General features: G+C 42.9%; 1 protein-coding gene, 1 long non-coding RNA gene and 1 pseudogene across 2 annotated transcripts; all 3 read left to right on the forward strand.

Annotated features, from left to right (window-relative positions):
- Nucleotides 1-20,368: 20,368 nt before the first annotated feature.
- Nucleotides 20,369-119,648, forward strand: LOC124622920 (zinc finger BED domain-containing protein 4-like). Its single transcript, XM_047148709.1, has 3 exons — nt 20,369-20,570; nt 118,712-118,950; nt 119,061-119,648. The coding sequence occupies exons 1-3, from the start codon at nt 20,369-20,371 to the stop codon at nt 119,646-119,648; spliced, it is 1,029 nt and encodes a 342-aa protein (XP_047004665.1).
- On the forward strand, nt 60,556-60,673 carry LOC124623501 (annotated as a pseudogene).
- A 178-nt stretch (nt 119,649-119,826) lies between the features above and the next one.
- On the forward strand, nt 119,827-120,710 carry LOC124621785. Its single transcript, XR_006980566.1, has 3 exons — nt 119,827-120,132; nt 120,436-120,505; nt 120,601-120,710. It is a non-coding gene; the product is annotated as an uncharacterized LOC124621785 (long non-coding RNA).
- Nucleotides 120,711-134,726: the final 14,016 nt, after the last annotated feature.

A 134,726-nucleotide genomic window follows, 5' to 3' on the forward strand; every position in this document is an offset into this window, starting at 1 on the left:
CTGACATCGATTTGTTGTAAATGATGGAACATTTTTTGTGTTCAGACATAATGACCTTTGTAGACTCTGAGAAGCTCATCTGCAGAAACCAGCATGGTTTTAGGATACAACGGTCATGCGAGACACAGCTGGCCCTCTTTGAGCATGATATACAACATGCTCAAGATACCGGCTCCCAGGTTGATGTCATATTCCTCGACTTTGGAAAGGCGTTCGACTCAGTTCCACACTGTAGCTTGCTCCAAAAAGTGCGCGCTTACGGTCTATCCGATGGCATATGCAGTTGGATAGAAAGTTTGCTAACAGACAGAGAGCAGTATGTCGTCCTCAATGGGGAGACTTCAACAGACACAGGCCTAACATCGGGTGTGCCCCAGAGCAGCGTAATAGGTCCGCTGCTTTTTACGATTTACATAAACCATCTTTTTGATGGTATTGAAAGCGGCATTAGACTGTTTGTCGACGATGCTGTAGTCTAAACAGAAAAGTAGTATCACACAAAAGTTGTGAACAGATCAATGAGGATCTGCAGAAAATAAATGCGTGGGCTAATGTCTGGCAGTTATCTCTCCATATTAGTAAATGTAACCTACTGCGTATCACAAAGCGAAAATCCCGATTAATGTACCAGTACAAAATAAATACCCAGTCTTTGGAAGCGGTAACATCCGTCAAGTATCTGGGTGTGACTATACGAAATGATCTCAAATGGAACGATCAGATTACACAAGCAACGTGTAAGGCGAATTCTAGATTGCGGTTTATTGGTAGAATCCTGAAGCGATGCAGTCCTTCAACAAAGGAAATTGCTTACAGTACTTTAGTTCGTCCAGTCTTAGAGTACTGTTCGTATGTATGGGATCCTTACCAGCTGGGTCTGATTCAAGAAATTGAGAAGATCCAAAGAATAGCGGCAAAATTCTTGACTGGAGAAAGTTTGAAGTGGGATACACTTGACAATGATCACCATTCAGAGATAAGGGAAATTAGAGCTCGTACTGAGGGCCAGGCAGTCGTTTTTATCTCGCGCGATCCGCGAGTGGAACAGTGGGGGGGGGGGGGGGGGGGGGATATGACTTTGGCGCGAATAATGCCCTCCGCCACACACTACTTGGTGGCTAGCGGAGTATACATGTAGATGTAGGATGTTCTTTCAATAAATAGATTGGATTGAACCTTCATTCATTGCCTGCAGCAATGGAAGGGATTTTGACCCACAAGCCATAAAACGCGCCTCTGGTCCCTCTAAGTCAGGATCTTTTTCCAACCACAGTTCTGACATAGTGTTTCGTAGCCATGCGTGTTACACAACTTCTTGTAGACACTTTGTACAGTCCGCTACGAAACATCAACAAATCCTGCAACATCACGCACCATATGAGCATTGGCGCGGCCAAACAAGATTGCCCCTTTCCTCCACTTGGTCACGTCCTTGCATTTACCCAAAGTTATGTGCAATGTCCGCTTCAAACATAAATGTATCACTGACCGCTACTGAAGCTCAAGTAGAGGCAGTGGGCGCAAGGCTGAGCACGTAACTCGATCTCTGCGCCATCTGTAAAGGCTTCATCTTTCATCTGTGCGTGCGCACTGGAGTGACTAATTTTTTGTCCGGTGAACTTATATATCTTGCCGCTACATTCCACGCATGCTCTATGGATGACAGGTCGTGACACCAAGTAGCTGGTCAAGGATCCATACATTCCCCAAGGCGTTGGTGGTTTGATCTTGTATTATCCTGCTGGAATATCCCATTTGCAACCTTGTCCTGAAGGGTGTGACACAAAGGTTTACCGTTGAAAGCTAAGTGTCATCTTCATTATTTTATTAACTCAACCAAAAGAATTTGCAATTGCTTACAGCCGGTTTTTTTCGACAAATCCATGTAATGAAGCATATACATTGAAGAGCCAAAAAAACTGGTACACCTGCCTAATATCGTGTAGGGCCCCTCGAGCACGCGGAAGTGCCTCAACACGACATGGCATGGACTCTAATATCTGAAACAGTGCTGGAGGAAACTGACAACATGAATCCTGTAGTGCTGTCCATAAATCCGTAAGAGCACGAGGGGGTGTACATCTCTTACGACTATCACGTTGCAAGGCGTCCCAGATACGTTCATAATGTTCATGTCTGGGGAGTTTGGGTGCCAGAGGAACAGTTTAAACTCAAAAGAGTATTTCTGGAGCCACTCTATAGCAATTCTGGACGTGTGAGGTGTCGCATTGTCCTGCTGGAATTGCCCAAGTCTTTCGAAATGCACAATGGACTTGAAATGATGCAGGTGATCAGACAGGATGCTTACGTACGTGTCACCTGTCAGAGTCGTATGTAGATTTATCAGGGGTCCCATATCACTCCAACTCCACACGCCCCACACCATTACAGAACTTCTATTAGCTTGAATAATCCCCTGATGACGTTCAGGGACCATGGATGCATGTGGTTGTCTCCATACCTATACACGCCCATCCGCTCGATACAATTTGAAACAAGATTCGTCCGACCAGGCACCATGTTTCCAGTCATCAACAGTCCAATGTCGTTGTTGACTGGCCCGGGCTAGGAGTAAAGCTTTGTGTCGCGCAGTCATCAAGGGTACATGAGTGGGCCTTCGGTTCCGAAAGCTCATATCGACTATGTTTCGTTGAATGGTTCGCACACTGACGCTTGTTGATGGCCCGCCATTAAAATCTGCAGAAATTTGTGGAGGAGTTGCACTTCTGTCACGTTGAACGATTCTCTTCACTCTTCGTTGGTCCTGTTATTGCGTTACACACAGAGAAAATTTGGTAGCGAAAGAAAACCTCTCATGTACGTGAAGGTACATTGGTATAAAAGTAGTCAATTTGAAACTTGTTAGTGTTTACTTAAACTGCTCAATGCAAATGCTGTTACTGAGTGATCTTCTGGCCTTTACCGCCAGATGAAACTTCTGGTGAAACTCCGGAGTGAAACTGAATCTACTGTCTCGTTACTTATTTTTATCATTTCAACACTGACCTATGGAATTTTCCTTGATAAAGCCATCACAAACTGAACCTATTCATTGATTACCCACAATATACAAGTCCAACGCAATATGACTGCTCTGCAATGACAACATGACTTCAAATAATTAACACAAAAGAAAGGCCTCGAATCGGAAGAAATTATAGAAATAACCCATACTTTTCGTAAGTCATTTACCTCACAGAAAAGCTTCATAACACGAACTAGAGCAATTACAGCAAGCAGCAACTACAGACAACTAAATAAAAAGAATTCTAACTACTATAGGCTCTAACTACTAGGAAGCATATAGTTAGCAAAAGAAAGGTTTTGTTGAAGAGCAAACAATGTATTTAGCAAATTTACCTCATTCGTGTGACATCCAGTTCCAAAAATTATGTAGTTGTTAATAATTCCACTACCCAAAGATTACCAACTACATCCATCTTCATTTTACAATGCATGTCCTACCAACACTGAGTCTCCAAGAAGGACACACGTCCAAGCCGTCCGCTCACTACACCTGCTAGTTCGTCTAACCACAGAGTCTCTTACGGAGGGCGCAGACGCCGTCAGCGATATTAATTACAGTATATAGCGCTGCCAACATACAAACATATAAACAAGCTTCTTACAAATATAACGAAGTCACTTTCACTACTCCCGTCTTTTCAAAAAAAAAAAAAAAAAAAAAAAATAGTGTGATGAGATGGGAGCTACACACCAAGGTGTGCTGGGTATCACGAGGACGCGTATTGACTCGTGTTTTTTAACTGAAAGATGAGGTAAAAGTGGACTTACAAAATTGAAACCCGGTCTAGTGAGGCATTTTGAAGATGGAGACTCGATTTGCCAGTTAGTTTATGTGACGGATACATTGAACAAATTTAACGATCTCAATCTTAAACTCGAAGCTTTTGACAGAAGTCTTTTTAAAGCTTGTGAGAAAGTAATGGGACTTTATTAGAAAGATTTATTTGGATTGATTGCGTTAATGAAGGGAAAATGACATAGTGGGCAAAATGAAGTTATTGTAGCTGACAAACTTTTGGAAATAATTAAATTCCACCTACAAATACTCTGGATACAGTTTTTAAAATACTTTCCAGAAATTGAGAAGTATGATAATATACTAGAATGGACTAAAAATCCGTTTCACACCACCGTCATGAGATCCTCTGATCTTCCTGTAAAATTAAAGGGAAGTCTCTTGGAAACGTCGTTGCTAGTTCACCGAAAATAAAAATCTAAACCATTTCAGTTTGTGTTTTCCAAACACAACGAGTGCAGTGAACGTGGTGACACTGTCCTTACTCACCATTTCCTTCCCCCATTATTTATTTGTTTCATCAGGGTTTCTCTGTGTTGACAGTAATCAAAACGAAACAAAGAAATAGCTTGATTACATAATCGCCATTGATATTCCCTCTAGCGAACATTCAGCCACGAATAGAGGAGCTGTTGCCCAGAAAACAAACTCAGTCACCTCATAAACAAGCCAAAAACATATCCAAATTCATAGGTATACGTAACGTAGTTCCTGTATTTATGTCATACATTAAAGCACAATTTTCTTTTTTGTAGTATTAAATAAGTTATGCATTTTATATTATAGATAGGGTTATGTAAAATTTGAATTAAGGATAAAATTTTAGAGTTAAGCCTAGAGTTATGCGAAGAAGAAAAGAAGTTGAATACCACTGTACTAGATAACAAGGCTCGAATACTGCACATGCAGGCTTGTGGTCTGCCAGACTACCCGCGCTGAAGTCTCTTCTGAGAACTCGAATTCTAGTATCGCATTCAACGGACTAGTAAACTTTGAACCTCGAGTACTCGAAAATATTTGAGAAGCGCATCGTATTAGAGCAGCATTTGTTACATGCGTGAATGTGCCACAGTCATGCGAAATAAAAGTAAAATCGGTGACTCGCTGGGTGTAAGTATTGCTACGAGACAGTTTTTCCAAAGCTGCTCCATAACTTGGTTAATAACACACTATTCAAATTAGACTACTGAATCTATTAAAATTACTAGCGACGCATGACAGTATGTATGGATGTTACTGAAACAAATATCAGTGATTGCGAATCTAGTAAGTACATCTTCATTTCATTTTCATACAGTGACGGATATGCGATATGTTTTTCTGAGAGCTGGGACTGCTTAATGACTGTGGGAGTGTAAGCTGCATGAGAGTCGTAAAACTGTTCTTGCTGAAAGACACAGTCCCAGGCAGGTACACACTAAATGGAAGAGCGCTGTCAAAGACATTATCGTATGTTCCGATAGGAAGTTCGCAGAGGGCAGAGGCGTCATTTGGCAGGCTATATACTTCTGTTGTGAGAGATAGCGTAAATAATGCTTCCTACAAAGATAGAGATCTTCAAGGGATGGGAAAACAAGAGCACTCAGAGCGAGAAGAATGTGTTGGACCCAAAGGAGGGCAGCAGTAAGGGAGCCCTGGATTGATTCATCAGAATTATTTTTGTGGGAGGTACGGAGACTCGCAAATATATACGCGCAGCCGCTATCATTGGTGGTAACATGAAACCATCCTCGTAGTCGGGAGAATTTCTTCTTTCTGCCACACTCTAACTTGGAAAATGTACAGCTATTGGCCAACGAGAATCTGGTGGCTGCAGAATCAGTGTGATTTTGCTAAGGAGAGCAGATAGACACTTCTTGTTGGATCGTCAGAGGGAGAGATATCTTCGCCTTAAAGCTCAGAGAGGTAGGGCTTCATCCAAAAACTGATCACAGATACCGGGGCTGAAACTGTAACTGTCACCACCTATCACTTCAGCCATCCTCCGCACCTGAGCTTTAGCTCAGTGGTAAGCATGTGCCGCATCTGCATGTATCTTGAAGAGGGAACCATGTAGTGATTTGTTTTGAGTTGGAGTTTTGCTTCCTTGAATTAATTCACACAGTCAGCTAGGTGAACTCAAGTATGCACTTAGGCAAGGGAACTCCTTCTAAAATGTACTTTTCTGCGTCTTTTCTTAAATGGTTGTGCGGTAGCGTACTCGCTTCCCACGCCCGGGTTCCCGGGTTCGATTCCCGGCGGGGTCAGGGATTTTCTCTGCCTCGTGATGACTGGGTGTTGTGTGATGTCCTTAGGTTAGTTAGGTTTAAGTAGTTCTAAGTCCTAGGGGACTGATGACCATAGATGTTAAGTCCCATAGTGCTCAGAGCCATTTGAACCATTTTTTTCTTAAATCTGTGAACTAACTTCAGTAATCATTGGCAGTTGACTTGGACACGGATAATTATATCATTTCATTTCCAGTTCCACCCACCTGTACCCAGATATTATTTATGTACTGAAAGTTAACCCTGTGGGGCTGTTATATAAAATGATTGAGAATGTATGCAAAATTTAGTTTATTGACAACATTTATTTTCCCAAAACAAAGACTACATAGAACTCGTACAAAATAGATATGTGTTTCAATGTTTTACTGACCTTCAAAGTAGTCACCAGCATTGTGTATAACCCGCTGCCAGCTATGTGGAAGTCATAGGATACTCTTAGCAGTGCCAGTTGCGTTGACAGTTCGAGCGGCGCGGTCTATTGCCCGACGAATTTGTAGAAGTTCTGAAGCGAATGCTGTGAAGTGTTTCCTTCAGTTTAGAAATATAGTTGAACTGATGAGGGCTTAAGTCAGGGGAGTGCACTAGGTGGTATAGCAGTTAGCAGCCCCATCAGTCAAACAAATCAGTACAGCTTGCACTGTACGTGTTTGAGAATTGTCCTGCAAAATGAGGATCAGGTCCTGCAGAAAGTGTCATCAGTTCTTCCTCTATGCTGTTCACTTTTGGAACATAACCTACACACCAAAGTCCAGCACTAGCGTGCTTTGCACCTCTTCAGAAAAAAGATTTGTTTTCCCGCAAAGTGCACGAACCACACTGCCTTCACGTCGTCTTGAACCAAAAACTGGGCTCTAGAGGCTCTAAATGTCCCCTCCCACACGACAGCACAAAATCCTGTCGAACCAGAGCAAGAGTTAAGAAACCAGCCTCTTTGGAAAAGAAGAAACCGCCAACTACTGGCTTTTTCAAGTTTTTGTGGAGGGGGGAAGATGTTTTTCTCTGAAGTCATGTTGCTTCCTGTGGCAGCAAGTGCACAGATACAATCTTAAACATCTTTATCTAAATCACCTGAGCCTTGGAGCTTGTTAGTCCTACCTATGAGGTGTAATAAAGATTCTATCTCTAAACGTTTCTCAGACGCCGGAGTTCTTGTGCAACCGAGGTGGTCAATGGAAGTGAGTCACAGGCCTATTTGCAGTATCGGCGAACATGAAAACTTGTGAATTCTTATTACATGTGGCTCTGAACACAATACCCAGTTTACGACTCTGCTGTGTTGACGTATCCCTTCAGTCCGTCGCCCCCAGCCCAGCCAATGCAGGTATAGTAGCATTGTTCTGCTGGAAACCTGTCTCGACAAGGGGCTGCTCTGTCTATCCTGTATGGCTGTGAGCCTGTCTGGCAAGATTTACTGAGAGATGGGCTCGCCGCTAATTGCTTCCAACTCCCAGCTTGCCGTTTCTCTGAGTTAAGAGACATAAAAATACCTCATGCTTTTAGCACCCTACCAGGCTCCATCAATGTCTACTCAGGCTATTAACTTTCTAAAGTGTCACTCAAGGTGCGTCAGATTGTAACGGAATCTTTAATAATTTTCCATAAACGAAAAGTACGTGACAGAGTAACTTCTCTTCTCTCAGTATCCTTTATAAAGTCAACAAATGTGAATTTAATAATTATTTGTATTGCCAACTCAATAATCTCATCTTAATAGTCAACTGAATGTTACTGTGACCTTTAGTTCCATTCCATATTTTGATGAAACCCCTTCTCATTTTATCTATGTGAGCTATGGCATTCATGTATCATGTTTAATAGGACCACACTGGTTTAAATCCAGATGTTCAATAAAATCCATTGCTCAATTTCCTCTTAATATTTCACGTGATCTAAACGGGAGCAGTCTGCTCATTGTATATATCACTGTGTTCAGAACTTGTTATATCACAGGGGTACGCTAAATACTAAAGTGTACTATCACAGCTTCACAGGCACAGGTCCAGGGTTTGGTTCTGGGAGGTGAGGAGTCGAAGTTTATTATTACTCCCCTCCCTTTCAAAATATAACCCACAACGTCAGTAAAATCATCAGACGAACGTCGGCTGAAGAAACTGAGACAGAAGCCAGTAGGCAATTCGTCAACAAGTGGCCACGAAAGCCTTAACAATTTTGAATATCAAGTTAGATAAACGCATCATCTGAAAAACATATGTCCAGAAATTTGAGAAGTGCTTGTGTCATAGAATTGTTTTAAGAACTGTAATAGCATCAGACCTACACAACTTTAACAACTAAACAATTTATATGGTATAATACTGAAGTCCACAGGCACCATTATCAGTGTTTCATTTTTACTTGAAAGATTGTGTGTCTACGGACAATACCGGTATGCTAGCGTGGAAATGCGGAGAATGGTGTTTCTTTCTGTTGTTCCCTCCTACTTGTGCGAAAGTCAGCTTTTTGTTATTTTTTCTTAGGGAAACATCTTTCCTATTCTGTCTTAACTTCCCTCAACTTCCAGTGCATTACTGGTTCCACCTGTGAATTAACAACCCGTGTCTGATATGTTGTTGGTAGCAGATATGGTTTGCTTTTTCCTGGCTGCAGTCAGTCTGCAAACTTATCCACCTACAGGAACGCAACTGAAAACTTAAGTCTCCCTCTTAAGACTTTCTTGATCATTCCGATAACGTCATATTGGTATTTATTTCATGCAGTTTAACTTTTCTTTTCGATTTTCACATTAATTTCATTCATTATTTTACTCGCTCCACTACACTACATAGCGTCTGTAACTTAACATCCGTACTATTTTAACGTCTTTGGACTGATGTTTTTATTACTCAGGTGAAACTCGGCCACGTTCGGTAAATGCTGAACGTATGTGGTGGATTAAATCATGGAGCGATGTGTATGCGACCAATTATACGGCGCTCTAATTGTGTACGAACAAAATGCGGAAATAACAGAAATACACAACGAAAGCCTCGCGCAGAAATGTAAACTACGTAAGTTGCCGCTACAGTTCCTTTTTTTATTAACCTTACGACCATTTCATTTATGTTTCTGCTAAGTATTAAGTCTACAACTTTGCTTCCGCTGTTTTGCAGTAGATGGCAGTAGCGGCAAGTGGTGGTGGGTCGTAAGTATCAGACAATAAGCTTATGCATTTGTAAACGTAAGTATATTAAAATATTCGTCGATTTGAGATTGCATATCGATTGAATACGTCAACTTACGAGCCAAATTCTCGTCATTTACGGGATGGTTTAATTTTCTGCTTTAATATGAAGTAATATGCGGCTGAGGCTCATAAACGCTGGCTGACAAGGGGAAGGCCTCAGACACGGCCAACCGATTCGGCTCAAATTTGGCAGATCGCTTGTGTACAACCTGAAACGAAGGAATCTAAAATATTTTGGGTCAACACCCCCGCGTTTTTGAGAAAATCGCCCCTAAAGGTTATGACGAGCAATCTACTCAAAATTGGCGGAATCGATAGATAATTGTAAATAGAGCATGTTTCACCATTAGGTATGGGGTTCTAAAACGCATACGATTCCAGAAATCGAGGTAAGAAACCTTTACAACTGCCGCTTTTGTACCCACATGGTAAATGCTTTTCGCCGACAGCACCGATAGCGCAAAGGCTAAGGTAATCGCCGGCATGGTAGCTCAGCGTGTTCGGTCAGAGGGTTAGCTACCTTCTGTAATAAAAAAAACTGAGTGAACTGATCAACGAACAACCTGAACGGGTGTCAGACGTCCGCACCGAACACAGTCAACGAAAAACATCGAACAAAATGAGATTTAAAAAAAACTACCGGATGTTCTTCTTTTCGTTTGTATTTTTCCATATCTCAATTGATAGGGATAGGAGGGTTAATGAGGTAAGTAAATCAATAAGGAATCATAATAATAAGGTAGGCAAATAAATTTCTCAAAACCTCTTGGGATAGTAAACAACTAAAATGATACTCCAGGCCACTTTACAATGGCTCTTCTAGTCACTGTTACGTGTCCTCACTTTTCTTCGAACAACTAGGTGGATGGTACTTGTCATATAAACATTCGAAACAAATATACTCACGGCACCAAGAACATGTGTGCTCCCTGCCGCCGTTGGATAAGCAGCTGCAGCAGCAAGTCGTATACTCTTAGTTCACTTATTTGTTGCATAGTTTAATTCTTAATTTCCTTGCGTGTTTTTGGTATTTGCGTTGTTTAATTCATAAATTTCGGGCGTATTGTAGTATTTGAGAGTTGTAGCATCGCGTTTTAGTACCTGAATAGTGTAAATTCGCGTAGTCGTCTGTCTTCTGTTTTTGTTTTGAACGGCCAGTGTCGGTTGGTCATAGCCAGTGTGCTCCCTGCCGCCGTTGGATAAGCAGCTGCAGCAGCAAGTCGTATACTCTTAACTCACTTATTTGTTACGTATTTTAATTCTTAATTTCTTTGTGTTGTTTAATTCATAAATTTCGGGCGTATTGTAGTATTTGAGAGTTGTAGCATCGCATTTTAGTACCTGAATAGTGTAAAATCACGTAGTCTCCTTCCGCCGCCGAGCAGTGTGTCAGCAGTGCGCAAGTAGCAGCATTACTGCATTTACTAGGCAATCTTGTATTTTAATAACCGTTTATATTTTGTGTCGAATTGTTTGTGCTCTCTGTAGATTAGTTCAGACGTTCTTTGCACAACAGTTTTTAGCATGGGTAGGGACTGCAACTGCTGTGTTCGGATGCAGGCTGAGTTGGCATCCCTTCGCTCCCAGCTTCAGGCAGTGTTGGCTTCGGTCACACAGCTTGAGGCTGTTGTCAATGGGCATCACTGTGGGGGTCCGGATGGGTGTTTGTCGGGGACGGCCAGCTCGTCCCACGCATCCCCCTATCGGACTACGACTGTGGCTGCCCGGGATACTGCCCACATTGAGGCTGATCCCTCACCTGTGGTAGAGTGGGAGGTCGTCTCGAGGTGTGGCAGGGGGCGAAAGACATTCCGGAGGGCTGAACGGAAGGCCTCTCCAGTTTGTCTGATGAACCGGTTTCAGGCTCTGTCTCAGGCTGATACTGATCTTCGGCCGGACATGGCTGCTTGTCCTGTTCCAGAGATTGCCCCTCAGTCTGCAAGATCCGGGCGGTCGCAGAGGGTGGGCTTACTGGTAGCTGGGAGCTCCAACGTCAGACGCGTAATGGGGCCCCTTAGGGATATGGCAGCAAGAGAGGGGAAGAAAACCAATGTGCACACCGTGTGCATACCGGGGGGAGTCATTCCAGATATGGAAAGGGTCCTTCCGGATGTCATGAAGGGTACAGTGTGCACCCATCTGCAGGTGGTCGCTCATGTCGGCACCAATGATATGTGTCGCTATGGATCGCAAGAAATCCTCTCTGGCTTCCGGCGGCTGTCTGATTTGGTGAAGACTGCCAGTCTCGCTAGCGGGATGAAAGCAGAGCTCACCATTTGCAGCATCGTCGACAGGACTGACTGCGGACCTTTGGTACAGAGCCGAGTGGAGGGTCTGAATCAGAGGCTGAGACGGTTCTGCAACCGTGTGGGCTGCAGATTCCTCGACTTGCGCCATAGGGTGGTGGGGTTTCGGGTTCCGCTGGATAGGTCAGGAGTCCACTACACGCACCAAGCGGCTACACGGGTAGCAGGGGTTGTGTGGCGTGGACTGGGCGGTTTTTTAGGTTAGATGGCCTCGGGCAAGTACAGAAAGGGCAGCAGCCTCAAAGGGTGCGGGGCAAAGTCAGGACATGCGGGGGCCAAGCAGCAATCGGTATTGTAATTGTAAACTGTCGAAGCTGCATTGGTAAAGTACCGGAAATTCAAGCGCTGATAGAAAGCACCGAAGCTGAAAACGTTATCGGTACAGAAAGCTGGCTGAAGCCAGAGATAAATTCTGCCGAAATTTTTACAAAGGCACAGACTGTGTTTAGAAAGGATAGATTGCAAGCAACTGGTGGTGGCGTGTTTGACGCTGTTAGTAGTAGTTTATCCTGTAGTGAAGTAGAAGTGGATAGTTCCTGTGAATTATTATGGGTGGGGGTTACACTCAACAACCGAGCTAGGTTAATAGTTGGCTCCCTTTACCGACCTCCCGACTCAGCAGCATTAGTGGCAGAACAACTGAGAGAAAATTTGGAATACATTACACATAAATTTTCTCAGCATGTTATAGTCTTAGATGGAGATTTCAATTTACCAGATATAGACTGGGACACTCAAATGTTTAGGACGGGTGGTAGGGACTGAGCATCGAGTGACATTATACTGAGTGCACTATCCGAAAATTACCTCGAGCAATTAAACAGAGAACCGACTCGTGGAGATAACATCTTGGACCTACTGATAACAAACAGACCCGAACTTTTCGACTCTGTAAATGCAGAACAGGGAATCAGTGATCACAAGGCCGTTGCAGCATCCCTGAATATGGAAGTTAATAGGAATATAAAAAAAGGGAGGAAGGTTTATCTGTTTAGCAAGAGTAACAGAAGGCAGATTTCAGACTACCTAACAGATCAAAACTAAAATTTCTGTTCAGACACTGACAATGTTGAGTGTTAATGGAAGAAGTTCAAGGGAATCGTAAAATGCGTTTTAGACAGGTACGTGCCGAGCAAAACTGTGACGGACGGGAAAAACCCACCATGGTTCAACAACAAAGTTAGGAAACTACTGCGAAAGCAAAGGGAGCTTCACTCCAAGTGTAAACGCTGCCAAAACCTCTCAGACAAACAGAAGCTAAACGATGTCAAAGTTAGCGTAAGGAGGGCTATGCGTGAAGCGTTCAGTGAATTCGAAAGTAAAATTCTATGTACCGACTTGACAGAAAATCCTAGGAAGTTCTGGGCTTACGTTAAATCAGTAAGTGGCTCGAAACAGCTTATCCAGACACTCCGGGATGATGATGGCACTGAAACAGAGGATGACACGCGTAAAGCTGAAATACTAAACACCTTTTTCCAAAGCTGTTTCACAGAGGAAGACCGCACTGCAGTTCCTTCTCTAAAACCTCGCACAAAAGAAAAAATGGCTGGCATCGAAATAAGTGTCCAAGGAATAGAAAAGCAACTGGAATCACTCAACAGAGGAAAGTCCACTGGACCTGACGGGATACCAATTCGATTCTACACAGAGTACGCGAAAGAACTTGCCCCCCTTCTAACAGCCGTGTACCGCAAGTCTCTAGAGGAACGGAAGGTTCCAAATGATTGGAAAAGAGCACAGGTAGTCCCAGTCTTCAAGAAGGGTCGTCGAGCAGATGCGCAAAACTATAGACCTATATCTCTGACGTCGATCTGTTGTAGAATTTTAGACCATGTTTTTTGCACGCGTATCATGTCGTTTTTGGAAACCCAGAATCTACTGTGTAGGAATCAACATGGATTCCGGAAACAGCGATCGTGTGAGACCCAACTCGCTTTATTTGTTCATGAGACCCAGAAAATATTAGATACAGTCTCCCAGGTAGATGCTATTTTCCTTGACTTCCGGAAGGCGTTCGATACAGTTCCGCACTGTCGCCTGATAAACAAAGTAAGAGCCTACGGAATATCAGACCAGCTGTGTGGCTGGATTGAAGAGTTTTTAGCAAACAGAACACAGCATGTTGTTATCAATGGGGAAACGTCTACAGACGTTAAAGTAACCTCTGGCGTGCCGCTGGGGAGTGTCATGGGACCATTGCTTTTCACAATATATATAAATGACCTAGTAGATAGTGTCGGAAGTTCCATGTGGCTTTTCGCGGATGATGCTGTAGTATACAGAGAAGTTGCAGCATTAGAAAATTGTAGCGAAATGCAGGAAGATCTGCAACGGATAGGCACTTGGTGCAGGGAGTGGCAACTGACCCTTAACATAGACAAATGTAATGTATTGCGAATACATAGAAAGAAGGATCCTTTATTGTATGATTATATGATAGCGGAACAAACACTGGTAGCAGTTACTTCTGTAAACTATCTGGGAGTATGCGTGCGGAACGATTTGAAGTGGAATGATCATATAAAATTAATTGTTGGTAAGGCGGGTGCCAGGTTGAGATTCATTGGGAGAGTCCTTAGAAAATGTAGTCCATCAACAAAGGAGGTGGCTTGCAAAACACTCGTTCGACCTATACTTGAGTATTGTTCATCAGTGTGGGATCCGTACCAGATCGGGTTGACGGAGGAGATAGAGAAGATCCAAAGAAGAGCGGCGCGTTTCGTCACAGGGTTATTTGGTAACCGTGATAGCGTTACGGAGATGTTTAGCAAACTCCAGTGGCAGACTTTGCAAGAGAGGCGCTCTGCATCGCGGTGTAGCTTGCTGTCCAGGTTTCGAGAGGGTGCGTTTCTGGATGCGGTATCGAATATATTGCTTCCCCCTACTTTTACCTCCCGGGGAGATCACGAATGTAAAATTAGAGAGCTTCGAGCGCGTACGGAGGCTTTCAGACAGTCGTTCTTCCCGCGAACCACACGCGACTGGAACAGAAAAGGGATGTAATGACCGTGGCACGTAAAGTGCCCTCCGCCACACACCGTTGGGTGGCTTGCAGAGTATAAATGTAGATGTAGATGTAGATGTAGATGTAATGAATGCAATCTTTCGACAACTACATTGTTCATTCCGAAGAGTTGGCGGAAAACAAACTTGGTTTAATTTAAAATATGTCTTTTTCGGGAATTAATTTTGATGCGTACCACGCATACGATATCATTGCCTGAAAAAACGGTGCTGAAATTTGGTTATGAATTATGCTTTGAGTAGTTATTGTATCCGTGCTGTTGTGCAATTCCCGCTGGGTTTCCAGAAGCTCACTGCATTTCTGAAACCTGGAAATAAAGTTTTTAACCTGATGACAAAAATAAACATCACACGGCTGGCACACAGGTGTGCAGTTTGGCGGTATTACTTTTACTGTGCACGTCGGCTGACCCTCGCCATCTATAAACATTGTGTGATATATAGTAGTATTAATTTGTCCACTCCAGGAATCCAATATCATTCCAATATATTCCAATATATCCAAAACGCATGGTTTTAAAACATTCTCAAGAAATGTTCTGTAAATCGCATTCGTCAGTTTCTCGGATTTGGAGCAGGTAATGTAAACTTTTTGAAAGATTGACCTCTTCTATAACTCGAGGATCAAATCTAACATTCGTTTCCTGTAAACACAGGAATACCTTAGGCAACACTTTTCCAGAGGCGGTGATGGCATATTGCGCCGTGTACGAATGTGTTTGTTTTTACTACCAACTGCGACAAGGGTTCGTTTTCATCCCTTATGCGGTAACGTGGGTCGAATGTTCACCCGATACTCGCAACCTGTTTGATCGGGGTTGATCACGTAGTCACGATTAAAACCGGTCATAAGTGACGCCATTTGCGTGCTGAAAAGAGCCGCCGCTTTCTGTATATCTTCTGTATTTTGTGACCCCCCATGAACCATGGATCTTGCCGTTGTTGGGGAGGCTTGTGTGCCTCAACGATACAGATAGCCGTACCGTAGGTGCAACCACAACGGAGGGGTATCTGTTGAGTGGCCAGACAAACGTGTGGTTCCTGAAGAGGAGAAGCAGCCTTTTCAGTAGTTGCAGGGGCAACAGTCTGGATGATTGACTGATCTGGCCTTGTAACACTAACCAAAATGGCCTTGCTGTTCTGGTACTGCGAACGGCTGAAAGCAAGGGCAAACTACAGCCGTAATTTTTCCCGAGGGCATGCAGCTTTACTGTGTGATTAAATGATGATGGCATCCTCTTGGGTAAAATATTCCTGAGGTAAAATAGTCCCCCATTCGGATCTCCGGGCGGGGACTACTCAAGAGGACGTCGTTGTCAGGAGAAAGAAAACTGGCGTTCTACGGATCGGAGCGTGGAACGTCAGATCCCTTAATCGGGCTGGTAGCTTAGAAAAATTAAAAAGGGAAATGGATAGGTTAAAGTTAGATATAGTGGGAATTAGTGAATCGACAGGAAGTGCAAAATTGCTAAGCAGGATTGACTAGAGGACAAATGTAAGGATGTAGAGGCTTATCTCACGAGGGGTAAATAGATACTGCCTACAGGAAAATTAAAGAGACCTTTGGAGAAAAGAGAACCACTTGCATGAATATCAAGAGCTCAGATGGGAACCCAGTTCTAAGAAAAGAAGGGAAAGCAGAAAGGTGGAAGGAGTATATAGAGGGTCTATACAAGGGCGATGTACTTGAGGACAATATTATGAAAATGGAAAAGGAGGTAGATGAAGATGAAATGGGAGATATGATACTGCGTGAAGAGTTTGACGGGGCACTGAAAGACCTGAGTCGAAACAAGGCACCGGGGCCCGCATCTCGTGGTCGTGCGGTAGCGTTCTCGCTTCCCACGCCCGGGTTCCCGGGTTCGATTCCCGGCGGGGTCAGGGATTTTCTCTACCTCGTGATGGCTGGGTGTTGTGTGCTGTCCTTAGGTTAGTTAGGTTTAAGTAGTTCTAAGTTCTAGGGGACTTATGACCAAAGCAGTTGAGTCCCATAGTGCTCAGAGCCATTTGAACCAAGGCACCGGGAGTAGACAAACCTCCATTAGAACTACGGACGGCCTTGGGAGAGCCAATCCCGACAAAACTCTACCATCTGGTGAGCAAGATGTATGAGACAGGCGAAATACCCTCATACTTCAAGAAGTATATAATAATTCCAATACCAAAGAAAGCAAGTGTTGACAGATGTGAAAATTACCGAACTATCAGTTTAACAAGTCACAGCTGCAAAATACTAACGCGAATTCATTACAGTCGAATGGAAAAACTGATAGAAGCCGACCTCGGGGAAGATCAGTTTGGATTCCGTAGAAATGTTGGAACACGTGAGGCAATACTGACCCTACGACTTATCTTAGAAGAAAGATTAAGGAAAGGCAAACCTACGTTTCTAGCATTTGTAGACTTAGAGAAAGCTTTTGACAATGTTGACTGGAATACTCTCTTTCAAATTCTGAAGGTGGCAGGGGTAAAATACAGGGAACGAAAGGCTATTTACAATTTGTACAGAAACCAGTTGGCAGTTGTAAGTGTCGAGGGGCATGAAAGGGAAGCAGTGGTTGGGAAGGGAGTGAGACAGGGTTGTAGCCTGTCCCTGATGTTATTCAATCTGTGTATTGAGCAAGCGGTGAAGGAAACAAAAGAAAAATTCGGAGTAGGTATTAAAATCCATGGAGAAGAAATAAAAACTTTGACGTTTGCCGATGACATTGTAATTCTGTGAAAGACAGCAAAGGACGTGGAAGAGCAGTTGAACGAAAAGGACAGTGTCTTGAAGGGAGGATATCAGATGAACATCAACAAAAGCAAAACGAGGGTAATGGAATGTAGTCGAATTAAGTCGGGTGATGCTGAGGGAATTAGCTTAGCAAATGAGACACTTAAAGTAGTAAAGGAGTTATTCTGCATAGGGAGCAAAATAACTGACGATGGTCGAAGTAGAGAGGATATAAAATGTAGACTGGCAATGGCAAGGAAAGCGTTTCTGAAGTAGAGAAATTTGTTAACATCGAATATAGATTCAAGTGTCAGGAGGTCGTTTCTGAAAGTATTTGTATGAAGTGTAGCCATGTATGGAAGTGAAACGTGGACGATAAATAGTTTGGACAACATGAGAGTAGAAGTTTTCGAAATGTGATGATACAGAAGAATGCTGAAGATTATATGGGTAGGTCACGTAACTAATGAGGACGTACTGTACGGAATTGAGGAGAAGAGGAGTTTGTGGCACACCTTGGCAAGAAGAAGGGATCGGTTGGTAGGACATGTTCTGAGACATCAAGGGATCACCAGTTTAGTATTGGAGGGCAGCGTGGAGGGTAAAAATCGTAGAGGGAGCCCAAGAGATGAACACACTAAGCAGATTCAGAAGTGTGTGGTTTGGAATAGGCACTGGGAGATGAAGAAGCCTGCACAGGATAGAGTAGCACGGAGAGCTGCATCAAACCAGTCTCAGGACTGAAGACCACAACAACAACAACAGCAACAACGTGGGTGTTTCAGCACTGGTTGATACCTGTTGCATCAGAGCCGCCTGTGCTGTTGATCTGTAAATGTAATTATTTCATGCACTCCGTCTGCACTATTGTAACAACAAAGCTGATGTGAATTGGAGACCTCTAAAGGGAGTCTAGCTTTTTTACTTTCCAACAGTGTATTTACAGGAGCAGCCACGCGGCTATTTACCAAGATATCAATTAATTTCAATCGGTAATCGAAATCCCTCCTCTAAGTGAAGAAGAATCCGACGTCATCAACGTCCGGACAGCTGCAGATCATCAGATGTGATGTGATGGCAGGGAATGACGTTGACGGGGCGAACCTACACAACTGGCCATTAAAATTGCTACACCACGAAGATGACGTGCTACGAACGCGAATTTAACCGACAGGAAGAAGATGCTGTGATATGCAACTGATTAGCTTTTCAGAGCATTCACACAAGGTTGGCGCCGGTGGCGACACCTATAACGTGCTGACATGAGGAAAGCTACCAACCAATTTCTCATACACAAACAGCAGTTGACCGGCGTTGACTGGTGAAACGTTGTTGTGATGCCTTGTGTAAGGAGGAGAAATGCGTACCATCACGTTTTCAACATTGATAAAGGTCGGATTGTGGCCTATCGGGATTTGTGGTTTATCGCATCGCGACATTGCTGTTCGCGTTTTCGAGATCTAATGACTGTTGGCAGAATATGGAATCGGTGGGTTCAGGAGGGTAAGACGGAACACGGTGCTGGATCCCAACTACCTCTTATCACTAGCAGTCGAGATGACAGGCATCTTATCCGCATGGCTGTAACGTCTCGATCCCTGAGTCAACAGATGGGGATGTTTGAAAGACAACAACCATCTGCACGAACAGTTCGACGACGTTTGCAGCAGCACGGACTATCAGCTCGGAGACTATGGCTGTGGTTACCCTTGACGCTGCATCACAGACAGGAGCGCCTGCGATGGTGTACTCAACGACGAACCTGGGTGCACGAATGGCCAAACGTCATTTTTTCGGATGAATCCAGGTTCTGTTTACAGCATCATGATGGTCGCATCCGTGTTTGGCGCTATCGCGGTCAACGCACACTGGAAGCGTGTATTCGTCATCACCATACTGGCGTATCACCCGGCGTGATGGTATGGGGTGCCATTGGTTACACGTCTCGGACACCTCTTGTTCGCACTGACGGCACTTTGGACAGTGGACGTTACGTTTCAGATGTGTTACTACCCGTGGCTGGAACCGCAAGACCGCTACGGTCGCAGGTTCGAATCCTGCCTCGGGCATGGATGTTTGTGATGTCCTTAGGTTAGTTAGGTTTAACTAGTTCTAAGTTCTAGGGGACTAATGACCTCAGCAGTTGAGTCCCATAGTGCTCAGAGCCATTTGAACCATTTGAACTACCCGTGGCTCTACCCTTCTTTCGATTCCCGCGAAACGCTGCATTTCGCCAGGATAATGCACGACCGCATCTTGCAGGTCCTGTACGGGCCTTTCTGGTTACAGAAAATGTTGGACTGCTGCCCTGGCCAGCACATTCTCCAGATCTCTCACCAACTGAAAACGTCTGGTCAATGGTGGCCGACCAACTGGCTCGTCACAATACGCCAAGCTTGATGAACTGTGGTATCGTGTAGAAGCTGCATGGGCAGCTGTACCTGTACACGCCATCCAAGCCCTGTTTGACTCAATGCCCAGGCGCATCAAGGCCCTTATTACGGCCAGAGGTTGTTGTTCTGGGTACTGATTTCTCAGGATCTGTGCACCCAAATCGCGTGAAAATGTAATCACATGTCAGTTCTAGTATAATATATTTTTCAAATGAATACCTGTTTATCGTCTGCATTTCTTCTTGGAATAGGAATTTCAATGGCCAGTAGTGTAGTTTTTCATTTCGATCCTTCGGACGCCAAAAGAGATGAATACTGGGAATAAAAAGGAAAAATAAAGCAACAAAGAATGAGCAGAAAGTGGCACTTTTTCCAAAGTTGGCACGCCGTATAATGAAAAAAAAAAAAAAAGGTTTTTGAGGTATGGGGCGGTCACGACCGTATGGACGACTCCCCCGCCCCCCCTCCCCGAGGCCCCTCCCTCTCCTCTCTCGCGAGCTCTTGGATCCACGTCAGTTGCCGCCGCCTTTGTAAGCTGCTGCAGGTATCAGATCGGTTCCCGAAAGCCGCAGAGGGGGCAGCCACCGCCCCTGCTCAGCCGCGATGACAGCGGTTAGAACAAACGCGTGCGCGCTGCCTTTCGTCTGGCATGGCCCCCCGCCCTGTGCCAGACAAAGACCGCGGCGCCGCCGTGTCTGGGCCGCAGGCCTCCAGCGTGACGCACGCCGCCCGGCCCTCGGAGCCGTGCTCCGCCGTGGGGGCTGAGTCACGCTGGTGGGGACCTCAGGCCCGGCCGCCCGGTCGCATTCCGGGCGTCTCTCCGGACTTACTCACGCCGACGAGGCCCGCCAGTCGCCAAACAGTGCCCAACACTCAACACGTGTACTGCATGCGTCACCGGAATATCTTAGCCATACTACAGGTGTGAGACATCGGGGGTTCTCCAACGAAGTTCACAGGTCGACACGTGAAATGCGAAAGTAACTTCAGGTGTACCCCGAGTGAATGCCATAGGACCGTTGTTGTTGAAGGTTTATGTCCGAAGACTGGTCTCATGCAGGTCTCCAACACTAGTCAGTCCTGTGCACATCTCTCAGTCTCTCAGTGGCGGCCGGCGGTATTAAAAGTTGGGTGAGGCAACAACGTTCCTGAAATGCGGAAGGGAGCTGGTGTTCAGAGGAAAGGTACTGAGCCATAATGAATTTATTAACGTTTCTTATATCACTAAATAATGTATTTTTGAAAAGCAAAAATCCAAGAATAACATTAACAAATTGCCTCCAGAACTGAAAAGACTAAATTTCAATAACACAATTGATAGCAAACGCCCCAAAACAGCAATAGTTTGAAATCACTTCCTTTCAATAATGAATATTAAATGAAGTAAAAATACATTCATATTACAAACAGCAGAACATAAGATCAAATGAATATGTCACAATTATCAACCACAGTCTGTTGCCAGTAGTTATCAAAACGCCATTGCTCTCGAAGTAGCCAAAATCACTGACAAGTGTGGTTCAAATGTATGGCAGAGGCAACTCAAGTCGCAATAATTCCTTCTCCTTTACTAACATAGGTGGCGGTTGCCGCTACCACAGCACTAGAAACCATCATTAAAAATTTCGATCATGCTACACAGGCATCTTTAGATCACAATTAACAAGAGATACAATCACCTATCCTGTAACACAGAGACAACTCGTTAATTATTTAGTAAAAATAATGAAGAAAAGAATGAACGTTTTGCAGGAAACTTTGACTTGATTGCTGAGGCATTAAATTTTTCGTTAGGTTTTTTTTTTTTTTTTTTTTTTTTTTTTTTTTTTTTTTAGGTGGAACATGGCTCAGAAATAAGGGAAAATCGGAAGAATTACATCTGCATTCTTTACCCTTAAATTCTAAAATCAGTTTGGAATAGTCACAGCCACAGGCCCACACACATTGACAGAACTGAACTCAATTAGTACCAGGCAAAACCTTCATAAATAACACATTTATATATATATATATAAACGGGCAACCAGGATTATTGTTGTTGTTGTGGTCTTCAGTCCTGAGACTGGTTTGATGCAGCTCTCCATGCTACTCTATCCTGTACAAGCTTCTTCATCTCCCAGTACCTACCCTCCTGAATCTGCTTAGTGTATTCATCTCTTGGCCTCCCTCTTCGATTTTTACCCTCCGCGCTGCCATCCAATACTAAATTGCTGATCCCTTGATGCCTCAGAATACGTCCTACCAACCGATCTCTTCTTCTAGTCAAGTTGTGCCCCAAATTTCTCTTCTCTCCAATTCAATTCAATACCCCCTCATTAGTTATGTGATCTACGCATCTAATCTTTAGCATTCTGCTGTAGCACCACATTTCAAAAGCTTCTATTCTCTTTTTGTCTAAAATATTTATCGTCCACGTTTCACTTACATACATGGCTACACTCCATACAAATACCTACAGAAAAGATTTCCTGACACTTAAATCTATACTCGATGTTAACAAATTTCTCTTCTTCAGAAACGCTTTCCTTGCCATTGCCAGTCTACATTTTATATCCTCTACTTCGACCATCATCAATTATTTTGCTCCCCAAATAGCAAACCTCATTTACTACTTTAAGCGTCTCATTTCCTCATCTAATACCCTCATCATCATCCGATTTAATTCGACTACATTCCATTATCCTCGTTTTGCTTTTGTTGATGTTCATCTTAGATCCTTCTTTTAAGGCACTGTCATTCCGTTCAGCTGCTCTTCCAGGTCCTTTGCTGTCTCTGACAGAATTACAGTATCATCGGCGAACCTCAAAGTTTTCATTTCTTCTCCATGGATTTTAATTCCTACTCCTACTTTTTCATTTGTTTCCTTTACTACTTGCTCAATATACAGATTGAATAACATGAGTGATAGGCTACAACCCTGTCTCACTCCCTTCCCAACCACAAGTCGTACGATACGCAGCAAAATAGCCACTTGACACCAAGTGACGTGCACACTAATCAGATACTCACCATCATCTCTCGGAAAATACAGCGCCCATTGACAAACGCTTGCTTAGGGAGCCCCGAGAGAAGGACGTAATGAAGATTACACGTAGTAGGAAACCGAAGGATATCATCCAGCGGACGCCACCGCATCCAGTAGTTGCAAAGGTCACAACGGACTCTAACCCGGGACCATATTGGACACAAACTGCTTGCAACTTCAGTAGCAGAGGACAAGCCGAATATTATGCGTCCTGCCGAAGTAGCTTCCAACGAGCAGTATTCACGGCTGCGACCAAACCCGCAGTGAGCAAATGCACCACTCTTGCCAAAGGGCCACGACAGACGCTTGGCCACAGCAACACGCCGCCCGTGACACACTCTCCTGTTCTCCAGCCCTTAACCTATTTCTCCGACCTGCCCTCTACCGGGGACAGTAACTCTCCATGCGCTCTTGCGGCCAGAGGGATTCCAAATCAGCGGGAATTAAGTGAAATTAAACGTGGGCCCATGGCACAAAGTCACTGTTGATTTAGTACATTGAAGCGTCAGACAACCTGGTATAGTCATGCGTATTCAAATACGGAGTTAAGTAAACAGGCAGAATATGGCGCTGCGATCGGCAACGCCTATATAAAACAAGCGTCTGGCGCAGTTGTTAGATTTTTTTTTGTTATTGTTTTAGGGCGCAAAACTGCTACGGTCATTAGCGCCCAAATTGTTAGATCTGTTAGTGCTGCTACAGTGGCAAATTATCAAGGTTTGAGTGAGTTTGAACATGGTGCTATAGTCGGCGCACGAGCGATGGGACACAGCTTCTCCGAGGTAGCGATGAAGCGGAGATTTTTTTCATGAGTTTACCGTGAATATCAGGAATCCGGCGAAACGTCAAATCTCGGATATCGCTGTGGACGGAGAAAGATCCTGCAAGAACTGGACCAACGACGATTGAAGAGAATCGTTCAACGGGACGGAAGCGCAACCCTTCGCAAATTGCTGCAGATGTCAATGCTGGGCCATCAGCAAGTGTCAGTGTGCGAACCATACAACGATACATCGATATCGGATTTCGGAGCCCAACACAAAACCTTAGAATGAAATTACAATGAAAGGAACACCCTTAGCTGCTTACAGGCGTTGACTGACGTCAACGGGGACAGATGAAAATGTGTGCCGGGACCGGGACTCGAACCCGGGATCTCCTGCTCACATTGCAGACGCTCTATCCATCTGAGCCACCGAGAACACAGAGCATAGCGCGACTTAAGGGATTTATCTCTGGCACGCCTCCCGCGAAACTCACATTCTCAACGTATTGTCCCGCACTACATTCGTAGTGCCCCCGCCCATTATACGAGGTGCGGCTAGAAAAAAACCGGACTGATGCTGGAAAAAACATTTATTTACAATTATTTACAATTTCATGTTATCTCCTTCAATGTACTCTCCTCCTCGGTCTCTACACCGCTCCATACGAATTTTCCACTGTTCATAGCAATGCTGCAGATCATTTTCGGTAAGTCCATACATTACTTCCGTCGCTTTTTCTTTTACTGCTTCAACAGTCTCAAATCTAGTTCCTTTCAAAGCTGACTTGACTTTAGGGAAAAGAAAAAAGTCATAGGGGGCCAAATCAGGTGAGTAGGGTGGATGATCTAAGATGGGAATGTTGTGTTTTGCCAAAAACGTCTTCACTGACAACGCACTGTGAGCTGGGGCATTGTCTTGGTGAAGGATCCATGACTTTTTTCTCCACAAATCGTTCCGTTTTCTCCGTACTCGCTCACGTAGGGTAGCCAGGACGCTAATGTAGTAATGCTGATTCATTGTTTGTCCCTCTGGTACCCAATCAATGTGCACAATCCCTTTGATGTCAAAAAAAAAAAAAAAACAATCATCATTGCCTTGAATTTCGATTTTGACATTCGTGCTTTTTTTTTGTCGTGGAGAACCAGGAGTTTTCCAATGCATCGATTGGCGTTTAGTTTCGGGATCGTAAGTAAAAAACCACGATTCATCGCAAGTAATAACATTTTGTAAGAAGGTGGGATCACTTTCAATGTTTTCCAGGATGTCAGAACAAATCATTCTTCGGCGTTCCTTCTCTTCAGTTGTGAGACACTTTGGAACCATTTTTGAACACACTTTGTTCATGTTGAAACTTTCATGAAGAATCTGCCTAACACTTTCCTTGTCAACTCCTGTTAACTCAGACACTGCTCTGATTGTTAAACGGCGATGTTGTCGAACAAGTTTACCGATTTTTTCAATGTTTGCATCAGTTTTTGCTGACAATGGTCTGCCAGTGCGAGTGTCATCACTGGTGTCTTCGCGGCCATCTTTAAATCGTTTAAACCACTCAAACACTTGTGTTCGCGATAAACAATCATCGTCGTACACTTGTTGTAACATTACAAACGTTTCACTTGCAGATTTTCCTAGTTTGAAACAAAATTTGATGTTAACACGCTGTTCTTTCTGTACACTCAACATTTTCCGACGCACAGACAAAACGTCAACTACTTAAAACAGACGCCACGGGCAGACTGAGTGCAGGAGGCAGATGAAACTCGAGCAGTAGGCGGAGCGAGAGTCACGTGACAGGCCACGCGACTTTCAGCCTTATTGCATTCGTTTTATTGTTTCACCAGTACTAGTCCGGTTTTTTTCTAGCCACACCTCGTACTCATTACTCGCGAAGCGTAGCTGATTCCCGTAAGAGTTCGGGCACTGTTTGTGCATTCGCACAGAAGAAGAAGATGGTCAAGTGGCCGGTGAGCCTTAACTATATACCATCTTAATAAATACAAAGCCTTAGGCCTCGCCTGGGATCGTCAACACCGACATTGGACTGTTGATGACTGGAAACATGTTGCCTGGTTGGCCGAGTCTCGTTTTAAATTGTATCGAGCGGATGGACGTGTACGGGTATGGATACAACCTCATGAATCCATTGACCCTGCGTGTCAGCAGGGGCTTCTTTAAGATGGTGGAGGCTCTGTAATATTGTGGGGCGTGTGCAGGTGAAGTGATATGGGATCCCTCATACGCCTAGACACGACTCTGACAAGTGACACGTACTTAAGCATCCTGTCTGATTACCTGCATCCGTTCGTGTCCATTGTGCGTTCCGACCGACTTGGGCAATTCCAGCAGGGCAATGCGACACCCCACACACCAATAATTGCTACAGAGTGGCTCCAGGAACACTCTACTGAGTTCAAACACTTCCGCTGGCCACCAAACTCCACAGACAAGAACATTATTGAGCATATCTGGGATGCCTTGCAACGTGTTGATCAGAAGAGATCTTCACCCCCACGTACCCTTACTGATTTGTGAACAGCACTGCAGGATTCATAGTATCATTTCCCTCAATCACTACTTCGAACATTAGTCGAGTCCATGCCACGCCTTGCTGCGGCACTACTGCCAGCTCGCGGGTGCCCTACACGATATTAGGAAGGTGTACCAGTTTCATTGGCTCTTCAGTATATCTATGATAGAAAAATACCTTAGACAAAGAGATGCTACTATTTATCGACTATATACTAAAACTGTTAGCGTTACATTGTGAGCTACATTTAGAGTAGAACTAAAATGCAATCGCATATTATACAGTACTTAATCAGTGCACTTAATCTTCCGTCACTTGTACTGAAAATTTCTACTCCTGTCTTTTGTTGCTGAAAACTTGTCAGTGACCTGATGATTGAAGTCTTGGTTCTCCATGAAGAGGTCTCTTTCAAAGTAAGGTTTCCAAAAGGACGGAAATCTTTCGTCGCTGATAGAGTTGGGTAACAATAATTTCATTCTTTTCAAAGCTTAAAAGCAACTTTCAGTTTCGATCGACGTCATGGGAGACCTGTGAGAAGTGGCTGTAACAGTTTAGCACACTCTTTCAACGTCTTCCCTAGATTGTCCGTTTTTACGATCTCCGCTGCACTAACAGTACCAGACAATGATCTGAATCCTTGTGCAAGGCAGACAGAAGATAATCCTTGAGGTAGATTATGTTCATCCAAGAACATATACACCGAACACAGTTCCTTTAAGATATTTTCAGGAAATTGAGAACAGTACAAGGGGAACTTTGTTTAAGAATTACAAAAATATAAAATTCAGTTATGCTGATGAGAAAACATTACCTGTCACTTTCTACCCTCAAAGCTAATTTTTGAATGAATCTAAATTATTATTTCTATTGAAATATCAATATTGATAATACTGTGGATGACAAAATGGCATACTGTAGCGGCTTGGATAGCAAATTAACATTGCGGGAGGACAGCAGGCTGGGCGAAGTGGCCTTCTTAGAGCGATGGAACCTAATGGGGCCTTTGGATCTGTTCCTACACAGGGAGTTTATACACTGACTGTAACACCGGGTGACGTCACTGGCGAGCTTGCTGCTTGGAGCTAAGGAGGGGCCTCGACTTCTCCCTCCTCGATGTGCAATGGGCCATATTGTCTGCCAGGGAGATGCAGTAGGAGTGCAAACCCACTGAGTTTCCTTTGAACCCAGCAGAGTTTTGGGGTTCGTTACGAGACAACAGGATATTGGACGACCAAAGATAGTTAACTGTAACATATTTCATGGTATATATTAAGCTTTATAAACCAAAAATTATATAGCAAATAGGGACATATAAAATGTAAAATTATTCTCAGTTGTGCAAAAGCGTGACAATACCGTTGACTGCCACTGCAGTCTGTGCATAACTACTGCAACCCACGTTCATTAGAACCCGCTCACTGTAGTCAACCCTAGGTCTCCCTCTAGAATCTTTACCGCACACGCTTGTCTCCATTACCAAATTGACGATTTTTTTGATGCCTCAGCATTTGCTCTACTAACTGACCCCGTCCGTACTTCACAGTTCGATTCGGTACCTCCTCATTTACGTTACGATATACCCATCCAAACTTAAACACTCTTGTGTAGCATCACATTCCAAAAGCTTCTATTCTGAACCGTTTATCGTACACATTTCAATTCTGCACAAGGCTACACTCTCAACACCTTGAGAAAAGACTCCTTAACACCATGAATTTGTATTAGACTACCTGTTACCTCTGGCTGCGTTCGCATGGCTCGTATATCAACTGATGGTTAGTAAGTAAGCTATTGGTCGTGCGATGACATCATCTGCTCTCGGGTAGCTGCCTGTTCGAGTAAAGAGTAGGTAGTCACGTGCGCCCTCCCTCCCGTTCCCTCTCTCCCCCACCATCATCGTTCAGCGTCACTGCCGAGCGGTGCATGTGGAGGGCCATGGCCAAGAGAACATATCTGTGCTTCACACTCTTGAAGTAGTTATACGTTATACAGCGTGTACACTGTATTTGTATGGAGTGTAGCCATGTATGGAAGTGAAACATGGACAATAACCAGTTTGGACAAGAAGAGAATAGAAGCTTTCGAAATGTGGTGCTACAGAAGAATGCTGAAGATAAGGTGGGTAGATCACGTAACTAATGAGGAGGTATTGAATAGGATTGGGGAGAAGAGAAGTTTGTGGCACAACTTGACTAGAAGAAGGGATCGGTTGGTAGGACATGTTTTGAGGCATCAAGGGATCACAAATTTAGCATTGGAGGGCAGCGTGGAGGGTAAAAATCGCAGAGGGAGACCAAGAGATCAATACACTAAGCAGATTCAGAAGGATGTAGGTTGCAGTAGGTACTGGGAGATGAAGACGCTTGCACAGGATAGGGTAGCATGGAGAGCTGCATCAAACCAGTCTCAGGACTGAAGACCACAACAACAACAACAACACTGTACAATACATTTAATAACTTTTTAAAACTGTCTATGTTTTCTGATGTGAAAAAAATTATTCCTTGCCCTACTTTACCCTCTTAAAAATCGATTTTCTTTTACTTTCTTCAATATTTCATCGAATTTGGTTCAGTGTGTCGCATTGAATAGTGTTAGGATGGGAGTATGGATTAAACACGTTGAGGACTGTATAAGCACTTTATTCAACACTTTGAATCGTATTACATGCAATGAAGCTTCAAAGTCAAAGAGTAAATCGGGTTCTCAAAGTGTAAATATTTTTCCCCAATTAACATAATTTTCTTCAGATATCTATTGCTGGTCATTTTGCAAAGCAGGTTACGTTCTCGCTCAGCGTTCAAGCTATGCTCAGGTTTCCTCGAAAAATGCATGAAAATTCGCCTTTCAGTTTTGAGATTAGCGGGTTCAAAGAGACAGACAGACATGACGGTTTTAGATAAAACTTTAAATCACTATATCTTTTTCTTCTATGATCTGATTATAATGAAATGTAGCCTAACTTTGACCCAAACTACGCTCATGTTTCCTGTGAAACACCGTTGAAAATTCATGTAGTAATTTTAGAGATTAACGTGTTCAGGTTGTATACCTGGAAGAATCTTGGAGATACTAAAAGGTATCAGATAGATTATATAATGGTAAGACAGAGATTTAGGAACCAGGTTTTAAATTGTAAGACATTTCCTGGGGCAGATGTGGATTCTGACCACAATCTATTGGTTATGAACTGCAGATTGAAACTGAAGAAACTGCAAAAAGGTGGGAATTTAAGGAGATGGGACCTGGATAAACTGAAAGAACCAGAGGTTGTAGAGAGTTTCAGTAAGAGCATAAGTGAACAATAGACAGGAATGGGGGAAAGAAATACAGTAGAAGAAGAATGGGTAGCTCTGAGGGATGAAGTAGTGAAGGCAGCAGACGATCAAGTAGGTAAAACGACGAGGGCTAATAGAAATCCTTGCGTAACAGAAGAAATATTGAATTTAATTGATGAAAGGAGTAAATATAAAAATGCAGTAAATGAAGTAGGCAAAAAGGAATACAAACGTCTCAAAAATGATATCGACAGGAAGTGCAAAATGGCTAAGCAGCGATGGCTAGAGGACAAATGTAAGGATGTAGAGGCTTATCTCACGAGGGGTGAGATAGATACTGCCTACAGGAAAATTAAAGAGACCTTTGGAGAGAAGAGAACCACTTGCATGAATATCAAGAGCTCAGATGGCAACCCAGTTCTAAGCAAAGAAGGGAAGGCAGAAAGGTGGAAGGAGTATATAGAGGGTTTATACAAGGGCGATGTACTTGAGGACAATATTATGGAAATGGAAGAGGATGTAGATGAAGAAGAAATGGGAGATAAGATACTGCGTGAAGAGTTTGACAGAGCACTGAAAGACCTGAGTCGAAACAAGGCCCCGGGAGTAGACAACATTCCATTAGAACTACTGATGGCCTCGGGAGAGCCAGTCATGACAAAACTCTACCATCTGGTGAGCACGATGTATGAGACAGGCGAAATACCCTCAGACTTCAAGAAGAGTATAATAATTCCAATCCCAAAGAAAGCAGTTGTTGACAGATGTAAAAATTACCGAACTATCAGTTTAATAAGTCACAGCTGCAATATACTAACGCGAATTCTTTACAGACGAATGGAAAAACTGGTAGAAGCGGACCTCGGGGAAGATCAGTTTGGATTCCGTAGAAATGTTGGAACACGTGAGGCAATACTAACCTTACGACTTATCTTAGAAGAAAGATTAAGAAAAGGCAAACCTACGTTTCTAGCATTTGTAGACTTAGAGAAAGCTTTTGACAATGTTAACGGGAATACTCTCTTTCAAATTCTGAAGGTGGCAGGGGTAAAATACAGGGAGCGAAAGGCTATTTACAATTTGTACAGAAACCAGATGGCAGTTATAAGAGTCGAGGGGCATGAAAGGGAAGCAGTGATTGGGAAAGGAGTGAGACAGGGTTGTAGCCTGTTCCCGATGTTATTCAATCTGTATATTGAGCAAGCAGTAAAGGAAACAAAAGAAAAATTCGGAGTAGGTATTAAAATTCATGGAGAAGAAGTAAAAACTTTGAGGTTCGCCGATGACATTGTAATTCTGTCAGAGAGTGCAAAGGACTTGGAAGAGCAGTTGAACGGAATGGACAGTGTCTTGAAAGGAGGATATAAGATGAACATCAACAAAAGCAAAACGAGGATAATGGAATGTAGTCAAATTAAGTCGGGTGACGCTGAGGGAATTAGATTAGGAAATGAGACGCTTAAATTAGTAAAGGAGTTTTGCTATTTAGGGAGTAAAATAACTGATGATGGTCGAAGTAGAGAGGATATAAAATGTAGACTGGCAATGGCAAGGAAAGCGTTTCTCAAAAAGAGAAATTTGTTAACATCGAGTATAGATTTAAGTGTCAGGAAGTCATTTCTGAAAGTATTTGTATGGAGTGCAGCCATGTATGGAAGTGAAACATGGACGATAACTAGTTTGGACAAGAAGAGAATAGAAGCTTTCGAAATGTGGTGCTACAGAAGAATGCTGAAGATAAGGTGGGTAGATCACGTAACTAATGAGGAGGTATTGAGTAGGATTGGGGAGAAGAGAAGTTTGTGGCACAACTTGACTAGAAGAAGGGATCGGTTGGTAGGACATGTTTTGAGGCATCAAGGGATCACAAATTTAGTATTGGAGGGCACCGTGGAGGGTAAAAATCGTAGAGAGAGACCAAGAGATGAATACAAAAGCAGATTCAGAAGGATGTAGGTTGCAGTAGGTACTGGGAGATGAAGAAGCTTGCACAGCTGCATCAAACCAGTCTCAGGACTGAAGACCACAACAACAACAACGTGTTCAAACAGACAGTGCGGAAGATGTAGAACATATTAAGAAATTACTCTGTTTCAGAAACTCTGATCTTTTTACTGTTGCCAGTCTGCTTGTTATAGTCTCTATTTTTAGGTCTTCATCCCGTGAGCGTAGCTTGGGCCAAAGTGGAGGCTATATTTCATCAAAGTCAGATCATAGCAAAAAAAAAAAAAAAAAAAAAAAGATATCGTGATTTAAGGTTTTATCTAAAACCGTCATATATATCTATTTGTTTGAACCCGCTAATGTCCAAAACTGAAAGGCGAATTTTCAGGCAGTTTTTGGAGGAAACTTGAGCATAGCTTGAACGCTGAGCGAGAAAGTAGGCTACTTTGCAAAATGAGCATTAATAGATATATGGATAAAATTATGTTAATTAGGGATAAATGTTTACACTTTGAGAAACCGATTTACTCTTTGACTTTTGAGCTTTATTGCAATACGATTCAACGTATTGAATAAAATGCTTATGAGTCCTCAACGTGTTTAATCCATACTTTCATCCTCATAGTATTCAATGCGACACACTGATCCAAATTCGATGAAATTTTGAAGAAAGTTAAAAAAAATATTTTTAAGAGGGTATTTTGTTGGCCGAATAGCAAAAAACATCTGCAAAGGGTGTTAAAAAAACAGAGCCGAGTATTTTGAACTGTGGTAGTACCCACAGAGACAAGAACAACTAATCAAATAAGCAAGGCTCCAACAACGAGTGCTTTCCGAGATCTGAACGCTTTTTCATAGGAGCAGCTGAAAGACTTTAGAGTGTGAATAATAGCACAGTTGATGCATCGGCACTTGGGTAACAGAAAGTTTTGGTGTCTTCCTGTGTGACAGCACCCCAGGTATACATTAGACTTAGCATTATGCAGTCTGAAATCGCTGGTTTTATTCGTGTGGTATTGTACTTAGTTTTTCCTCAACTAAATCTACCATACGTTCTTTCCCTGAGGGAGGTCTTCCACTGTTTACTTCCTGGGTTACTAGAGCAGAATTGTCCGTAAGACGCTGGAAAGAAACGGTCGAACATCTTGACAGGTGGTACGCAGCGCCTTATACCATTTTCAGCGCAAAAACAGCACAGTAACAGCAAATACAAATGTGACATCATTTGTACGATTTGTGAGACAGCATGACACACACCCACAGTTGCAAGTAATTTATCATGCAATAATACACACACAACGAGACTCAAAACACAATTCTAACCACACCACTGATTTCATTGTGTACGTAGATGACCGTGACACAGCTAAGACATCACAACACTGTCGATTGAGCGTGAATGCAACGACTGTGCTCATATCTGCAACCAAACGTCTTTGAGGACGTGCCGTGAACGAGAGTTCCGGTCTCAGAAAGTGTACGTTCCTGGACTCATGTTTACTGGGCTTCTTTTTCTTGTTTCGATGACTGCTACTATCATTCAATATACTCGACACACCTAGCGCCTTCCCAACCACCACCCACAAACACACACACACACACACACACACACACACACACACACACACACACCCTCGGCCAGTAGTCTCAGTTTATAAGTTGCCAAGTTGCCACTGATCACCAGTTGCTGACCAGTTAGATCTGCTGAGGAGTTATCTATAGCTGCCGCATTTATAGCCCAGCAGCTATCAATGAGAGACTATCAGCCAACGCCGAGCGTCAAAATGTTTATAAATATTCGAGCTTGAACTATAAACTGTCTACAGCGTTTCGGACTGAACAACTATTAGATTAACTAGTGCACTGTCGCTGAGTTAGATTAGGTCAATGTTAACGTGTTACTGCAGTTTTCGTCAAAATAGCGATGAGTATTTGTGTGCTTTTTTTTGTTGTTACTTAAGGTAAAAATCGGCAAGCCGATTGATTTGTCTCTTTGAATTCATATTTGGTAAGTAATTAGACAGTACACTATTTGAGTTTGGCAGGCTCTGATAATATAAATTTTAATATCGATTGACGTGATTACAGTGGTTATATACACTTATTTCATCTTACCTTTTTAACGTTACCATATTTAACCTGATGCTGGCTATTTCAGTTGCTTTTCTGGGCAAGCTTTAGCAATAGGACGTGCTGAGAACACGGGATAGGAGAATCGCAGGAGTGTCTTGCAGAAATCAACCCCCTGAGGGTCGAGGGAGCATGCCCTTCGCAGGACTCCTAACACTTAAAACCTACCCTTGTGTTGTGGGGACGTCGCCTCAGGCTAACGTCATTCAGGCACCTAGCCTGTTGTATAGTTCATTGGACAGATCAGCTGAAGGCATTGGTTCTTGATGACGGAACTCTGCCTGGCATGAAGTATGCATCTGGGGTATCCTAAGAGAAGTACGAAGGTGGTTTGAAAAGTTCTCAGAATCTCCACGAGAGGTCAGCGCTGGCACCTGTAAACACGTGCCACGTCAGTGCTCTTGGAAGAGAGCTGTAGCGGTGACTTCGCTCTGTTGTTCCTGCTTAGTGATTTGTGTAATGGAAAAAATCGAGATTCGAGCAGTGATTTAGTACTTCGTAAAGAAAGGCAGGAAAGCAGAGCACATTCATGCCGATTTCCAGAATACACTGGGCGACTCTGCTCCTTCATATTCAACTGTTGCCAAGTGGACAAATGAATATAAATTTGAAAAATAAAAAAAAGTTCCAGTGATGTATGTACTTTTTTTCTATTCCGTTCCGAGAACTTTTCAAGCCAACCTCGTATATTCAGCTGAGAAAAATATTCCAATTGTCCAAAAAAAATATGACGAAAAAGCTCTGACACATTGCAGGTTCAGAAAATACCACAGAGAGGACACAAAGCTTCGAGCACAGTTTTTTAGCTTTCCCAAGACCTGTGACGCGAGGCTAGCTGCTGCGTAACGGGGCACTGATGGGGAAATTAATGTTACGTCAGGAGGATGCAACACGCTGTCCAAAGTTTTTAGCAAAAATAGGAAGAAAATACAGATTTTTAACGTTTTATAGTGTTTTATCTTTTCTGGCAGGAGATTTTGATGTAAGGAAACAATTACGCCACTAGCGGACCGGTATGTATTTAAGAGGGTTGGTTGCCGAGATTCTTGGTTGGAATAAGTGAGCAATCAGTTCTTTACTGACTAGGAATTTAGCAACTTGGCACCGAACGCATGGGTACTCTGCAGGCTTCGCTCTCAACTGGAACAGCTGACTCAGTTAGCAGAATGGGCTCCCATAGTCGCGTCATCAGCACATCGGTTCCAGTACCTGATGGCAGCCAGACACGGTGTCACCTATCTGCTCATTAAACTAAAAATTCAGAATCATATTCGAATTTACTTTCCCACGTTCGTCAGCGTATTCTCTATTGCACTGGCAGCTCTGCTTTTCCGGTCAGACAAACAATCATGTAACTGATTTGTCGGCAGTTTGAGATAAATTTCACAAACACAGAAATGTGATCATGAGATAATTCCGTCCCCCTCCAAGAAACTTTGCCAACCGATAGTTCACTTATCTGCTTCTCACAGTTAATAAATAGTTTGTGATATTCGTAATTTCCTGACTTATTTATATGCTTGTCGCTTCTCATGCCTTTTTCGTAATAAACTAAACGGTGCACTTAAATCATATCTTTGGTTAGAGTAACAGTCTCTCCCTGTTCACATTTTATATTTTTCAACGATAAAATGCGCATTCCCCACTTTCAGATTAATTGTTAGCGTTGCGATCTTTCATAGTGTTAATCATTCCTTTGCGTGCATTTATTCCAGCATTGCATGTTAAGGGCGCGACTGCATCACGATTAGTTTCACACACAATTATCTTCACTCACACTCAAGTGGGGTTTTCCAATGTCTTTGTCATACATTATTTGTCTTTTAGTTTACCGTCTCCGAGTGACGTGTCTGACTGAAAGAGTGCAAGCACGCTACCCAAATACAACAATTACTTTTCCGTGGTAGCGGGTTCGCTTCCTGGTACCTCTTACATTGGGCGCCAGACTTATTTGGTGAATACAACAGCTTCATTGCTGACAACATACCTATCCGCGATTCTAGTAGTCCGAGAAAGTCTCCCGCTATTATCTACATCGCAGTTGTTTGTTTTGAAAATAGTATGTTTTATGACACAATCGCATATAAGTTTTCGATAAGGAATTGTCGGTTTCAGCCGTCACTGGCCATCTTCAGATAATAAGACGGATACAGTAGTTCACGGACAATATGATATTCTCAGTGAACTACTGGAGTGAACTATACCATCCAAAGGCGACAAGCGATGTCCGAAATCACTAACTTATTATTGTAATTGTGTACATGGCTGTGCAGTAAAATAAAATATTTTCAAAATTGGCATTTAATCTCTGACGTCTCCAGTACGATCGAAATGTCATACTTTAGATAATCTGCACTGTCAGACTCCTTCTATTTATGTCTGATTAGACCTCTGATGACGTACGCAGCTCCCGTCTGGGGATATGCAGCTCCTACACGACTGCGCCGCCTGCAGGTCATCCAGAACATACAGAACGAAGTGCTACTAATCATTAGCAACGCTCCATGCTACACACGCACCGTGGATCTTCACCATGAATACCGCCTTGATACCCTCAAGGAAGTATTCAAAAAACACGCCACACGGCTATATAGGAACTCGAGACACTCGAACAATCCTTTCATCCTCACTCTGGGAAACTACGATCACAACCACAGGTGGGAGCACAAGCGGCCAAAGACACTACTAGCTAGAGCATAGCCACCTATGGTAAACTAACATACACTAACAAGCGACAAACGTCGGCAAGCCCCTGCATATCAGCAACACTGACTGGTAATTGCCAGCTACTATTAGAGCCGACCAACAGGCCACAGCAGGGACACCGACGAGTTCGCTCACTGACGCACAAACAAATCGCCAACTTTCCTTCACACTGTGCATCCGACATATGACCTATCGGACACAAAAACGATAATAAACCTAACTGTTGCAGGTTGCTGACGCTGAACGAGAGCTCTACACCGGACCCAGCGGCAGCCTCCGAGCAACACAACCGCACAACGTCAAAGGTATCGACATGCATGATACCCACTACTAACAAAGCCTACCCTTGCACGACCTGTCGCAGGAAGCAAGACATCCGATACTGCTCCTACCACCCGACCTAACTATCGCAGAGGTTTTTTTTCCCTTGACTCTTGCCTTGGCACTTTTTTTCCTCTGCCCTTCAAACCGCTACCCTTCGTTCGACTTTGACCCAATCTATCTCCAGATGAGCGCATATTAATGGTTAACCTAACTAGACGTACGAAAACATCGCAGAACCCACATCCTGCGGTACCTCACATTAGTGAAAACTAACCCTTATGCAAGAGATGGCAGTAGACCTATTGAGTTGGCCATGATACCAGTGTGGGCGTGGAGGGGCTTCACCTCTGAAAAAAAAAATCTGTTTATGTAATCACACCAATGATGTATAATTCTGATTTTTCTTGGTGTCGTTGTATCTAACTACATGCAGTGATGTTTATCAGTCACTTTACTGCAAAAAATGAGGAATGTTATTCCCTTTTGATGGTCAAAGCAACAGTGGGTGACTGGAGAATGAACATTTTTTATTGCTTTCCGGGCTTAGGCAGCACTGAAAATTTCTGTAAAAACCGAAAGATTCCCCGCGCTGCCGGCGGAGCGAAAAGCCGTCCTCGGCGAGGGTGGAAGAGCGGAAGTCGGTCGGCAGTTCACATTTCTCAAAGAGGCTTGCTCGACCCTCGCAGCTACCGGCCGCGGCCAGGACAATAGAACAACGAGAAAATAGCGCAGCCTCCGCGAGCGCGAACCGGAAGCCCTCCGTCTGAGAACTCCAGCTTCTGTGCGTCTCTCCAGCCCTGGAATGGTCCGTAATCGGTCTTATTATAAAGAAAATAGTCTTCCCTAACTGTGAGAACCTTACGCGCCGTATCCGGCATTTGGCGAAGATAGCTCTGGATGCAGCACTGGATTCCCGCAACGGAATTTCGATTCACTGCTTCAGATTTCTTAAAGACTCAAGTGCGCCTTAGCTGGCGTATCAGCTAAGATGCCAATAAACTCATGTAGCATGATATAAACTATCGGTCTCAGTGTTTCCACTCTGAGGTAGTTTTACTACCATGTGTTACTTAAATCTAGAATCGAACAGGATTTAAAGAAAAAGAATGGTTCAAATGGCTCTGAGCACTATGGGACTTAACATCTGTGGTCATCAGTCCCCTAGAACTTAGAACTACTTAAACCTAACTAACCTAATGACATTGCACACATCCATGCCCGAGGCAGGATTCGAACCTGCGACCGTAGCAGTCGCGCGGTTCCGGACTGCGCGCCTAGAACCGCTAGACCACCGCGGCCGGCAGGATTTAAAAGCTCTGTACCGTTAATCAGATTTTGTCCTTACGGTTGCCAAGATCCAGAAGTGATGAATATTCTATCAACAGATAGAGGAACTCAGAAACTGGAAGCCATTGTTCCAGCCCAAAACGACGTTCTTGCTTCCCATAATTTTTATTTACATCCCCTCAGGCTCTTCCTGAATATATTTTCCCAGTGCCCTTAGTAATTATAATTAATATGTGAGTTCATGACACTTATACTTTCATTAACGCATGGTCACACATTGTGCGCTGTTAGTATCCGGCTGTGATTACATCTACTCGTGCATATATATATATATATATATATATATATATATATATATATATATATATATATATATATATGTGTGTGTGTGTGTGTATGTTCCACATCCCATTCTAAACCCCTGAACGACCTCTACCAAACTTGGTACACATATCACTTGATGTCTGGAGACAGGCGCTATGAGGGTAAGAACCACGTATCTATCAATCGGCCGAAGGTGAGGGTGAAAAAGTTGTGTAGCTCACGACGCGCGAATCCACAGACTTTATTCATCCAGTAATTGAGAATGAGATCACTTTGTAAAAAATTGCTGCATTGTGCATGACGTTTTAATTTATTACGCCTTTCCACTAATTCCGCTTTCAACACTTCTCGCAGATAATATCTAAACATACCACTGAATGTACTGCAAAACTACGAGGGTAATCCCAAAAGTATGGTCCCCTATTTTTTTATAAGTACATAGACCTGTTTATTTCTACAATGGTTTACATTAGTTTACAGCTTGAACATTTAGCTATTTTTCGATACAATCATCATTTCTGACGATGCATTTTTGTAGACGCTGTGGCAGTTTTTGTATGCCCATGTCATACCAGCTCGCCGCCATGCTATTTAGAAAGTTATGAATGGTTCAAATGGCTCTGAGCACTATTGGACTTAACATCTATGGTCATCAGTCCCCTAGAACTTAGAACTAATTAAACCTAACTAACCTAAGGACATCACACACATCCATGCCCGAGGCAGGATTCAAACCTGCGACCGTAGCAGTCGCGCGGCTCCGGACTGAGCGCTTAGAGAAAGTTATGAACCTCTTCTTTTACCTCCTCGTCGGAGCTGAATCGCTGGGACCACAATTAACGCTGACAGGTACTGTGAGACTCTGAAAAAGCTCAAAGGGGCAATTCAGAACCGGAGAAGAGGAATATTGAGCAAGGGCGTACACATTCTCCATGACAAAGCTCGCCCGCACATCGCTCGGCAAACTGTTGCTCTCCTGCAATAATTTCAGTGGAACATAATAACCCACCCACCCCTGTAGTCCTGACTTGGCGCCCAGTGACTATCACCTGTTCCCTAGGTTTAAAAAAATATTTGACCGGAAAGCGATTCAGCTCCGACGACGAGGTGAAACAAGAGGTTCACAACTTTCTGAACGGCATGCCGGCGAGTTGGTATGACATGGGCATACAAAACCTACCACAGCGTCTACAAAAATGGGGCGTCATAAATGGTAATTATGTCGAAAAATAGCTAAATGTTCAAGCTGTAAACTGATGTAAACCATTGTAGAAATAAACAGGTCTATGTACTTATAAAAAAATAGACCTTACTTTTGGGATTACCCTCGTATATCACTGTTCGACACATTGTTCACGAGATGCGACGTCATAGAGACTGAGCTATGTGAAAACGAAACGGCAGGACGAAATTCGCTAATGATGCAGGTGAAATCTGTGTACAGATGTATGTGAAATGGATGCGACGTGTGTGTACTGTGGAAAAGCCGTGGGTAGAAAGCTCCTCAATCGCTGGCTCGATTTCAGCCAAACTTTGATCTGAAGAGAAATACTGTGAGGGCAAGAGCTAGGAACCCTTAACTGTCAGGGTAGGATTGCTAAAAGGAGATAGAAGGAGGGAAGAAGAGATGCACAGACAGAGAGGTGGAGGAAGACATGGACACGGATTTGAGAGAGGAGGATAGGGACATTATGAGAGGAGGGGGAAATGGACAGAGGTAGGACAGAGGAGGCGACGAAAAGAGAGATAAGGGGAAGGAGGAGATGAGCAGAGGAAACAAAGAGGAGGAGATTGACAAGAGAGGTGATAGAAAGAAGTGGACTGAGAGAGCGTGGAGGAACTGACTGACGGAGAGACAGGAAGCAGGAAATAAATAGAGAAAGGGAAGAAGCGAGAACCGGGGAACGCTGCGTCTCAGCTCGTTGTTTTTGTAGTTTGGCTTGAAATGTATATTGATTTATATCAGATCGTTTCGCCGTATCTTTAACCAAAGCCCATACATTAACGCATACAGGGTATTCCAGGAGGAATGGTCAATATTCAGGGATATTTTATAAAACGTAGAAACCGCACAACAGTTGGTTAATCAACACTCTTTTATTGTGTTCACGACCGGTTTCGAAACGTTCAAAATTCCATCGTCTGGCGTAAAAAATAAAATTACTTATGCATCTGAAATAATTCTCACCCCAACGTTATCATGCAATCTAAATTACGCATGGTGGTCAATAAGTAATGCAACACATTTTTTTCTGTCCAATTTCTGTAGAAAAAATGCGGAATTTGTTGTGGGACATCGTGGAATACTCCTGCTTCAGACCCTATAGCTTCATGTAGTTCCGATACTTGGCGGCGCTATACGTAGCCTTGAAAGTAGCGTCTGTAACTGAGTTTCTTTAGGCGGTAAACCAGACCATTGCAGATATATCTAGACAGTTACAGAACGGAGACCTGGCAGTGAACAAAAGCACGGTGAGTTGTCGGGCTAGGCGTCTTTCATCCTAACAACTTTGTCGCGCAAATCTGTCCGACCTCTCGCATGCCGGCCGGCCGAACAGAGCTGTGACTCCTGCAGTGTTGGAACGTGCGGACACACTCATTCGAGTGTGATTCGTGGTGATCGTTCCTCCGTATGTAGGTCGGTGTCAACAAAATATTTTCGCATTCGGAGGAGAAAGTTGGTGATCGGAATTTCGTGAGAAGATTCCGTCACAACGAAAAACGCCTTTCTTTTAATGATTTCCAGCCCAAATCCTTTATCATTTCTGTGACACTCTCTCCCATATTTCGCGATAATACAAAACGTGCTGCCTTTCTTTCAACTTTTTCGATGTGCTCCGTCAGTCCTATCTGGTAAGGATCAACACCGCGCAGCAGTATTCTAAAACAGGACGGACAAGCGTAGTGTAGGCAGTTTCCTTAGCAGGTCTGTTACATTTTCTAAGTGTGCTTCCAATAAAACGCGGTCTTTGGTTGGCCTTCCCCACAACATTTTCTGTGTGTTCCTTCCAATTTAAGTAGTTCTTAATTGTAATACTTAGGTATTTAGTTGAATTTACGGCTTTTAGATTAGACTAATTTATCGTATAACCGAAGTTTAACGACTTCCTTTTAGCACTCATGTGGATGACCTCACACTTTTTGTTATTTAGGGTCAACTGCCACTTTTCGCACCATTCAGATATCTTTTCTAAACCGTTTTGCAGTTTGTTTTGGTCTTCTGATGACTTTATTAGTCGATAAACGACAGCGTCATCTGCAAACAACCGAATACGGCTGCTCAGATTGTCTCCCAAATCGTTTATATAGATAAGGAGCAGCAAAGGGCGTATAACACTACCTTGGGAAACGCCAGAAATCACTTCTGTTTTACTCGATGACTTTCCGTCAATTATTACAAATTGTGACCTCTCTGACAGGAACTCACAAACCCAGTCACATGACTGAGACGATATTCCATAAGCACCCAATTTCACTACGAGCCGCTTGTGTGGTACAGTGTCAAAGGCCTTCCGGAAATCAAGAAATACGGAATCGATCTGAAATCCCTTGTCAGTAGTACTTAACACTTCATGTGAATTAAGAGACAGTTGTGTTTTACAGGAACGATGTTTTCTAAACCCAAGTTGACTGTGTAACTCATAATGTTCGAACACAATATATGTTCCAAAATCCTGCTGCATATCGACGTTAACGATATGGGCCTGTAATTTAGTGGATTACTTCTACTACCTTTCTTGAATATTAGTGTGACCTGTGCAACTTTCCAGTCTTTGGGTACGGATCTTTCGTCGAGCGAACGGTTCTATATGATTGTTAAGTATGGTAGGGAACCTAATTGGTACACAGTCTGGTCCAGAAGACTTGCTTTTATTAAGTGATTAAAGTTGCTTCACTACTCCGAGGATATTTACTTGAAACAAACTTCGAGACGACCTCTCTCTGAGGTGGCACATGAACTCTGTGCGCGATCGTTTTGAAGCATGACAGACGCAAAGCGATGCCTCTTCACAACTCGGTGCTTACGATGCATCACGAATGCTTTGTTGACTGTTTACAGAGATACGACACCTCAGCTGAAGGTCGACTGGACATGGAGCGTGAGTCACAGCTAGCTAGGTTGCTCATTGTGAAACCAAACATGGCGTATTTTCTAAGCGTGCCATTAGGAGCTGTCGCGGTCTCGAAGACACTCTGACAATGAGGTTCCTAGTAGCAGACGTGCCTCATGGGTCTGTTTCTATTAGTGCAGTGGGTCAACATGGTCACTAGAATTTGAGTAACTGTAGTTATGTACTGTACCGCAAGTTTCGACATTGTGGTCAGAAGTGTTGTCTCACACGGAGCGAATCGCCCAAGACACGTTTGGCAAGAAATAAAACCATAATAGTTGGCAGACGCATTGCACAGGCTTCAGCTGTTAAATCCCTTGATTACAACTTGATTTTTATGTGTGTAGTGTGGCGCTCCCGTCTCTCGTCTTTTTCTTTGTCGTTGTCGTGGTGCGCGTAGCTCGCTGCAATGTCTCGCTTCTCGTAGTTTCTTGTTTAATTGTATCTGTGTCGATATCTTACCAAAGGAGACGTCACAAGCCTAGCCTAGTTAAGAATCTTCATACGTGATTCTCAATCTTTTGTAAAGTTCTTGCCCGGTAAGTGATGTTCCTGATAACATTCTGTATCTTTGTCTCAAAAGTTAATTCTTATCTATTATGCGACTATAGCTATTATTTGCTCCGATATTTTTAGAGATTGTAAACTGATTTCAATGCAGTCGATATAACTTCTCAGACAACTTGACTGTACTTAATTGTACCGCTGGAGAGAATGAAAAAAAGATTCCAGGCCATTTATAAAATTAGAAAAAAATACGTATTGTAGCTTCTGTAGCTCATACTTTCTTAGTTTTTTTCATTATTCTCAATAAAAATATTTAATTAACTTAGTTAGAATCATTAATTCATCATAATGTTCACTGGATTTTTTTAATTGAATGGCTTAAGGCCGACTAAAAGTATTTTCGCACAAAGTGGCTAAGTCATGTAGAAAAAAAAATTGGTGATAATGGATCCCCAAAAATACTGTATAATTCGAAACACGGGAATGGAGGGAGATCACAGAAACGATGGAGCGAAATTCTTGAGATAAAGGTATTCAACAGACTAATTTCTGATACTGAAGATGATTCTTTGCTTATATGTTGCGGTAATTTGTTGATACGGTTTTCTTCTTGTTTTGGTATGATGAATTCGCTCCCAATGATTGTGAAAGTATGTTACACACACATTGTATCCCATGTGTAGTTGAAATAAATGTACAATTAGATGTTAAAACAACATTGCGATACGTTATATCCGCTTTAAAGTCACAGGGCAACAGGTAGCAAAGAGCAATAAATAAATCCAGCTAATGTGGTATAGTAAGATTTCATTGCGATTCGTAATTTGTAGTGTCATTTTCCAAGTGTCAGAGTCACGGGCAGAGTCACTTCATCGTTTATGTTCTGGCCAAGGGAACGCGACTTTGATTGTAGGCTCTCTGAGCTGCAGCTCACTGAATCAACTGCAGGCCGGTTAATGTCACTTCGTTCTCTGTTTTCCTCATAACGCCCCTGCAGAACATAACGTCAATCGTAGTCTCGTTGTCACGACTCTGAAGCAGAGCTCTTTGTTTCTAAAAACGAAACTACGTAATTAAAAAACTGCAACCGGAAAAATCCATAAACCCTCCAAAATCTGTGCTTTGTTATCCCCCCAATCAGCTTTTTTCTCGCTAATGTCTCAATACGACTGTGTACGGTAATCGTTGTGGAAGCACAAATACAGACCTACGGATCAAATCTTGCTCTGCAGGTAACATTACGACTGTTATATCTCTGAATCAACCCATAATTCTCACCAATCATACTTCTGCCCCAGGCCTTTGCACCCACGGTGCGATTTTCTTAATGTACTCACGGCTGAACACCAGAGCGAAATTTCACATTATAACGCATTGAAATTTGTTACAAGTAAGCCGTGACATTTTCTGTAAGAATTATTCAGATACCTCATAGCAGGGTATAAGCAAAAAGTCTACATTAGATGGAAAAATCCGGGAGTTATCTTGCAGACTGGTTGCATTTTGTGAAAAATCAGCCCGTTTTATCAAGGTAAGAAGAATTCCTACTCCTCGGCAGACTGCGGAACTTCGCTAGATAATGAATAGACGAAATTCTGCATATCGAAATATCAAGCGAAATCCAACACCTGCACTGTATGAAGCAGACAGAAAACCGCGAAACACAGTTAAGCAAAACGTGCGCAATGCCAAAACCAGGCCTGTCTGTTTTGTTATATGCAAGGTTGCAAATCCTGCAACACTGTGAAAAAAAAATTTCCCAGTTTCATTACAGCAATGACAAAACGTGACACTGTTTTTCAAGCCTTTACATAAGAACCAAACGACTTTTCTCATCAGGAACCAATTTTCAATTTACGGTAAATTTTCAGTCACAGGATAGCACCTTCTCGACACAAGCGTCTTTCCTCAAACAAGTTTCTATGTATACAGTACGGAAAGCGATAAGGACAATGTCTTTTGAGGCGGTAGGTAATGGTAGAGTGAATTAAGTACGCTTAAAATGTTTTTGATATTATTACTCCAGTTCGCACAGATTTCTTTAGTCTCTCTCTTGACAGTGGTACGTACACTTCTTAGTGGAAGCAAAACAATACCCATGGGCGATAACCCACAACTACCAAGCGACTTTCATCTTTTATTTATTAAAATCAAACGGCTGAATTTCTTTAACAATGCAATACTACCTAAAAACAAAGGTCAACGAATCATCTGTGGGTCGGAGAAGTCAGCATGTACAAAACTGTTCTTTTGATTCCTAAGATAGTTATAAATTTTAACTTATTTATCGTTAAAGTTATAAGCTTTAAAGCTTTTTGGCCATTACTTTTGCACTATATCTCAGTGATAATGTCCGCTTATTTAGCTGAGAGATCAGCGCGCCTAACTGCAATGCAGCAGGCCCGGATTCGATTCTCGGGCGGAGATTTTCTCCACTCGGGGTCTGGGTATTGATGTCCTCAGCATCATTTCATCATCATCGAGACACAAGTCGCCTATTGTGGCGTCATCTGAAAAGATTTGCAACTTGGCGGCCGAATTTCCTCAGGGAGACTCCTGACCATCAACGCCATGCGATCATCACAGTGATATTTCGCCTGTACTTCACCCTTACAACGACCACATACATTTTTATTTTCAGCCATAGTGGCTATGTTTGTGGACCGTGACTGTGTGGGATGATTATTTGTTTCTAGTTTCTGCCACCAGTCACATTTTTATTTTATGTTTAATCTAACATAATGCAATGCGTTTCGAACATGTTCTGTTCGTCTTCAGGCGTTTATAAATACATACATACGTACATTTCCACTTCAACATACAGAACTCCAACAAGAAATATAAGCCATAACATATACTTTAATAATGGATATGATCCTTCTCTAATTAATATCATGTCACAACAGATAACAAATAAACTGAACAAACAACATCAAACTACACTCAGAACTAACAGTGCCCCAGCAGTCAAATATGTAAAAATGCCATATCTTGGAATAGTATCTGACAAATTAGCAAGAGTATTCAAAAACACAGAAGTAAAAATCAGCTTCAGCACCAACAAAAACCTAAGTAGGAAGCTTATTCACAATATAAAAACACCAGATGCAAGTCTTGATGCATTTGGCATTTACAAAATTATCTGCAGCCAATGTAATAAATATTATATCGGCCAAACAAACAGAAATTTCAGAACCCGATTCAAAGAACATTTAGACTGTTACAGGCTTGAAAAATGTAACAAATCAGCAATAGCAACTCACATTAAAGACATAGACCACTCTCTGAAAATTGAAGACAAAATAGGAAAAGCAAGAGAATTGATATCATGGAAGAAATGGAAATTTTCATACATAATACAAAGCATGGAAATAGCATTCTTAATGAAATAACCGAATTCAAAAACTCAAAATTCTTCAACAGTGTTAAGCCAGTTCTAACTCAATAGATTCAAGTTATATCAATGTAAATAATTGACTACAAATCTGTCAGTACCAAGAATAATGATACAGTCCTGCATCTTGTGTTGTGTGCATAACGTCGAAGCAATTTGTGCAGTGAATTACGTTGGCAATCAGTGACAGAATACAATGTGCAATAGTGTAATGTGAATCGGCAGCTCCGCCATTACACCAGTGATGCAAGGGAAGAAGCAAGATGATGAAATCGTAAGTGATCAAGTGTCATAAAAGCCTTTCACACTATTTTTGTAAAAACATAACTCATGCAAATCTATCTGCATCCTATGCAGGCTGTGATATCATACATAGTCAACCACAAGGAAGAAAACCAACAGAAGACATCACATTTCGATTTCTAGCCGTACACTGCCCCCCTCCTCCTCCAAAATGCCATACCAGCCGCTACAGTAACAAACAATGGACAAAGAGTTCTAGATTAATCTAGTTTAAGACTGTTTAACTTTAGGCAACATTTCTCTGTATGTATGTATGTATGTATGTATAAACGCCTGAAGATGAACAGAACATGTTTCAAACGCGTTGCATTACGTTAGATTAAACATAAAATAAAAAAGTGAATGGTAGCAGAAATTAGAAGTAAATAATGACCACTTACATGCTGACGACATCCAGCTGAACCTGCTCTGTATCATGGCGGCACAGAACCTGAGTCTTAAACTAAATCTTACGGAGTTACTGATCATCCTCATATCACATCGAAGTTTGGTCGGCGAACATTTTCGTGAAACACTTCCACGAATACTTCTCAGTAGTGTCCAGTTACCGCGAATATAACTCTGCAAGACTAATTTAGAAAGAAACGATAACCCCTTGCGCTGTGAGAATGATACGTGTCAAGGTGAGCTATGTCAAGTTATGACAAAATTATTTACACTGCGATTGTCGCTATAGCGTGTCCCGAGGTATGAATCGGCGAGGGATTTCGATTCAGTGGTAATCAGCGTCTTTAGCTGGCGCTCCCTGTCACAGGAGCACGAATAGCCGCGCGCTCTTGTGTCGGTCCGTCAGCATTGAAGGCTGTCGCGGCCTTGAACATAAGATGGACGAGGGACGGGAGAAAGGGAGCGCGGGAAGAATGTCGCACGTGTCCCGGTACCCCGGGCCACCCTCCACCCTCCACCCCCGCCACAGCACGGGTCCCGCCCGCATGCTGCGGCCTGTGACCTGACAAAGCCCGCAGAAGGCAGGTAGGCAGCTCCGCTTTGTGCGCCCGCCACCTGTTTGTTGTAGTCCGGTGAGGGTGCGGGGGCGGCGGAGGCCTTGTTGCGCAAGGCGGGATACGTCTGCAGTCGAGATAACGCCGTGGGGAATTCCTGCGCGGGGTACACCCCAAGCACTGTGCACTTCCTGCTGTGGTCATATTTATAGGCACAACGTTTCAAAGGAAGCGGTAGGAAAGCCAGGAAGCATTTGCGGCATCTGGGAGCTACAGAAAGATTTTGACGATGTTACATGTTCGATGAACGTTCTTGAAATAATGGGAAGTACAGGTACATAGGGGAACCATATCTGACCCAATTTTTGTATGGTCCCATTTTGCTCGAACGTGGCAAGAGAAATGACACATCCACTGGAGTAAATACGGGGTGTTTATCCTCTTCACTCCTAAGATAAAAAAAAAAAAAATTCACAGGGAATGTGAAAAGATGTTCTAATACCAATTTGTTGACAACATAATTATTTATTTAGCTACATGTTTCGAGGTAGTACCTCATCATCAGACTATACTGACATTACAAAATCATTTAACCTAAGTTTATACAGATATGAAAGCTTCTTTACAGCACTGCTCTGATCATCCTGCAAGGAGGAGAAGGATGACCTAGTAAGAGGCGATGTCACACTTTGTGTTTTGGTCTTCTGTTCACTTGAAAATTTTATAAATGAACCACTCACTTCGTTCTTGCGTCGCGACAGTTTTCTTGTAATGTGTTGAGGCATCGTTATTTCCGTGGCTCTTTTGCCCTTCTTCACTATTGTTCAACAACTTCTCAACGTTGTCGTTAAGAAACGATACACAAAATAAATCAGCAGTGCAAAACAGAAGATGGCGGTCAAAATAAGAAGAGTTTCGATTTAGCTGTCGATATTTCGACCCTGGCGTTGTCAGTAGCAATGTCCTCTGCATGTCTTGCTGTCGTATCACTGATTTTGGTTGACGTAATATATTACAAAACGAACATTAATGTTATATACTTACTGTTTTAAATGTACTGAACTGAAATTCGTAAGGAACTGTGAATTTTTGTACTGTGTACTTTCATTTAGGATCTCGTTTTTCTATTTTAGGCAATGGGTGAATATTTTCCGGAAATTTTTCTCTTCTTATTTTCTAGCAAACTAATAAACAAGTATGATAAAATGTTAATTAACTATATGTTTTGATTATTCATTGATGCACACATTTAGGTCCATATAAGTGGACCCTAAGACTCACTAATAGTGAAAAATACGAGTCTTTTCTTTGTATATATAATTTAAAACAGAAAATGTCTGTGCTAATGCATGCAGAAAATAAGATTCTTAATGTTAATATTTTTGAAATATGTGATTTCCAATAAACGTTTCTGTTAGTGCTCTAAAGCAGCTTCATAAATACAAGAAAATGTTAATCATACAATAATTCTGGCAAGCAATAATTTGCTACTGCCAGTAAAAAAAAATCTTATTGCACGTTTTATAGCCGGCCGGAGTGGCCGTGTGGCTCTAGGCGCTACAGTCTGGAGCCGAGCGACTGTTACGGTCGCAGGTTCGAATCCTGCCTCAGGCATGGATGTGTGTGACGTCCTTAGGTTAGTTACGTTTAATTACTTCTAAGTTCTAGGCAACTGATGACCTCAGGAGTTAAGTCGCATAGTGCTCAGAGCCATTTGAACCTTATGAACCACGTTTTATACCATCATTGCAGCTCGAAGACTGGTTTGGTGTTGCTCTCCATGCTACTCTAGCCTGTGCAAGGCTCTTTATCTCTGAATAACTACTGCAACCTACATCTTTCTGAATCTACTTACTGTATTCATCTCTTGGTCTCCCTCTACGATCTTTACCTCCCGCACTTCCCTCCAATACTAAATTGATCTCTTGATGTCTCAGAATGTGTCCTGTCAACCGATCCCTTCCATTGTTCAAGACGTGCCACAAATTTCTTATTTTCCCAATTATATTCAGTACCTCCTCGTTAGCTACATGATCTACCCATCTAATCTTCAACATTCTTCTGTCGCACCACATTTCAAAAGCTTTTATTCTCCTCTTGTCTGAACTGTTTATCGTCCATGTTTCACTACCATGCATGGCTATATTCCGGACAAATACTTTCAGAAAAGACTTCCAAACTTTAAATCTATATTCAATGTTAATAAATTTCTCTTCTTCAGAAATGCTTTTCTTGCCATTGCCAGTCTACGTTTTATATCCTCTACTTCGTCCATCATCAGTTATTTTGCTGCCCAAATAGCAAAATGGTTCAAATGGCTCTGAGCACTATGGGACTTAACAGCTATGGTCATCAGTCCCCTAGAACTTAGAACTACTTAAACCTAACTAACCTAAGGACAGCACACAACACCCAGCCATCACGAGGCAGAGAAAATCCCTGACCCCGCCGGGAATCGAACCCGGGAACCCGGGCGTGGGAAGCGAGAACGCTACCGCACGACCACGAGATGCGGGCCCCAAATAGCAAAACTCATCTAGAACTTTAAGTGTCTCGCTCCCTAATCTAATTCCTTCAGCATGCCTGATTTAGTTAGACTACATTCCAGTGTCCTCGTCTTACTTTTGTTGACGTTCATCTTATATGTTCAAGACAATGTCAATTCCGTTCAAAAACTCTTCTAAGTCCTATGCTGTCTCTGACAGAATTACAATGTCATCGGAAAACCTCAAAGTTTTTATTCCTTTTCCCTGAACTTAAATTCCTGTTCCAAATTTTTCTTTGGTTCCCTTTACTGCTCGTTCAGTGCACAGACTGAATAACATCGGGGAGAGGCTACAACTCTTTGGTCAGAGACTGCAATGAAGCAACCTGTTTCAAGCGTTTTGGAAGACGAAATAACAAAAGGGCTGCTGCCGATCGTTTTAACGTTTTTGGCACTACACTGCAAAGGAGATAAAAATCATTGTATGGAATCTGCATACATCCATAACACCTCAGATGGGGTTTTTCAAGCCAGCATTTGACGAAAATTATGATTAAATGCGAGCACGCACATGAGGGATTTGCGTTACAGATTAATGCCGATAGCAAAGACTGATTTCAGAAGTCGGCTTACGATTTGGGAGAAAATTGAAAACTGCCTCACAGATCTAACGGAGAAAAGAAATTGAAAGGTATAGATTTCTATCAAACTTTTATGAAGAAACACCCAGAACTGGCAGAAAACCTCACTCCACAAGTTTATTGTGTTGTGTCACGGTCATTAGCCCACAGTGATACGAAATTATGTTGTCATATCACTAGGGTACCCAACGAATTTTGAAATAAAGCTGTAAAATACTCACAAAAATAATGTATTCATAATCTCATAATGTTCAATTGAAACTGAAAATCTGAAATCTGAAATAGGGAACGAAATCAGAAAGATTGCAAACATGCTTCTGCATTAAAAAATTCCGTATTAATACTTCTCGAATTGGAGAAACAGATTAGAAAAAAAAAGAGGTTATTCAATTTTAATTCCATCTACAATACTTTGTTCTCTTACAAACTTTCAAATCTGTTCTCGTTAATGGATTTATTGTACTGTTGACAGGATTTATATCTTTTAGTGTCGAATGGCGAAACTGAAGGTGAAGAAAATGTGTTTTAAAAGTTGTGTTTTTTCGGTTGGTTAGGTAAAGTGCAGACCAATATCAGTATATGACTATATGAATATGGGAAACTTCCCTAAACTGTCCTCAAACTGACCGATAGGTCACATTTTAGCAACCTCGGACTGCACCAATGGAATACTCGTTTCGCCAGTTTTTCACATTATTGTTCAACATGCTAAATGGAATGCAAAATTCGTAGCTCTACGTATGTGGCGCCATGTTGCACCCAATTCTACAGTGCAGTTGTTTTCTACCTTGAGACTTCACAGTTTTTCCCCTTTGGTCTCGCACAGAAAATACAGAAAATGGTATTTTCTTTTGTCATCTGGTGTGTTTGGGATTAAGTATAGATGTTCACACATGCAATGTAGCATGGCTGTGTTTTGAAGGCATTGCAATAGCCTTGCCGTATAAATCTGAATAGTCGATCAGCAAGCCATCGTGGGTTTTTTCTGTCCGTAGACGAATGGTAAACTTCTGTTCTGGTTTCCTTGTGTATGAAGACTAGGAATTGGGGACGGTTAACTGGCGAGTACACTGCTGCCGTGTGTACTACTCGTATGTTGGGAACTAGCTAAGGAATCGGTGCGCCAGGGCGTTAGGCCGGCTCCTTTATGCAGTTCTGCAACTGCTGAACGAGGAAGCTGCAATAGAAGACAGAAGACGCTATTCCGGCACGGTTCTGTAATGGTTGGTATCCATTGTGACTGCAGATCAGCTCCGAAACCGCAGCCACACCAAGGAATCGGCGTATAAGAACAGATGTGGCGTATAAGAAAACCCGAGATATGGAAGGGTCATTCCTTAAGTCATGACAACTAAGGTGTATCGTGCGGACATGTGGCACCACTGTAATCGCAGTAAATACGTTCGAAGGCCCGCGGCAAACAGTACCGAAATCGGCCGACAGATAGCGATCTCATCCGAGGATGTCGGTACCAGCACTTGAAATATGCATTGTGAGCTTAGCCGTGTTATAGGATGAATGTAAGCAGTGTGGAACAGAGGTCGTACGTGAAAATTGCCTTTCACGTTGGCAGAAATGCATTCAGTGTCGTGCGGAACTATGAGCAACTGTGGGTGACGGCGGAAACCTCCGGCACTGCTGAATAATGCAATCATACTGCATGATGACGCTAGAGCCCACACGGCAGAAGTCATCGAGACTTGTGTACTACGGTCGTGGTTGGCAGTCGTTCCCCATCCACCCTACCCCAATCCATGCAACTTCGACCTTACTCTTAGGACAGAAGAAACCGTTGAACGGTAGGCGTTTTGCAAACAGGTCAGATATCCTCAGGGCATTTCGCCAAGTGGCACACATTAATTAATGGCAGTGCTAACGGCATTTAGCGCCTTCCCCATCCTTATCAACGCTGTCTGGATCAACTGGGGGACTATTCTGAACAACAGTAATCGATTTTACTTTTGTTCCATTTGTACTCATGCACAATAAATTTACACATAGTTGCAATGCTTGTGATTCATTGCACTCTATGAACGACTTCCTGTATTGGAATCGTACTGTTATGGTGGCTTTCAGGTACACAATGGCTTACGCGCATCGTGGAATTTCCACGTCATCGCGTTATCGTAAAGTATACCATAGTTGCCATGACTTATGGAATGACGCTCGTATAGTGATTGCTAAGTGTGAAGTATTTCTCGTCCCTGTCGGAAATTTTAAATTTGCAATTCAGTGGAGTCGCAGAAAATAATTGCTAGAAATCTGAATAAGTTCTGTAGTGAACAAAACGTCTGTACCCAGTTTTCAGGAGGGGGCAAGTATACCCTCTTGCCCCACTCCCCCCTCGTGCAGACGCCTATGGTGGCTTATTCTACCCGACATTTCCTTAACATCTCGAAAATTGTCTTAAAAAATATTTTCTTACTGTATGTCGTCCTGTTTGAAATCTTTTTTTACGATTTACACCAGACGAACGCTCAAGTAATGCTTTCATGCAGTTATACCTTAATTCCAAACAACAACGAAAGTTCTGTACCAAATTTGGCTTAAGTTGTCTCCAGAACCCCCGTTCCCCTAGTCTAAAAATTACATATACTATGGAAATAAAACGTTAAACCCCGTGTTTGTACTATCCATTTCAGTTTTGTTCAAACCTACGGAATTTTTTTGGGAAATTATTTTTGTTATTAACAAATTTTTGTCTAGCAGTGTATAAGATTCCTTGTCATTTGATCAACACATTACATCTCTGGTGCGAGCCCATGTCGCAACACTTATTGTAGGAGTTATTCAACGAGTATGGTTTGCCATTCTTCGTCTGGATTGCAATGAGATAGTGAGCGGTACGAATTCTGGATGCTCCTGTGACAGCTCTTATTGTACAGGGAGATACTGGATTTTCAACTCAGGACCTGAGCTTCCAATATACTTATGTTGTTAAAACACAACGGTAATTGGTTGTAAGTAAACCAAAAAGGTACAGAAATGATTTATTATTTTTCTAATCTATTGTCGAACTAATCTAGATTTCTGCAAGATTTTTTGTGGTGTCGAGATAATAATCTGAGGATAACCACTGCTGCGAGAGAGATATATGGTATAGTTATATTCGCACGACAGCAGAATGTAATCAAACACACCTGCTGAATTGTACAGTGTGTCAAAAAGGACATTACAACTTAGGAATGGTATAGAAATTCATTGAGATAACTTGCGGAATCAGTAGATGTGTCACTTTGTAACAAACAACCTCAAGTTCGATTCACATAGTGCATTAGTAACCCATTCCGTCACAAGGAAAGCCAACATAGTGCACAGTTTAAATGGCTACTTTCACCGGTGCGGAGTGTGTTCGCTGCGTGTTTTGGTTTCATGAACCGCAACAACTGTTCGGCTCAAATTTCTCACCGAATGCGCTAAAGATCCTCCAAGAGCGCCTACATTTTACTCTTGGCACGAGAAGTTTGTTGAGACGAGTTGTTCATTGCGACATGATGAATCACCAGAAGAATGCGTGTTGATGATTACGTGGAATAGGTTAGGGAGAGCTTTGCCTGCAGTCCGCAAAAATCACGCGACGTGCTTTTCGCGGAACTGGCATTGCACAAAAAACTGTTTGGCGAGTACTACGTAGACGCTTATACTTGAAACTAAATAGATTCAATATGGCACAGCACCTTACTGTTGCAGGTAAGGTTGGTCGCGAGGAATTCTGTGAGGAAATGATGCATCGGAAAGAGAAAAACGAGACGTTCTTGAACACAATGTGCTTCAGCGATGTGTCATCATTTCATATCAGTGGCGTGGTGAATAAGCATAACGCAGAATATGGGGCAGCGAAAATCCACATGCAACCCTGGGACACGTTACTAATTGTCACAAAGCTAATGTTTTTTATGTCTTTAGCAAACTGAAAGTGTACTGCCCTTTCATTTTCATGTTGAAAACTGGCACTGACATTGTGTATCTGGATATGCTTGAAAACTTTTTAATTCCAGAGTTCGATGAAGATGACGGTGATGGAATGGTTTACTACCAGCAAGACGGTGTACCACCTCATTTCCTCACGGAAGTACGAGGTTTCCACGACAATCGCATCCCAGGTCGGTAGACTGGCCGTGAAGGGCCAACCAATCCCATGGCCACCTCGCTCCCCAAACTTGACACCACTGGATTTCCATATCTCAGGTGTCATTAAGGACCGTGTTTAAGTTCGTCCCCTACCAAACAATTTAGCCGACCCGAAAAATCGACTCTACGCTGCCGTTGCAGAAGTTAAGCCCGATTTACTGCTACGAGTGTGGGAAAAACTGATTATCGGTGTGATGTTTATCGCATCATAAATGATACTCATTTCGAAACAAAATGACACTTGACACTTTTTTGTGAAACTTGAGACTGTTTGCTACAAAATTACATACCTACCGATTCTGTAAGTTACTTCAATAAATTTCTCTATCATTCCAAGGTTGTAAAGTCCTTTATGACTCACCCTGTACTTAGAGAAGAAGTTACTACATTACTGCTGATTGTCGGTCATCCTACAGCATAGAAAAAAGAAGTTTTTTTCTGACTATAACTTTCAGTTAGTATTCTCAAAAATATAAAAGTAACTGAAATAATTACACGCTACATGTTGAGCAACTTCAGCCAAATTTGAGAACTTCGCTGTTTGCCTAAACATATTATCACATAAATAATTTGTGGACTGTTCCCTCCACTGATTTTGAAGGGCTCCGTAAAGAGCAGTACACGCATCTGTATCAAATTTCTCCGTGTTTTCGAAATTCATCACTCACCAACAAACTTCTTGTTTCAGTTCAGCATCAGTATCTTCTAGATGACTGCCGTCGTACAAGGTGGTTACATTCGAGATGATGAAAATTCAAGTGGCCTTTTTTTTTACGTTTTGTTTGTTCTATCCTAGTAGGATGTGCTTTGTAGTATGCAATTTTTTGTTGCTTAACGATCTTCACACATTTATCTTTCCTTTAACTATCGTAATTACCAGCATTTTTTGTATGGCGTAGGCGTCAAAGTTGTGGAGTGGTGCTATTCTCTGTTTGTGTTTCTACATCTGTTACCCTTACAACATGTACTTGTAATAAAAAATATACGTATAATGCTCTGAGGTTATATGACATGTCCAATGTCCAGCTATTGTGAGCCATATTACCCCAACGTCCATTGGGTGACTAAATACGGTACAAGTAATAATTATCAAATGTATTCTATCAAATACTGTGTTTCTGTATATAATAACAGAGGAAAACATTCATAAAATCACAACAGATATACAGTTTACTGAAAATGTATGAATCTTTATGCTGGTGTGAGACTCGAAACCCGACTTCCTGCTTGTTGCTAGCGACACCTTAAACACTACGGCTATGCAACACACCTCCAGTACTGAACCAAACTTCCATACGTCATGCTGTCTACGATCTCACCGCTTCCACCTTTATTTGGATTCGACCGATGACCTCAGCAGTTTGGTCACATAGCGACTTATCACATTACTTGGAATCCAGCTGCAAGCGAGAAATACGGGTTCGAATCATGGTCCAGCACAAATTTTCATGTGTGGCCAGTAGGTAATATCTCCTAACCTAATGCAGTAAATGTCAAGAAGATTCCGCTATTGCGAATAAATTTCATAAATTTAGTCTAGCTGTAAGATCGTTGGCAATATCTGTTTCTTGAAACATTGTTAAAAAATACGTATTACAAACTTTGACAGGCAAATTGACAATTGTAATATTAACGTTGAATACGTTTGTCTCCTTGAAACACTGTGGTGGGAATGAAAGCAAAGTTGCGAGCTATGGAGTCGTAGAGAGTATGACGTATGGACTACTTTTCATGTGTTGCCAAAAGATAATATCTTCATACGTAATGCAGCTAACGTTAGAAAAATTCCGATATTGCGAATAAATTTCGTGGAGACGGAAGAATATACTTGTAATTTTTGCAAATAAACTAATTTAAATTGCTGTTTTGCACTGCAAAACCATGTTGTAGATTGTGTTACACATAATGTATACTCTAAATCTCAATACATCTCTTTTTTATCATATGTCATTTTTTTCTATATTTTCAATCGTCCATCATTATCGCACGACTGTTTCTTATTGTATTACGCTTCATCTGACACGTTTCCTTATTTGATTTCAATAAATGTAAATGGTATTCCACAATATTTTTATTTATTTACATTTCGGTTTGACACTGAACATGTAATATTAATGTATACAATGTAGTGGGACGAAATTGAAGCGTCATCCATCCACCAGTGTCAGCCCAGTTTGCAGGTGAATATAAGTTTAATTTAGTTTTGTTTATGTATTTTTTGTAATATTTGTAATGGTTGTGAATTGTCTAAAGTTTTTGTATTTATTTTTTATGTTTCATGTACGGAGAGGGCGGCGCAACGAACGGAGACCGCATCTTCGTTGCCGGGACCGGAGAGAAAATTGCTGGCCACTATACAACGCGGGTCGACAGCCTAAGAGCAACAGAAGATCCTGAAACCGAGTTGTTGCGTCGTGCTTCTAAAAATTAAATAACTGAGAATTTGTAATGTTTTGTACAACAATGATATCATAGGAAGTTTAATCTTATTGAAAGTTAGTTTTGTCTTGTCAAGGCTCAGGTTCACGTCTGTATGTAGGAAGATAATAAACTAGTGGATGCTACTAAAGTTGAAATACGTTTTCCGAGGATTTATTTATGAAGAATTAATAATATATTTGACATGATTATTGGATTTTGACAGCGTTCATCGCGACTTTGAATCTCAAAAAGTTTATTCAATGTGGTTCTATTATCGATTAAATCAGATAACGTGTATCAATATAAACGACATCTAAAAATTGAAAAAGTTTACGCAAACCAATTGGACTGAGACGTAATTCTGCGCATACGACTCAAATGATGTTTTAGTGTTTCGTTCAAAACCATTCTGAGACAATTTAAAAAGAAAATAAATAATTTCGAAGTGGGTTGTAACTGACGTAGATGACGAAGTCTACACAGGTCATATGTCGAAAGAAAATCGTTTATAAGAAACTTACGTCGTTACACCACAACAAGCATACTTTACAAGCCACGCGCGGTAGCCGAGAGGTCAACGGCGCCTTGTCACGGTCGCGCCCCCCGTCGGAGGTTCGAGTCCTCCCTCGTGCAAAGGTGTGTGTGTGTTGTCCTTAGCGTAAGCTAAAAATGGTTCAAATGGCTCTGAGCACTATGGCACTTAACTTCTGAGGTCATCAGTTCCGTAGAACTTAGAACTACTTAAAACTAACTAACCTAAGGACATCACACACTTCCATGCCCGAGGCAGGATTCGAACCTGCGACCGTAACGGTGGCGCGGTTCCAGACTGTAGCGCCTAGAACCGCTCGGCCACTCCAGCCGGCAGCGTAAGTTAGTTTTAAGCTATATTAAGTAGCGTGTAAGCCTAGGGATTGATGACCTCAGCAGCTTGGTCTCATAGAAGCTTATTACAAAAAAAAACAAACAAAAAAAAAAACAACTTTGCAACTGAATTAAGAGAGTAATGTAGAAAAGAATGAAAGCAAGAAGATCGAAGTGAAAGTAAAAGTTAAAGAAGAAACCTACCACCACATGACCCTCTATCCTTAAACCGTTATAACAATGGTCAGGACTGTTGGAATTGCTCGAAGTGCTGACTGTGCGACTATGCTACAACTAAGTGCGGGCCTGTATAAAACTACTACGCAACGATACTGCAAGTGTCGGCAGCACTCGAGACTTCGCATTACCATCTGGATTCCTCTGACTAATTTCTTTTTTTTTTTTTTTTTAGCTTTGCACTCTAACTGAACGCTTATACCATTCATTAATTTACTCATCGTCATCCCATTTCTACTCTTCTTCATATTCTTCCGAATTTAGAAAATCTGAGGAGCTTTCCTCCTCACTGTTGCGTTGGTTAACTCCTGCAGCAGTTGTTATTATTGTACACATACGCTCCAAGCCTCGTTGATCTTTACTCGTTTGGTTACCAGACGTATTAGCCTGTACTTAGTAATCAGCATCCCTATGCTTCATATTGTAAAACTGTGGTGCAATGCTGGTGATACTCTATTGGTAGCAGGGTTAGGTAACCACCATCCTTAGATGTCTAGACCTATCCTAGCCAAGTTCAAATTATCCAGTATGCTCCATCTTTCTAGTTGGTGTAAACTACAATTTTATAGCATATCTATTTCTTCTGCAATACACAAATGTCCCAAACACACTACCAGAATTTCACAGTGGTCGAAAGACTGAGTGAGCAAATACACTTAACCGCTGGATACTGTAGCTGACTTCTAAATTCACCAATAAAACCACAGATTGTTAATGTAAATACATAAAACTGCAACCAGTCACTTGTCATTGGTTTCAGTTTTATGTGTTTACACTGAATAAGCGGTCACGGATTCTTAAATATAATTAACAGACTGATAAGACTCAGAGCTGCAGCCTACAGTAAATAGACTATTTGTACTTCCATCCTGGAATTCGGCCCAAAATTTCATCATCTGTATTCCCCAACAAATATGTTTCTTCAATTCTTACTTTATCGACGACCTGTTTTTGGCCATTGTACAGAACATTCTTTCATGACACGTAGAAACGGAAGTTTCTTCTGTGTTCCATCCATGTGTCACACGCGCAGTTCTCGAGATCTTACAGGGTGTCGGCAGCAACTTTTCCAGCCTTTGAGCCCTCAAGAGCACTAGCCCAGCGGATAGAATTCGCAGAGTTGGAAAGACATATTACGAAATATACCTGCGAAGGCAGGTTGAGTGTTGTGCACGGGTAGGTAAGACGGTTACTCGCGAGAGTCCGGTAACGAGTCTCCGTCCTGCACACTGATCTAATCTTCCAGTTATGAAATTTCCTTCCACTCCATTCCTTGCCTCTTCGGTATACAATAGTGACTCCAAGCTGTAGCGTCCTTTACGTAATGCTGAACACGAATTTACACTCGGTAGCCAAAGCGTTATAACCAATTACTGGATGGTTACAATTAAAGTGGAGCTACTCGCAGAGGTCCAGTGCGGGCTGTGACGTGGTAGACATAAATGCGTTAATGAAGAACCGTTTTATGCTGGAAAAAATGAGTACCAATTTTGCTCATCAGGTGCAAATCTGGTGGTGTGAATGGAAGAAAGACATATTTTCATACGTAATGGATTAGGAACGAACGTGGGCAGAAGAAGTGAAACATCTGAAAAAGTCATAATGGTGGTCTTATTCTTAACCGCTGCTTACTCAGTTTGTTCAGTATGAGCACTGGAAGCGTCGACGAGATGCTGTACAGTGCCAGATTTGCACCTGGTGGCCAAAATTGCAACTAATTTCTTTCAACAATAAATCGGTTCCACATTAGCGCACAAGTGTATCTGCCTAGTTTCGCAGCCATATGATGATTATAGCCCACACTGGGCCTCCGTCAGTAACTGCGCTTTAATTATAACCATCCAGTACTTAATAGCGTGTTGGTCCACCCTTGAAAAGCAAAACGGCAGCGATTCTGCGCGGCAAGGATTGCGACAAGTTTCGCGATGTGTCTATCACCACATATCTACGCGCAAGTAACGCAATTCCCGTAAATTAGGAGCTGGTTGTTTTTGAGCCTAGATCTGAGTTCCATCGGGCTTAGATCAGGTGAATTTGGTGGCTAGGATATCTAGGTGTGTTCACTGTCCTGCTCCTCAAGCTACTGTAGAATGATTCTGGCCTGGTGACACGGACAATTATTCTGCTACGGGATGGTATCGCCGTCGGGGAAGACATCAGGCATGAAGGACTGCAGGTGGTCGAAATAATGATCACGTAGTCCTTAGCTGTCATGGTGCCTTTCTGTACTATCACAAGTCCCATGGATGCCCAGGTAAATTTCCCCCATAACATAACACGGCCCCCAATGGCTTGCGTCCGTGTCCCGGTGCATATTTCGAGCATTACCACTGCAATCGCAAATGACAATGCCGTTGGGCAAATACGTCGACGGAAAAAAATCGCAGCACTAAGAAAGAGTTGTACGACATGAACGAAAGTTGGTAGACGTGTTTCTACGTCTGAAACATGACGTCTATTAAAATTTCACGCTTGTAGCATAACTATGGCCAACGGCCTTGCCGCAGTGGTAACACCGGTTCCCGTCAGATAACCGAAGTTAAGCGCTGTTGGGCTGGGCTAGCACTTGGATGGGTGACCATCCGGTCTGCCGAGCGCTGTTGGCAAGCGGGGTGCACTCAGCCCTTCTCATGCTAACTGAGGAGCTACTTGATTGAGAAGTAGCGGCTCCGGTCTCGGAAACTGACATACGGCAGGGAGAGCGGTGTGCTAACCACATGCCCCTCCATATCCACATCCAGTGAGGCCTGTGGGCTGAGGATGACACGGCGGCCGGTTGGTACCGTTGGGCCTTCATGGCTTGTTCTGAAGGAGTTTAGTTTTTTTCAGTTTTAGCATAACTATGACGATACAAGTCATGCTTGCTTTAAATACTCTCTGTAATGGTCGTGAGCGTTACTTATTTTCGAGATTGGGCATGGTGAGTTGATGTTAATCAAGAATGCCTTTAAAATGACAAACAAGCAATTACCAGCACGTCCATGAGTTTGAACGAGATCGTGTAATTGGGCTACGAGATGCTCGTTGTTCGTTCAGCGATATTGCAAAAAGACTTGGAGGGAATGTAGCCACTGTACGTGGTTGCTGGCAGCGGTGGTCACGAGAGTGTACTGTGGCAAGAACAGCGGGTTCCGGGTCCCCTCGCGGGACTACCGAGAGGGAAGACTATCGTGTTCGGCGTATAGCTTGAGCGCATCGTTTACATCTGCATCATTAGTCTGAGCAGCAGTTGGCACCACAGTGACACAACGAACTGTTACAAATCGGTTATTTCAACAACAGCTCCGAGCCAGACGCCCTGTGGCGTACATTCAACTGATCCCAAACCACCACTATTTGCGACTTCAGTTCTGTCGAGTAAGAGCTCATTGGAGGGCAGAATTGAAGTTTGTTGTGTTTTCTAATGAAAGCTGGTTCTGCCTCGGTGCTAGTGACGCCCGTGTCTTAGCTAGAAGAAGACTAGTTGAGGAGCTGTATTCAACCTCTCTGCGTGCTGGAGACACTCGACCTTCACCTTCATCTGAAGTTATAGTCTGGGGTGTGTTTTTGTATGACAACAAGGACATTTTCGTGGTTATCATATGCAATCTGCCTGCAAATTTGTATGTCAATCTGGTGATTAGACCTGTTGTGCTGCCATTCATGAACAGAATAACGCTCGCCCACGTACCGCTGTAGTTACCCAACGTGCTCCAGAGAGTGTCGACAAGTTGCCTTGACCTGCTCGATCACCAGATCAGTCTCCAATCGAGCCCATATGGGACATCACGGGACGACAAATCCAGAGTCATCCACAACCGGCATTAACCGGCCCTGTATTGACCGACTAAGTGCAACAGGTGTGGAACGCCATTGAACAAACTGACTTCCGACACCTGTACAACACAATACATGCACGTTTGCGTGCTCGCATTTAACACTGTGGCGGTTGCACCGGTTTTAATGTACTGTACCAACACTGCACATTAGTAATGGCTTATCTCGCGCTTACATTAACCTATGCTCTTGCAATGTTAACCACTCACATATGTTACCTAGAGAAATGTATTCCCAAAATTTTATTACTCTACATTAATTATATTTTATTTTACAATTTTTTTCCGTCAGTATACGTGAGCATATGTGAGTTGTCTGTTGTGGAGCCCCGTGTTCAACATTGTTTTCTAAACGGTGTGCTCCAAAGAATTTATGCTTGCACCAGGATTGTGCTCTGTCGTCAGATCTTCCTCAAATTTGTAAGATGGCAAGAACTATGTCCCTTACATGAAGTCATTAAAAATCACTTAACTCACGTTGAGCGAACAGTAGGGCTGAACAAAATGACTGACAAGGCACAATGCATCTTGTAGATGGTATAGTATGGACATATTGGAATAATCATTGTCGGGTGATGGTTTTAAAGTAATTCACACGACATGAAAACTTTGTGGAAACACGTCGATTTACTGGAGGCTAGTTTATCCTTGGGAAGTACCGAGAAATGACCGCGGCGCGCCTGGGGAGTGGCGAAGGGAAGTGACAATAGGTAGCTTAGGGCGGCTCAAGCTCTGAGAAAGCGGTAACACGGCGCGGCCTCCAGCTGCCTTAAGATGAGTGACAGCATGGGTGGTTGACCCTGACCCCATGCTGGTGTACAGGGAAACAGACGGAGAACTTGTACATCTGCTGATAAATGTCTGTCATCCCGTTTTCAGGAAAACATGCGAGAAAGCCGCGCAAAGCTATGGGGGAGTGGTCAACAGAGGTCAAAATATGCGTGTTCGTGACTATAGCAACTTCACGCTGAATTCACGGTCTGGAGAGTCTGAAGTAAATAAGGTGAAGAGCGACAGAAGGAAATACGCCGGCCTCCGATGGGAACGTAGGACCAAGGTATTTGAAGTACTCTCCTGGGAGTCAGAATTCCGGAAAACCTGGTGTTTGTGCAGATGCTAACCTTGATGGGTGGCCTGGGAGCAGCTAAATAGCAGAAGTTGAGAGGAAGGGAAATTTTGTGGGAATTTGTTCACTTCCCAGAGCAGGCATTGGGAAGCGACACATAATTAACGTGACTTGCACTGCAATTGGCGTAACTGATTTTGCTGGAGGGGAAACCGGGGCGAAGAGCGGACTGTGAGAAGTCTCCGTAGAGGTCTCCCATTCCCAGCTTGCCTAGAGTGTGGGCGTGGCGTTCTTGGCTCAGCTTGCCTGATAAAGAGTGAGCATCTCTGCAGTTTAGGACTTAGCAAAGGGAATGTTTGTGCTTGGAGATAGGAAGTTTTGGTTCAGCTATGTACTGAGGAAGATAGCTAGGAGTGAATAGACGAGCACAGCCTTGCAGCACCACGAGGTCGGCCGACGTCCACACGACGACGACGCTCCACCATGCTGTATTCGGTGATATTGCGCCCGCTCCGGCCACTGATTAATTTGTTGGATCACGTCGGCAAAGTTTCCACGAGGGTTTCATGGGCCATGTATTGTAGAATTCTTCTCGCACTTCGCATTATGCCTGTTCACTTCCCAGAGCAGGCATTGGGAAGCGACGCATAATTAACGCGACTTGTGCTGCAATTGGCGTAACTGATATTGCTGGAGGGGAAACCGGGGCGAAGAGCGGACTGTGAGAAGTCTCCATAGAGGTCTCCCGTTCCCAGCTTGCCTAGAGTGCGGGCGTGGCGTTCTTGGCTCAGCTTGCCTGAGAAAGAGTGAGCATCTCTGCAGTTTAGTACTTAGCAAAGGGAACGGTTGAGCTTGGAGATAGGAAGTTTTGGTTCAGCTATGTACTGAGGAAGATAGCTAGGAGTGAATAGACGAGCGCAGCCTTGCAGCACCACGAGGTCGGGCGACGTCCACACGACGACGCCGCTCCGCCACGCTGTATTCGGTGATATTGCGCCCGCTCCGGCCACTGATTAATTTGTTGGATCACGTCGGCAAAGTTTCCACGAGGGTTTCATGGACCATGTATTGTAGAATTCTTCTCGCACTTCGCATTATGCCTGGGTCAGTCGATAGAAATTACTTTTGAGTATCGCGCTTTACTCCACGCAGACGCAATTTATTACCACTGCCTGATAGGAGAGTCTTGTAATGTCATGATTGAAGGTCGTGAGTTAAAATAAATCTGTGCTAATCGACTGCATCTGTTTTCAATCAAGTAGTTGAAGTCCAAAGTCACTTTCTTAATTAATTTTATGTTCAACATTTGCATCTGGTGTTCAATAGCTGAATATAACATCAATGTGCACCTCTTTTTAATTAAAAGGGATCAATTATGAACCAATTAATGTCAACACTGCCACCGCAGTTCAATCAGGAGTCACAGGGCCTTATTACTTTCTTTGCGTTATCCGCATTGCGGCAGTTTTGCACTCTCTGTTGATCTGTTAGTCAATTACCTGGGGTAAACACATGCCAAAACCAGCTAAGAGATGGGTGGGGTGTTACAAATTGACGCCTCTCCTTTTCTACAGAGCGGGGAAGCCTCTGACAAGTGTTATGTGCTACGGCGTGGATGTCCAACACGTTGTCACCTAGTCGTGGTTTCACCGACATTGAACCACTTTCGACAGCATCATGCGAGCAGCGGACCAGGTTATAACAACCTTCTCTTTTTCTCAGTGTCAACATTAACTGATTCAGGACCTGCAACCTTTTTATAATATCACGTAAAGCGTTTATTAACAAATCTGTGACAGTTGCAATACAAATGTTGGCAACTAATTTCAAACCAGCTGGTTCATTCTCAAATCTGACCTACTGAGGCTTCACTGAAAGTGACTGATCTTGCCATAAGCGCACCCTCAGCAGGTCAGGCTTGAGGATGAACCAGTTTGTTTGAAACGAGTCGCCCAACATATATACTGCAACTGTGACAGTTTTGTTAATAAACGCTTCATGAAATCTGATAAGCTTTGCATGAGACAGATTTTCCCATCTGCGACCGTATCGTCACTAGAATAGTTTGCTATATTCTCTGTTCCACTTATACACCTTTATTGCTGAGTTACTTGCCCGCAATGCCACCAGACTGTATTCAATCCTGCGGTAGGCTGTGGTGATAATGTTTTGACTCATGAGTTATCAATCTTGATTTTTTATTTTTTTGCCCATATTCGCTTTTTTGTAGCCTGGAAAGCAGTTGTTAATGATTGATAGAAATTCATTTCTAAATATATTACATTTGGAATTCGCACCTTCTGGGCTACAAGCCCATGCTTTCGTTTCCAACAAATGCTGTCATTCGCACTTTCAAAGTCTCTGTGGTCAAAATGGCTCGAATCTTTCCTGATTTCTCTTTACTGATGCTCCCATTGCTCAGAACAGGAACTGCTTCTCTGGCGCGTTTACTTTTTCTGAAACAACCTTACTCCCTCCTCCATCTTGGGAAACGAATATGACATCCTTTGAGGAGCCGTTTACGGAAAGGTTCTATCGCCTGATGTCTGCACTCTCTTTAGGATAAGCTGTTCTGCGTGTTAAGTAAAAAGCATAAAAAAAATCAGCGCTCACGTAGCACACACGGCCTTGGCATCAACTGTGAGAGAGCACTGGTTAGTGTTGCACTGGACGAGTTCCAGTCGTGACCATGAGACACCCGTTACCCAACACGAGTGGGAGAAACAACAGGTGCTAGACACATCAGCTTCTCAGTAGTCGATGCCAACATCATATTACGTAACACATCGAAGGAGAAAGGTCTTGTCTTCAGCAGCATTCCTTTTGTGTCCTACATAGTGTGAACATAAAGATTCAACTCCCCGTTGGCTAGATGTTCCTCAGTTTCCTCAAACCAAGTAAAACGAATGCTGGACTCGTTCCCAGTACGATTATCCATCTCTACAGGGTAGTGCTTCCTCTCTAATGAAGTCGTCGACGAGTCTCTCAGATATTGCGAACACTCGATTATTTACGAGGGACGTTGCGAAAATAAGTTACATTATGTTTTTGAAAGACAAGATGGAGCACAAGGTGACACAAACAAGCGCCTTATGAATCCACACCTGCAGCTGGTCCAGTGACGGAAAGGACGTCAGCAGAGGACGGATGACGCATGCGCAGAGCGTCGAAGAAGAGAGAGTAGCAGCAGACCGACGTGCCCGAGGTTATTCTAGTTCATATCACGGTGACAGACGGACATTTCCTGACAACGTGATCACCAATGCAAGTGCGTGCTGCTAATCTGGTGTGAATGGATATGTGGGAATTGTATGTCCATTATCCGTGACCGCCTACAGACTGTGTATGGTGAGGAGATTTTGTCTCGTCTGATGGCTGGCCGCTGGTGTTACATGTTCAGAGAAGAAAGGCAGAATTTGTCGAAGTCCATTGAAAGCTGCACTCTCGGGACGCCACCTTCAAAGCAATGCTGAGATGGAGCAGCAGGGTTGTGCGAAAATTACTTGCGTCGCAGGGCACCGTGTTTTACCAGAATGGTTTCTTCAAACAGATTGCACGCTATGACAAATGTCTCAGCGTCAGTGACCACTACGTCGAAAAATAGCGTAAGCCACAGGGTATATGCTTTCGGAAATAAAGTTTCCATGTGAAAAACAGTGACGAGACTGACTTTCGGAACGTCCCTCGTTGCATCAGCTAATCACTCATCAGTATCTAAAATGTGGAAAACCCAATGGTTTAAGGTGCCTTTTGAGTGGCTGTGTCAAATTTTCTGAGAGTGAGAGTAGCTGGTTACTGCCTAACCCATGTTAAGGGGTCCCGAGTTCGACTTCTAAAGACACAACACCGATTTTGTTTTGTCTGGTATGGTCTAGAATAGGGTACACTCAGCCTCGTGATGACAAATAAGTCACCGCTTGCGTAAAATCCAACTCACACTGTACATCAGCGGAACGGCAACAGCGTCAACGTTAGGCAAATGGTGGAGTAATTACATCAGACGCAACGTCAAAACAGCGTCAGTTTGCTTAGCCCAGTACCGGACGGCGAAGGAGAGGTTGTTTGATACCATCCGTAATGCAAGAAGTTGGAACATAGCGTCTGAATTAGAGAACTAACCATGAAAAAATTTGTTAACGGCCAAAGCAAACTACACAGTGAATATTTGACGAAGTTTGTATGGTAAACTATTGATAAGTGAAACAATAGGAAAAGTGTCATCCAAACATTTCAAAACATTGACATTTATTTGCTAGAGAAAATACATAAATTTCATTAAAGACACATTAAACAATATGTAGAAACTAAAAAAGGAAGCCTATGTACCTCATCCACTCTGTGTTTTTGCTTTGCAAGTATCAAATGATGTCGAACACAACTGTATATTGCTCCTTCAATAAAGCTGATTTTTTAACTGCGCAAAACAATTATTGAAAATTGATATTCATATTTATCGACAGTGTAGGTTTTCCCTATGTCAGTTTCTTATAAACATAACTCATTTTTGTCTGTTAGGTAACTGGCCTCTTTAGCTGAACACTGTCGATAGAGAGAAATCTTCGAGCGTACCCCAAGGGAGTGTTACTGGAAAATTACGTTTCACAAATTATACAAATGACCCAATGGAAACCGTCGAAAATTTCGTAAGGCTTTCCGTGGATGATACTGTTGCATCCAGAGAGATCACAACGAAATGAAGGTAGACCCGCAGACCGGCGATGCTTGGTGTAAGAAGTGGCAACTGACCGTCAACATAATCAGATGTAACGTACTGCGCTAAATAGGCAGAAAGATCCGTTAATTGCACGATTGCAGAACAATCGATGGTGGCTGTCACACTCGTGAGTATTTACATCAGACCCAACGTCAAAACAGCGTCTGTTCGCTTAGCCCAGTACCGCACGGCGAAAGAAGGGTTGTTTGATACCATCCGTAATACAAGCAGTTGGAACACAGGATCAGAATTAAAGAACTAGAAATGATAAAATCCGTTAATAGCCAAAGAGAACTAAACAAGGGATATTTGACGAAGTATGTATGGTAAACTACTTATAAATGAAACAATAGGGAAAGTGTCATTTAAACATTTCAGAACATCGACGTTTCTTTGCTAGAGAAAATATCTACATAAAACACCCATCAAACAACACGCATAAACTTATCCAATTAGTGTTTTTCCTGTGTGAGTATCAACTAATGTCGAACACAACTGTGTATGACTCCTTCAATAAAGTTCACTTTTTCACTGCTGAAAACAGTTATTGAATATTTATTTTCATATTTATCGACGGTGTAGACTTTCCATATGTCTGTGTATTATAAGAACAAATCATTTTTGTCAGTCAGATAAGTGGCCTTTTTAGCTAAAGAACATTCTCGACAGAAAGAATTTTTGGCGCGTACCCGAAGGGAGTGTTATTGGACCATTACGTTTCATAAATTATACAAATGACCCAACGAAAAACGTAGAAAATTTCCTAAGGGTTTTCGCGAATGATGCTGTTGCATTCAGAGAGATCGCAAAGACAGAAAATCGGTCATGAAATAAAGCAAGACCCGCAGAGGCTCTACAGATGTTACAAGGAGTGGCAGTTGACCCTCAACATAAACGTACTGCGCTAAATAGGCATTATTGTATTACTGTAAGATTGCAGAACGATCATTGGTAGCAGTCACACCCATAAAATGTCTAGGAGTACGCGTATGGAGTGATTTAAAGTGGAACGATTACGTAAAACTAACAGCACCTAAGGCAGATGCCAGATTAAGATTACTTGGACGAAGTCTCAGGAATTGTTGTCCACCCACAAAAAAATTCGACCAGTACTTGAATATTGCTTGTCAACTGGTATCCGCACCAGACAGAGTTCAAAGAGGGAAGAGAGAATATCCAAAATGGAATGGCGTATTTCGTCAAAGGTTCATTTAATAAGCACGAAAGCATGACGAAGATGCTCAGCCAGCTCTGGTGGCAAAAGCTGCAAGAGAGGCGTTCTGCATCACGGGATGGCTTACTGCCTTGGGCATGGATGTGTGTGGTGTCCTTAGGTTAGTTAGATTTAAGTAATTCTAAGTTCTATGGGACTGATGACCTCAGAAGTTAAGTCCCATAGTGCTCAGAGCCATTTGAAGCATAAGACCAAACCTGATGTAAACAAACAAAAACGCGATGATTGGTCAGAAGCCGTAGCACCCGTACACTGGTGTAGTTCCGCTCTTGGAAGTAGGTCCTACTTATGTATTATATGCATTATTACTAAGTTACGTTAAATGAAACTTTAACATATTCAAATGTATTAACAGCCAGCAACGTTTTTTTTTTAATTGCGCTTTGGTTATGTAGTTTTTATGTAAAAAATCGTGTATAGTCACAGCCTCTGCACTCACGTGCTCTGATTGTCGCGCTGTAAATACGCAGTATGAAAATGGCTGAGGCTGCTTCCTGCTCCGTAGTGAAACACGCGTGTGGAACACGATTAAAAAGTTCCGAGAAATAGGTTGTTCTTAACGTTTGTCATACATTTACAGAGATAATCGGCTCTGTAGTTTTACGAGGGACTGTATTAGATAGAGTTGCAACGAAAATGTAAGTTAGTGTACAGCGGAAATGTTAGCGTAATAGCTTGATGATTGCAGAACATGGTTCGCTGGTGCAAATCTCGCCTAAGTCAATGTTTCTCACGTTCAATTTGAATTACCTACATCTCGTAATTGTAAAATTCAAGATCATTTTGTACGAATAAGGCAGGTCTTCTTGTTTTTAATTACATATTGCACGGGAAATTCCTGTTTTCATTTCAAATACGAGTTCTCAGTTATCGATATTTTATGAGAGACTGTTAACAAAGGTTGCTTAGATTAAGAAAACACAACATTTTAATTTTTGAAGGCAAAAATGAAAAACTAAATACTCTTTATACCACATGTGTGTCGTAGGAAAAAGAAAAACAAACATTTTCACAGTATCGAGCACACCATACAAGTGCTGCATTTTTACATTTGCCGCTGTTCCATTACAGCATGAGCCCAGCACAACTGATCTGGAGAAATAACAGGACTGTTAAGCTGCAAAACATACTGTATCTAAGGCACGCAGCTTTTTTATGTCATTGCCGAACGTTGCCGGGATATAGAATGACAGGTCCTAAAAGAATAGGAGAAAATGCGGCGCGTGGGTGGCTTCGTGGATTCTATAGTTGATCGAGTCGTTATCGACATAGCAGATGGCAGTTCCAGTACTGAAAAGTGTTTCTCGGATTCGGATAAGGAAGGAGCTAAGAGAGTTCCAGACGACTGACTGTAATTAATACCTTCACTGGCTTCAGTATTCAACAGTACAGTAAAATCCCTGCAGTACACTTTTGCATCAGACAGGGCTCGCTCAGAAAAATTACACTGTGTTTAAGTTACGAATTTTCATCACTCTTGTTTGTGATTATAATACTACGTCAAGTGAGAACGAGAGCATTTTATGCTTTCTGTCTGGTCACCTAAGAAGCGCGCAATAATGTTGGAGTTTTGCTGAATATTATTTCATTCTCTTTAAAAATTAAATGACTTTGGAAGCTATATTGTTTTTTTGCCCGTCCGTTTTTACGTCTGAACTGCAAGCGCCGGTAAATCCGTTGTCCCGCACATTATCGCTCAGTCATGTGCGTGTAACACAGCATAAAACGTATCCTTATGAGCGTACTTGGCTGTACTGGGAACAGCTCGGCTTCTGCTCTACGTGAAACGAAATCCGATGAGATTCAAGCAAACGCGGAAGAATACATGGCGTGAAGTTTACACCATGTTTATTCTTATGACGCACAGAGTGTACCAAAAATCTCGCATAGCTCTTAAGCGAATCTATTATAATATTTACACGATTCTCTATTAAACATTCGGACGGACATTGAGAATATATTTTAATATAAATCAATCGTATAAATATACAAGTAATATATAATGGGAAAATTGTTACCAAAAATCTGGAAACGTTCTTTACAGATTAACTTAAAATTTTACACGATACTATAATTAACATTCAGCTGGACTGTAGGATATATATATTTCTTAATGTATGTAATATCTAAATATATTTGTAATATATAAAGGTTTAAAGAAGTACAAAGTGATCTGGATGAACTGAACATCACCACACACCAAATTCTACAAAGAGAAGAGAAACTGCTTCTGAAGAACAAATACACACGGCTGGCATTCAAACCATCAGAACGGAAGAAGCATGTCATATCCGCAGAAGAACGAGCAGCCAGATCACAGCGAGTGAAGAAGTTTTGGAAAACGAAGAAATTGCTGACTGCTAAGACTTGGTTATTGTAGACTCTGTTGTATTATTTTGAATTTAGTGCTCCAATGTGGGCGTAAACTATGTAAATAAATAATTAAATATAAAGGAGAAAGAACAAGAATGTGTAGTCCATTAAAACCAACGGCGAGAAAGAAAATGTTCTGCTGTAAAAATGTGCGGTTTTGATTCCTTTGTCGTAACCAGGTTTAACCACGATAGTGGGCCATTTAAACCATTACACAAATTGTTTCTCCCATAAATACTGTTTACACTTCAATGTGCTTGTTTGTTCATCGCTGACGGATTTCCCAAAAATAGGAAATTTATATTTCTGCATTATCGGCTTTTGGTTAGAGTACTACTACAGATTGTGAATTTACAATGACAAAAAACAAGGCTGAATGTCAGGGAGGGGAAAAGAGATGGTCAGAGGGGTGTAAGGAGGATATGATGGATAGAAAGAGGGGGGAAGAAAGTAGAGGTGGACAAAGAGTGGTTAAGGAAGAGAAGGACAGAAACATGAGGAAGAAGATTTTTTTTCCAGTTCCCATGAGAAATGTGTGCTTTCCCTTTTCTCTATTTTCTATTTCACCCAGATGTACACGAACACAGTTTTATGACGTTACCGCATGCCTTCTTCTAATGACATAAATTAAATCCCACGAGGACAGTGTTTTTGGAGATTTTGTTTTTTATAACTAATCAAAATTATTGTCGATACATTCTTCACAAACCGGAAATGAATGTTCCTTACAGCAAATTTTACACGTAATTTTCGTTTTCTGATCCTTTTTCTGAGGACACACTTCATCCCCCAAAAGACAAAAAAAAAAAAAAAAAAATGTTAAAATGACTCTGAGCACTATGGGACTTAACATCTGAGGTCATCAGTCCCCTAGAACTTAGAACTACTTAAATCTAACTAACCTAAGGACATCACACACATCCATGCCCGAGGCAGGATTCGAACCTGCGACCGTAGCTGTCGCGCGGTTCCAGGTGAAGCGCCTAGAACCACTCGGCCACACCGGCTGGCCCCAAAAGACAATCTAGATTTCATTTTCCTTGGCTCTTCCAATCAACAGATGGACCCCACAGTAGATTTGATAAATTAAGGCATGTGCTCTTGGTGGTGCAGATTTTTTTCCGCAGAGTGTCACCCTTTTCATTACAGCTTGCTTGAGATATTGCAGGCACGTTCTCAATCATGACTATCTACCTCTTGCTATGTATCTGTGTTACGTCGAATGTGAATCTACCTTAAACGAACAATGCAAGCTCCCTAATGTCGTGCACAGAGTGCAAGCATAAAAGGGAGTTGTAGAGATGGCCAAGTAGGCCGACTGACAGACTTGCCCCAGGAACAAGGTGGACATGGGCGGTGCCGTAACTGGAACGCCCTTCCTGTCACGCCTTGCCACCGGCCGATACGGGACTGGATGACGCAGTCTGCGTCTCCATATACACACTTCCGGGAGGTCCGCATGAGTCAGGAGCCTGCGCTGTAGTCTCGTCACACGCACGGCCCACCACGCACGCGCGTAAACAATGGCGCAACCCCCCCCCTTTCACTCCCCCACCCTACCTTCCTATATACCTGTGTATGCCACTGTCCAGTGAAGGGACTTCCCGACCACAACAATGAGTGTGTCCGCACAGCCGATGCATTGTCTTCCATTGACACCGAATCCGTACAGTATTCACATCCTCTTTCATGCAGAACGTGCCTTGCCACTCTTTATTAACCCTCTTTGTTTCGTAGGCTTTTATAGCATTGGTGAGAAAATAATACCAGGCCTTGCTTCCCTGCAGTTTCGAATTTTTTTTTTTTTTTTTTTTGTATGCACAGGACGTACCAGTTCAATTTTTAAGATATCTGAGTATCTAGTGGGCCCACTCACTTTCCGCCAGTTTATTTTACGAATTTTTGTGTAAAACAGTGTTTTCTGCTACCAGTCACGATTTTATTTTTGTTTATCTCTTGCATGGCACGTTTCTGGAAATGATTAACAAAATGGTTCAAATGGCTCTGAGCACTATGGGACTTAACTTCTGAGGTCATCAGTCCCCTTAAACCTATCTAACCTAAGGACATCACACACATCCATGCCCGAGGCAGGTTTCGAACCTGCGACCGTAGCGGTAGCGCGGTTCCAGGCTGTAGCGCCTAGAACCGCTCGGTCACTAAGGCCGGCCGGAAATGTTTCCATTTTCAAGTGTGTTTTGCTTGAGCTGTGCCATTTATTCGTGATGTTTTCCTAAGTGAGATGCTGCACTGTTCTGTTGTCCGTACTACAATGTACACAAACACGCGAAATTTGTAATTAATGATCGATCTTTTTAAAGAATTAATGGCGAATTTGGAATGAACTTCTATTTACGGTTTTCTTATAGTCCACTTGTGCACAAACGCCGATATTTTGAATGTCAGATACAATTTTCTGTGCACAGTATAGAATGAAAACAGCAAACGTACAGTAATAAAAAGTTGGAAATACAGAAGATGGAACATTCTACCTAGGACAAATGGGCCGCTATTTCCAACCAGGTGTACAGAACACATTAAAGCCTACACGTGCAACAGACACACGACGTAACCGAAAGCCACATACATACACAATTCAGGACACCCTTTGAAAAACAAGAGCGAAGTAAGAAAGTACACAACCGATTAAATAAAGGTGATGAAACGGATTTGTTGGAAGAACTGGAGATATATATTCACATCACAAAAAATATGAAGACATAATATTAAATGAAAAACTGGAAAGAGAATCGGTGAATTTCTTCAGATCTTTCGATAGTATATTTAAATGAGAGTAGGGGTACATAGAAATAAGTATTTTTAACATGATCCAGATTATAAAGATAAACACCCTCTGCACGGAAGAATAATATATCATAATCAGTGGACGACCTATGGCTTTATCTCTGTCGAGTGGTTGTAAGAATATCTTTATAGCTATTTTGTTTTGTGCGTTTACTGTTTTTATTGTGTACTGTGCACAAAACATTGTGTGTGATGTTTAATATGTGTGAGTTTTTGCGCAAATGAACCACAAGAAAACATTAGGTAGAGGGTCTTTTCAAATTTGCCATTAACTCTTCATTAGATACATCATTAATAAGAACTACGCGTGTTTTTATATATTACAGTAAAGACAACTGTACAATGCAGAACCTTACTAATTGAAAACATCACGAATAAATGACATAATCACGAAAAACGCACTTGAAAATGGGGACTGTTTTCTGATACGCGCCATGCAAAATAAATATCGGTAGCAGAAAAAGTTAAAAATCCACTGCTTTACCAGTCGCAGGCTTTAAAAAATTATTTCTCATGGGTAAAATTTAAAAAAGAAATATTCTATCGTTTCAAAGGTTTCGAATATACCAAATTAGTGGGACCGAACCGCAAAGAACCTCGAAAAACTGCTGAAGAATCCGTATTATATGGTTACCTTGTAGTTGAAGGCTTAAGCATACTGCCCCCATGTTAACCCTGGGGAATTATTTTTGTAGCTGTCAGAACTTCGCTTTGCTCATGCTCTGCAAGCACTCTATCCCAAGTCCATTGGCACTTTTTTTAAAGTAAGGACTCTCAGTATTTCCCCCGGCACTTTATTCTCTGTGTAAATGTATGGTCAACTATTTTCCACTCTAAATCGTGTTTTGAGCCTTCACGTAAGCATCTTGCTCTTACAGTGACTATTGTTGCTTACCATTTTAATCTCAGCAGGGGGTTAAAGTGACATAGACACCACGTTATTTATCTCTGATATTACTTGTAGTAAGTTCAAGTTTTACTCTCACGGTATATTTTGAAACCACACTGGTACTTGTACTACGTCACTCATCATCATCATCATCATTACCATCATCATCATCTTCAAAAGCCACTCCCTGAAAGATAAGGACCTTCTCTTGATTTCTTCAAGGTATTACAATCCTCAACGAAAAACGTTGCTCTTGTACGTTTGATTTGTTCTCTTCCCATCTCTCGTCTCTAATTTTCGTTTCAATAATTATTACATTCATTTTACAGACCTGAATACAGGTACCCGCTGATGTTACCCGAAAGATTCCGAAATATGTTTGGTCATAATACAATGTATTTACAGATTGCAGCTATTGTTACTGAAAAATCAGAGTTGAATTATTGCCTTTTTCATTTATTTGTTATTGGTTTCTAGCATAATTACTTTTTGGCAGTTTCAAACTAAAAGGATTGACAAACAAAGCAAGATAACGTCTAACCTTCTTCACAATACATTCGGAGGCATGCATTCATAAATTTGTCTTGAGATTCAAAATGTGATATGTATTCACTTAGACTACAAGCTACAGTTGACAGCTAACCACTCGTTTTTATTAAAGTAGTAAACTCAGTTCGTGAATTCAGTGGCCGCCACTCCTTTTAGATTTTGATGTCTTCTTGTGTGCTGTAAACCTGGCTGTGGCATCGTACGCCCTCCTGGTTGCATCTACAAGAAGTGGATTAGTGTACAGTGGCTGACAGTGACTAAATTTCGAGGGTTTCTTTCAAATTTGACTCTGTCTTTCTCACAGAGCTTGCACTGAATACGGACGTGATTTGCATCACCAGTTGTTACTTCATCACATTGGCATTAGGCTTATGCCGCTTCTATTTAAGTGGGCAGGAAAAGTCCTGGACTGAGAAGCATTCTCACATTTTCTTAAAAGTCTGGCATTTATACACCTTGGCTGTCTTGGTATGAACGGCTGTACGCTTGCATTGCTTTTACCTCTTGTTTTTGACTTTCATTCAATTCTTTCTCTTACCAACAGTTGCTTTTTTTAAAATCTGCTTTGTTGTTATATTTAATGCTGGTAAGAGATTTAATCCACACAAATATTATAATTTCACCACCTACTTTGTTTGATGATAGTGATCTACTACGTCGAGGGAGTGTGTACTAATTTTTTGTTGAAATTCCTGTAACTAGCTGATTTCAGAACCTTCGTGAGTCCGTGATTATTACTACCTTTCGTATTTTGAGAGATCTTGCTTATTTTATTGCATGCATATCAGTGAATGTTTCAGCTAGAAATATGGAAGCACCACGTGCTAGAAGACACCTCTTTTCTTCCGCAGTTTGTGGACAGAAGAAAGTGTGACCTCTACGATTTTCTGTATCCATATTTGAACCATCTGTGTACAGAGAGTTCATTTTAATTGAAGACACTGAAAAATCTCGAAAACTATACATTTGATGGTTCAAATGGTTCAAATGGCTGTAAGCACTACGGGACTTAACATCTGAGGTCATCAGTCCCCTAGACTTAGGACGACTTAAACCTAACTGACCTAAGGACATCACACATATCAGGATTCGAACCTGCGACCGTAGCAGTAGCGCGGTTCCGGACTGAAGCGCCTAGAACCCCTCGCCACAGCGGCCGGCAACACTTTTGATAAAAAAAAGTTGTAAATCCAATGTGTTGGTCTCGGTGGGGGACATCCAACGATAAAACACTCGACCCGCCACCCGACCCAGTGCGTTGGTGGTGGGGGCTTCTTTGAAATCTTCAATGGGAACTTCCCCTTTTTTATTGCAGATTACGATTCTAAGGCAAAATCTACATATGTTTTGTCTGAAGCATTTTCCTAGTTACAGATGGCGCTGTAACCGGAGTAAAAGAATTGAGTACACAGTCGCAATTTACAACATTCTGCTCAGTGACCCTTGCATATCCAGCGGCACGTGGGACTCCACCTCCATGCTGCGAGGTAGGACAGGCCAGTATTTCATAACTTCTAATTGGAGACGCCATTCGCAATGTTGTATTCCTCCGACATATCGAACAGAGGCCTACTCGAAGCGCCACCGTGGCCGTGTAGCGAACTACGACGTTTCATAACAGGCGGAGCTCACGTATCGTGCAGTAGAAGAACAGGTAGCGGCCCTAAACATTACAATTATTGTGCATTGTTTATTTCCTGCACACCTACCTATCATTTGGAGAAGAGTCATAGAAATGGAGGACGAATGTTGCAACCAGCGACAAAAAAACTGAAATGATCCTGATTTACAGAGAACGTAGGAGAAATGCTGGACTGCTGTTGCCACTTACGCAGAGCGTTTTTCAGAGAAAGCTCGCTCTCGTTCGTTCTTGTACGAGGTTGTGAACTCCTATGTTTCTGATGGCAGCGTACAGACTGGCAACAGGAAACGAAGCAAACGTGTTACAGAAGAAACTAATGAAATAATTGTACTAGCAGCGGTGCATCACAACCCGCGACTCCGGTATGTCTCTGGGTAGTATTGTCACAATACTGCGTCGTCATAAATATCATCTATACCACGTGCCACTACATCAAGAGCTTCATAGCGCCGGTTTCCATAACCGGGAAGTCTTTTGTGAATGGACATGTCAACAAATGCAAACGATCCCCATATTCTTTGCCGAGGCACCATTTTCCGATGAGTCTAGATTCGCAAACCATGGTAGCGTTAACGGGCATAACATTCATTACAGGAGTGTGGACAGTCCCCACTGGTTACGGCAAACTGACCGTCAACGTCCATAGTCGGTTAACGTATGGTGTGGCATCATGGGGAACAAACTTTTTGGTCCGCATTTTATCAACGGCGTCTTGAATGGACGCAATTATCGAACGTTTTTTGGAACAGGAACTACCAGAATTACTGCAGGGAGTTGCGGTTGGGGTTGGGTTGTTTGGGGGAAGAGACCAAACTACGAGGTCATCGGTCTCATCGGATTAGGGAAGGACGGGGAAGGAAGTCGGCCGTGCCCTTTCAAAGGAACCCTCCCGGCATTTGCCTGGAGCGATTTAGGGAAATCACGGAAAACCTAAATCAGGATGGCGGGACGCGGGATTGAACCATCGTCCTCCCGAATGCGAGTCCAGTGTGCTAACCACTGCGCCACCTCGCTCGGTGTGGGGAGTTGCCCTGGACGTTCGACAACGTATGTGGTATCAGGATGACGGTTGCCCAGCGCACTACGCAGTTGAAGTTCGGGAGGTATTTTGCCGTGTTTATACTGGTCGGTGGACTGGTAGAGATGGTCCTATTAATTGGCACCCTAGGTTGCCCTATTTCTTTCTGTACCAGCAAGTGCCAACAGGCCATGGAGACATGGTCGACCATATCAGAAACACCTGTGTTGACATTCCCGCAGATATATTCCTGTCGTGTGTAAGGTCGTTTGCAAAACTGAGTGTATTGATGTTGGCGGTGCTACGTTTGAACAGTTACTCTAATTGGAAAAGTAGAATAGCGTTCGCCTCAAGCCACAATGGTGCGTCGAGTAGTCCCCTGTTCGATGTGTTGGAGGAATACAACGTTGCGAATGTGATTTCCAATTAGAAGATATGAAATACTGGCCTGTCCTACCCTCGCAGCATAGAGGTGGGGTCCTACGTGCCATTGGGTATTCAAGGGTCATTGAGTAGCAGTTGTAAATTACGATTGTGTATCCGTTCCTATTCCTCCGGATACAGCGCCATCTGTGTCGAAACGAAGAAAATGCTTCAGACAAAACGTACGTAGATTTTTCTGTGGAGTCGTAACCTACAATAAAAAATGGAGGTTCCCACTGAAGATTTCACAGTTGCCCCCCGCTACCCACTCATGGGTTGGGGTGGTGGGTCGAGTGTAGTATCGTTGGATGTGCCCCTCCGAGACATACAAATTGGGATTATAACTTTTTTTTATCCGATGTGTGGTTTTCGAGATATTTCAATGCCTTAAGTTAAGGTGAACACTCTGTGTATTTGAGTATATAGGGCCCCTCTTTCTGCCAGGTACAATGTAGGTGAAAACTGCCCATAGCCTTTCCCTTTGCTGGAACAACGACATATGTTACAGGAATTTTGTGATACGAGCTGTGATAGTCATACAGGAACACTGGAAGGACTTCGATCCGTTATGTTTTGTTTTGTAGATTTTCCAGAGTTCGTACTTGTTTTAGATAAAGCTGCTGTTTCTCGCATTTCTGTAAATCCAGAGTCAAGACAGCGTTTCACACTTTTTTACCAGTTTGTGGTTAGTATCTGCTGTTATTTGTAAAATATAGCGATCACACAGCATTTTTGTGTGGATATTTAAATTATTACCTGCTTTTATTGCAAGATTAATTGGCTTATAGTTTGTGAGAGAGTAATGTTTTGATAATTAAATATACAAATAGACTCTACCCTGTTAATCTTTTTATGTTATCGGTTTGAATGACCTACACCATTTGTGAGGTGTGGAGTATGTGTTCCTAGTATACGTCGTGGTGCAAAATTGTCAGAGGAGCTGTATTTTCTCCTTGCAGTAGAAAGTAGCAAAGGTGACAGACATGGACTCGGCAACACCGGGCGCACAAATTGCACCCAAGGGTTTTGCAGTCATGTCATCTATACAACTTTTCCCTCGTTACGTTAGGCTGGTCCCAAGGTAAGGGAAACACTCCACCCGCGTTTCAAAACTGTCGCGTCTTTATGCAGTTACCGAATCACAGGCGTCTATTTGAAACTGATTAGCAATTTGTCTTCATAACGATATTGTGTTTATTGGTCAGGAACTTCATCATGTAATACGCAACTGTACTTGCTTTTAGGGTTCCGTAGGCGAATCGATGAAAGTGGAAGTCTTACAGTATCGCTTTCTTGTCCGTCTTCCTGTCTGTCTGTCTGTCTGTCTGTCTGTCTATTCGTCCATTAAGAACCCCTTTTCTCACGAACGGGTAGACGTATCAAGTTGAAATTTACGATCCCTTGGCGATGTATCAATTTAAACTAAGTCGGTGCAATCAAGAGATACGATCATTTATGTCACATACTGTGATATACGGAAATTCACTCATCAAACACTCCCGGTTGACTTAGAATCATGTAATTTGCCAAGAAGCTATGTCTCACTGTAGAAGCAAAGAAAAGGTCGAAAATTTGAAGGTAAAGGAAAAAATTCTAAATTTTTTTGTCAATACTTATCCAACTGCCGGGGTCTGTCTGTCGATCTGTTAAAATCACTTTTTCTCAGGAATGGGTAGGCATATTTATGTTACATAATATAGCCTATTGTCCCTTGGTGACGTAACAGATTTAAAGACATTATGAATAAAGTCCAAAAAGCTGCTTCTATTTTCAGATGTTTATTTAATTACGACAGGCCTGTTTCAGCACTATTGCCATCATCAGGCGATCTGTAACATCGCTGGTTAGTCACTCAAGCGTTTTTCTTACGTCTTTTAAAGTTATTTTTTGACGTAGCGTTCATGGGCTATATTTGTTGGAAGTTATAGCCTGAATTTTATTGGTTGTGTGTGACAATCATCGTTGGTTAAACGTCAAACAAAAAATTTGTCGCACACAACAAATAAATTTCAGGCTACAACCTCCAACAAATATAGCCTATGAAAGCTACGTCATAAAATAACTTTAAATGACGTAAGAAAAACGCTTGAGCGACTAACCAGCGATGTTACAGATAGCCTGATGATGCCAATAGTGCTGAAACACGCTTGTCGTGATTAAATAAACATCTGAAAATAGAAGCAGCTTTTTGGATTTCATTCATAATGTCTTTGGACGATTTATATCGAGCTGCGGGCCCATTGGAAACAAAAATAACAGATTTAAGGTTATAAGCTAATACAGTTAAAATATATGGCCATTTATGTCAAGTATTTTGATACTCACAAACTCACTCACCAAAACCATAAAAAAATACTCATCAAAAACTTCCCGTTGACCTAAAATCACGAAATTTACCAAGAAGCAAGGATTCACAGTACAAGTAATGGAATAAAATCCGAAAATAGTTAAATTGTGATTTTCTGTTTGAGTCATCAATCTTCTGACAGGTTAAATACGGCTTGCCACGAATTCCTCTCCTGTGCCAACCTCTTCATTTCAGAGTTGCACTTGCATCCTACGTCCTCGATTAGTTTCTGGATGTTTTCCAGTCTCTGTCTTCCTCTACATTTTTTACCATCTACAGCTCCCTCTAGTACCATGGAAGTCATTCCCCCACGTCTTAACAGATGACCTACCATCCTGTCTCTTCTCCTTGTCTGTGTTTTCCACGTATTACTTTCCTCTCGGATTCTGCGCACAACCTCCTCATACATCACGTTATCAGTCCACCTAATTGTCCTCCAAACGTACATTTTCAGAAGCTTCTTCTTCATACGTTACCTTATCAGTCACTTAATTGTGCTGCAAATGTACATTCTCAGAAATTTCTTCCTCAAATTAAGGCCTATGTTTGATACTAGTAGACTTTTCTTGGTCAGTAATGTCCTTTTGCCTGTGGTAGTTTGATCTTGCTGTCGCCCTTGTTCTTATCGTCATTCGTTATTTTGCTACCTAGGTAGCAGAATTCCTTAACTTCATCTGCTTCGTGACCATCAAACTCGATGTTAGTTCTCGCTGTTCTCATCTGCGCTACTTCTCATTACTTTCGTCTTTCCTCGATTGACTCTCAATCCATATTCTGCACTTATTACACTGTTCATTCCATTCAGAGGATCACGTAATTATTCTTCACTTTCAATGAGGATAGCAATGCCATAAGCGAATCTTATCATTAATATCCTTTCACCTTGAATTTTGATTCTACTCTTAAACTTACCTTTTATTTCCGCAATTGCTTCTTCGGTGTACAGATTGAACAATAGGGACGAAAGGCTACAAACCTCTCTTACACTCTTTTTAATTCGAGCACTTTGTTCTTGGTCCTCCACTCTTATTATTCCCTCTTGGCTCTAGTACATTTTGTATATTACCCGTCTCTCCCAACAGTTCCCCTATTTTCCTCAGAATTTCGAATATTTTCCCCCATTTACATTGTCGAACGCTTTTTCCAGGTCGACTAGTCCTAAGAACGTGTCTTGATTTTTCTTTAGTGTTGCTTCCATTATCAACCCCAACGTCAGAACTGCCCCCCCCCCCCCCCCCCCTGCTACCTTCACCTTTCATAAAGCCAAACTCGTCGTCGCCTAACAAAACCTCAATTTTCTTTTCCATTTTTCTGTACATTATTATTTTCAGTAACTTTTATCCCTGAGTTTTTAAGCTGATTGTGTGATAGTTCTCGCACTTGTCGGCTCTTGCAGTCTTCGAATTGACGTATAATACTTCTGGAAAGTCAGATTGTACGTCGCCAGACTCATCCATTCTATAGTCCTTTTGTTGCCTTTTCCCCGAATGATTTTAGAAATTGTGATGGCATGTTCTGTCTTATTTGATCCCAAATCTTCCAAAGATCTTTTAAATTCTGGATCAATTGTCTGTATCTTCTCCTGCTTCTTCTTATAGCGCGTAAAACAAGTCTTACCCCTGAAAGAGGCCTTCGGTGTACTCTTTCCACCTATCCGCTCACCCCTCTGAATTTAACAGTTGAATTTCCACTGCACTCTTAATGTTACCATCCTTGCTTTTAATTTCTCGGAAGGTTGTTTTGATTCTCCTGTATGCTGAGTCAGTCCTTCAGACAACCAGATCATTTTTGGATTTCTTCACATGTGTCATGTAGACATTTTGTCTTAGCTTCTCTGCACTTCCTGTTTACTTCATTCCTCGGCGACTTGTATTTCTGTATTCCTGAATTTCCCTGAACATTTTCGTACTTCCTTCTTCCATCGATCAACTGAAGTGTTTCTTCTGTTACCCGTGGTTTCTTCGCAGTCACCTTCTTAGTACCTGTACCTTTCTTTCATGCTTCTGTGACTGCTCTTTTCAGCGATGGCCATTCCTCTTCAGCTGAACTGCCTACTGACCTGTTGCTTATTGCAGCATCTATACCCTTAGAAAATTTCACGCATATCTCTTCATTCCCTAGTACTTCCGTATCCCACTTCTTTGCATATTAATTCTTCATGACTAGTCCCTTAAACTTAGCCTACTCTTCAACACTAGTAAATTATAATCTTAGTCTATGTCTGCTCCGGATACGCCAGTATCTGATTTCGGAATCTCTCTCTGACTATGATGTAATCTAACTGAAATTCTCCCTTTTCTCCCGGCTTTTTCCAAGCGTACCTCCACCTCTTGTGGTTCTTGAACAAAATATTCGCTATTACTGACTGAAATGTATTACAAAACTCATTTAGTCTTTCTCGTCTCTCATTCCTAGTACCAAGGCCATACTTTACCGTATCCCGTCGTTCCCCTACAACTGTATTCCAGTCCCCCCACGGCTATTAGAATTTGATCGCCCTTTAGGTACTGAATTACTCGTTCAGTATCTTCATATACTCTTTCTCTTCATCTTCAGCTTGTGACGTCGGCATGTATACGTGACCTATCGTTGTCGGTTTTGGTTTGCTGTCGATTCCGATGAGAACTGGACTGTTTACGTTAACATACTCTCTGCCCAAATTTCAATTCACAACGAATCCTGCTCCAGTTATACCATTATCTGCTGTTGCTGATATTATCCTATAGACATCTGACCGAAAATCCCTACCTTCTTTTACTTTCATTTCACTGACCCCCACCATATCTAGACTGAGCCTTTGCATTTCCCATTACAGATTTTCTAGCGTCCCTACCAAGTTCAATGTTCTGACATTCCACGCCCAGACTTATAGAACGCTATACTTTCGTTGGTTATTCGATCTTTTTCTCATGATCTCCACCCACTTGGCAGTCCTCTCCCAAACTTCCGAATGGGAGACTATTGCCAATGGAGAGATCGTCATAAACCCTTTTTTGAAGTACAGGCCACATGGCCTACGGATACACGTTATGTGGGTTCCGTTAACTTGTGCATCCCCATGCCATTGAAAATTGCCGATTCTTCCCCCTTTACGGGAAGTTTCCCACTCCAAAAGATCGAGAGAGTGCCCTGAACCTGTGTCCGCTCCTCCATTCCCTTCGACAAGGCCGTTGGCAGAATGAGGGTAACTTTTTATGCCGTAAGTCATCGACTGCCAAAGCTGATGATTTTTATTCAAAATCCAAGCGAGGCCAAGGTTCGAATATGCGACCGAGGACGTGTCGATTATTAATCAAAGACAGTACCCCAAGAACTCGGGTAATTGTAATTATATCGCATAAAAATACCTTTTTGTTATTAGAATGTCTCTGGAAAAAGCATAACAGAAAAATATTACAGCATGCAAACATGAAATGGAAGTGTAGTCATGTTTTAGTTAGTAAATGAAAAATACTGAAGTAAATCTTGTCTCTCTACATGCATAAACTGCAGTTCCCTGCTCGCTTGCTTTGTTGTGTCCGGGCTGATCTCAGTAACTAGTGTAGAGGTTATAATGCGGTCTTGGAATTTCCGGTGTCGATATCTTGCAGTACCAATATCGACAACAAGCAAAAATCTTCGAGATTATTGATTCTCGAAATGGATTTACTGCCTGCATACGTAATTAAGTTTGCACGGAATCCTCAGTGTCCTAGTCTTACTCGTACTCGGCCAGTTTTTTCTTTGACTATAGTTTCTGCCGCATTATGACTAACATTGAAGCAAAAAAGAGTTATTCAGTTGTGCATTCCACACCTTCAATAACTAATCATTCTTGAAATGTTAGTTTAAGATGTAATAGGTAATACAGGTGTCCATAAAGTGCGGTTATCATTTCAAAAAAATCTTAACTTGGAAACTATTAGAGATACAGAATCGTCGTTTTTTATAAAATGTTTAACAGCTCTCAAAGTTTTTCCGTTGTCCTTTGTTGAGATTTGACTTGGAGTGCTACAAAATGGCGACAGACCATAAGAATGTGTAAAAAATGTGCTACATAACAGACACCACACATCTGTATCTCTGAGCGAGGACGGCTCTTGGTTCTTTCAGTGCGGATGCGTCGTGTATTCCGAATTCCTGCGGATGTTAAAGAATGCTACAAGCAGTAGGTCTGATGGTTAGGAGCGCTACTTGCGCGTGACACATTGAGAATTTGGTTCGAACGGGAAGTGTTTCTGGATGGCCGAGGCGGTCTAGAGAAATGGACCATTCGGGTTCGAATCCCGGTCTGGCACAAGTTTTCAACCTTTACCGTTATTTCAGTGCCTGTAGACGGACGAATGTCCTGATTTCTCTTAATCACGCATTTGCTGAGAGGTGGGTCGGCCGTGACGCTCCAGTCACGTGGCCCGCGCGCTCCCCTATTGTGACGCCACTAGACTACTTTCTGTGGGATTACATCAATAGTCGTGTGTACACAGAATCAGTAAATGACATCGCTACCCTCAGTGCACCACTCAATGAAACAATCAAAACTTTTTACGGTGCAATGCTAACCCCTACATGGGCAGAACTCGAATATCGCTTTGATGTTCTACGACCGACGTGTAGGAACATACTGAAGTTTTGGCATACCACAAAATACTTTGAGAACTGCTAAACTTTTTAAAATCACCACGATGCTCTGTTTGGAATGGTTTCCATGTTACGAATTTTTGAAATTGTTAGCGGGACTTGATGAACACCATGTACAACAAACATTGACTTTTCCCTGCTGAGCAATTAGTGGAAGCCATCTGTTTTACTTGGCAAAAGTTTTCTAAAGGCAAGATGGCATAAATATTTCATTTTTTTGCAAACAATCGGTTCCGACAGACTTTGCTATCATCGTCAGGTCTTCAAAAATTTATGTAGTAAAATGTGTTAAATTTGATTTGGACCCCACGAAAAGCTGACATGTAGATAAAATGTAGCGCGCAATGTAAAGGTTTGTCATCAATCAAACATTTAAAATCAAGAAGCACCTTGCGCACATGGCCATGACCATATATGTAGCGTTCACAGTTGATTGTTAAGTCGTAAAAATACAGTATGCAATAAAATGTACAGTAGCATATCTATTAACGTTAGCTGGATATGTTATAATCTTTGAAGATTCATCTTAGACGGTGTTAAGGTACCATATGCACAAGGATCTTCTCGATTTTAAAAGTTTTATTTATGACGGACCTTCATATAATGTGCTACCTTTTGTCTACATGAGAACTTGGCGTGATGTCCAACTCAAATTGAACACATTTTGTAACTAATTTTTTGAAGATCTGAAAATGACCCCAAAATTGTTTGTAAAAAAGAAATATTTATGCGAACTTGGCTTTTGAAAGTTTTTGCCATATAACTTATGTTTGTTAGCCTGCAATATAAACATTAATGTTTGATTTTGTTTACAAGACGACCACTGTTTTCCTTTGACGTGGTGTGGCAGATATACGAGGGTTTACTAAAAAGTAAAGCCTCCACCTTCGTAACTCTTCAACAGTTGGCAGCATTGGCATGCGGCAGGTACTGGCGTGTTCCTTAGCCTCGTCTCTACAGCTCCAGTTGGCTGGAAGCCTTAGCACTGAACGGTTATGTTGTTACAGTGTAAAGTATGGCACCCTGCGCAGACGGTCGGTCAATGCGATTTAAGCAACGTGCAGTCATTGAATTCTTGACAGCAGATGGTGTCATCCCAAAGGAGATTCATCAGAGAATGAAAGCAGTTTATGGTGACTGTGTTGATGTGAGTACTGTGCGTCGTTGGGCGAGTAAGTTTAAAGATGTTGAGGCGGGAACATCTGGCCTGCGAGACAAACAAAGAGTTGGACGTCCTGTGACAGCAACCACCGAGTTTCACAAGCAAAATGTTGACATATTGATTCAGGACGATCGTCGTATCACTCACAGAGAAACTGCAAGCACAATGGGCATTTCACAAGAACGTGCGAGTTACATTATTGCTTGGCTTGGCTATCGGAAGATCTGTGTACGATGGGTATCCCGGATGCTGACCCCTGAAATGAAAGCGCTCAGACTTGAAATTTGCCAGGAACTCCTCTCGCGTTACGAGAATAACGGTGGCGCCTCCGTTCGACTGTGACAGGAGACTAAACGTGGGTACACTATTACGACCCGGAGACGAAACGTCAGTCGACGGAATATCGTCAGTCGACGGAATATCGACACAAAGACTCGGCTCCACAAAAAGAAATTCAAGACGCAGCCCTCAGCTGGAAAGATCATGGCCACAGTGTTCTGGGACGCAGATGGTGTTATCCATGTCGATTTCGTTGATCGTGGAACAACAATAAATTCAGAGCGTTACATCATAACGCTGCGAACTCTGAAACGACGGTTAATAAGGGTCCGAAGGGAAAAGGGAAATGTTTTCCTGCAGCATGACAATGCCAAACCACACACACTTCACGTGCCACCACAGCAGAACTTGACCGAGCGAGGTGGCGCAGTGGTTAGACACTGGACTCGCATTCGGGAGGACGACGGTTCAATCCCGCGTCCGGCCATCCTGATTTAGGTTTTCCGTGATTTCCCTAAATCGCTCCAGGCAAATGCCGGGATGGTTCCTTGCAAAGGGCACGGCCGACTTCCTTCCCCGTCCTTCCCTAATCCGATGATGGCCCTGACCACTATACGACTTAACTACTGAGGTCATCAGTCGCCTAGAACTTAGAACTAATTAAAACCTAACTATCCTAAGGACATCACAAACATCCATGCCCGAGGCAGGATTCGAACCTGCGACCGTATCGGTCGCTCGGCTCCAGACTGTAGCGCCTAGAACCGCACGGCCACTCCGGCCGGCCCTAATCCGATGAGACCGATAACCTCGCTGTCTGGTCTCCTTCCCCAAAACAACCCCATCCCAACAGCAGAACTTTAGAGACTGAATGTCACCGTACGGTATCCTTCATACAGTCCAGATTTAACACCGTCTGACTGCCATCTGTTCCCGATAGTGAAAGACGATCTGCAGGGACATCATTATGCTTCTCATGAAGACGTTGAGAGAACTGTGAGACTGTAGTTGCGGAAACAGAGTGTCGACTTATTCCGTGACGGCTTCAGAAAACTTGTTCATCGTTGGCAGAAGTGTATCCAATTGACTTGTGATTATGTGGAAAAGTGAATATTGGTAATGAGAGAGCACATTCTAAGGGCCATTTCTGCGTTTGATTTATTAAATTATTCCCATCCAAACCCAATTAACGAAGGTGGAGGCATTGCTTTTCTTTCAACCCTCGTACGTACGTAAACTGCTAGTTTTGGCGCAGATTCGTAGTACAGTTTATGTCCGCGTAAATAGAATGACGCAGTCAGCGCACATAATCAGGTCAGTGCTCTAGAATCGCTAATCGGCGACCCACGCTGACCCCTGCTCGGAAGCGATCACGCGATCTTCACCTCTGGCTGCCGCGTCAGTGTATGAGCGCCGAGGCGCACGAGGAAGACAGGCTGTGGCGGTTGCGTCACAGCACGTGACACTACAGGTTTCACGAATGCCAGCAGCCGCCTCCGCGGGGAGCGAGTAACAATGTCACCCGAGTTTAATAATTCTTGACTGCTCGTTTAAATGCATACAAGCTATAGCACACGACACAGTTAAGATATTTCACGGGTACTTATTGATTTCCCGTGGTCCCTGTACGGTGCCGAGCCTTCGCGAAGTTTGGCGGACAAGCCGGCTAGTCTGACGTCATAAGCTCGTTGCGAGGCCTGTATTTATCGTGGGCCCTGATGAGCGACCTACGGTGCCAGCGGTACTGGGAACGTCTGGAATGGTTGCCGTGTATAGGCGATGGAGGGGCGAAGGGGGGGGGGGGGGGAGTGGTGGCGTGTGTCACTCAGACCACGTGCCACGAGCCACGGAGGAGGCGGAGGTGAACCACAGTGCTTCCAGTTTCCCGGAACTCAGTGACTCATCCACTCCAGCTCGTCTCGTAGCCGGCCGCTTATAGCTGCTGCCTCGCCCCACTCGAGAGCCTTCTGTATTAGGTTACCAGCGGCGGGCTTCGACTTGCCTATAGTTTCAACACGGCTCATTGATGCGGATGACTTGTGTAGTGGGTGGTTACAATTAAAATGGAGCTAATCACAGAGGTCCAGTGTGGGCTGTAATTATCGTACGTCGGCGAAACTTTATAGGTATTCTAACGCATCAGCGGAACTGATTTAAGGTGGAAAAAGATTAGTTCAATTCTGGACCCTAGGTGCAAACTATGAACTCAAGAAAGACGTATAGAATTGCACGTTTCTCTTCATGGGACTTCGACAAGTATTTTTTAACACATTTTAACCTGTTTTAACCTTATAACTCTCCAAGTGTCACGTTCCTTAAAAATATAGAAAAAACGTTACTATTATATTGGATGAGGATTTGCAGAAAATAAATGTGTCGTGTAATGATTGGCAGTTACCTCTCAATATTAGTAAATGTAACCTATTGCTTAAACAAGGCGAAAATCCCCATTAATGTACGAGTACAAAATGAATGCCCAGTCTCTGGAAGCGGTAACATCCGTGAAATATCTTGGTGTGACTATTCGAAATGATCTCAAATGGGCCGGGCGGAGTGGCCGAGTGGTTCTAGGCGCTACAGTCTGGAACCGCGCGACCGCTTCGGTCACAGGTTCGAATACTGCCTCGGGCATGGATGTATGTGATGTCCTTACGTAAGTTAGATTTAAGTAGTTCTAAGTTCTAGGGCACTGATGAGCTCAGAAGCTAAGTCCCATAGGGCTCAGAGCCATTTGAGCCATTTTTTTATCTGTGGAATGGATACAGAACTCGAATTGTCGTGAACACGAATCGATTGGGCAATGCAACTCCCAATACCAATAAAGAACTGCAGTCACTGCAAAATCTGTTCAGCCCTTTAGGCACTGAATCATCTGCCCCTGTTCAAACCTGATAACTTGGGTCCTTGAACAAAAATGGCTCTGAGCACTATGGAACTTAACATCTTAGGTCATCAGTCCCCTAGAACTTAGAACTACTTAAACCTAACTAACCTAAGGACATCACACACATCCATGCCCGAGGCAGGATTCGAACCTGCGACCGTAGCAGCCCCGCGGTTCCGGACTGCAGCGCTAGAAACGCACGGCCACCGCGGCCGGCGGTCCTTGAACACATAGCAAATAATTTAAATTGTCCTACCTCTTTAGCAGCACCGGAGAAACGTAATATATTCTAAAAATATGAATATGCTAGCCGGCCGAGGTAGCCGAGCGGTTCTAGGCGCTACAGTCTGGAACCGCGCGACTGGTACGGTCGCAGGTTCGAATACTGCCTCGGGCATGGATATGTGTGATGTCCTTAGGTTAGTTAGGTTTAAGTAGTTCTAAGTTCTAGGGGACTGATGACCTCAGAAGTTAAGTTTGAATATGCTAACTATAGGCTCAGCAGTGTGCAACGCTGGCCATAATACTTGAAATGCACTTGAAATTCTTTTGGTTGATAAACTAGGCCATTTAAGAAAATCCAACTTCTTTAAAAAAGGTATGACGTGGACTGGGAGGCGGTACTGATTATGGTGGATTACTGACACTTTTTTAGCAAAATTATACTGAAAGTTGAGTTTGTCTTTTCATAAACATCTCACAATTAATTCACAAACAATGAGTAAGCAGCAAGTATTTTCTAACTTCATTAATCCAACTTAAATGAACACCATCAAATTCACATAGCCCTGTTAACAAATCTTAAAAGCACTACAAAAATGAAATATTTAACTAGCCTCTTTCTCAAAATCGTTTACGCACATTCTGGCGTTAGTTAGCAATTATAAATTAGCAGCGAACTCATCTATACTAACGCGCTGACAAAAACAGACGTCATAGTTATTCAAATCTTTACCTTATTACTATGAAGACTTCTGCTTCCATGTTCAACAATATTGACATACCTACATTAATCTAACTCTTGGGGCTTCACACAGCACACCACAGAAACTGCCTACTCCATCGTCTTTCCGTCACAGACAGCTACCTACAACTCTGTACCAAGCGTTCTCTTACTTCAACACTAGCAGTGCAGTATCTTTGGCGCTGCAGTCGCGAACAGTCAGCGATCTACATTATCGAGCCTATCAGAGATATTCATTGTTTGTAGTACACCAGTTTTATCTTAGTTTATTAATATTCTTATATTATTGTGGTGCCACATACAAGTGCGCCCCAGTATATTCCTTTCATAGCCCCCCAGCGGGGTTTAACAAATTTGACACACATTTGGAAGTACCTTGTACAACAATTGTGTGGTAAATTTATCTAACTCTATAACATCAGTAAACTCGAAAGAATTCATAGTGCTCAGATACACTAGTATAAATCATAACCTGGTTGTAATCTGAGCAAATCAGAATCAGTATACTCGTTTCAACCCTAGTTATCCACCCTTTGTGGAACCACATTTTAATATGCACCTGAGGATAGGCCGTATGTCCTGAAACCTGGTAGTGCATCCGTTTTAGAAATAAACAATTGTTACAACAGTAGAGGATTTTGTCATTGACAGAAATGTTTCTATCTGTAATTGATTAGGATCGGGACGTGGGCAGAAAAGGTCAGACAAGTGAGAAACTCATAATGTTGACTTTAGTATTAACCGTCGCTTACACAATTTTCAATATGAGCACCAGAGATGTAGACGAGATGCTGCATCCGTAAAACGACGCGATCAACAGTAGCTCGTAGCAGTTCCGGTGGAATCTGAGCAACACCTTCCTGCATTCTGGCCCTGAGGCAGAGACCGAAGGCTCCCTGGTGAACGCGTTCTTTTAGATATCCCCAGACCCAATATTCACACGAATTCAAATAAGGTGACCTTGCAGGCCATGCATCTGAAAAACCTGCGGAGATAACACGTTCACGAAAGTCTACATTAAGCACATCTTTCATTGGAAGAGTGACATGAGGTGTTGCGCCGTCTTGCATGAAGACAGTGATTTACATAGAGTTCGGGTCTCCCAAAGCAGTAATCATATGCTGTACAATGACGTCTCGGTAACGTGCAGACGTTACAGTACAGCTGACAGGCCAGGCCCTCTGGGAGTATTCTCTCGTAAGACGAATAAGGCTGTCTGTCAATCCACACCACACAGTCAGATACGGTGAGTGAAATGGCTCTCCGTGCTCAATGCGCGGTTTAACAGTACCTCAAATTCGGCAGTTTTCTGTATTTGGTGCAAATGGCTCTGAGCACAATGGGACTTAACATCTGAGGTCATCAGTCCCCTAGAACTTAAAACTACTTAAACCTAGCTAACTTTAGGACATCACACACATCCATGCCTGAAGCACGATTCGAACCTGCGACCGTAGAAGTCGCGTGGTTCCAGACTGAAGCGCCTAGAACCGCTCGGTCACTCCGGCTGGCATTTGCGTATTTACTGTAGCCAGTAGTCTAAAATGTACCTCATCACTCCATAGAATATTTCCCGGCCAAATGTCATCAACTTCGATTCGTACCAGAAGCCGAAGAGCAAATTCAAAACATTGCTCCAAATCATGAGGTTCAGTTTCTGCAACATCTGGAGCTTGTACGGGTAACAGTGTAAAACAGACGGCAAAACTCTCCGCATCGTTGACCGTGGGATGGACAGTTCTCGTGACACTGCAAGAACACTATCACTACCCGGAGCTCGTGTTGCATGGTCAGTTAAGCAACAGCAATCTCCAAATAACTTATGGGGATGCAGGCGGGTGACATGGTCGATAAACGCCTATAGTTCGGCAGAGGTACACCCTTTCATTTTCAATGCAAAGATGCAGCAAGTAACAGTATTTAAAACCACGGTTTTCAGAGAAACTCCGTAAAGATAACACATACGTACACTTATTGATTGGCGACTCCATGGAGTCATGTCCCAACGGGATGAATGAGATGTGTGTATCATCACGTTGTTAATACGATAAAAAATTGTTAGTCTGCACCATATTAAAAAAAATATATAACACATAACGTGTTTCATGGCATTTTGACCTGCTATATTGTGACATACATCGTATAATTACCACCATTTATGTATTTGACTTCTTCTTGGTTTCAATGTAATATTTTACGTAAATTAAGAACTTTATATCTCTGACTCCCTAAGCCAGATGGCCGTTACTGTGTTATAGCAAATTCTGTTATATTTGATGTCATGTTATTTATATATTTTTCTTCTTTACTAGTCCTGTAATCTGACACCGTATAATTTTGCCTGTTGATTTTTATTCTTACATGTTTTTTAATTTGTTTGAAAATAACACGCCAGCGTATGTTGGCAAGATGTGCATTTCCCCCTTTCTTTTTTGCTATGCGTTTTTTAATGTACAATTTTAAAATTGAAATATTCGATTAATGATTTGCAAGTGCACTTTGGTATTTTGTGGTAATCTCTTGCCAAATAAAGTATTGTTAAGTCTTCACGAGACACACGCCGCATAAAGGGCGTTCCAATACCCTGTCACACCGAGGTCTGCTGTATAGGTGAATGTAAACAGCGGCTTGAGTCATTGTGATCGTTTCTCAGTTTTGGTTACTGATAATAACTTGATACCAGTGCCCATGAGTTTAATTTGTACACCACAGGTATGTTCTTCCCAACAGTTGGTTTATACTCAGAAGTATTTGTGGTTTTTGTTTTTTATTCACTGATCGCTATGTGAAATTTTTAACTTCCAGCGCTGAAGATGATCACTATGTGATTGAAAATCGATTTTGCTATCAATAAACCATCAATATTACGGCCAACGCTGACCTTCGTTTTAATTTAACATACGTACACACTGTAAAACACTTGCACCGTTACAAACCAAAGATGACCGACGTCAGAAGTAATCGATAGTGAAATTAATAATCAACAGGTGAGGAAACATAAAGTCTGTCTCTCTGTTTTTTGACAAGAGCGGGATTCCGTGCGTAATTTAAACGAAACCACCATCTCTATTTATAAGGTTATTTGCTAATTTAATTTCAAGAGCTTCCTTAATAATACCATCCCAGTGGCCAGAAGTGCTCGTCAGAATCTCCAGGCTCTCGGAGGAAGTACACGCTCCAGTCACAATAATGTGACTACCGCCTGTGTTACCGAGCGAGGTGGCGCAGTGGTTAGAACAATGAGCTCGCATTCGGGAGCGCGACGGTTCAAACTCGTGTCCCGCCTTCCTGATTGAGGTTTTCCGTGGTTTCCGGAAATGGCTTCAGGCAAATCTCAGGCTTGTTCCTTTGAAAGGCCGCGGTCGACTTCCTTCCCATGCTTCCCTGATCCGATGGGACCGATGACCTCACTGTTTGGTCCCCCATCCCCCCCCCCCCCCCCCCCACCCAAATCAATCAACTAACCACCTACGTTCGACGTCACCATGTGATAATCGGTCACAGACGGTAGGTGGCAACACTAGCAGTGAAGGATATGCACTATGTGATCAAAAGAATCCGGACACCTGGCTGAAAATAACTTACAAGCTCGTGGCGACCTTCATCGGTAATACTGGAATTCAATACGGTGTTGGCCCACACTTAGCCTTGATGACAGCTTCCACTCTTGCAGGCATACGTTTAATCAGGTTCAATCAGGCTTGTTGGGGAATGGCACTTCATGGAGTGCTGCACTGAGGAGAGGTACCGATGTCGATCGGTGAGGCCTGACACGAAGTCGGCGTTCCAAAACATCCCAAAGGTGTTGTATAGGATTCAGGTCAGGACTCTGTGCAGATCAGTCCATTATAGCGATGTTATTGTCGTGTAACCACTCCGCCACAGGACGTGCATTATGAATAGGTGCTTGATCGTGTTGAAAGATGCAGTCGCCATCGCCGAATTGCTCTTCAACAGTGGGAAGCAAGAAGGTGCTTAAAACATCAATGTAGGTATGTGCTGTGATCAAATTAACAAGGAGTGCAAACCCCCTCCATGAAAAACACGACCTCACCATAACACCACCGCGTCCTAATTTTACTGTTGGTACTGCACACGCTGGCAGATGGCGTTCACTGGTCATTCGCCATACCCCAACCCTACCATCGGATCGCCACATTGTATACCGTGATTCGTCACTCCACTCAACGTTTTTTTCACTGTTCAGTCGTTCAATGTTTGCGCTCCTTACACCAAGCGACGCTTCGTTTGGCATTTACCGGCGTGATGTGTGACATATGAGCAGCCGCTCGACCATGAAATCCAAGTTTTCTCACCTCCCGCCTAACTGTCATGTACTTGCAGTGGATCCTGATGCAGTTTGGAATTCCGGTGTGATGATCTGGACGACCCTCTTCAACTGTCGGCAGTCTCTGTCAGTCAACAGACAAGCTCGGCCTGTACGCTTCACGTTTCCACTTCACTATCACATCGGAAACAGTGGACCGAGCTTTGTTTAGGAGTGTGGAAATCTCGCGTACAGACGTACAACCCAAGGGACACTCTATCACCTGACCACGTTCGAAGTCCGTGAGTTCCGCGGAGCGCCCCATTCTGCTCTCTCACGGTGTCTAATGACTACTGAGGTCGCTAATATGGAGTACATGGCAGTAGTCGGCAGCACAATGCACCTAATATGAAAAACGTATGCTTTTGGGGTGTCCGGGTACTTTTGATCACCTAGTGTATAAAGTGCATGGGGGGCATACGTTGTGTTGCGGCAACGAAACGATTTATCTGGCGTCCAAAGCGGCAAGTGCCAAGGGTGGAAGCACTTCGGAATCGAGTAAGTTTGTATAGTGTTCAACTGCCGCCGTGGTTAAAGGATCCCGTGCAAGGCAAAATGGAGCTCTAGAAAACTAGCATTGCGGCAATTGTTGTGCTCCACGGGCCGCAGGTGGCAGGGGTGAACAACGGCTGTGGAGTTGTGTTCATCGGGTGGAATTTGCACGCCAGTACTGCAAGTGGCCAATCCACTGTGTGGCGACCTGTGGCCGTTTCAGATGAATCATTTTTTATGCCTCATCGGACAGATGCCTTTTGGCGTGCGCAGCCCGCATCAAACGTCGGAAGGATTCAGGCCGGAGGAGAGGGCTTTATGGTCTGGGGAATGTTTTCGTGCCATTTCCTGGGTGATCTCGTCATTCAGGAAGGCACAAATGGTCCTTGGGGACCGTGTCCGACCCTACATGCAGTTTGGTTTTCCTTGGCACGACGTCATCCACTAGCAGGACAATGCAACCTGTCACACAGCAGTGAACGTGAGTGGTTCAGAGAGCAGCAGGATGCGTTTACCGTACTCCCCTGGTCATCAAATTCCCCGGATTTTAACCCAGTGGAGAACCTGTGGCACCACCTCTATCTGGCTGTTCAAGCCATGGATTCTCAGAAGAGAAACATAGCGCAGATGGCCATGGCACTGGAGTCGGCATGGCTCCACATTCCTGTCGGAACTTGTCAGAACCTCAGTGACTCTCGCCCTGTACTGTGCACGGCTCGTGTTCATGCCATTTATTGTTTGTCATCTTCTATTACGGTACCGCCGCCTCGTTTTCTTATTCCATTTACCTGCGTCACTAACCTCCTGCCTTACTTGCCCGTGAGCGACAGCAGCAGAACGTATCGATAAGTGCACTGTCGTACCATCTCTGAAGTGACCGATAGTACTTCTGGGTCGTAGAGTGTCTGGCAGCTCGTCCAAGTTCTGGTCGGCCTTCCGTCGCCTTACCGGAACTAAACCCTCCCCCTATTATCCTCTTCTCCATGATGATCACCCTTTCCCTGACACCCTTAGTAAGGCCAATCACTTTGCCTCCTACCTCTCCGATGTATTTTCCATCCCTGATGATCCCCAGTTCGATTACTCCCTCTTCCCGGATATCCGCGATCGCACTGACACCTCTGTCCCTCCCCTCGCTCCTGGTTTCCAGTACTTGGACAACATTGCACACACGGAACTCAATGCCCCTATCACTACACAGGATCTCATTGTTACACTCCGCACAAAACGCAACACCGCTCCTGGTCACGATCGTGTCACCTACCGTCACCTTCGTGAAGCTCCTGTCTCTTTCCTCTCCACCCTGGCCAGGCTCTACAATGTAGTCCTGTCCACCGGTTACTACCCCGACCTGTGGACAACCTCCCGTATCCTCATATTCCTTAAACCTGGCAAACTGCCGTCCGCCGTCTCCTCCTACCGTCCCATCAACCTTACCTCGGTCTTCAGCAAGGTCCTGGAATCTATCCTCACCCGACGCATCCACCAGCATCTCCGCCAGCACCGCCTCCTTCCCGTTACCCAGTGTGGCTTTCGGCCGTCCTTCTCTTCCGACGACCTTCTCCTTCACCTCACTCATCTCCTTTCCGAACAGCTTAATTCCCGTCGCTCCGCAATCTTCCTCTCCCTGGACCTCGAACGTACTTATGACCGCGTATGGCATTCCGGTCTCCTCTTCAAGCTCCAAACCTTCGCCCTTCCCATTAACTACGTCCGTCTGATCGGCTCCTTTCTCTCCCACCGTCCTTCCTATGTCACCATCCATAACACAGATTCCTACACCTTTTTCCCTTCTGCCGGTGTGCCCCAAGGCTCCGTCCTCTCCCCCCTTCTGTAACTATTGTACACGGCGGATATGCCGCCGCCGTCAGCCCCCATCCACCTTCTCCAGTTTGCCGATGACACCGCCTTCCTTGCTCTTGCCCTCACCCTACAGCGCTCCCAACACCATCTCCAATCCCATCTTGACCGGTTCACCGCTTGGTGCAACCAGTGGTTGCTCAAGGTCAATCCCTCCAAAACCCAGGCGATCATTGTAGGCAAAACCACCCCTTCCTTCCGCCTCCTTGATTTCAATCTCACCATCTATGGCCGTCCTATCGCCCTCACACCCACCCTTAAGTACCTTGGCGTCACCCTTGACCGCCGCCTCTCCTGGACTCCCCACCTCCGGACAATCCAAACCAAGGCACGCTCCCGACTCAGTCTCCTCAAGCTCCTCTCCGGCCGTATGTGGGGTCTGGACCCCTCCACCATCCTCCACACCTATAAATCCCTCATCCGCCCTATCCTTTGTTATGCCCATCTGACTTGGATCTCCGCCCCCCTACCTTTTATAAATCCCTCCAAATCCTTGAACGTCATGCTCTCCGCCTTGCCTATCACATCCATCTCCCCTCCCCCACGCGGATCCTGTACGATCTCATCCCCTTCCCCCACCTCCTCCTTTTCCTTGAAAAGATACGGATCCTGTACACCTCCCGCAAACTCAATCCTCCTCACCTGCTCGTCTTCCCGATCCTCTCCCACCCCCGCTCGCTGCCGCGCCTGTATTCGCACGTCCCACCGGGTCTCCATCTCTCCACCCTCCTTACCCTCTCCCAAGGTGGCTTCGCCAGCTCCCCCTCCCTGATGATGCCCTCCTCCCCTCCATCTACACCTCCTACCAACTTTGATCCTCCCACCCTCCTCCTGTGCTTGCTCCTCTGGGCACCCTCCCTCCCTTCTCTCCCTTTTCCCTCCCTCCTCCGTTTCTCCCCCCTCCTCCCCTGGGCTTCCCCTCCCCTGTCCCTCTCCTCCTGCCCCCATCTCCTCAGCCATTGGCATCCTTTTTCTCCCCTCTCCCCCACCTCACCCCTGTTCCCCTCTTGGCAGGTCCCCGGACTCACACACGCTAAGTGGACATTCGCGCGCCGGAGATCACCGCCATCAGTGTTTCGTGTGTGCCGTCATGTTTAGTGTTCAGTGTTCACCGCCACACTCCATCGTTCACCAGTGCCGTCGTCTTCTTCAGTGTTTGTGCGTCATGTCAACAGTTCGTAGTGTGGATTGTCATCGAGTGTGAACGGCTTCATGTTTTTTTCTGTTCGTGTGTCTACTGTTTTTTCCCGCCGTTTTTCCAAGTGGTGTATCTTCTCTGTTTATATCATTGTACTCTCTTCGGCTGAAGAGCGGCGTATTGTGCTGCTGCCAGCCTACCTGTTCCACAGGTTTTAAAATCACAATAAAGGAAAAAAAAAAGTGTCTGGCAGCCAGTTAAAGACGGACCAGCAGTGGAGTCGGGACGCAGCAGCAGTTAAGTGTTCGCCGACCGCTGGCGACAGACATGCACTGTCCAACGGAGGAAGATTGGAACGGGACGACCGTTGGTTGGTCGTTTGGTTGGTCTTCTCATTGGCCGACGTGCATTTGGTCCTTCACCGTTTCCGGGCTGGGCAGTTGGTTTGTTGGGGTGGAACAGCGAGGAAGTCTCTATTGCGGGCGTTTGGCCGAGCCCGCTGGCGGCGTCCACTCGCGGTCGTAGTGTGAGGGGCTGTTCCCATTGCTACGAAGACCGTGGCTCACCGATCCCGGACACGAAAGTTGAGTCTTTACTTAGTCTACCAGCCAGCCCCAACTGTTCACATTGTGTCGTTTGAATTTCGTTGTGGGCTGTTAGGACATTCCCGAGAGCAACAACATGTGTTTTCAAGTAGGCGAAGTTCTAGCTGCCCTCTTTTGGAGTTTAACTTAACTTGGTTATTTTTGAATCGAAGTGCACCAGCGGAATCTTCTGCCTTGTGGCCGTGAACGTTCCGATTACCTGCCCTGGCCGTTGACGTAAATTCAGGAAGTGTATTTTCCTCGTCGTGTTGTGGCTGTCCAGCGCGGCGTGTAGTTTGACAGCTGAATGTGTAATTCGTTGTGGGCGCCGATACCTTCTGCGTTTTTCCATTGAACTCCCTGTTGTGTGCTGGTCGGGTGGAGTGGAAGTTATCCTGTCGCTTGGTCCGTTGACTGTTTGTCGGTTGGGTTGCCGTCGGATTGAGAATTGTTGGGCCGACTGCCTGTCTCACCTAAGCGAGTCTTAGTGTTTGAATTCCAGGCCGACCCTTGGAAACTTCCGAGCGCCGTTTGATGTACTGCATTTTCTTATTTGTCCTTGTTGTTTGTTTATGTGTGGCTTCTAGACGATTTCAAATTAAAGTTGTTTTGTCCTTAAGGCGTGAGATTGTTTGGGCCTTCAGCCTGACAAAAATGGCTCTGAGCACTATGGGACTTAACTGCTGAGGTCATCAGTCCCCTAGAACTTAGAACTACGTAAACCTAACTAACCTAAGGACATCACACACATCCATGCCCGAGGCAGGATTCCAACCTGCGACCGTAGCGGTAGCGCGGTTCCAGACTGAAGCGCCTAGAACCGCTCAGCCTCACCGGCGGGCTCCTTCAGCCTGATTTAAAGAAATTTTTAGGATAAGGCCTTCTGCCTTTTAAAATTCAAATTCCTGTTCTTGAGTCTTAAGTGATTGGCCTTCAGCCGGTTTTAAATTAAAGTTGTTTTGTCCTTAAGGCGTCAGATTGATTGGCACATTTAGTCGGGAATTAAGTTCTAAAATTAATGTTTGGCTTGCTCTGTTTTTAATATTTTCTTTACTCTTGTAATATTTGTCAAATGAATAAAGTAGTATGTTCGAGTGCAACTGACAGCCACTTATTTTGTCCCCGTTCCTCAAATTAAACTATCTGTCCTGTCCTGCGAGTATAGCAGGGGGTCTCATGTACGTCTCGCAACAGTCTGCGCTGTAAAAGTTGGTTATTCAGGCTTTCCCAGAGGTGGTCACTCTAAAGCGACTGGACAGTGTAATATATTTCCGACTCTTCCAGGAAAGCATTTTCTCGAAATTTCAATAGTAAGCCTCTCTGTGATACACACGGCTCTTTCGTAGCGTTTGCCATTGGAGAGTTAGCTGAGAATCTCTGTAACGCTCTCGCGCCGACTAAACCATCGCGTGACGAAACGGACAAGGAAACCGTGATATCTGGGTGGCTCATTACGGAGTATTAATGCGATTATAATTTAATTGTTTGTTGCCTAGATTATATCTGTTTGCAAGTATCTTTACCTACAGTGAATAAGCCGCTAATATACAATTGCCAAAACGTACAACACAAAACACAGAGTGATGCAACAACGCCTAAATGCAGATGTGGTTGCCGTCACTGCGGGAGCAGTTCGGCATAGCTTAGTCGGGCCGCATAGTCACTGCTTTCAGTGAACCTACACACGAGGTGCACGCCTGCCAACTCTTCATTAGTAAATTTATACCTACCGCTGTGTATCACTGTACAGCTAACGCAGTAGGAAACACAATCCCGGCACAGAACCGAGCGGCACTGAATGTAAACTTTAGGGCGAAGAGTGAAGAGGATGTTGTTCTCGTTAACAGCAGGTACCGTCAGGCGAATGTATCAAGCTTATTTCCAAACAAGACACATGCATCGTTATGCAGATATTTTCAGAGTAGGACAGATATAGTGATGGGGCAAACGACTGGTTTTAACAAGCGAGTGAGTAGTTGATTACTTTTTCAGTCAGTCATTTTTTTCAGTCGAATGAAACAACCGAATTAAACTAGTTGCCGCGGCCGAGTCAGCTATGAGAATGTTTTCACTTACGCTCCGGGTTTGAGTGATTTCACTTACATAGTATCTGAGCCTTTTCGGTTATAAGTGAACCATAACTAAGGTTGCCAACTTTTTTAGAGACGAGTAACGTATCTTATTTCAAGGCGAGGTGAATAAAAAGTATACAGGGTGTTCGGAAATTTCCATTACAAACTTCTAGGACCTGTAGAGGGGAGTGAGTTCACAATATTTTGAATAAGAAACCATGTCCGGATTCACTAACTTAGTTTTTAAGTCTGTAAGCCTTTCCGGTTATAAGTTAACCGTAACTAAGTTTCATAGCTGTTTTAAGGGCAAATAACGTCTCTTATTTCAAGGAGAGGTGAATAAAAATCGTAAAAGTTGTTCGGAAATCACCGTTACAAATTGCTGGAACTTGTAGAGGGGAGTGAGTACAAAATATTTAGGACAGGGACCCAAAATAAAGGAAACAAAAGAAAAATTCGGAGTAGGTATTAAAATCCATGGAGAAGAAATAAAAACTCTGAGGTTCGCCGACGACATTGTAATTCTGTCAGAGACAGCAAAGGACTTGGAAGAGCAGTTGAACGTAATGGACAGTGTCTTGAAAGGCGGATATAAGATGAACATCAACAAAAGCAAAACGAGGATAATGGAATGTAGTCGAATTAAGTCGGGTGATGCTGAGGGAATTAGATTAGGAAATGAGACAGTTAAAGTAGTAAAGGAATTTTGCTATTTGGGGAGCAAAATAACTGATGATGGTCGAAGCAGAGGATATAAAATGTAGACCGGCAATGGCAAGAAAAGCGTTTCTGAAGAAGAGAAATTTGTTAACATCGAGTATAGATTTAAGTGTCAGGAAGTCATTTCTGAAAGTATTTGTATGGAGTGTAGCCATGTATGGAAGTGAAACATGGATGATAAATAGTTTGGACAAGAAGAAAATAGAAGCTTTCGAAATGTGGTGCTACAGAAGAATGCTGAAGATTAGATGGGTAGATCACATAACTAATGAGGAGTTATCGAATAGAATTGGGGAGAAGAGGAATTTGTGGCACAACTTGACTGAGGCATCAAGGGATCACCAATTTAGTATTGGAGGGCAACATGGAGGGTAAAAATGGTAGAGGGAGACCTAGAGATGAATACATTAAGCACATTCAGAAGGATGTAGGCTGCCGTACGCACTGGGAGATGAAGCAGCTTGCACAGGATAGAGTAGCATGGAGAGCTGCATCAAACCAGTCTCAGAAGACCACAACAACAACAGCATGGACTCATGTCCGGAAACGTACCGTTTCCGTCCTACAACGGTTTCAGTTAAGATATGAAACGCGTTCACGTCTGCTCAGAAAAAGAGGCAAGTCGAGTTGCTTGTCCTGGTATGCTGTAGGATAGACAGGGTGACGTGTACTGCGTCAGACGGTCGCCTAATGTCACTGAACGTCTGCCTTGCAATATTTAATTTACGAGACTCCTCTAGAGACACAACAACATGTTTCGTAGGTACAATGTCTGTAACAACGTTGGTGGTCGCCACGTAGAGCCGCTGTTATAATGTATCAATGTTCTCGTTTTTGTTTTGTTTTGGAGCAATGTAAGCGATAATATGAACAAATGTGCTTCAGCGAATTCTTCTTTCGAATTGTTATGTGATAATTGTACTGCGCTAAGCCTAATTCAGTTCCTCTAGCTGAAGTAGACGAGTTAAACATCCGACGTGAAACCGTCGTAGAACGGAAACGGTACGTTTTCGGACATGGGTTCCTATTGAGAATTTTGTGTATCACTCCACTTTACAAGTCCTATACATTTGTACCGGGAATTTCCAAACACCCTGTATTTCTAAAAATGAAGTACGTTCCAAATTTATGTATTTACTAGCTGACAAAAGTCTGGTATGTATTCTGCAACTGTGACATACAAACACACAGGAAAAATGAGACTTGTCGTGGCAGTTTTGTTCATTGCATACTGTCCTTACGTATCTGATCACAAACTTGTTCATGACAGTCTGAGGATGGACTGTACCTGCAACGCGTCAGATTAGGTCGTAGGTTCATCATCAGGTGGCTTCTTATTTAGTAACCACTACAGTAATTGTGCAGTACTCTTAGAGAGGTGTATGTATTTGCCCTAGTCTTCTATAATTATCACCATGTTTCCCGTTTGTCTGTCCATCATCTGCTTCATCCCCTCTCTGTTCATATTCTCCCCACCTTCTCTACCCTCCTCCCCCCACTCTCTCTCCATCATCTCCTGCACCTCTCTCTGTCCGTCTCCTATCCACTCTCTCTTTCCATCTGATCCTTCCCCTCTGTCCATCACCTCCTCCACCCTCTAATTCCATCTCCTCCTCTTCCGTTTCTCTGTCCATCTCCTTCTGCCCCTTCTCCCTGTTCATCTCCTCCTCTTTCCTTTCCCTGTCTCTCCTCTCCCCTCTCTCTGCCCATCTACTCTTCTTTACTTCCTCTGTCTATCTTCTTCTCTCCCCTCTCTGTCCATACCCCTCTTTTCTCTGTCCATCTCCTTTTCCCCTCTGTCCTTGTCCACCTCCTCCATCCTCAATCTCTCTGCACGTTATCACGCTCACCCCAGTAGGTAGCTGGTCTTTCTCACTCCGACAGTATTTCTTTCAAGATCGTAACTAATATGAGTAAGAAATTTTTGGAAATTGTTCCAGGAGTTTGTGCGAGCATTTTACCCGTGGCTTTGCTCGCAAAGTCACATTTCAAATATATTTGATATACATTTGACATATTTCATGTATATTTCTCCTTTCGTAAAGTAAATTTCACATCCTCTGTGGTTTTCAAGGATTTCTACTGAGTCCCGTATTTTTACGTCTATGATCCTTTGCTGCTTTCACTGTTTCTTTCCTCAGAACTTGATTTCCGACTTCTGTTGTATTCGCCAGTTTCAGTCGTTCGCTGCCTATCTCCCTCTGAAACAGTCAACAATCTCTGTTTCTTTCAGTTGATCCAGGTCCCATCTCCTGAATTCTCCGCCTTTCTACAATCCTTTCTGTTTTAACATGCTGTTCATAACCAATAGATTATGGTTAAAGACCACATCTGCCCCTGGAAACGTTGTACAGTTTAAAATATGGTTTTGAAATCTCTGTTTTGCAGCTACGTACAGTCGTGAATCAATCATCCAAACATTAGCCTTCAGATAAAAAGATCTAGTGTACTAATATATCCGTATACTAAGTTTTTGAGCTTATATTCTAGGCAAAAATGCAATACAGACGTTGCCTTAACATCTCTGTGTCGCAGTGATTTTCTGCATTGATACAGACTTGAGACCGATTTGGTTTGACAGCCAAAGGGCACACAGAATGTAAAAAAGGTAATGTCCAATTTACGTATGTCATGTAGACAACAAAACAAAATATTCATAATCTACTTAAAGGTTTGATTGTATGTCTTTCAGAATAGAAGAAGAAAATGGCAGAAGATGCAGTATCTGTGGTGTAACGCGTTTCGGGAATAAAACAAAATTGTGTTCTTGCAACAATACGGGCCCTTTTAAGTAACTATTATTTTCTGCAATCACAGTAAAAGAGCTCAAATTAGATTATGGTACATTATTTCAGTGTGTAAAACTGACTGTTTTTTGCAGTATGTGGACAAAATTTATGAGAGAATATGTGTAATTGTGTGTATACATGGAAGTAAGGAAATGCTATGTAACCCATATTACTCTAATTTTTTCTGAACTTCCATCCTATACAGATTTCGAGAATCCGGATAAGCTGTGGTTTGGATTAACCAGTTTTCAATATACTTAAGAAAATAAACGTCTTGCTCTGTTAACGAAGGTAAAGATTAGACTAGTCTTAGTAATCAGTTAAGAAAAACAGCAGCTGAAAAATATCAGGTAACTAACGAATAACTTCTGATATTTAGATGGACGCTGTACGGTTGAGACAAGTCAGAAAGAGGAATACGAACAGTGAGAAGCTACAGTGGAACATGACGGTCTGCCATCCGTTAGTAAACCTTTAGGCGGTAGAACTTCTATGTGAAATTGTAGCCTGCAGACTGTGGCCAATAGTTCATCTTCCATTGGCGTAAATCAAGAAAGTAATTCACGCCTCGCGAATGCTAAAAGCTACGCTCTCACTACTCATCTGTGTTCTCAGTGTAGGATTCTCGCCAAGAAGTTCAAAAAACCGACAAAAGGGAGACTGAGTGCTGGAGCTGGATAATTTTGAAGACAGTGGCCCTAGAAAGGAAACAGTGGACTGTCCTGTTTCGGACAATTTTCTGTTGCACTCCAAATGGACGTTCATACAAAAACTGGCTCATTTTTAGAGAAAGTTCTCACGAAACTGTGCACATCTCCCAGTCTTCCATTATCTGTGTTAGTACACCCGTTCGAGATTGTATGTAATTTAATATTCGTGCCAATCCCTGACGCTCTGGAACCTGCGATGCAGGGACTGCCACGAACTTTAGCGCTTGCTGAATCTGTGTGCATTACAGAAAACGCTTCTATAAGGTTAACTAAATTTAATCTGTAATTAATAGTGGCCTTAACAGTAAGTTGTGCTTAAACGGTCATTCTAAAGTCAGTAGCTACTGTGTGAAAAAAAAAAAAAATAATAAAATAAAATAAAATAAAATAAAAATTCATGGGCGATCTATAGTGCAAGAGGAAACCCCCTCCCTTACAAGAATGCAAACTCAAGACTGAACATACGAGGTGCTACAATAAAGTAATGAGACTGATGTGAAAAAAAAAGTTGCTTACCGTTTTAGTCGAGTTTAATGTTGTCTCCTTCAAAGTAGTTCACTTCTGATTGCACACTCTTTTTCCAGCGCTTCTGCCATTGCTGGTAACATTTCATGAACTCATCTTCTGTAATATCCTCCAAGACCCTCGTTACAGCTTTTTGGAGTCTTGTGTTGTTTGAAAATGGTGTCCCTTGACTCTTGGAAATATAAAAAAGTCGCACGGAGCGATATATGGTGAATAATACTGTGGTAATACTGAAACTTTTTTTTGAGGTTAAAATTGCTGTACTGACAGAGCAGTATGGGATGGCGCATTATCGTGATGCAGAATCCAGTTATCAGCAATGTTGGGACGGACACGAAGAACTCTTTTATGAAGTCTTTCTAAACTTTCTTTGTAGTAATACTGGTTAACTGTTTGTCTAGGAGGCACCCACGCTTTATGAACAATTCCCTTGGAATCAAAAAAGCACACAGGTGAGATTGATGGTCGTCCACTGCGATCTTCATCTTCAACATTCGTTCTGCCCTCACCAAACATTTTATGCCAACGAAAAACTTGAGCTCTTGGCATAACCTCCTTACCAAAAACCTTCTGAAGCTGGCCGTAAGTTGCGTCGCGTTTTCACCCAATTTAACGCAAAAAGAAATGGCATAACGTTGCGCAATATTATGTGGCTCCATTTCTGTGAGGAGAGACACATACACGTGTTTAATCATTACAGCACAACTCGTGACTGAGCAGTTGCATCGATGTGCTGCTTGGACTAGAAGCAGCTTATAGACCAAGGTCAAAGATATTGTGCCTACCAATGCCTGCAGGGTTGCCACATCTTGCAAAGAAAATCAATCTCATTACTTTATTGTGGCACCTCGTATAACCTTCAGTAATGCCCTAGTTCCACGAGGCTGGGAACAAGTTTATCTCGAATGGAAGTCCGCTCTATGCATCTTCAGTCTTAACTTGTTTTACAGGACAGTGTCCAATGCCGACAGTCCCGTAGCTAGGGGCACAGTTTGATTATCTGATGGCAGGTGCTGCATTGCCCGCTACCTATCTGCGAAGCGCAGGCGCCTGAAGCGAGGCGACCGGACACGCCAGAAAGACGCCCTCTGCCCCCCCTGCTGATAGCGAAAGCTGTCCGACTCTCTCCCTATCCGCTAGGCATACCTGCTTGCCTCTGGCGCCTCTCGCCAATCAGCCCACACACGCGCAGTGTGTGCAGAAAAACACAGAGCCTCGGCCCAGGATGCTACCTACCAGAACAACATGGACTACCCGAACTCAAAAAACTAAGAGAAATAATAAAAGAAAAGTCTCTTGCACCTTCGTCGCGTAATCACTCTTTATTGGATAAATAAACAGGTTGATATCAGAATTAGCTTGAAATACAAACTGGCCAGGAGGGAGTAGGACTCACCCACTGATGGTACCGTACAAACTTAATTATATAATATGACTTCAGAGCTTAACTTATTTATACCACCAACAGACCATAAATTTCAGTTTGGTACATCTGCTCCTTCCTGAGGAAAAGCTTCTTAAGAGACGGACAGTTGGATACAAATGAGAAAATATTTTTTTCGTTTGATATAATTACAAGTTAACAATTTATGATTTTTCCCTTAACTTATATTGCTTCTTGCCAAATGCCATGATTCTAGGTTAACAGGTTTTGATGAATGAGTTTGCGAGTATAAGAAAATGGCTGTGTCCGATGATTGCATTGACCTAGAAGCTTGCGTCCATTACACCGCCAAGGACCCATACCCATTAGTAGGTGACATAAATTTCAACTTGATACTTCTATTTATTCCTGAGAGAAAGGGGTCTTAAGATGGGTGGATGGACAGACAGGCAGTCGGGTAACAAATAATTTTTTTTCGCGTGTTGTAATTACGAATTAACACTTTCTGATTTTTCCCTTTACTTGTTCTGTGAAACTTAGTTTCCTGACAACTTTCATGATTCTAGGCCAACAGGAAGTACCTTATAGGTTTTGATGAGTGAATTTGCGAGTATCAAAATATGCGGCATAAATCACCGTATCTTTTCGTTGCACTGACTTACAATCTTTAATGTTTTACACTGCTGAGCGACCGTCAACCTTAATATGCAACGTAAATTTAAACTTGATACGTCTACCTGTTTCTGAGAATAATGGTTTTTAACAGTCAAATAGAGACCGACAGACGGACGGACGGGCAGCAAAGCGATCCTAGAAGGGTTCCTTTTTCTCTAATTGAGGTACGAAATCCTAAAAGAACGTAATCAGAATCTAATTTATCTGGAATTTCATACTGAAATGAGAGGAGGAGGCTCAAACAGACTGACACATCTCATCTGGCTGGTCCTTATTCCCAATCACCTCTCAGCAGAGCTCTTCTTGCAGTCATGGCGTCCTCTTGGAGAGAAAAGTGACAGTCATCTAAATATAAAGTAAATGGAGTTAAATATAAATTGAAAAATCTAAAAATTCTCTTGCATCTAAAGAATAACTTGATCTGACTACCCTCTCTGTCTTGTCACGGGAACACGCTAAACATCGTTAAGTAATTTTTTGAAGACTTAAATGAATAACTTATTTGATAAACGTAACATTTAATTTCAGTTTAATTTTTACGTGAGTAGGAGTCAGGCGTAACCTATGTCTACACAGTCATTGATTAAACACATGTCAGCTGGCAACAGGCAATATGAAGACTGGTGGTAATTTAGAATTGAGCCAGGTAAGGTAGTTCGGTGTCATCATCTCATCGACCCCAGACTAAGTTTTCAGATTATTACACAAAGAAAACGAAGAAGAAATGTGAATTAATGGACTATGTCCGAATTCTAGTGCTTGCCTTCTGCACAGATAACCCTCAAAGTCCAGTGGAAGAATATACAATTTTCAAAGATGGTCCCAAAGAAGGTAAAATTATATCTTACTGAGACATATAAGAGAAAATAGTACAAATTTAAAATGAAACTTTAGAACTAGTTAAAGAATTTTCACATTTAGTATAGTTGTGGACCACTACTCGTTGGACAGCTAAGTAAATAAACAAGAAAGTAAAACTGGCGAGGGATGCTTTTTGTGAACTACATAGAATTTTCAAAACATAGCTTGTGATTTGTCTGGAACTCTAACCGTGGGTAACTCAAGGCGACACATTGTTTTTTATGAGGGCGTACTGAAAAGTACTGCCTCCAAATTTTTATTGTGTTAAGACTTTTAAAGCATTTCGAGTAAAACTAACTTTATTAACATTCTGCATCTTTATTTTTAATGTCTAGATATTTATTTCTCGACATTAGTCACACCGGCGACGAACACATTTCTCCAAACGAAAGACCACTTCGTTGATGCCGTCACTGTAGAATGTTTGACTTTGTTGATGGAGCCACAACCTCACTTCTGCTTGCAACGCTACGTACTATCAAAGTGGAGCCCTCGAAAGTGTTCTTCTAGTTTTGGAAACAGATGAAAATCTGATGGGGCCATAGAGGGACTGCATGGAGGACGAACGATGGCAGTGAACCCAAGGCGTTGGATTGTTGCTGACGTTTCAGCGCTCGTGTGTGCTCTGGCATTGTCGTGCTGAAGTAGAGGGTGCTCAGTGTGTGGACGAACTCTTCGAATTCGAAACTCGATTACAGCACACTGTTTCTCACGCACTACCATGTTATACGCTACAATCGGAGCCCTCTAGCGGCAAAGCGCGTAGTGTGTAGGCTTAGGTACCGATGACCTCAGCAGTTTAGTCCGATAAGACCTTACCACAAATTTCCTAAAGATATAGATTATTCATTACTTTTGTCTTATTTGAAGAACTTTAAGAGTTTTCATACAAAAAACTCGGTGGCATTAATTTCAGCATGCTCTCATATCTATCCTCATACAGCAATATCACGCTATGGAAATAAACTTGTGACTTCTGTGGGAGATGTCTCTTCATGTTCTACTGAAAATGCCCTGATAAATGGCGGACATGCCGCCGCCGTCACCCCCCGTCCACCTTCTCCAGTTTGCCGATGACACCGCCTTCCTTGCCCTTGCCCCCACCCTACAGCGCTCCCAACGCCTTCTCCAATCCCATCTTGACCGGTTCACCGCTTGGTGCAACCAGTGGTTGCTCAAGGTCAATCCTTCCAAAACCCAGGCGATCATTGTAGGCAAAACCACCCCTTCCTTCCGCCTCCTTGATTTCTATCTCACCGTCTATGGCCGTCCCATCGCCCTCACTCCCACCCTTAAGTACCTTGGCATCACCCTCGATCGTCGCCTCTCCTGGACTCCCCATCTCCAGACAATCCAAGCCAAGGCACGTTCCCGCCTCCGTCTCCTCAAGCTCCTTTCCGGCCGTACGTGGGGTCTGGACCCCTCCACCATCCTCCACACCTATAAATCCCTCATCCGCCCTATCCTTTGTTATGCCCATCCAGCATGGATCTCCGCTCCCCCTACCTTTTATAAATCCCTCCAAATCCTTGAACGCCATGCTCTCCGCCTCGCCTATCGCATCCGTCTCCCCTCCCCCACGCGGATCCTCTACGATCTCATCCCCTTCCCCCACCTCCTCCTTTTCCTTGAAAGGATACGGATCCTGTACACCTCCCGCAAACTCAATCCTCCTCACCCGCTCGTCTCCCCGATCCTCTCCCACCCCCGCCCGCTGCCGCGCCTATATTCGCACGTCCCACCCGGTCTCCACCTCTCCACCCTCCTTACCCTCTCCCAAGGTGGCTTCCGCCAGCTCCCCCTCCCTGATGATGCCCTCCTCCCTTCCATCTACCCCTCCTACCAACTTTGATCCTCCCGCCCTCCTCCTGTACTTATTCCTCCGTGCACCCTCCCTCCCTCCTCTCCCTTTTCCCTCCCTCCTCCTTTTCTCCCCCCTCCTCCCCCGGGCCTCCCCTCCCCTGTTCCTCTCCTCCTGCCCCGACTCCTCAGCCATTGGCATCCTTTTTCTCCCCTCTCCCCCACCTCCCCCTTCTACCCCTCTTGGCAGGTCCCCGGACTCGCACATGTTACGTGGACATTCGCGCGCCGGAGGTCGCCGCCACCAGTGTTTTGTGTGTTTAGTGTTTAGTGTTTAGTGTTCACCGTCCCCTCCATCGTTCACCAGTGCCATCATCATCTTCAGTGGTTGTGCGTCGTCTCATCAGCTAGCAGTGTGGATTATCGACGAGTGTGAACGGCTCCGTGATTGTCTCTATGTGTCTCCTGTTTTATTGCCCACCGCTCTGTGACTTATGTGTCTTCTCACTGTTTTTGCTGCTTGTGTCTTCTATGGCTGAAGAGCAGCGTAGTGTGCTGCTGACAGCCTGCCTGTTGTACAGGTTTTAAAATAACAATAAAGTAAAAAAAAAAAAAAAAAAAAAGCCCTGATAATGCAGTATTACAGTTACTGCAGCTTGCAATATTTTACGAATTTGAGCAGTTTCGCCTCTGGTGAGCTGCGGCTGGCGATGTAACCAAACCCTTAGTTACCATCTTCAGTACGCTAGCACTTTCTTGCATTGGTATTCACTGAATTGCTCTCGTGGCCACTATAGGGTCCTGTTAGGAACACAACTCGTTTTTCCAGCGCTAGCGTTCAAACGCACTCATTCTGCGGCCGCCGGCGTGACCGGACGTGAACATCGGACTTCGCCGTTTAAAGTAAAGTTAATACCGCTCCATTGCTCCGCAAACATACCTCGTTTTTCAACTGTCGCAGCTACGAGACTTGGTTTCATGAATGCAGTTTGGCTTTATATTGACGACTTGAGTCCTCACTCGCACTCGTAGTGAGCTAAGCGAGTTACAGCTGTGCCCCATTTATTTTTTTCCTCTATATTAATTTTATGCTCTTTCTAAATCGTTTTTCCATTTAACTGACTTCGTGTTAGCTGCAGTATGATAGTTGAGATCCTAGGTGGTCAGTTTTCAATTTTTGTTTCCCTGAAGAACAGCGAGAAAAATATTCGTAAAGATTTGAACTACATGTAAAGTTTGTTGCAAGTCACTAAGTGCCCTCATTCTCAGATACTGTATGAATAAAATCTGGGAGTCCGCGCGTCATGGGCAACACTTCTTATTCAACCCTCCCTCCCCTCCTAACCCTTTCATAGGTAGGTGGTACTTATCCCACAGTGAGTCTTCAGAGACAATAACTGATATGTGTACCAAGTGTAGCTGAAAGCGATCCTGCAGTTTTGGAGAAGATGTGGAACATACATACATCCACACATACATTTTTATCAAATGCATGGATACCTTCTTTTCCGTGATCCGTCTTCGACAAAATCAAGCTTATACATTGTCGCAAGTTAATTTAAAGTTATGTGTGAAAACGCCTTGAAAACACACCGAGCAGTTTTAGAAATCAACGTGTTCAAACGGGATAGACAGACACGACACTTTCGGATAAAACTCCACATCACGATGCCTTTTTCCGTGATCCGATTTTAATTAAATACAGCCTGAACATTACCCCAATCCGCGTTCAAGTTGCCTGTGGAAACGTGATGAAAATTCGTCTAGCGGGTATGCAGATTAACATTTTCAAATAGACAGACACGACCGTTTCACAGTTTTGTTATTAGTACAAATCTCACCGAGCGGGGTAACATAGTGGTTAGCACGCTGGATTCGCATTCGGGAGGACGACGGTTCAAGCCCGCGTCCGACCATCCTGATTTAGGTTTTCCGTGATTTCCCTAAACCGTTTAAGGCTAATACCGAGTTGATTCCTTCGAAAGGATATGGTCGCTTTCCTTCTCTATCCTTCGTCAGTCAGAGCTTGTGCTCCACCTCTGATGACCTCGTTGTCGACGGGACGTTAAACCCTAATCTGCTCCTCCTCCTCCAGTACAGATATCTCCGGAGGAATAGTCAGTATTCAGGGATATGACACGAACGATCTTTCGAAGCAAAAAGGTCTAACAAACACGGTCTCTAAGATGCGTGCCTTAAGATCTATGAGCACATGTTCATCTTCACTACTGCGAAACACATCTCTGCTGAAGAGAAGAAGTGCTCACAGCTCTTAAGGTATGCATTTTACAGTCCACGTTCACTTAACATTTTTACTTCGAATGATCCTTTCAGATTCCTGAATATTGGCCATTCATACTGGGACAGTCCGAATAAAAGTTAGACAATAGGAGGCTTAAAAAGCTCTTTGTTAAACTGTGCTTTCCCACTTTGTGCTACCAGTTTGTTTTGCACTGTATATTACACTACTGGCCATTAAAATTGCTACACCACGAAGATGACTTGCTACAGACGCGAAATTTAACCGACAGAAAGAAGATGCTGTGATGTGCAAATGATTAGCTTCTCAGAGCATTCACACAAGGTTGGCGCCGGTGGCCACACCTAAAACGTGCTGACATAGGGAAAGTTTCCAACCGATTTCTCATACACAAACAGCAGTCGACCGGCGTTGCCTGGTGAAACGTTGTTGTGATGCCTCGTGTAAGGAGGAGAAATGCGTACCATCACGTTTCCGACTTTGATAAAGGTCGGATTGTAGCCTATCGCGATTGCGGTTTATCGTATCGGGACATTGCTGCTCGCGTTGGTCGAGATCCAATGTCTGTTAGCAGAATATGGAATTGGTGAGTTCAGGGGGTAATACGGAACGCCTTGCTGGATCCCAATGGCCTCGTATCACTATCAGTCGAGGTGACAGTCATCTTATCCGCATCACTGCAACGGATCGTGCAGCCACGTCCCGATCCCTGAGTCAACAGATGGGGACGTTTGCAAGACAACCACCATCTGCACGAACAGTTCGACAACGTTTGCAGCAGCATGGACTACCAGCTCGGAGACCATGGGTGCGGTTACCCTTGACGCTGTATCACAGACAGGAGCGCCTGCGATGGTGTACTCAACGACGAACCTGGGTGCACGAATGGCAAAACGTCATTTTTTCGGATGAATCCGGGTTCTGTTTACAGCATCATGATGATCGCATCCGTGTTTGGCGACATCGCGGTGAACGCACATTGAAAGCGTGTATTTGTCATCGCCATATTGGGGTGTCACCCGGCGTGATGGTGTAGGTGCCATTGGTTACACGTCTCGGTCACCTCTTGTTCGCACTGACGGCACTTTGAACAGTGGACGTTACATTTCAGATGTGTTACGACCCGTGGCTCTACACTTCATTGGAGCCATGCGAAACCCTACATTTCAGCAGGGTAATGCACGTCCGCATGTTGCAGGTCCTGTACGGGCCTTTCTGGACACAGAAAATGTTCGACTGCTGCCCTGGCCAGTAGATTCTCCAGATCTCGTCACAATACGCCAGTCACTACTCTTGATGGACTGTGGTATCGTGTTGAAGCTGCATGGGCAGCTGTACCTGTACACGCCATCCAAGCTCTGTTTGACTCAATGCCCAGGCGTATCAAGGCCGTTATTACGGGCAGAGGTGGTTGTTTTGGGTCCTGATTTCTCAGGATCTATGCACCCAAATTGAGTGAAAATGTAATCACATGTCAGTTCTAGTATAATATATTTGTCCAATGAATACCCGTTTATCATCTCCGTTTCTTCTTGGTGTAGCAATTTTAATGACCAGTAGTGTGCTTGTTTGCCTAACTGCCGTTAGATGCCGACGGCAAAAAAAGTCTTCTTGCTCTGTTCAAAGCGGTAGGTGATACGAAATTGGCAGTTCAATAACCGGTTAGTACAGACCAATTGGAGGCAAAAGTAACTAAAGTTAATTATCGAACTGTCATTAGATCTGAATTTCCTCGAGACTCAACGGGATGTGGCGTCACACATGACAGACCAAAGGGGCAGCCGGCCCTTTTAAGGGCTCCCCGTAGCCCCCAGCAGCGGCGCCAGCTAGGATCGTCGGCCGGCGCCAGTCCGACCGACGCCGTAGGCGCCACCTCCTCCCCCTCCCTACTCCCCACACCCGTCTAAAACGAGTTCCTCGCTGTCGGCCACACCGTAGATGACGACTTCCTGCAAGTAGCGTCCCACAACTTCTCCCAGAACAGCCTGGCCAGACCAGTTCTGTGGCAGCGTGAGGTCGTAGTCCTGACCGCAGGGCGTCCGTCTCTTCTGGGAAGCTCCGTGACGCGACTGCTAGACGGGCCGCGCCGGTGCAGTACGAGCGCTGCGTAGAAGATAATGTTTTTGTTTTCAGTCAGTGGCTACGAGGTGGATGAACGGGGCCGTGATCGGAAGCCAGAATGTTGTAACGCTCTCCGCAGACGACAACTCGGTGATTGCAAAACGCTGTTCAGGGCACAGTTTAAACGTCAGAAAACTTCAGTTGCTTCATTATAACACCAAGAGTAAAAAAGGAAAGTTGTACTCTTTTTATTCCAAATATCCTTTGAACTACAATGACGGAAAAAAATCGCTTGACCAAGAAGGAGCTGTGCGACATAAGAGAAAGTTGGGAAGCTTGTTTATACATCTGATAGATGATATAAGAATGGAACTAGTGGCACCATTATGAGGATGAAAATGAGCTTTGCTTTAAATATACGCTGTAACGGTCGTGAGGGTTACTTACCTTTGACATTGGACGTGGTGAGTTGATGATACTCACGAATGCCTTTAAGGTGACAAAGACACCATTATGAACACCTCACTAAGTTTGAACGAGGTCTTGTAATAGGACTATGACAAGCTGAATGTTCCTTCTGGGATACTGCGGAAAGACTAGGCAAGGATGTAGCCACTGTACATGATTGCTGGCAGCGGTGGTCACGAGAATGAACAGTCGCTAGAAGACTGGGCTCCGGAAGACCACGTGGACTATCGAGAGGGAAGACCATCATGTCCGATGTATGGCTCTAGTGCATCGTACCGCATCTGCAGCAGCAATTTGAGCAGCAGTTGGCACCTGAGTGACACAACGAACTGGTACAAATCGGTTACTTCAAACACACCCCGAGCCATACGCCTTGTAACGTGCATTCCACTCATCCCAAACCATCACCACTTGCGATGTCAGTGGTGTCAAGCGAGAGTTCTTTGGAGGACAGTGGAGGTGGCAAAAAATAACGTAACTGATAGAAATAACCGGTTACTGCGATAACCGTTCCTCTGATTCTGGCAGTTATTTCAATAACTGTTTAGTGTCAACAGTGCCTCGCGCCATCTGTTGACCGAAGATCGTACTGCGCATTTGGAAGGCGTTCTATAGACCATGGGACTAACTGTGAGACTGCGCGCCATCTGTTGATGAGAATTGTGTACTATTTCGTGGGCCTTCGTTACTTTTAGCATAAACAATTAAATAAAGTTAATGTCAGAGCCGTGGCTGATAGGAGCTGCAGTACAGGCATTAACAAGTACAGTTGATCCCTTGAGCCACCGCCTTACGAGTTAATTTAGCTTGGACGGGTAGTACAAGGAGAGTTACTACGGAATTCGAGCGACTATGGAAATAACTGTCAGATCGGTATTCTCCTCTGGCAGTTATCGTTATTGGCTCGCAGTTCTAGTTCTCTGGCAGTTATCGGGCTACCACCACAGACAACCTGGAAGTTGGTAACGGAATAACCGTATGTCTAGACGTTCCTGACTCGGTGACTTCAGTTAAAGGTCGTAGATCCCCGTGATATTTCCAGAGAGGACAGTAACTGGAGCGAACAAACATTTTCGTACTGCTACGGAAATGACGGTAGGCCATCGGGGAGAGGGGATGGCATATAACAGGAATCTATTGTCTCATTTCTCTGCAATTCTTGGTGTTTCGAAACAGGTGTCACTCTCTTTCCGGCCTTTGGTTGCGTTAGAGGGTATTGACTTTCGTTCCGCGTTCTTGTTTTTCTGTGTGTTGTTGCTATTACTACCAATAGTTGCCAACATGAAGAGGTCGAGGACAAGCGAAATGTGGTCATATTTCGAAACTCTTGATCGAGAGTTTGCGAAATGTACTTTGTGCGGTAAGAAATTATCGTACAAATCGACGACGAATTTAAAGAAACGCCTTCAGAAATCACATTTAATTGTGAATTTCTCTTCACAAAGACCTTCGGAGCTAGATTTGGGTGAATAATGAAAAAAATATATTTATTGCAATTACGGTTATTTCAGTGCATTCATAATCATTTATTTTTTATTTTATTAATTTTTCAAGATAAGAGCATGCTATACAGTGTGGTGCTTTGTGCATTTTTACACGCAAGTTTTCATTTGTCGTGACTACTTAAGCTGTCGATACCACCGCACCTGTTTGCCTTGACATTTTCAAACATTAAATTATGTTGCATATGGTGCCGGAATACTTAATTATTTAATTCGAAGTTATTGTTGCAGGTGTAATAACGATAGTGCTAATAAAATGCCACTGTGTGATATATGAACTGTCGTCTCGCAATTATTAGTAACTAATCGGATAGCGGATTGTATCAGTGTCATTCCTGTGTATCAATTGTTTTTAACCCTGACGACGGGGGGGGGGGGGGGGGGGGGGGGGGAATTAGATACTGTTTCATATTTTAAAATTTTGAAAAGGATAATTGTTTTTAATGGAGTCTTCAACTGAATTCCATAAATGTTTTAAATTTTGTGGTTAAACTTAACCCAAAAATTTGAAACGTTAATAGTACATGTGACTTTCCACAGTGACAGTCATATTGAATATTTTGAAGTTCAGGGCCCTACTTATACATCAGTATTTGTTTAAAATATGATATGTGAACAACAATTAAGATATTTTTTTAGGGTGGAAATACAGTACCCTCCCTTCCCCCCAATACACATTATTGAAAATGTGTTGGTGTTGCTAGGATTAAAGAAGAAACTTGAAGCTATAGTCATTACTAAAACTGAGTCAATTGTCAACTTGTATGAAGTAAATATTCAAGCTGCAAGTACCATGCAGAATACTGTACGCAAACATTGTAATATATATCACCAAAAATATGGCATCACTTCTATTGTGCTTATGCTGATATGAAACCTATTTTTCTGTAGGTGAAACCCTTCCTGCAGAGGTGATCCTTGGCACCAGTAGTGTGGAAGAGGAGCGAGCTGCTCCAGCCCGCTCAATGCAGCAAGGTGTTCAAAGTTCTATGACATCGTGCCTCTCCGAAAGGATCGGAGTGAATCAGAAAAAGAAGATAGATGGGCAACTTCTTCAGCTGTTCACTAAAGACTTCCAACCATTTTCAGTCGTTGAAGATTCGGGGTTTTGTTTATGAGTTACCAAGCAGGAAGCATATTTCAGATGTAATGCTGCAAGCAGCATACACAGCAGCAAAGGAGAAAGTGGTAGACAAACTGTCAGCTGCGAAGACAGTTTGTTTGACCACAGATCGCTGGACATCGGCAGCAAATGAAGGTTACATGGCGGTGACAGGGAACTTTGTGTCTGAAGATTTACCTTGCAATCTGTGTTGTTAGGATGTTCTCAATTCTCTGGTGCACATACTGCTTCGAATCTGACGGCATCTCTAATAGGCACGACAGATAACTTCAGGCTGACAGACAAAGTTTTGCTGGTTGTGACGGATAATGCACCAAATATTAAAAATGCAGTATCCATTTTACAGTGGAAACACTTTGGGTGCTATGCACGTACACTAAATCTTATTGTGCAGAATGCACTAAAACATTTTGTGTCAATTCAGCAGAAAGTCAAAACTATTGTAGCATTCTTCAAGAGAAGCTGCAAGGCAACAGAAAGACTGCTGACATACTAACAAAATAATGGGGCAGGTCATGTTAAAAAACTGGTGCAGGAGGTGCCAACAAGATGGAACTCTACTCTGTGTATGTTAGAGCGAATAGTTGAAATTAAAGATGCAGTGAAGACTTCACTTGTACTATTCACAGTTGATTTTGAACAACTGACCGACGAGGAATGGAACATCTGCTCAGAACTCTGCTCTGTGTTGAAGCCATTTGCACAGGTTTCAACACAACTTAGTGCTGAGTCATATCCTACTGGCAGCCAAGTAAGTTAAGCAGCTTTTTTCTTGCTAAAATGTTAGCTGTGGTATTATGGCATAATCATTTCTGAGATATTGTACTGTTTGTGTTATATTGAACTTATTCCAATTTTCAGGTTATTGTTCTAACAAGGGGATTATTATCAGTGTGTGCAGAACTTTTGAAAAGGCCATTTAACAGTGTGACAAGGACTGTCATTGAAGAATTAACAAAAGGGCTGAAGGACCGTTTCCACAATGTAGAGATGAGCAAGTCTATAGGAGTAGCCACTCTACTAGATCCACGCTTTAAATCTCCTGTGTTTGAAAACCGAGTTGCAGCAGATAATGCAAAGAAACAGCTTATTGAACTAGTAGCACAAAAGATGGGTGACAGAAGACTGACAAACACAGGCCAGAGCCATGAAACTCTGTTAACTTCAACCACCACTGATCCCTTGTCAGTATGGGGTGTCTATGATGCAATTGTAAAATCAACACAGCCCCAGGGCACTCCTCAGTCAGCTGCTATTGTGGAAGTACAAAGGTACATGGACAGCCCAGTTATTAGTAGCAGTGAGGATCCACTGGCATGGTGGCGTGAAAATCAATATATTTTCCCAAATATTTCTAAAGTGTTGAGGGAAAAATTCAACATAGTGGCCACTTCTGTGCCATGCGAAAGAATATTTTCTAAAACTGGTATCATTATAAAAGAAAGGTGAACACGGCTGAAGGCGTCCAAAGTTGAAAAACTTATATTTCTAAATATGAACAGTACTAACTCCTGAATTTCCTGCTACAGGGTACGTGTTATTTATTGTATTTAATGAGAGATTACTGGCGATTTATACCCCAAAATATGCTTTTCTTATCTTAGATGTTTGTTTCAGTAGTGGATTCGAGAGGCACACCAACACCAGCAGATGAGTCTCTGTTTAATACTTGGGATATTATAACAGTAAGGTAATTCTAGTTTGGGTACATTTTTGGCAGATTTGATCTCTCCCTTAAATTGGAGATATAACTGTAGGGCATAGCATATATTTGTTATGCTACATTAAAAGAGTACTAGTGGTTTTGTGTTGAAGTGTTTAATGTATATTGTCAGTCAGTAAGTCAGAGCACTTTGTTCCAGTTATAGCTCCAGAAGTCAGTCACCAGCAGCAGATGTCACACAGTTATAAAATGGGAAACTGGAAGAATAAGGTACTAGTGGTTTGGATACATGTGTGGGAAATTCAACTTCCGCTTAAAATGCAGGTACATTTGAAGTGTGTAATGTAGTTTGGCAGTCAGTAACACACAGAACTTTGTTCCAGTTATAGCTCCAGAAAACCGCCACCAGCAGCAGATGTCACAGTTATAAAATGGGAAACTTGAAGAATAAGGTACTAGTGGTTTGGACATATGTGTGGGAAATTTCACCTTTCACTTAAAATGAAGGTACAGTTACAGTCCTTAAGAGTATACTGGCAAATGGTAACTCAAAGCTCTTTGTTCCTGTTACAGCCCCAGAAGTCAGCAGCAGCAGCAGCAGACGTCACACAGCCATAATGCGAGAAGCTTGAAGAATAATGTGGTAGTGGTTTGGATACATATGACATATTTCACCTTCAGTTTAAAATTGAAGTTTATTTATATTGGCAGGTGGTAACTCGGAACTCTTTGTTCCAGTTATGGCTCCGATAGTCTTCCAGCAGCAGCAAATGTTACACAGTCCTATAGAGGCAAACTTGAAGTATGAGGTAATAGTGTTTTGCATAGAATGGCAAGCTTGACCTTTCACTTAAAATGGAGGTACATTTGCACTGAGTTTAATGTTATAACACGTGAATGGATTACCAGTGATGTATATGTATATACTGGAATTTGTAACTTAGAACTTAATTTCAGTAACAGCTTTGAAATTTGGTCACTGGATACAACTATATTATCTTTCATGTTGATAGCAGCAATCATCAGATTGCAATCCAGTTAAGTACCTATGAGGCATGAGATGTCAAAAATACTTGTGGGTTATTGGTAGCCTGTGTCAAGGCATGTGGCACCTCAAAGTTTGTAAGTACAGTAGCATTTTGTTTTCTGCTTTACTTAAAAATTGTTAGCTGTAGCACCCATTCTGACATTCAATTATTTTGAATTTCAAGTTTCTTAAAATGACACTGACATCAGTTTCATGTGTGTTAACACTAATCCGTATATTATTGTTAATATATGCTGCTATTTTCCTCAGATGTTAACTGAAATTGTTTTATTGTAATGATAACAACACTTCAGGCTTTGCAGACTTGCAGTATAGGTTACCTGCTGAGAAATATTTACTGGAAGAAATGGTTTCTTTGAATAGGATCGAAAGGAATACCACTGAAAATGCCAAACGTGAATTGGTGAAACCTCTTGTGCTCAATACTAAATTTCATTTGCAAAACACGGAAGTTTTCCTATTTTTGTGGTGGAACACAACAAATTCTCATAATTTTGCTAGTTTGTATTCTAGAAAGGGTGCCAGAAATGGAAGAGTATAATTTTTATTAAATCGGGCATTAAATGTAAGTAGGTCGGAGTACAGAAATGGTGCAACTGGCCTTCCCCACTGTAGCCTGATGTGCTCCAACATACATTTGTACTGATGTGCAGGTGGTTATAACACTAGTATCAAACTGCATGGTACCCACTTACTAATGTGACCTACCCTTGCATGATCTGCTGCAGACAGCAAGAAATCCGCTACTGCTCTTACTACCTGTCCAACAGTTGTGGAGGATTTTTTCCCCTTGGTGCTTGCCATGACATGTTTTGCCCTCTGCCCTTAAAATCTCAATTCTTGTTACATTTTTCATCCATTTTCTATCTCCTGATGGACCTGTATTGATTAAAAAACTAATCAATGCAGAAGTGATTGTAGAACTTTTGCTAGTGGCAGTGTGGGGGGGGCTCCACTCTTTAAAAAATAAAATTACATAGTGGGACATGGAATTATTATTAGAGGCTTTAATGGACACTTTGTTTACTGAAAAAGTCAGTCATTATCTGAGGTATTTAAATGTTAACTTCAAATCTAAAACTGCATCAAAAGATAAATTTCAGTAAGTCTTTAACAAGTTTCAGTATCTTGCTTCACATGCTGGACCCTCCGACTATAAAAAACAGTGTTTTGCAGAGAACAGCTATTCAGATGTTAACATCCCAGAATTTGTGTAAAAGATATCCCTTACATTGTTAGTTTCATTGTGGTCACACTCTACAGTGTAGTGTTATCAGCATACATATAGAAGTTTGAAGAACATATTAAATTAATTGCTAGACATGCCTTAAGTGAATATGTTTACTACTAATGTGAGTCAGTTAAGTAGTTGCTGCAAGTTTTTATGTTGTTTCTAAAGTGTCTTTAGACAAGGATATTTCTGCTGTTAGTTTCCTGTTCTTCTGTTTCAGATAACTACTCATATATGCAGCAACTGCTGAAGCAGCCTCTGGCAGATTATTGACGTTCCGTGAACAAAGTGTTGTGTGGTCTGTTTGTGTAAAGTGATAAAGAAAAATGTTAAAGTGTAATTACATTTGTAATTGTGTATATATTTAATCATTATTTTTGCTAGTTGTAAGATCTATTTTCATGTAAATCAGAACATTGTATAATAGGTAACAACCGAATGAGGCAGTGTAGCTATTAACAGCACTGAACTCATATTCGGGAGGATGGGGTTCACTCTGTCTGGCCATCCTGATTCGGGTTTTCCTGGATCGCTGAGGCAAATACCGGGATGGTTCCTTCATCAAGGCCATGGCTGACCACCTGTCCCACCCTTAAAGAGATCCTTTAAACATTGTGTGTATACCCATATTTTGAATTATTGATGTTTGTTGTATTATGTTGAGATATTATTGGATGAAATAAAAAAGTTTATACATTTATATTTGTGGTCACATGTTAAATTACTGAGAAAATTGCAGAGTGGTTATGACACCGAATTTGCATTCAGGTGCATTGGGATCCTTTGCCTGTTTGAACATCCTGATTTACATTTTATATGGGTTCCCTAAATTCCTTTAGGCAAATACTTTTGTTGGTTCCACTGAATAGGCCATGGCAGATTACCTGCCATTTCCAATCTGAGTTTCTGCTCAGTCTCTGACATGTTAACTATTTATTCATTGTCTTTATAATGCTGCAATGTTTTAAGTGTTCCATATCATTGTGGAAAAGTCTGAATCAAATTGATCTAACATGTACATACATTTGTGTTGGTTACCATTTTTTGTTTTAACTTACCTTCCTTCCTTTTGTTCCCTGTACTCTTAAGTAATATGTTGAAAACCCATGAGCTCAAAGACGAGCACTTACTACCATTTTAGGATATATTTTATGTACAAATATGGTAATCTCTCATGTGGCATGGTAATGTGTCTTTGTTGAGGTGATATTACTGTCTCATGAACATAGGTGTCTTACATAGAACATACAGAAATTATACAGCTGTGCAGTAATCTTGTAAGAATATATTTTAATTTTGGTGCAGGATAGGAAACTCATCTCAAGTGATACATGTATCACATCTCCTACCTTCTCAAGAAATGTCAATTTATGGCACTACTGTGAGCACAAAACTTGCTGTCTCATACATAGTATGGAAAGCTATGATGTGTAGTAGTGTGTATGCAACATGTTAACACTTTCTAGGGATTTTAAACTTACTGAAATGCCTTGAGTATTGGCGGTGATCTAAAAATGGAATATAGTTGAGTATCCTCTCCAAGTATACCCCATCACTAATGCTTGGTAGCATCATGATGAAAAAGTGCCAGTGCTGTACCAGGTCAACTTGAAAGCTTTGTGGCATTAGCGAGAGAAAAATGAGTTTCCTCAATTTGTACACATCCATTGCAAATAGGCTTTTTTTCATTTAATTAGTTTTTGGCCATTGACTTTGAAACATTTTATACATAGTTTGGAGCATATCACTTATATGCAGGAACATTGTCCAGTGTACACTTCAAACACATGTATTGCAATTGAAGCATTTCACGGAGGTATATTTGGCATGAATACAATATGCTTACAATAATCACTTCAGATACTTTGTTAGTGTATTTAAATAAAAGTATAGATTTACTTACATTTGGATCTATTAGCACTTGTGCATACTACATGAACGTTTTTGAATAAAATATGCTTTTTTGTTTTCAAAGAGCTCAAGTCAGTTCATTTTCTATTATGTTAAGCAACACTGAAAAACTCTGTTAGGTACACTCATTGCTATGTTGAGGTTGTTATATGCAAGACTTAGCCCTTCATTTTGAGTGCTCATCTTGTCTTGTTCATGAATTAGTCTTACCTATTCAGACAGTTAACTGTCATGATATTAAACTGCAAAAAGATCAAAGCAGGCAGCTGGCATTGACAGATGAAGTGTTTTGAAAGGAGTCGTGTTATTGCCTTGTGTGAGACAGAAAAAAAGCAAAACGTGTAATCCACAGGTAAATCATTCCCCAGGAAAGGAAATTTTGTATTTCCTGTAGATCGATATTTTAACAGGGACTGGTAAAGTAGCTTAAGTAAAAAGTATTATTTCAGTTTTGACAGCACTTTACTGCAACAGTCAAGATCAGATTTCTGAAAACTTACAGCAAATTTGTATTACCTACACAATACAATTAATTCATACTCTCACAATCTGGATATCCAAAGAAGAATTGTATAAAAGAGTGAAAAGGTATTGTAATGACATCTGATACATTAAGCCTTATGAGTTGTTAATCAATCATTCAGCGCTGGAATTCTGTATACAATAATGCCAAACATGAGAGATACACAACAAACTGAAGGCTTGGACATATGCATTAGTCATTCTCCCACCACAAAATCAAAACCCACACTGTAGATTAGAATAACTTGTTTTTGTCCCAGGGACCCAAAAATGAGATGATTCTCATGGATGTGCAACATGTCAAAGTATAACATAACGCATTTGAGTGTAATACTTACCACCATCATCATCTGTCACGAGATTGTCAAAATATGTGAATATTGCAGTAAACTGGAGCTGCTAATATGTACAGTGTTAATACACTGCCAGAGCAAAATATAGTTATGCACTTTTAATAAATTTATCACACACAGAATACCTGATCTTGACTGTTGTCACCAAGTGCTGTCAAAACTGAAATATGCTGGTAACAGAATTTTTACTCAAGCTGGTCTAACAGTCCCTGTTAAGATATTCATCTATAGAGTAGGAGTTGCCTATCAAAAAGTCTTTCAAACTCTCAGTAAACCGTGCTTTATCTGAAACCAAGTTTTTAATGGTTGCTGGCAGTTTATTGAAAATGTGTGTTCTTGAATATTGAACCCCTTTCTGGTCCAAGGTAAGTGATTTTAGATCTTTATGTAGATAGCTGTTCTTATTCCTAGTATTGATACTATGTATTGTGCTATTGGTTGGAAATACTTGCAACAAATTTCATTAAAGAATAAATATACTATAAAGCAGTGGTTAGAATATAAAGTTCCTTGAACACAACATGGTGTTCTTTTATTTATACCACAAACGATTTTTATTAGGCCTACACGCTTTTATATGCTAAAAACTTTTGCTCCGTTGATGAGTTACCCCAGAATATGATCCCTTATGACGTAACAGAATAAAAGTATGTTAACTTTTTTACATTTGTGTCTCCTACATCTGACACCATTCTAACTGCAAATACAGATTTGTTTAGGAGCTTTAGCAATTCTGTGGCAAGCCCTTCCCAACTGAATTTATTATCGAGTTATAATCCCAGAAATTTAACACTGTCAATCTTTTCGATCTGCATGTCTTTATATGTTATGGGATTACAGAACCTTACGTCACGGGTCAAAGCAGACGGGTGGATTCGGACGCTTCCATTCATCCTATGTTATACACATGCTGCAGCTGGAGAAATCGAGCAGTTTTCCAACTAGCGTACTCACACTTTCAACCATATGACTATCTTTTAGAGGAGTAAACGAATCTTTCACATTACGTATATTTTTGTGTTGTATTACAAGGCAGTACACTTATTCTATTAAGTAAACAACACAAGAAATTAAGCTTCGAATTTAACCTAAAGTATTCGATTTACATATTTTTTCAAACTTAAAAACGCACGTTGTTAACATTTTACTTAAACAGTGCTGTGGCGAAGTTCCGCGTACTTTCTGTTGCAGCTGCGAGGATAATATTTCTAATAGCGACCGATAACCTACATACATATAATATGAAACACTAATAATCGTTATAACATCAACTAAAATATACCCGGAGTTAATTAGCTAAGGTTATGACACGATTCATACGACATTCCTGCCAGTTCACACTACTCGCAGTTATTTTGATAACTATTAACTAAACTGATGGATTCCAAGTATGTCGTTATTTAACTGTCGGAGTATTCGGTATTCGCTAGCGAAAAATAACTTGGCAGTTATTAATAACCGTTAACGATAACTGTTATCAGAGAATAACTGGAACTGTGATAACGGTTACTCCAGAATAACCGTTTGGCCCACCTCTAGAGGACAGTGTGTAGGTCTGTTGTGTTTTCTGGTGAAAGCTGGTTCTGCCTCGGTGCCAGTGATGGCTGTGTGTTGGTTAGAAGGAGATCAGTTGAAGGCCTGCAACCAACCTGTCTGCATGCTAGAGATACCGGACCTACATCTGGCGATAATGGTCTGAGATGCGTTTTCGAATGACAGCAGGAATACTCTCGTGGTTATCCTTCACACCTTGACTGCAGATTTGTAAGTCAATCTCGTGATTCGATCTGTTGTGCTGCCATTCATGAACACATCCTTTGGGTGTTTTGCAACAGTGTAACGCTTGCCCACATACCGCTGCTGTAACCAACATGCTCTACAGGATGTCGACATGTTACCTTGGCCTGCTCGAGCACCAGATCTGTCTCAAATCGAGCTCGTATGGAACATCATTAGACAACAACTCCAGCGTCATCCACGAACAGCACTAACTGGCCCTGTATTGACCGACCAAGAGACACAGAACTCCATCCCATAAACTGACATCCGGGACTGGTAAAACACAATGCATGCATGTTTGCATGCTTGCATTGAACATTCTGGTGGTTACACCGGTTGTTAGTGTACTAGCAGTTCACGCTGGCAATGGCTTATCTCGCACTTACATTAACCTGTGATCTTGCAATGTCAATCACTTGGCCGGCCGGGATGCCCGAGCGGCTCTAGGCGCTACAGTCTGGAACCGCGCGACTGCTACGGTCGCAGGTTCGAGTCCTGCCTCGGGCATGGATGTGTGTGATGTCCTTAGGTTAGTTAGGTTTAAGTAGTTCTAAATTGTAGGGGACCGATGACCTCAGAAGTTAAGTCCCATAGTGCTCAGAGCCATTTTTTGTCGTCATTTATCTATGTTACCTAGATGATATATTCTCGAAATTTCATTACTCTACGTTCACTATTTTTTTGGTGATGTGAATTTTTTCTTTTATTGTATTTTGTTTCCAGACTCTCCTTTCCACAGCCGAAAATTCAGCATTTAACCTTTTTTAAAATTATGATTCTTTCGACGGACTTTGTGCTGTACTTCATCTTTTTGTGGCTAGCGCAAATCTTTTCATCACTATGTAACTGTTCACACAGTATCTTCCACAATCTGGTTTACATAAGACACTGCGTGACAAAAAAAATGAAGCACTCAGGAGGAAACGAACTGAAATTTTAGAGGGTGAGAGGGTCCAAAAAGGGTTCAAATGGCTCTGAGCTCAATGGGACTTGACGTCCCCTAGACTTAGAACTACTTAAACCTAACTAATCCAAGGACATCACACATATCTATGCCCGAGGCAGGTTTTTGAACCTACGACCGTAACAGCAGCGCGGTTCCGGACTGAAGCGCCTAGAGCCGCTCGGACACAGCGGCTGGCTGGAGTGAGAGGGTGCGATGTTATGTCACTGATCGTAAAATCGAGTCAAATTTACAAATAACTTGATACTGTCTGCCCACTTATCAGTACGACGTTGGATCCCTCTGGCCTCGATAGAAGTTCGAATTCCATAGGGAAGGGTATCATAAAGCTGTTGTATCCTCTCCTGAGGCAAGCTGGGCCCTGCTGTTGTAACTGGTCCTTAATATCCTGGGTACTGCCACTGGAACCGAACTGATGAGCGAGATAGTCCCATCCATGTTGTATTGGGGACGGGTCTGGGGGAACTTGCTCGCCGCAGGAGTATCTCAACACCACGCAGACAGTACAAAAGGACACAAGCCGTGTGTTCACATGGACCTTCCTGATGAAAAACGGCACCACCATACTGTCGTAAGAGAGATAATACATGTAAAAGTAGGATGTCCGTGACGTACTGGTGTGCAGTCAGAGTTCCTTCAGTCTCTAGCATCCATGACCTGAAATCGTACCTGATGGCCACCCTCACATCATGATGCTAGAACGCCGCTATGCCTATCCGCAACAGTGGATGAATAGGACCTTTCCCGTGGTCGCAGCCATATTCGCCAATGATTGAGACAGTGCAGAACTACAATTAAGCGCTGAACTATCAGCAGTCCATGCTCACAGGTCAAGGCACCATCCCAAAGGCAGTAGTATGTATTGTGCTTTTAACGACAGCCTACACTTTCTTTCTTTCTTTCTCGGGGCTTTTGTCCCGCTCCAACGCGGGATCGGCTTTGTTATTACGGATTTGGCAGTGTTAATTGCAGAGGGTGGCCGGATGCCCTTCCTGACGCCACCCCGAACCCCCCAGGACGGAAGTAGTGTACCCCAGCTGTCTGCGTCTGGTGTAAGTCATGAAATAGTGCGAACGTGTGCAAATGTCTGTGAGTCGTGTAACTGAGGCGGAACGTGGGGACCAGCCCGGTATTCACCTAGCGCGATGTGGAAAACCGCCTAAAAACCACATCCAGGCTGGCCGGCATACCGGCCCTCGTCGTTAATCCGCCGGGCGGATTCGATCCGGGGCCGACGCGCCTACCCGAGTCCAGGAAGCAGCGCGTTAGCGCTCTCGGCTACCCTGGCGGGTTAACGACAGCCTACACATGGGAAGGTAATTCCCTAGTATTCCTCGTGACTCTCCGACCAATAGCGCGGGATTACACAGAATGTTGCAAGTAGTCCACTATTTGTTCTGAGATGCGTGCAGACGTGGAGGGGTTACGCCGCGAGCTGTGGCCGCGCGGTTTGAGGCGCCATGTCACGGATTGTGCGGCCCCTCCCGCCGGAGGTTCGAGTCCTCCCTCGGGCATGGGTGTGTGTGTGTGTTGTTCTTAGCATACGTTTAAGCTAGTTTAAGTAGTGTGTAAGTGTAGGGACCGATGGCCTCGGCGGTTTGGTCCCTCAGAAATTCACACACATTTCAACACTTATGAAGGGGTTACGATGTGATTGGTAACATCATGGCAAACCTGCCTTGTAGGTCTGCGCTCATGTTTCAGTGGATTCCAACATTAAGATCCTGTCACATCTGAATGCATCACAAACCTGAGCATGTCTGCGCTCATGTTTCAGTGGATTCCAACATTAAGACCCTGTCACATCTGAATGCATCACAAATCTGAATATTGTACGATTCGACCAGCTGGTCACATGGAGACCCACTGTCAACATCTGACGTCTTTCACGCATCGTATATATCCTACCAGGCCTAGTAACAACATTAAACACAAACAACACTCTTAATGATTCACGAAAACCACCTCATCTTCATTAATACACATTTACTGCCGTATGATCGCTTTCGTTCGTAGAACGTCTTCAAGTTGCCGACTTGTGTTAAAGTCATGACACAAGTGGTTCAGTTGTCGTATATGATGTTAAAGACCAAATAAGAAAACAATGATAATAAAGATTCTGCCACAAAAAGCACTAATGTATCTCTTGCGAAGTCGCCGTACAACTGTATCACGACACAGTAGTGAGGATTTTAGACACCAGTTGTTAAGAGAGTAATACACACTGTAGGAAAAAATATCTCAGCACCAAAAAACAATAAATGTAGAGCAATGAAATTTCGGAAATACATTTGTCTAGGTAACATATTTAAGTGATTAACACTGCAAGATCACAGGTTAATGTAAGTGCGAGATAATGCAAATGTGAAATACTGGTACATTAATAATCGGTGTAACTGCCAGAATGTGCAACGCAAGCATCCAGATGTGCATCGATTGTGTTGTACAAGTGCCGAATATCACTTTTTGGGATGGAGTTTGTAATGGTACTTGAATTACTGAACCATTACGACACCTCACCTGAACCTCTCGATACCAGCTATATTCTACTGTGTTTCTGCAAAGTAGTTGACATATTTCTGAGACAACATTCAGATTTGGTTTTTATTTGTGATACATCGATATGTTTATATTGCAATGATATTATTCTTATGTGTATTCTTTCTTTTGTCACTATGATCTTTGACGTACTTGTAACTCTGATTTTTGGGCGCGTAAGCAATTATTAGTTAGTTGTTAACTGGTTAGAGAGTCGGACCTTGAGAAAGTCAAGTCGTGGACGTCATGTTGGAAAGACGAGTACTGTCGTCAGCTTATAAAATGTGAACTTTAACAGTGACTGTGAGGAAGATGTTTTCAAGTATGTTTTGTATTGTGAAGTGATGTTTAGTGTGTCGCGTGATATTGCAATAAAAGCAATTAAAAGGAAGTGTAACTTAATTTCGGAGTGCTGAATATTTTTTTACATCACCATTGTCCAACAAAAGTGTAGTCTTCAAGAACGGTCTGTGAAGCGCATCTACAAATCTTCTGAATATAGCAGAATAAAACCTAGGCCTTTTTGCATCCGAGCTTGGAATCATAACCACCTGGATTTTCAACGATTGAGCCATGATTTTACGACGAGACCAGCGTGGGAAACACAAAAAGATGAGTGCCTAGTTTTTTCATTAATACATGAAATGACTATTAACTATGCTCTAATGACACCTGCCACATAATATGACTGTTGTTGCCCGAAAATGCAGTATTTAGCAGCGTGAGCAACACCACAATCATTAAATTTTGACCTTCGTTGTGGTAGGGTTGTTAGAAGTTCTGTGCTTGTTGCATTTGGTCGTGTCAATAATGGCATCTGTGGATGATGCTGGGGTTGTCGTCCGACGATGTCCTATATGTGCAGCCGACTGCGGTGGCCGAGCGGTTCTAGGCGCTACAGTCTGGAACCGCGTCACCACTACGGTCGCAGATTCCAATCCTGCCTCGGGCATGGATGTTTGTGATGTCCTTAGGTTAGTTAGGTTTAAGTAGTTCTAAGTTCTAGAGGACTGATGACCTCAGAACTTAAGTCCCATAGTGGGCAGAGCCGTTTGAACCTATATGTGCTCCACGGGCAACAGATCTGGTAATCGTCGGGCCAAGAGCATATTGGGTTACACAACAGTATGTGGCATGCGTTAACTTGTTGGAAAACACCCCCTGGAATGCTCTTCATGAATGGCAGCGCAACAGGTCGAATCACCTGATTGAGGTACAAATTTGCGGTCAGGGTGGGTGGGATAATCACGAGAGCGCTCCTGCTATCGTGCGAAATCGCACCCCAGACCAAAACTCTAGGTGTAGGTCCAGTGTCTCCTGCACGCAAACGGCGTAGTTGCTGGCCCTCAAGCGGCCTCCTTCCCCACCAACACACGGCCATCACTAGCACCGAGGCAGAACCAGCTTTCACCAGAAAAAACAACAGACCTCCAGCCTGCCCTCCAATGAAGTCTCGCTTGACACCATTGAAATGGCAAACTGCTGTGGCTTGGAGTCTGCGGAATGCACGCTACATGGCGTCTACCATAGAGCTGCCTTTGTAGTAACCGATGTGCAACGGTTCGTTGTGTCACTGTGGTGCCAATTGCTGCTCAAATTGCTGCTGCAGATGTAGTGCTTGCTGCTGCATGTGGAGTGCGCTGTGCTAGCGCAATATGCCGAACGTGATGGACTTTCCGCTCGGTAGTGCCACGTGGTCGTCCAGAGACCGGTCTTCCTTCGAACGCTGCCAGCTGTCATCTACAGTGGCTAAATTCCTACAAGTCTCTCTTCAGTATCCCAGAAGGAATATCCTGCTCCTCGTAGCCTATTACACGACCTTTTTGATACTCAGTGAGGTTCAGTTCACCACCCTGAATCTCAAAGATAACTAAAGCTCACGTCAATTACAGCGTGTATTTAAATCAAATCTGATTCGCATCCTCATAGTGGCGCTACTAGCGCCACTCTTAAGTGACTGGCGTGATGTTTCAATAGATGTCATCTTGCAGATGTGGAATCACGCCTGCCTACATTCGTTTATGTCGCCCATCTCCTTCTTCCTGTTGCGATCTTTTTTCCGTCAGTGTATTTACAGCAACGTGTTTCGGGAATACGGAATTATCAAGTGTTATTAAGTTTTGTTTCTTTGTTTTATAGTACTAGATAATGGTACAGCTTAATCCCCAAACATGGCACGCATTTGACAACTGTTGCGTAACATACTCACTACTGAACACAAATGAACTTTGATAGGCAATCTTCCTGTCACAGAGAAATGCATCTCTAACCAATTACATATTCATCATTCACGAGTAAGCGTACGATGTTCATTTGACATCCAATCATGTCTTCTGGTTGCTTCACTGCGTTTGTCAGGTGGTTTGTGTCCACACCTTTGAAAAGCTATGTCTTTTTTTTCGGAGCTTGAGATTACTCATTGCACCGCGAGTTGACGATAACGAGGAAGATAATGACAAGTGGCAGATTTATATCCAAGAGATTCAATGGAAAGAAAACTGGTGGTGAAAACCAGGGCCAAAAACAACTCGCTGTCGAGCACACACAGTATATAAATATGAACAAAGATACAGAAAAACAGCGAATAGCCACTTTAAATTAGTTTTCCAGCCTTTTCAGGCTTCCTTTGGACGTGTCTCATGTTGAGTACGTGAGAGAAGGAACTCCCACATATTCTGTAGTGGACTGACCCGACAGCCAATCCACTAGGACGGGTAGCCGAAAGGCACGCGTTTACTTTCACGCTGACTGGCGTGAGGTCTGGAACAGGACAATATCTTGAGAATTGCAAATAAAGTACGTAGATGATGTAATACTTAAGTTTAATCCACAATTGTAGAACATCTCTCGTTACGGTACATGCTTCATAATATTAATTATCAACTGCTATGGCGCCTTGCTAGGTCGTAGCAAATGACGTAGCTGAAGGCTATGCTAACTATCGTCTCGGCAAATGAGAGCGTATCGGTCAGTGTAGCTTCGCTAGCTACGTCGGCTGTACAACTGGGGCGAGTGCTAGTACGTCTCTCTAGACCTGCCGTGTGGTGGCGCTCGGTCTGCTATCACTGACAGTGGCGACACGCGGGTCCGACGTATACTAATGGACCGCGGCCGATTTAAAGGCTACCACCTAGCAAGTGTGGTGTCTGGCGGTGACACCACATATTCAATATACACAGATGTCAGGTATATATCACACAGGAATTGGAAAATTGTTTCTACACTGAAGAGCCAAAGAATCTGGTACACTTGCCCAATATTGTGTAGGGCCACCGCGGGCAAGCAACACGACGTGGCATGGGCTCGACTAATGTCTGAAGTAGTGATAGAGGGAACTGACACCATTAATCCTGCAGGGCTGTCCATAAGTCCGTAAGAGTATAAGGGGCGGATATCTCTTCTGAACAGCACGTTGCAAGGCATCCCAGATACGCTCAGTAATGTTCATGTCTGGCTGGTTTGGTGGCCAGTTTAAGTGTTTAAACGCAGAAGAGTGTTCCTGGAGCCACTCTGTAGCAATTCTGAAAGTGTGGGGTGTCGCATTGTCCTGCTGGAATTGCCCAAGTCCGTCGGAATACACAATGGACATGAATGGATGGAGGTGATCAGACAGGATGCTTACGTATGTGTCACCTATCAGAGTCGTATCTACATGTACAGGGGTCCCACATCACTCCAACTGCGCACGCCCCAGACCATTACAGAGCTTCCGCGAGCTTGAACAGTCCCTTGCTGACATGCAGGGTCCATGGATTGATGAGGTTGTCTCCATACCCGTACAAGTCCATCCGCTCAACACAATTTGATACCAGACTCTTCCGGCCACGAGAGATGTTTAGAGTCATCAACAGTCTAATATCGGTGTTGACGTGCCCAGGCTACGCGTAAAGCTTTGTGCCGTGCAGTCATCAAAGGTACACGAGTTGGCCTTCTGCTCAGAAAGACCATAACGATGATGTTTCGTTGAATGGTTTGCACACTGACACTCGTTGATGGTCCAGGTAGTTTGCACACTGACACTTCTTGATGCTCCAGCTTTGAAACCTGCAGCAATTTGCGGAAGGGTTGCACTTCTGTCACGTTGAACGATTGTCTTCAGTTTTCCTTGGTCCCCTTCTTGCAGGATCTTTTTATGGCCTTAGAGATGTCGGAGATTTGATGTTTTACCGGATTCCTGATGTTCAAGGTACACTTCTGAAATGGTCGCACGGGGAAATCCCCACTTCATCGCTACCTCAGATATGCTGTGTCTCATCGCTCGTGCGTCGACTATCACACCACGTTCAGACTCACTCAAATATTCATAACCTGCCATTGTAGCAGCAATAACCGATCTAACAACTGGGCCAGACACTTATTGTCTTATATAGACGTTGGCGACGGCAGCGCCGTATTCTCTCTGTTTACTGTATTTAAATAGGCATGCCTACACCAGTTTCTTTGGCGCTTCAGTGTAAATTTGTAGTGTGAGATTATCACTTTTTCTGGCCGCAGTGGTATCGGAGATTTAAAGTTTTA

This window comes from Schistocerca americana, chromosome 7, assembly GCF_021461395.2.
Source record: "Schistocerca americana isolate TAMUIC-IGC-003095 chromosome 7, iqSchAmer2.1, whole genome shotgun sequence".
In the NCBI taxonomy this organism is placed as follows: Eukaryota; Metazoa; Arthropoda; class Insecta; order Orthoptera; family Acrididae; genus Schistocerca; species Schistocerca americana.

Coding starts and splice junctions, on each gene's coding strand:
- LOC124622920 (XM_047148709.1), top strand. CDS start 20,369: ATGGCCCCCCGCCCTGTGCCAGACAAAGACCGCGGCGCCGCCGTGTCT. Junction 20,571..118,711: donor CACGCCGACGAGGCCCGCCA/GTCGCCAAACAG, acceptor ATAATGGGGCAG/GTCATGTTAAAAAACTGGTG. Junction 118,951..119,060: donor CATATCCTACTGGCAGCCAA/GTAAGTTAAGCA, acceptor TCCAATTTTCAG/GTTATTGTTCTAACAAGGGG.